Source organism: Perna viridis, chromosome 3 (assembly GCF_037379345.1).
Source record: "Perna viridis isolate PV_CMFRI_1.1 ecotype Kerala chromosome 3, ASM3737934v1, whole genome shotgun sequence".
Lineage (NCBI taxonomy): Eukaryota > Metazoa > Mollusca > Bivalvia > Mytilida > Mytilidae > Perna > Perna viridis.
The window spans coordinates 51,765,167-51,885,245 of record NC_142447.1 but is presented as its reverse complement, the minus strand read 5'-3'; the positions used below and the strand labels follow the sequence as shown (position 1 = coordinate 51,885,245).

The 120,079-nt window shown below is 33.4% G+C and overlaps 6 protein-coding genes and 1 long non-coding RNA gene across 22 annotated transcripts; 5 read left to right on the top strand and 2 right to left on the bottom strand.

The window, feature by feature from the left end:
- The first annotated feature begins 21,365 nt into the window (after positions 1–21,365).
- Positions 21,366–23,886, top strand: LOC148622832 (uncharacterized). Its single transcript, XR_015920882.1, has 3 exons — positions 21,366–21,442; positions 22,781–23,010; positions 23,729–23,886. It is a non-coding gene; the product is annotated as an uncharacterized LOC148622832 (long non-coding RNA).
- Positions 23,887–30,945: 7,059 nt separating this feature from the next.
- LOC148622831 (uncharacterized) lies at positions 30,946–34,053 on the top strand. 2 transcript variants are annotated; one of them, XM_088573069.1, is made up of 2 exons: positions 30,946–31,150; positions 32,790–34,053. In XM_088573069.1, exon 2 carries the CDS (start codon positions 33,038–33,040, stop codon positions 33,875–33,877), a length of 840 nt encoding a protein of 279 aa, XP_088429195.1. In that variant the 5' UTR covers positions 30,946–31,150; positions 32,790–33,037; the 3' UTR covers positions 33,878–34,053. The 2 variants fall into 2 exon arrangements, with proteins under 2 accessions (XP_088429195.1, XP_088429196.1); XM_088573070.1 differs by lacking the exon at positions 30,946–31,150 and adding an exon at positions 31,775–31,917.
- Positions 34,054–35,932: 1,879 nt separating this feature from the next.
- Positions 35,933–41,250, bottom strand: LOC148622830 (UPF0235 protein C15orf40 homolog). Its single transcript, XM_088573071.1, has 4 exons — positions 41,068–41,250; positions 38,631–38,733; positions 36,774–36,901; positions 35,933–36,346 (listed from the first exon to the last, which is right to left on the bottom strand). Exons 1-4 carry the CDS (start codon positions 41,140–41,142, stop codon positions 36,257–36,259), a joined length of 396 nt encoding a protein of 131 aa, XP_088429197.1. The 5' UTR covers positions 41,143–41,250; the 3' UTR covers positions 35,933–36,256.
- A 3,050-nt stretch (positions 41,251–44,300) lies between these two features.
- LOC148622829 (double-stranded RNA-specific adenosine deaminase-like) lies at positions 44,301–70,905 on the top strand. Of its 5 annotated transcripts, XM_088573067.1 has the most exons (16): positions 44,321–44,401; positions 44,945–44,991; positions 50,502–50,537; positions 62,337–62,446; positions 62,707–62,860; positions 64,186–64,283; positions 64,703–64,847; positions 65,366–65,493; positions 66,500–66,638; positions 67,093–67,270; positions 67,640–67,733; positions 68,293–68,454; positions 68,654–68,745; positions 69,097–69,252; positions 69,645–69,885; positions 70,085–70,905. In XM_088573067.1, exons 4-16 carry the CDS (start codon positions 62,343–62,345, stop codon positions 70,338–70,340), a joined length of 1,947 nt encoding a protein of 648 aa, XP_088429193.1. In that variant the 5' UTR covers positions 44,321–44,401; positions 44,945–44,991; positions 50,502–50,537; positions 62,337–62,342; the 3' UTR covers positions 70,341–70,905. The 5 variants fall into 5 exon arrangements, with proteins under 5 accessions (XP_088429190.1, XP_088429193.1, XP_088429191.1 ...); XM_088573064.1 differs by lacking the exon at positions 50,502–50,537 and having other exon boundaries at positions 44,301–44,401; XM_088573065.1 differs by lacking the exons at positions 44,321–44,401; positions 44,945–44,991; positions 50,502–50,537 and adding an exon at positions 45,568–45,622.
- Positions 70,906–78,612: 7,707 nt separating this feature from the next.
- On the top strand, positions 78,613–97,677 carry LOC148622828 (double-stranded RNA-specific adenosine deaminase-like). Of its 9 annotated transcripts, none has more exons than XM_088573055.1 (16): positions 78,613–78,741; positions 79,415–79,454; positions 80,139–80,212; positions 84,122–84,228; positions 84,462–84,615; positions 84,938–85,041; positions 85,310–85,454; positions 86,229–86,359; positions 87,205–87,343; positions 87,519–87,696; positions 91,732–91,825; positions 95,113–95,274; positions 95,479–95,543; positions 95,972–96,127; positions 96,406–96,646; positions 96,822–97,677. In XM_088573055.1, the coding sequence occupies exons 2-16, from the start codon at positions 79,433–79,435 to the stop codon at positions 97,078–97,080; spliced, it is 2,031 nt and encodes a 676-aa protein (XP_088429181.1). In that variant the 5' UTR covers positions 78,613–78,741; positions 79,415–79,432; the 3' UTR covers positions 97,081–97,677. The 9 variants fall into 9 exon arrangements, with proteins under 9 accessions (XP_088429181.1, XP_088429179.1, XP_088429177.1 ...); XM_088573053.1 differs by having other exon boundaries at positions 95,479–95,570; positions 96,822–97,350; XM_088573051.1 differs by having other exon boundaries at positions 85,298–85,454; positions 95,479–95,570; positions 96,822–97,254.
- A 479-nt stretch (positions 97,678–98,156) lies between these two features.
- LOC148622827 (uncharacterized) lies at positions 98,157–99,979 on the bottom strand. Its single transcript, XM_088573059.1, has one exon. The coding sequence runs from the start codon at positions 99,873–99,875 to the stop codon at positions 98,196–98,198; it is 1,680 nt and encodes a 559-aa protein (XP_088429185.1). The 5' UTR covers positions 99,876–99,979; the 3' UTR covers positions 98,157–98,195.
- Positions 99,980–100,100: 121 nt separating this feature from the next.
- On the top strand, positions 100,101–118,668 carry LOC148622826 (polyprenal reductase-like). 3 transcript variants are annotated; one of them, XM_088573062.1, is made up of 5 exons: positions 100,101–100,166; positions 109,692–109,834; positions 110,162–110,359; positions 113,844–113,957; positions 114,179–118,668. In XM_088573062.1, exons 1-5 carry the CDS (start codon positions 100,162–100,164, stop codon positions 114,436–114,438), a joined length of 720 nt encoding a protein of 239 aa, XP_088429188.1. In that variant the 5' UTR covers positions 100,101–100,161; the 3' UTR covers positions 114,439–118,668. The 3 variants fall into 3 exon arrangements, with proteins under 3 accessions (XP_088429188.1, XP_088429186.1, XP_088429187.1); XM_088573060.1 differs by lacking the exon at positions 100,101–100,166 and adding an exon at positions 105,358–105,605 and having other exon boundaries at positions 114,179–114,590; XM_088573061.1 differs by lacking the exon at positions 100,101–100,166 and adding an exon at positions 105,874–105,995 and having other exon boundaries at positions 114,179–114,590.
- Positions 118,669–120,079: the final 1,411 nt, after the last annotated feature.

The following is a 120,079-nucleotide window of genomic DNA, read 5'->3' as shown; positions in this document are numbered from 1 at the left end:
CATGTCACATAGACAAACTAGGTGTTTGAGTGAAATGCAAAATGTGTACCCCTATCCTCAAATAGCTCATAAATTGACATATTTATCAATGTAAAACACATGGAGTGTTAATGCGTCAGTACTAAATGCCTGATGTGGCAATTTCTTTAAGGTTCTGCTAAAGTCAATATCTAGGACATTCCTTAATGAAATGTTTTCATTCATAGTTATGATAATACATTAAATTAAAAACTGAAACATTGCTAAATGCATCTTTATATGTATATAACACATAAGCACAAGTCAAACTTAGGAATAAATGTTTATAACTTCTATATAAAATTAACAACAAAAATGTAAACAGCATATTTTAGAATAAATCTACTCGCATGTGTTTTGCACTGTGACCGTTTTGAATAAAATGTTCAGCGACAGGGTCATCTGTTTTTTTTAGTTCTAATTTTTGAAAAAAAATAAGTTCTGGTATAAGGTATATCCTGTTTGACCGACATATAAATTTTTCTTGCATTTATCGCAGTAGATCAAGTAAATTACGCCCGTGGTTTTACAATTAATATTAGCTCGGATTGTGTATTCCTTGCCTTCGTTGTCATGGAATACTTTTGTTGTCACAATGTTCTTGCATAAGGCATAATTTTTGCCACACTGTTTACTGCCACATTCTTTCCTGTAGAACTGGAGGTTGTGTTTCTTGTGCAGAAGTATATCTTTAATATTTTTATCTCTTTTAAAAGACACTAACGGTGGTTGGGGAATACCTGTTTCAAGCGCGGTGATTGATCGAGTGTTTTCATATTTTTTTCACATGATTCTGTGTACGTTAGGCAGTGCTCGCGAGAAAGTTTAAACAAGTGGTATCTTTGAATTTTGTTTCTTGTCGTGGTAGCACATTAGATCCTCACGCTTTAAATTGTCTAGTTTCTTTAGTTGGTCTTCTATTATATTTTTATCGTATCCTCTTCTCCTTAGATGTTTCTTAATTTCTCCACGTTCCTATGAGTAGTCACTTTCGTCGAACTCGTACTCCCAAACCATACGGTATTGCGTTTTTAACGGATGAAGGATGGCTTGAATGCGCATGTAAATATTGATGCGCATCTGTTTCTCGAGTAAAAAGCTCGGTTTTGATAAAACGATCTTTAATCGTTGTCTGAACGTCCAAAAATTCGATGCTGGAATTTGAAATTCGTAATTCTGTTTGAATTCTAGGGTGAATGGAATTAGTGTGTTTATGAAATTCTTTCAAAGATTCTTCGTCATGATCCAATGTTCCCCATATGTCATCCACGTATCTAAAATAGTTTGAAGGTTTCAATTCACAATTCATTCATAATTCAATTTCCCAAACACCTCGGTAGGTGTAAGCATAGTTCATTCTTAAGTGTGAACCGATGGCTGTTCCTTCTGTCTGTAGATAGTGCTTACCATTGAATGTAAAACTATTATTTTGTAACACCAGATCTAGCATCTCTAGTACATTTTCCGTTGGTATTGATTTGTTAGTTCTTTCATTTAGAGCATCGATACAAGCTTCTCCTGCCTCATTACGAGGTACACTAGGGTATAACTTTTTGACATCAAGACAAAATAAAATATTGTATTTTTCGGTAACGGCTGTGATATGTCATTTACTTTTCTCAAAAAGTCTGTTGTATCTTGTATGAAGCTTGGGAGTGATTGCAAGTTCCACAATTTTCTCGGTAGGTGATTTCGGCCGTTTATGATTGTTCGAAACGGGTGGTTCTTTTTTTTTGAAGTTTCGGATTACCCCGTACTTTACCTGCATGCGATCCTTTTGGTAATAAATAGTGTTTCATTTCTTCCGTGATAACTTTAGATTTATAAAGCTTTTCAACTAATTCCTTTACTTTGTTTTCATTTTTTTTGTGTCACATCGGCCTTTACTTCTTTATAAGTATCATCTCTAAAATCTCATTTTCTAATTCATTTGCATATTCCTCTCTATTTAAGACGTATTATCGCTCGGCCGTATCACTATACTATCATCATACAATAATTCGCGCATCGCAACCTCCTCTTCCGGTGTTATATTCATTCTGAAGTCCCTTTTTAGTCCTTTTATTATATCATTCCTCACAGTTTCGATGTAGAGATTCAACCATCTTTCCCTATTAATTTTAGGCGTCCAATCGCTTTCCTTTCTAAATTTACAGTATTCATTCTCCTTATCAGAAATTTCGCTTTTTTTTTCTTTATTGTAACAAAAACTCTCATAAGCGTATACTTCTTTCCCATTCTTTTGTATCTTTGATCAAATTTCCAATATTTACTTCTCGTCTTGTGGGCACAAATTTCATTCCTCAAGACAATAAATTTTCTTGCGCAGTACTTAAAATTTTATTTGATTTGTTGACAACTTCTATATGTTTCGTTTTTTTTTCTTGTCTTTTTTTTTGTTTTTTTTTTTTTGTTTTTGTTTTTGTTTTTGTTTTTTTTTATCGGGTACTTTACTTTTACATGTATTGTTGTTATTGTTTTTAACTGAATCTTGTGTAAGCGAATTTTCTGAACAATTACATGGCTGTGGCTGGTTCTTTATCAACGTGAAATGATCATTCTCATGAAGAATGGTAACGAATGTGGATTTATGATTACAACTTACCGTTAATGTATGTCGTAACCGCCCCGTGCAGGTCCGGGTGTTGAAAGAATAGGCCTGCAGCAGCGCTAAGCTTGTCGTAAAAGGCGACTAAATAGTGCTCAGAAACCTAGCCGGGGGCTAGGCGCTCTACCCACAGAGCAACTGGGATGTGTGCCCCAGGTGGTGGAATGGGGTACCCCTGGCGTATTATATGCTGGGGTTGTCAGGCTATAATACGGAAAACCTGACCGCAAACCATAGTGGTGCACCTTGTTGGGAAAGATGCCACGTTCCTCGCACGTTAAAGAACCCTGCTGTGGTATTCGGTAGGAGTAGGAACCTTTGCGCTCCGCCACAGGAGGCTAAATTGCCCGACCTTACCCATCCCCCTTTTTCCAGTGGCAATCGAAATTTGTCGACCCTATTATCCTTGTGACCCATCCTTTTTTTTTTCATTTCATGTTCATTTTATCATCCATTTCATGTTCATTGTCTGAATATAGCTGAAATATTGCTGCTCGGACGTTAAACCCCAACAAACAAACAAAACAAACATATCGTAACCACATTCCATCGTTCCGCGTTTTTGATTTGATATAAATATCGGCAAGTCTTGATCAATTTCAAATTTTTCTGCCAAACATCTGAAGAAGCAGTGACTAAGAACCACAGTGTTTTTAGTGACACTGTTGCAATGTCTGACGACTCTCCGTCTCTACAAACATTGGAATAATAACCGAGTGATTTGAAACATTTTCTACCTTTCTGTTATTCGCTGACTGTTTTATGTTGTTTTATATACATTTTAGGTTTACAAAAAGAGGGAGAAATAAACAAATATTTGATATTGGAGGTTATATAGAATATCATGACAATCCATGTTTCTGATAAAAAAAGACTTCTGATTACATAATCTAGAAACCAACCGTCATTTGTAACTCACTTTCAATGTCATCCGTTTAATTAATCATCTACTAGTATTTGTTTGAAATGTACAAAGTTACTCCAGTATAAAAGAAAATGTTCAATAAAAAGTATTTTGTAACAAAAATGAAAAATGTCAATAAAATATATACGCGGTTAAAGACATAATCGGATGATAATATGTTTAGGACAAAAAGGTAGCCACAACAGTTCTTTGAAGTGTTTTAATGTAACAGATGGTTTTATATGACTAGTTGTTTAGATTAGTTATAGACATGTATACATGCATGTGTGATGATTGTTTTGAAGTATTTATCGCACTCTATTCATTCAACACTAATCTGTTTCTAATTTATATTTCATTTCATTATAAATTAATTATTATATAGTAAACATGCAACGGTGAAGATCCGTTGCACGAAATCAATAATTGTCTTAAATAGTTTGAATATAAACAAATAACAATTAATGGAAAGTAGAAAAAGTTATGGAAAATAAAACAATTATTATTACTAATTATTTTACATTAAGCGATCATGATATGGTATCTATTAAAAATAAGTTAGAATAGACCAAATCCAGAGAGGCACTGGACTCTGGACAATGAATCTGAACATTATAAAATCCGACGAATTCAAGAACGTTTTTATGGTGGGAAATTAGAAAATATGAAAACCAAATGTTCTCTACTAGTGTGAGTGAATGGTGGGACTCAACTAAAATTAAGCTAAAGTCCCTAACAACTGATATTAGTAAAAGACAATCATAAAAAAAATAAACACAAATAAAAGGGATTTAAAAATAAAAGAAAACCAATTAGAATTTCTCAAATCTAACTGTTCTGACTCAAACGATAAAAATGAGAAAATCATTCTTTTAGAAAATTAACTATTACATTAATCAATATTAAGCTGCAAAAATTCATTCAAGGGCAAAGTGGGTTGAAGAGGGTGAAAGACCCACTCGATTTTTCTTCGATTTAGAAAAGAATCTAGGACAAGAAAAGTTATGGAATAGAATCAAGTGTTCTGATAATACCTATAAATATGACATTGATTCTATTCTAAGGGATTAAGTTAAACTTTATTCAAATTTATTTAAACAGAAGGATGGAGCGAAAACCGTGGTCACATGTTAACGCGTCATATTGAAAAAAAGACTTAGTGAAGAGGACATTTATAGTCGGCGTCACATAAATAACATACTGTTAAAATTTGAATAAAAATATTTTCTACGACTTTATTGACACCTACCGTCGTTTAAATTGTCTTAAATGACTTGCTCATTCGTTTAGCCAAACGGCTTCTCCCTAAACATTGAATCGTTAAATTCCGGTCAGATTTTAATTCTAGGTGGCAATATTTACATTGTAAAAAGTCGGCCATGTTTACAGTGATCGGGTTGCTAGGAGATGTTGTTTACGTTTAAATGGTTTGTCCAAAAACCGAAGAACCCAGAATGCAATTCGGCGTTATTTCGGATATCTCGGATTTATTTTACGCGAACAACGTATAATACCGAGAAGTTGATCAAGCAGACGATTGTCACCGGAGTTCGACGGGAACTTACGCACTTCGTTTGTAAACAAATCGTCCCGTAAAAACCAACATGGCGGATATTAGTATGGGATTTTCCCGTAAGGATTTGTTACGCATGATTTAAGCTAATAAGCGACTTGTTTTTGAGAAGCTGTTTGGCTAAACGAATGAGCAAGTCATTTAAGACAAGTTAAACGAAGGTTGGTGTCAATAAAGTCGTAGAAAATATTTTTATTCAAATTTTAACAGTATGTTATTTATGTGACGCCGAGTATAGTTAGATGAAGCTGTCTCTTTTGATGTGTTTGAAAAAAGCTTTTTAATCATTAAAACCCAACAAATCACCAGGGGAACGGAATTCTCTCGGAATTCTATTTTCATACTGGAATGTTTTAAAACATTAATTTATGTAACTACTGCAAGAAATATTAGATAATAACGCTTATGTGATTCCCAATATAATGGAATAACTCTTCTTTTGTACAAATTGTAACAGTGACGAAATTTGTAATTAGCGCCATTTCAGTCTACTAAACAGTGATGATAAGGTTATCGCAAAAGTATATGCAGAAAGATTCAAATATGTTATTACTAAGCTAATTCACCCTGCCAAAAAAGGCTTTATTAAAGCAGAAGACAAGTTCAAAACATAATTGACTTTCTTGATTAGACAAATGAGGAAGGAATAATAATAATTCTTGACCAACAAAAAGCTTTTCAAGGATGGAATGGGGATGGTTAAACTATGGTTTAGAAAAAAAATAACTTTGGAATAAAAGTTCGATCATGGATTCAAATGTTGTTTAAAAATGTGATTACGAAAAACTATTTCCCCATCACTACATCTGCCAGACAGGGATGTCCGATTTGCTCCTCTTTTCTATATATTACAAGCTGAGGTAATTGCATGTGACATCAGGGGAGATATTCAAATTCAGGATATTAAACTTCCAAGTGAAAAGGGGAATGGGGATATCTATTCTAAATTAAGCATGTTTGCCGAAGATATTCAATTGTTTAATAAAGACGAAGTTTCAACTAGAAAATCTTTAGTTGACCGAAATATTTGCCGCCTTGAGGTGAAAAAAGGAGGTATGAGAATGGTTAACATATATTCTTATATGGACAATATTATTATCAAGAATATATAAATAATCCAAGCTCCGATGGCGAGTTGGAATGCATTAGGTAAACATTGATTGCGTAAATTTGACAATAAATTCAATGGAGATTGCTTCATATGCAATTGTTCGACTTCATTGGATTTCTGACTAAAACAGATACCTATGTTTTATAAAAAGGCATTACATATCTGATGTCAGTTTGTTAGTAAAATACAAATGCTAGACACTTTTCATGATATACTAAACCAGGGACTCTTTGGCAATATCAGGTTTTAACAAGAGACCTCCGTTTCATCATACATTTTCTAAAAGCGTTTTGCAAAGAAGTAAAGATATTTGGGATTCAGACCATAAGAACTTCATTACTTGTGATTTAATATATAAGGAACTTATAGACAAACGTAATCGCATCTATGAATATTCTAAATTAAAAAAATCTATACCGTCTAAATTCCCCCCCCCAATAAAACATTTGAAAACTCGAGAAATGATATTGTTTTAACTATTATAGATGGATGTAAACAGACGAGTAATATATCCAGAAAACCTTCAACTTGTAACTGTCCAAAAATAATAAATAAAAAGCTTAATCCGAAATGTCAGAGCAAATGGAAAGAAACGTTTTAACAAAGAATTTAATTGGGATGAAATTTGAAGAGCTGGGAAAGATTTTATAACACATCCAAGATTAAAAGAATGTCATTGGAAATTTATACACTGCATATCATACACTGAAAACAGACTGCAAGTACTGGGTATGTCAATACTCCAGTAGTGCTAGAGCTATTCTGACTTGGTGCCATCCTAACCTCTAGCATCTGACATGTTGAAAGCCATAGCAAATGTGAATTAGCTAAACACGTGTTATAAAATATTTTAAGTCTTTTATTTATATGAAAGAAGTTTAACCTACCGGGAATCAAGTGATAAAATCCTATTTTTTTTTGGGTTAAATACCTAGAAAACATTTTTAATGAAGACAGTTATCCAAATGACCAGCCATTTTGAATTAGGTCACCAATTTTACGGAATACAATGTATTTTGACAATATGAACTTAAAGTTGGTAAAGGCAATTCGTTGGTTAATTTAATATGTTAGTTTCGCAAATTTTAAAAACCAAATTTGAAATTCATTTAATCTGCTTTTACAAAGGACTTCCAGGATTGCTGGATTTTCTAATCAGGTAGGTCATTTGTTTTTCTTCTATTTATTCACCTTATCCCGTGTTATGGTAAAGTAACTAAATGAAATGTTTCAAAAGGTAAATATTTTACAATAATTCTGTCGATTTCAAAGAACGGCGAAACGAGCGGTATGCAATATGGCGCCCGGAAGTAAGAGGTTGGGGTATGGAGGAACGGAATTCCAATCTCTAACGTTGTAGGAGTAGGTATGTCAAATGTCATTTTTGTCACGAAGAAAATGATATTGAGACAATAAAACACTTATTCTATGATTGCATGTTTGTCAACGCATTTTTAATATTTCAGTTACTTATGGCTTAATATGGGGTAGACATTGCCTAAATCAGCGAGCACCATATGTGCACCAACTGTGGGAGACTCGTAAACATAATAAAGGACATTAGATTATGGGGGGGGGTCAACCCTGATGAAAATTTTTGCTTTGCAAGTGCAATATTTTTATTTGTATTTGAGCAGCAAGCAAAATCAATAATTCTATTTGAAAATCTGTCTTGTTCATTAATGGGGTAGTTTTTTTTAATAATGAATAACTTGAACAATTTTCCCTCCAAAATTCCAACCCCATACTCCTTTCCCCTCGCCCTCAAAATGGTCAATAACTTTATAGCACTTCGCAATACTGTACTTTCTTTATCCCCTATGGACATCTCTAGCAATACCCATTTCAGTTTTGGCCTGTCAGATCAATCTGTACAGATACCGGAAACATTACAGTTCTCCATGGATGGTGGGAATATTTTACACATATCATGTGACAACAAAATGCAGACGACAGCTGCAAATTCCAAACAAGAAAATGATTGCCTTTCCCATCTTAGAAAAGCTATGCTTCGATTTTGATAATACAATCGGAGTTACATTTTTCCCAAGGCGGGTTAGGTTCTTGACAACAGCAACTTGTTACAGTGGAACAGCGGAGATACGCCGTAACACGTATGTACACATCCAGGTGTTTCCCGAGATTCTTAAAAAAATAACATTCACTTCTTTTAAATAAGTAAAAAAAAATAGAAAAAGACTTGAAAACTATCAGCAAAGATGAATTTATTTTTACTGAAACGTAATCTTAACCTATATTTTTTATTTGTTTGACTGAAGGAAATGATGAATTTTCTCCGTAATGGCAGTCACTTTTTGTTACTTCCGGAACATGACTTTTTTCGTAAGTATATTGGAGAACCTTGAGAGAAATTTAGAAAGTACACGTAATAACCGTAGAGCTCACACCGCTTCGCGGTGCTCGCTATTAGATGAAGATCATATTAGCCAATTGTATTGTATTGTAAATTTATAATATGGAAAATTCGGAACCAAATTAAATATCTGAAGAAACGTTCCACCACATTTATGGTGCTTAGGAATTGGAAGTTAAATTTAAAAAATAAACTTCATATCTTATCTCAAAGTTCCAAACTTAAACAGTTCGAGAAGAACATTTAAAACAGTATTAGTCCATGGGCTGGGAGGGTCCACAGTGCATCCCCCACTCATCAACTTCATGGTGATTTTTAGGTATTTATACCTCCCATTACCGAATTAATTTGTCGCCGAAGTATATTCACGGATTATTTTTCGGTATAAGCCTTTATTTGTACCCATGTTAGTAAAAAAGCCAAGATTTTTGTAACTCGATTGTTTGAGCCTCTAAGCCTTCCTGGGATAACGTGTGAGCAAACTAAATAAATTTAGTTATCATCGTATAGCTCAATGTCTCAGCTTTACAATGATACTAAGAAAGTTGCAATAACTCTTGCGGTTTTGCGGTAAAATGAAAGAAATGTACCCCTATCCTGCCGAAAAATCGCTTAAATTGACATATTTAGTTTAACAGTTTAATGGCAGCTTCATTTGCGTACCATTTATATATGCGATTGGGAGCCAAACAAATCTCGGAAAATATTCGCTAGTTTCGATAATTAAATACAAATCGAATCATAGCTTTTCCAAGATAGGGCTGGCCATAATAGTCTGCAGTATGGCGCCCAGATATTTACGGAAATTACGTAATCAATATTACCCATAATTCCCGGGTCATAAAAATTGCGAAACGAAAATAATCGATAAAGGAAAGAAGCAATTCGATGAAATGAATAAAATCGTAATAAAAAATAATTGAACGATACAAATCGAAACAGAATGAAGCGAAAGTAAATTGAATAAAAGAAATCTCTTTAAACATTTCGCAAATTATAAGACCATAAAGTTTACCATTGCCGGACAATTCGACCGACCTAAAGACATTTCGGACCATGACAATTAGTATAGTGCTTTAGGACATATGACATTACAAAATTTACCATATTTGAAGGTTATAAGTATGATATATCAAATCAGAGATGGCAAACAAATTATCAAAGTTGTTTTTAATTAATGTTTCTTCGGGAGGGTTAAAAGGTTTCACCTTCATCATATTAATAAAAGGATAATTAATTGGAAAGCGTGAATAACCACAATATTATCACGAGTGTCGAAGAACGCCTAGATTTAACGAGTGAGCGGAATTTGTTCCGCGTACGAGTTAAATCTTACTGTGTTCTTGACATGAGTGATCATATTTTGGTTATTAACGATAACCAATTGATTGTCCTATTTATTATATAGATTTCAATTATATAGATCTCAATTATTCGTTGCTATTTTCAACATAAATTTCAAATTTTGTGAACGGCGGATCGATTTCAAAGTTGTGACGATTTGGCGGGACAAAGTCCGGGAGTGAAATTACCGAATTTATTTCAGTGTGAATTATTGAAATTTATTTCACTGGGAACATTCAATAATACACTGCTATCTATACGATAATATTATTTACATTTATGACATTTGTCTTACACTGTGTTCAAAGTCATGTAATGCTATTTCATGGTTTAAAACATACTTGTTACACATAACGAGTTTTTACAAAGTCATTCTGTAGAACACCCTATGTATCAGATACTTCATTTTTGTCAAGGGAAGCTATTTATAGCTAGCCTAAACTTGACTTAGAGATCGTCGGCAAGTGGGATTTTAAACGGAAGTGGGATATTGCTACATGAAACCGCCTAAATATTCCGCGGTCTGTTATCTTTACCCTCCCCATTTTCCACCTCGCATAATCATTCAGTTATCCACACTCCCGTGTCAAGTTTAAAATGTAATGTTTTATTTTTGGTAAGATCAATAATATAAAAACAAAAAAATAAAATATAAAAATAATAAAAAAAACTTATTTGCAAGTGTGTTTAAATAACAGTGACCAATTATACCACCCAATAACGTGTATTATTGAGGTTTTCGGATTTTCAATCTGGTTTTCGATTAACACCGAAGTTTTTGGTTATTCGAGCAACCCGATCAAACATTCACAAGAAGATGTCGGGAGTTTTTTAATGACGGATTTTTGGACCTGCAATGTACACTCTTTGAGTTGTATATTGTTAATTTCTACGGGGTCCAGACATCATTATAAATCATCAGATAACTAGAAACCATACATTGGAGAAGCCTAAAGCAATATCATCTGTAAACTTTTCATTTTCTGTATTTAGAAGATTTTTGTCTAGTACATAAAATGACTTTAATTTATTGTTTTAAACTCACCACTTCAAACCACTTTCATGATCTTCCTGGTTACGAGGGAATGTTCTTTTAACAATGGCCACCTGTTAGCCAGGTGAAAAGTAACATGTTCTATTCTTACTTATGTTACCTGTTATTAAAAGTTGAAAACAAAGATGTGCTCATGAAGTACACTGTACTACATTTTTGTTAAGTTTGTTACGTTTTATTTAAGATAAAATTGCATTACTTTAGAGAAAGAAGTGCTTATTTTTTCTTAATTAAAACAGCTGATAGAGATATTTTAAGAATAACATTTCAGAACACTAAAATATAGTATATATTTATTGTATTAACATTTTATAATGTAGGACAGAAATTATAATGTTATAGAAATACTGTTAGCAAAATTTCAATCAACCCGTATTGACCGGGTGGCTTAAAAACCAGTAAATACCTGGGACATTGATAACCAATCAACCTCCATTTTTTCCTGATCTTGACCACAATTATATGTACATGTACGAATATTTCACATATTTGTGAAACAATCATGCAGAAAAAAATGAAAGAAATATATATACATTATTGAAGGCAGACAGGTATAAAACACTCTGCTTAAGCGCAATGGTGATTCATCATAAAAAGTGGTACTCATGGGGTATGAGTTCACTAGTAACCTTTTTGTTTTGGAGAGTAGAAAAGGTGGATTTATATTCAAAGTGCATTTGTAATAAAGAAAGACATAATATTTCCTGTATTCACTACATCTCTTCATCCTTGACTTTCCAACTTGATTGGAATCTTAAATTGCTAAAATATATGAGGTACAAAGCTTTTTTTAGTTTAAAGATCTTTAAACTGCATAGTAGTTTTGATAACAAGAGTTTGTATCCTTGTTTGATTTGAAAAAAAAAATCCTAGAGAAAGGTAATCATTTATTGTAAAAAAAAAAGTGTGTAGTTCAGACATTTTCAACTCAGGGCCTTATGTAGACAACAATGACAAGGACAAGTTTAGTAAATTCTGTATGAAAACTAACACTATTGACATATTTGTTCATTTAATCTATTACAAATCACTGTCAAAGTGAGCACAAACAAGGTGAAGTGTTTGGCTCACTTCTTCCCTTTAGATTAGGTCCTTGGTCAACCTCCCCTAGTCCACATGATTCATTTCTACTTCATGCATCTACAACCCGAAATTTCAAAGTGTGGATTCAGTCATATTTTGAAAATTCATCTAATATTGATAAAAGTCAGTGATTCCCAGTGGAGTTCATATTTTTGGAGAAATGCTGGTTTAGGTGTCAAGATATTTGAGGACGTAAACGTACACAGCCAGAAATACCAAAAGCAATAATAGAAAAGAAGATCCATAAATACATTTATAAACAAGCAGTACTGATATGCATTTCATTAAAACATGTGGTTACTCTTTAAAGTGACTAAGTTTTTGATCGGTTTGTTTAGCTTGCAATTTGGTTACATGAATATTTATGGTCTTCCTTGATTCAGTGCCTCAGCACTTTGATTTTTAACTAATTATGTTACTGTGAATGGATGCCTTTTCATTTCCTCTTTCTTCATCCCTTGGAAGAAAGGTTTTTATTGTAAACAGGGACCCTTATACTTGTTCACTTGGACCATATGAGGAAATTGTTAATACCAAGTGAGTACAAATTAAACTATTTTAAAATAAGAAAAAAACAATTAGCGGGGTAAATATAACAAATAGTTGAACGGGGAAACAAAGTTTGATAATTCTCGACGATGTTAAATGCTTTGTGTATTAATAAAGAGATATGTAGGGTCTACGAAAGCAAGGAGTTTTTGTCTTCTATAAAAATTCATGACGACATCAAGTACGCTGTCGTATGTCATGACTAAATCAGCAAGGCAGATAGGACATATATGTCGGGAAAAAAAACAGCGCCATAATTAAAAACACAAAGGTTTTCTTACTCACAGAGTTTTAGTTTTGTGCAACGTACTTTTTTAAACTTTGTGTACGACCCGTACAGTATAACTCCATTTATAGGCAAGTTAGTACTACCGTTTTGCTGTACCTTTCATATGAAGCGAATTCGATTTCTCTCATTAAAAGAAAATTTATAGCACACTTGATTGATAATCACTTTAAACAATTAAATCGACCACATGTAGAACACTCATCATATGACAGTTTATGGAAGTTCCCTACTCGTTTATTTTTTAAAATGCAGAATTCAGAAAGTGATAAGTACCTCAGTAGAAATGATACGATCTTGGAATTTACTAGTACTGGACGTAGAACGCGTACGGTGTACCAATGAGCTTTCTTTGGTTAAAGTATTACAATGGAACCAACCAGAAACACCGGAACAACTAGTGCCCAATGGAATGAATTCTACCGTCTGAGGTATCGTATCTACAAAGGTATTTATTACTTTGAATATTTTATACTCAAAATGGAATTTCCACGAGACAACTTTCCAAATTATTTTTTGTTCATCCGTTGATCCATACATTTCATCAGATAAATGAGGATACTATACTCGGCGTCACATAAATAACGGTTACAGACCACCAATTCAACCAATGAGCATTTGGAACGTACGCAAAAATAGTCCTACGCAGAAATTACCCCTGTTCCTCATAGTGCTGTGAAAAAAGTTCTCATCTTATTTAAAAAATTGAAACAGTTTCTGAAAGGAAAAACATTTCTGTACATTTTATTGGTGCATTTTGCTTCTTGTGATGTGAAGCCTAATCTCCATAATGATTTTTAAATATACCCCTATCTTGTGAAAACACTTGGATTTCCCATGCTATTTATAGACCCTTCACTTCCGGTGACCAGTACTGCACTGCAAGTCTGCTAACCCCACATGCCATTCTGAGGATTGTGAGCTGACATATGTAGAATCATGCTGATATATAGTCATCTGCAGGTTAAAGTTAAGGTAAAGTCCAGAGAAGCCATTGAATATTGTGAAATTAGCATAGAAGCCTATGGGAAGTGGAATTAGTGGTTTTTAGCCTTAACATACTGTTGAAATTTGAATAAAAATATTTTCTACGACTTTATTGACACCTACCTCGTTTAAATTGTCTTAAATGACTTGCTCATTCGTTTAGCCAAACGGCTTCTCCCTAAACATTGAATCGTTAAATTCCGGTCAGATTTTAATTCTCGGTGCCTATATTTACATTGTAAAAAGTCGGCCATGTTTACAGTGATCGGGTTACTAGGAGATGTTGTTTACGTTTAAATGGTTTGTCCAAAAACCGAAGAACCCAGAATGCATTTCGGCGTTATTTCGGATATCTCGGATTTATTTTACGCTAACAACGTACAATACTGAGAAGTTGATCAAGCAGACGATTGTCACCGGAGTTCGACGGGAACTTACGAACTTCGTTTGTAAACAAATCGTCCCGTAGGAACCAACATGGCGGATATTAGTATGGGATTTTCCCGTAAGGATTTGTTACGCATGATTTAAGCTAATAAGCAACTCGTTGGTACTAACACGTCAAGCATATATGCGAACTATCTTCATATTAAATAAAAGAGAGACAACTCTAGTGGTAAGTCCCGACGGTTTAAAAAGTAGAGCATCAATTCGAAAATGTATTGTATGTGACGTCGAGTATAGTAGTATCAAACAAAGGAGTATTTCACAAAGATCAAAATACAGAGATGTATTTCAGCTGTAAAAAGGCAAACTGTTACACAGAAAGTGTTTTGTTGCATTGTTGTTTTGCATGTTCCGAAACAGATATTTAAAATGAGAAAAGAAAAATGGACGTTATGTACAACTGAAACTGAAATGACTAACAAATAGCAGATATATGCAATTTCAATGAAAAAAATACGTAAGGAAGGATCTATCATAAAAATAAACAACCAAAATAATAGGCAATATAAAACTTATCAGACAATAACAGTGTGGGAAACCACCGCTCGCCAACTAGCCAAATACGTGTAGATGTGCAATTTATGTTCTCATTAGTAGCTTACACTCGTCAATTTGGCGACCGTCATTGATTGGCGAGTTCTAAGGAAAGTTTACCAGCCAACAGCTTGTTTAGTTATCATACATTAAAAATATGTTACCTACATAGTAAGAAGTTTAGCTTGAATTTTGCACAATTTTATTGACTTGTAAAGAATTGTTTACGATCTGCCATTTTAATTTCCGGTAAACGGGATGTGCCAAAACCTACGCGACAGTCCCGATCTCGTATTAGTAGTCAAACGCAATTATCTGGGTAATTTATGAAACGTTACCTTGCAAATTAGCTGTTTATTGTCAAAATAAAAATGAACAAGAAGCAAATGATAAACATTTCCTAGTTTCATAATGATGAATCTGTTGAAATATAATTTTATTTTTAAAATATGAGTTCAGAAATGAAGTACTTTAAGTACTTGAAAAACTTCAACAGGAGAGAATATTCGAAAATGGAAAAGTTTTTGATAAATTTAGAAACAAATGTAAAGATAGTTGAAGAAAGAAAAAGAAAAGCAGAAGATAGTCAAATCCAAGAGAAAACAGACGATAGTACAGGCAAAAAAAAAATGGCTAGTTGAATTTGGCTAGCAAGATCAATATTCCACTACCCAGTATGGCAAGTTGGGAAAAATATGGTTTCCCACACTGCAATAACAAAGGGCAAATTGCAATAAAAAAAAAAAGAAATTGCCCATTCATGTATATGCATCATATGCTAAAACATGAAAATTTATCCAAAAATTCTACTCTTTAAATACTAAGCCATAAAATCTAACTTAGCAAGAATTTTAATGTACTAAGAAAATAACCGAAACTGACATGTAAATAAGGCGAAATAAGTTAGAAACAAAAAAATATGCAAACGAATACTGCTAATAACTAAATATGGAGAACAGTTACATGCCATACATATGTTAAATTACCTTTAAAAGTGGACACCATAGATTGTCAAATCGAATCGCATGTTAAAGAACCTATCAGTCGATCAATTGACCACTTTCAAATGCAGAACATGAACATAATATGTAATGCAATTTCAAATGATAGAAAAAAATAAAATAATTACGAATGCAAACCATACTGAATGTATATAGTGAATTAAAACTACCTAAGAGAGATAACTCTAACTGACCTGGTTGAAATAATAAATTCTGTATTGAAACTCCTTGCTACAATAAAGAACAAATAGATTATAACTATTCAATAAGAAACTGTTGTTTGGTTAAAATCCAATATGAACACAAAGGAAAACAAGAACAAAATCATGGTATTTGTTAAATCAAAAGTCATCTTTAAGTCATCGACACTGGAGTTATTGAAAATGTTCTATAAAGGCCTACGGGTAATTGACTTTTCTCGTTTCTTCAAGTTAACTTTAGATGCACCCAATGACTTAATTTGACAATTCACTAAACACAGGGGAAGGCTCAAAATTGCTAAGCAAATTGGTAAGCTATGGATTGATCCACCAAAAGATGCTCAGTGTATTTAAGTGGAAACCCAGTAAATGATATTTTGTGTCGCCAGATAGTCCGAAGTGGAGTACTATTATCCCATCGGCTATATGGTCTATACGAGCTTTTGGGAGTATCTCTTTCTAATAGACTTTTTTAACAATCACCGGAAGATTTTGCTTGTTTTATACCCGGCAATCAAAACGAAATTGTAAAAATTGTGATGCCTATTAGCTGTCTAGAAGTTTTAAATGAACGCTTTTCATTTGTGACATTTTGTAAGGTGTAAAAGTTTATTTTTTAGCCTTCGATAGTCTTATGACACTTATGGATATTTTATATTAACCTGATGTGATTAGTCTTTGAATTTATTTACTAGTACGTAAGTCTCCTACATGAGGAATTAAGGTATGATGATGATATAACTTGATTAATCTGTAATAAATTCAATAAGATAGCAATAGTTGTTTTTTGTTTGTTGTTTTGTTTTGTTTTTTTTTTTGGGGGGGTGGCACTTTGTTAATTCATCATTTTTATGCCTGCACTTATACCCCTTGTCAAAACAGAAATAAAATTTTATATAGTTTTCGGTTACAAAAAAAAACGCAAATAAATTGGATTAAAATAGCACCACTTAATTATCAATAAACCAGAGCAATTAAAAAATGTAATAATGGCCACTCCCGACGGAGTTATGGTGTACTATTCATTACATGTTATTCAGTTTTGCCACATATATTTAAAATAATTTATTGCAAAAAATGTTACCACGTTTTTTTTAAGAATTATGATCAAGGTGTGACAAAGATTTATTGTTGAAGTCTACCTTTTTTCAACAATATTTTAAAATAATAGGAAAAGTTCTTACCAATAATTCAGACAAACTTAATGTACACACTGAGACGTTAACGACGGTAAACTTTCAAGTTAATGGTAAGTTGTTTGTATGGTAAGGCAAAATATACTTATTATACAAAGTAAAATAAAAGATACAGACCAAGTGATGTAAAAAATGTATCTTTTAAATATTTTAAAAGAACAAAAAAATTAAAATAAAACAAAACAAAACAAAAAACAAAAAACAAAAAACAAAATGTATTTCACCTTGGTATGTATTTCTGGAATGGTTACGACGCTTCACCATATCAATGTGCTAGTATGCATCTGGAATGGTCTATTAAACTCATGTTCTAATCTCCTCTCCACATCAAGGGTTGTCATACTTTTATATTATGTAATCTTAGTGATTTATCCATTGATTTAAAATTGACACCGATTTAAAAATGCACGATGCACTAGGAAACCCCGGTGCGATATTACATGTATGTTACCTTTTATCGTAGTGTAATAAATCATAAACGTGCATAATAATTAAAGGTGTACTAACGATGTACCATACTGGTTTAGGGACCCGCTTGGGAAGAACTTATTGCTCTTTGGACACTTGATTACATCAGTATGACATTTATTTCAATGTGTTCACTGTTTATTGTATTAATATATGTTCTGTCAAAATGCTTGTTATAATATGTATACAAGGAAACAACCTCGCAAGTCCTTCATTCTTATTTTAACCTAAAAAATATCGCCTAGTATTTTTTTTAAAGGCATAGGCCTATAATTATGAGAGTACAATCATGTAAACACAAAAGACTTCTTTTAAACTTACAAACGGTTTGAAGTATGCTGAAAATGATACTTAGTCATACAGAATTGTCAATTCTATAGAGGAATGTATTAACATTTATCGCGTATGCACCAATCTTAAACTGAAAAATGTGGAAGTTTTGTTGTTTGCCAGTATTGTATTAAACTGTACGTCGTCAAACCGGAAAAGAAACACAAAACTTTTGACCATTTAAGGAAAAGCGTGACCGTTTATTTTTTATTTCTTGTTGGGCTGTGTACAATATATACCTTCATTAATATACCTCAAAAGCGAATATGATTAAGTATTTGTTATTTCACTTGCAATATTTTTACATTGCATGCTTCAAGTTTTAATTTTTTTAAAATCATTTTTATTGATTGCATAAATTTTAAAAAGTTCTTAAGTTTTTTTTTTTATTTTTTGTTGGTTGTTTCTTATTTGTTTGTTCATTTTTTTGGTGGCGATAATTGTAAGAGTTACATTGTAAATACGAAAGGTGATCTAATTACCAATAGTGTCTGGTGTTAATGCAAAAATACCGGTCATATCAATATTGCAATGTTCGGTATGCCTTCCGTTTATTTCAAGGAGTAACCTCTCACTAGCAGCATTAGAACCAAACACATAATGAGTTCAAAAACTCGAACAAAAATCGTCCCAAATCATCGATTAAGGAAGCCAAAGCAAGCCCTGGATCTTTTAAAGTATGACAAAGGTGCTACATTATAGCATATACCATCTCTAATGCAGGCCATGAAGCTTCGATGTTTTAGTGGTTTCGGAGTTTGGGCTACAGAAATTGTTTTACCCACTAAACTGCACATCATCACAATAATAGATAATTACTTATTTTAAATGTGAAAAAAACTAAGATCCCAATACCTGTGTGGAATTTCCTATTAGGGGTTTAGAAAGACACGATTAAAGCATCTTAATGCCATTATAAAGTATTAGTAGCAAAAAATACTGAAGAAAATTGGCAAACCATCTTTAGTTAAGATGTATTGTAAATAATAATGTTTGCAGGACATGCTTACACTTCCAAAGCAACAGATGTCATGCCTGGTGTCTGTGTGTGTGTGTAGGGGGGTGTTAATATCCATAATACTCAGGGTTTTGTTTTTTAACTTTGTATACCTTATCTTCCGTTTTTTTATGTGTAATCTCTTTTATTCGGTTTGCTTCATTATTTGTGTACGTGAGTTCACTTTCAGGCCATGTTTGAATTTTTACGTATTATCCAACTGCTGACACTCCGGTATATTTATCCATATTGCAGTAAAAATGCAGAGGAGCATTGTTCCAAACAAATGACACCGTGTCTAACCCCTATCGCAGGTTTTACGATTCCAATGCCGGATTTTCGCATTTTCTAAAGTGTTTGTTCATTTACGGTCATTTCCTGAGAAAATAAGTGTGTAGCGTAAGTAAATTGCTCTGATATGAATGACAATTTAGTTAATAACACAACATTTTTGTTACAAAAATAAGATACACAATAAAATCACGAATGGTCACAAAATCTCATTTTTGACAACTGTTGCTGTTAAAGCGTTGATTGTAAGTCTTATCGAGAAAAAAAAACGCATATAAAACATATTAAATTGTTTGTTAAATTCTTTCCATTCATCTTCTGTACCTAATTTTGGTATCAAAATGATACCACCGCAACCGCCGTGGCAAGAATACAAAACCGTCAAACCCGGCTTAAATCAAAATTTCGTGTTCTTGCGAAAATGAAAGCATTTATGGGAAATTTGAGAACTCTGTAGACAAGATGATGACAAAAAGGTTTCCCGATATGAGGATAATAACAGGCCGTTTTGAGATGGATAAGCTAACAAGAGGCTCCCATGAGCCTAAATCGTTCACCAGGTTAAATTTTGCCTTTCAAGGGCAATAAATTTAACAAGGAGTTGTCCAACAATTTGACTAAAGACTTTGGTAGGACTTATCATGAGGATCATTTCAGGAATTGAAGACTTCATTCTATCTATCATAGTTTACAAGATATTGGCTTTGAACTGTAAAAAAGAAAACAAAAAAACATTATTTTCCATCTTTCAAGGGCAATAACTCTTACAAGCAGTCGTCTGACAATTTTGATCCCTCAAGACTTGTGTAGGCCTTATAATAAGGATCATTTCAGCAATGAAAGAATTTTGCTAAACCTAACGGTTTTGTAGATATATGGGATAAATTACTGTCTGACTCCTATGTTTTATTTTTAGTAACGACAGTCATGTTTTTCGACGGATCAAAAATCCCCACCTCAGTTCTATGCGGAATACCCTAAGGAACATTCATACTAAGTTTAGTTCCAATTGGTCAAGTAGTGTCAGAGGAGAAGAGTTTTGAACAATTGTTAACAACGACGACGGACGCAAGGTGATGGCGATAGCTCTCATGGCCTTCGGCCAGGTGAGCTAAAATTAGACAAAATTCGCTTTATTTACAATCGCTTTCTACTAATGATTGAGAAAACGTTTACCTCTATAAACAAGAACTGCTTTTAGCTTGATCAATGTAGCTCCGAATGTTCATATTGTTACAAATATTAACTAAATTGTCATTCATATCAGAGCAATTTACTTACGCTACCCACTTGTTTTCTCAGGAAATAACCGTAAATTAACAAACACCGGTGTTAAAAAAGTCTTAAATCCGGCGTTGGAACCGTAAAAAACCTGCGCTAGGGGTTAGATACTGTGCGTGTATAGAAAGCTATCCAAACTTAAATCATATCATAAAACGTTCTTGATATACACAACATTTATAGCTATCAAATATTGCGAAATAGTAAAGATGGATTTTTACTTCGGAATAGAACATTCTAACTTCAATGTAGTGTCCTATATGTACTTCCTTAGAAAAATATACTTGCAGTCTTTATGGGGAAAAACAATACATTATTAGTTTGCAAAGGTTACAATTTGGTTTTTAAATGCGCTTTGACTATAATTGCAATTTTAATGATAAATTATAGGATGAATAATACTTCCTTCAAAATACTTAATCCAATTAAATTATGGATTTTAATTCTATTGGAGCATTTAGGAGTTTTTAATTGATCATGACTGACCTATTATTGTACAATAAATCAAAAATTATCATGTGGGTCTATGTGCAAGTTTCGATTGATCATGAAGCTACAATCATGACATCACAGAATTAAACAATGACAAATCGAACTGCATATTAAAAACACTATCCTTGTATTATCACGCATAACGTTCTATATTTATGAACCTCACATAAATAATCCCACAAAGGTAATAATGCATATTCAATCATAATATATTTATAATATTAATGTATTCTAATCAGAGAATCCTATAAAATGATCAAATGAAGAGGGTTCATTCACATTTTTGGAGATCTTAGGCGATAACAAAATATCTGGTAAGTGTATAATTATTTAAGGATGAAATTCGACAACAGATTTAAAAATATAAAGATATTGAAAATAAAAAAAACCTTTTCTGGGCTCATGGTATGAAAATTGTCTCCTTTGACAACAAAATGTTTTTTTTAGTTGGATTTTGTTGCTACAATGTAATAATATGCGATATTCCTGAACAAATTTTGGTACAAAAGCTCTTAGTTGGACAAAATTCAATTAATACCAAAAAAACAATAAAATTTTCTTCCATTTCATTATAATCCACGATTTGTAAAGTAAAATGTCAAAAAACGTAGTTCGTACACCAACATACAAATTTAAACTAAATGAATGATAACGATTGAAAAAAAAAGGTAAAACAAAATGACCGGAATATTCAACCAATAACTAAAAGGATTAGTTAAAATCGAAAATCTGCACACGATTGACAAAGCCAAGGCAAATCAACGAAGCGTGAAACCTGGCTAATACAATAAGCTAAACATTAAACAGAAACTTTGATTAACAATGTAATTTGGAAAATAAGTACACGTCTTGTGTTTACTCCGGTCATCTATGCACTTACCAGGAAAAGAAAACCATGACGTAATAATTAAAATTGTTCTCACTGAATATAGACACATAGTCATATCAGTAAAATGTTAATGATGATATTTTGGAATGATAAAATTTATCTTATTAAAAAACCTAGAAGTGGTTAGTATTTGGACGGTTTTACACCAATTAAAACTTAAGGATACATTTGTCTGATGCATTTTGATGTAACGGATTTTGAATGTCTGTCATGCCTTTCTACGTTGCAGTCGCCCCGTGCAGGTCCGGGTGTTAGAAGAATAGGCCTGCAGCAGCGCTAAGCTTGTCGTATAAGGCGACTAAATAGTGCTCAGAACCCTAGTCGGGGGCTAGGGCGCTCTGCCCACAAAGCAACTGGGATGTGTGCCCCAGGTGGTGGAATGGGGTACCCCTGGCGTGTTACCTGCTGGGGTTGTCAGGCTATAATACGAAAAACCTGACCGCAAACCATAGTGGTGCACCGTGTTGGGAAATATGCCACGTTCCTTGCACGTTAAAGAACCCTACTGTGGTATTCTCCCGGAGTAGGAACCATAGGGCTCCGCCACAGGAGGCTAAATTGCCCGACCCTACCCACCTCTCCCTATTTCCAGTGGCAATCAAAATTTGTCGACCCCATTGTCCTTGTGTTCCACCCCTTTTTCATTTCATCATCATTTCATGTTCATTTTATCATCAATTTCATGTTCATCGCCTGAATGTAGCTGAAATATTGCTGCTTGGACATTAAACCCCAACAAACAAACAAACAATCTACGTTGCAGTCAGTCTACAGACCACCGTAGCATGATGATGAAGTCCCTGGTACTATGTCTTTTGTTGGTATTGTGTCTGGTCCAAGTCGCCATATCTCAGTGGCAATCACCCTACAGTTCTTCATTCCTCAGTCGTTTCTTGGGATACCGTATGATGAGAAATCAATATAACAGCTACTACCAACAGGACGATGCTGACGACTGGTATGATGACTGAATATCATCCCAATTATTGGGGGGTAAGTACAATGAGATGATTCTTATAATTTCATTCATAGACTAAGAACGTTTCCAGAACTGTTTTTGTTCTGATCTATTATTGTCAAAATTAATTTTTGACTGACAGAAAGGTATATTAACATTAGTAAGTATTCAAAAGACTGTATGATGCTAAATAAAATAACAAATCGACCAGCAGAATATGATTAGCATCCTATTAATTGAGTAGACTGAAGAAGTATCTACTTGCTTTTGATGATAACAGATAATTTATGATAGGCTATCGCAAATAAAAAGGTGTGAAAACAATAATTGACGATACATTTTAATATATATTTAAAGAAGGAGGGAGAAAAAAATATGTCGTTCATAAAATATAACATTTACCTGAGTTTATAAAGGCAACATACCGATGTTCACGGATTATACATATGTTTTATCGTTACCTTAATACCGTTGAAAAGGACACAAATTATCACAAATCGCTAAGCCGTTCTTCAAAATATAACAGAAAATTAAAAGCATCACTGACACGTTAACGCATTTATTCGAAATGATAAAAGTTGCAATTTTTATTCAAATGAGGGCACTCGTACGATAATGTACCAACAACTAACAAACGGCAATCCATCGTTGCATCAACAATTAATGTGTCGTTTTAAGTCGGGTAGGCATATCATACTCATCATTACATCATTACTGGTAATATATCTAAAATCTATTAATATTTCTCAACAGGCACAAAACATGTAGGGTGTCGGAAGCAGTCATAGACAGTAGAACATACGTCATTCAGGAAGACGGACATATTACATTTCTAAATGTGGCATTTAAAATATTTGTACATGTGATAAATCTTGTAATTTTTGTATTTAAATAAAATGTAATACACTCTCGTTTTTCTTTTGGTTTTTAAACATTATGAATTAAAACCTGACAAACGTGAATTTTAAATAGATGTTAACCAATCGTTATCCTGTTGTCATCGGAAACTTCACTGGCATATCATTACAGTCATATAGACATTTGACAAGTGCCGATCAAATTGTATCCATTAGATCTGTATTAACAAGGAGAAAAAAAAATAAAAAATAAAAATGACGACATAATGACATTTTTCATTACAAATGTGACTTATAAATGTCATTACATTTTAAAAAGGTCGCAACTTTCAGAAATCAGTTTAAAGTGATTTACTATGAAATTTCAAATTAAGATCAAAAACGGATATGGTGAAACGCAAAAAAAAATGAATTGGCGTATAAACCGAATACCAAATAGTATACACACCTTTTAAAAAATAAGCTCTGAAATGCACCGACAACAAAAGTGATACAATCCACGTTTACCTACAGGCACAAGTCTGCGGTGCAGCAAAACTAGTTTTATAAAGCCGTAACCACCATCCCTTTAATGATAGGCCGTATATGAACTGATACAACAAACACACACACCGTACTATTCACTCAATAATAGATTTAATCTCCTCAATGGAATACCTCAACATACATCTTCCTCGTCCCTGTAGGGACTTATCCACCATATCCAGTCTTGTTATACCATATAGACAAAATGAAAATGTTTGTTTGTTTGTTTGTTTGTTGGGGTTTAACGTCCGAGCAGCAATATTTCAGCTATATTCAGACAATGAACATGAAATGGATGATAAAATGAACATGAAATGAAAAAAAAAGGATGGGTCACAAGGATAATAGGGTCGACAAATCTTGATTGCCACTGGAAAAAGGGGGGATGGGTAAGGTAGGGCAATTTAGCCTCCTGTGGCGGAGCGCAAAGGTTCCTACTCCTATCGAATACCACAGCAGGGTTCTTTAACGTGCGAGGAACGTGGCATCTTTCCCAACACGGTGCACCACTATGGTTTGCGGTCAGGGTTTCCGTATTATAGCCTGACAACCCCAGCATGTAACACGCCAGGGGTACCCCATTCCACCACCTGGGGCACACATCCCAGTTGCTCTGTGGGCAGAGCGCCTAGCCCCCGGCTAGGTGTCTGAGCACTATTTAGTCGCCTTATACGACAAGCTTAGCGCTGCTGCAGGCCTATTCTTTTAACACCCGGACCTGCACGGGGCAAAATGAAAATGAGATATCCACATATAGAAAGCTCATAGTTATTGGAAACTAGCTAAGAACATATTCAAGAATGGCAGTACCACCAAACTACAGGCATTAGAAATAATCGGTCACTACAATTCCAGTGGGCTAGATTTGGAGTAACGAAGAGGCAAGATTCGATGTAGTGCAATACTAAAACATGATTTAGGTTTTACTTGGAGATGTAATTAGGGTTCGAATATCTTTATTTGTGAAAACTAGGTTCAAATCATAGACAATAATTTGAAATACGTATCCTTTACGAAAAAATTTATTAACGGCAGTCGATTGGATTTTATTCGAAAGAATCTGCTATTATCTTTTGTAACGGGGATTTTTTTTTTCAGAGGACGCTAACCCCACCGGTGCACTTGGTCCATGCTCCCAGTTTTTAGTGAGTCCGAGTTGCTCATTTACTTTTGTTACTTTGTGTGTACATTTTTTGGTAATTTTATGTTCTTTTTTTGTGTCTATTTTCGTCTGGTCTTTTTGCTTGGATTACGTTCGTTTGATTTCCGCTAGAATCGTGGTTTCCTTGTTTACTCTTTCGGAATTTTATGATGAAGATACTCCTGGTGCAAAAGCTTTTCTCAGTGGCATCTGTTGTGTTCATTAAAATCTGACACTTTATCATATATACGAGAAAAACTCTCCCATAGTGAAATAAAGATACCGTAGGAAGCTGCCGTCAAATTATCACCATCTAGGAATGGAAAATCAACAAAAGAAAAATCAAAATCATCTCTTTTGTCACAATTTTTCGGAGCAAAAGAAAAATAAAATGAAATAGAGGTAATTCCAACGACAATGTCAGAGTAACACAGAGACAAGTATAATTAAAAGACAACAAAACAACACCAAATTAATCATTTAATACATGTACTTCTTTCCTCTTCCTTCTACTTCGAACTGTGAAGCACATAAATACCATCGATCACATTTCGCTTACAAACAGATCTCGAACTATTTGGTGTTTATATATTATGTGTTTTTTAACGGTTGAAAAGTAATTTTAAATATTGGTGAACGAAAACAATGAATAATAATAATAAAATAAAGATATACAATCAAGAATGATGATAAAACAATACCTTGTATATGACCAAACCCTCATTTCGGCAAAAAGAAATAAAAAAAAAACAAAACAAAAAACAAAAAACAGAAGCGTCAACATTTAACACCAGTGTGAAGCTAGCCAGCACGCGTGGAAGCTAGCCACCAATAACTAATCCGTCAAAAATATTCATGAATATTCATAAGATGGGGTGCGCTCAAACAGCATTTTCAAAAATTTGAAATACGCGAATTCGATTTCGCTATTCTAAATGTTTTGCGTTCAGAAAATAAGAATAGTGAAAGAATATACGTGATCAGAACGTCAGGTTAGGGGGTGTAAATAGAACGCGAGGTAAGAAAATGCTGTTGGTTGTAAAAAGTCAAGATTTCAGACCAAAAAAAAAAAAAATACAAATTTTAAGGGGGTATCGTCCACCCCCTATGAATTTGCGCCGTGCAGTTACTTTTATCAGCATGAACACGTACATGTACATATTACTCATACAATTATGTTCTAATCCTAAGAATAGACTGTTATAAAAAGTATTAAAGAACAAATATTCAATATCTTATTAATTTAGAATGATAAAAAAAAAAGTCATGAATACTTTGACCCTGGGAACTGATAATTTCGTTTATTGCCTCACTTGAAGGTCATTTTGGCATTAGAAAAAAATCCGTCATTAATGATAAACTTCAAATTTCAAATAAAGCTTTAAAAAAGAAATAATTATTTTTTAATAATTAAAATACTACATGAAATTTGCATGAATTTTGAGTTATTTGGAAGATTCAAATTTTTCATGCATTTTACAGTTCAAAATAATTGTATTAAAGTAGTATTTATTTCTGTAATGTTTCTATGTACGACGCTATAAATCTTCGAATATAAACTGTACAACTTGAATAAAGTTTTGTAGAAGTAATTCCTTTCTGATTTCAAAATAGTTTGTATTATAAATTTAGACATATAATTTCAAGATTTAAAACCTTTTTCTCTTTGAACTTTCTACACTGGTTTGATACAGGAGAAAGGATACCACCATTGTAAACAGTTCTAGGTGTTTAAGAATAGAAAAAAAGTTAGTTGAATAAAAATTAATGAAACAAAAAGTCACATGTACTTGTTACATATAAGGCAGATCCTTGATTTCAATAATACAAGACGTATAAAATTGCATGTAAACTATTTAGATACGTTAGAATATACAGAAACGTAAACTATTTAAGATTCGTCTAGCGCTGAAACCATTTTAAATAGTGCAGTTTTCCTTCCGTTGTATTGACAGCTAGCGAGGAAGAGATTTCGACAAAAGGTACAAATTTGTTAACCAAAAATAACTCCATGTAGTATCCAGTTGACATTTTGAGAAGGATGAATTGAATACTATGTGTAGTTTTTTTTCAATTCCATTTTCTAATACAAACCTGTACAAATTTTCTCACGTAAAAATGACGAATTCGTACATTCTGATATTTACTTTAATTCAAATTCGATTTTTTCAGAGAGCTACTTAAGGATTTGATCCCCTGAGTCCATACTAGGACTAAGCCTCCACATACTGGGGACCTATATTGCAAGCAAAGATACCTCGCCACATTTATAAAAAAGAGTAAGACCTAGTAGCTCTTCTAGAAAAAAAAACATCGAAAATAAGATAGTGAAGCTAATTCGGAGTCAACCTTGGGGACCTAGTTCATCAGTCCATCTTGGCACTTGGATGAGACTTTATGCATCCTTAAGGAATATCAATTCCCAAAATACTTTTTTTTGTTTTTGTTTTATTTTTGTTCGTTTGTTTGTTTGTATTCAGTGTTCGCCATTTGACTCTAAATATTACTACCTCTTCATGATATACAAGTATAGCTCTAACGCAGTTTCTGTATTATGAAAAAAGTGTGTGCGTGTAAATTGTAAGAAAATTCTTCATATTTGTCCCGTGTGGGAACGCATCATTCAACAAGCGGTCGGCTTCCCAACGGGAACAAAATGTGCTCCTCTACTTACTGATCTATTCCTACACTCTTATGGGGCTGACTTGATAGCTGATCTGATCCGAAAGAAAAAACACCGTTTAGCTAGATCCTTCAATCTCAGTTTCCGCTATACAGATGGCGTATTATCGTTAAACAATCCTAGTTTCAGGGACTTGATACATCGCATCTACCCCCAAAGAACTTGAGATAAAGGATACTACAGACACTGTGAAGTCAGCCTCATATCTTGACCTACACTTAGAGATCGATGGTAAAGGAAAACTATTGACCAAACTTTACAACGAACGTGATGACTTTTAATTCATAATTGTCAACTTTCATTTCATCTGTGGCAACATCCCTTCAGCTCCTGCGTATGGAGTTTACATATCACAACACATACGTTATGCCAGAGCTTGCCGTAAACACGCAGACTTTTTGTATCTTGCTAGATTTCTTACAATTAGGCTTCCTCAACAGGGTTATGTTGCTACAATATTTAAGTCATCACTACAGAAGTTTTATGGTCGTCATAATCCTCTTTCGTCTACCCTGGACTTGACTTTTTATGAGCAATTCGGCGGGTGTTTCTAGAAAAGCAGAAGACGCTTAGTAGAGTCCGACTTGCTCATTTACTTTTGTTACTTTGTATGTATTATTTTAGTTACTTTATATTCTTTTTTGTGTTCGTCTGTTTTCCATGTCTGGTCTTTGTTCCTGGTTTACATTCTTTTGATTTCTGCTAGAATTTTGGTTCACAAGAAGCGGTTTAAATCAAATTTTATGTATCAAACATAGAACAAGATTTTTTTGTAATTGTGCGTCTTAAAATGTGAAAGAAAACATATGGTTGTAGGAATTTGATTTTGAATTTATTATTTACATGGTTTGCATACAAAATACTAAAAGTATTAACGATGGCTGATAATGTACCTTTCAATTTGTTCCAAGTATGAAGGTTTTTTCAACTAAACACCTACGTTTACGACTGCCAAGTACGTAAGCTCCGGCAATGGTATATCTGAAAAAAAAAATTAAATTTATTTTCAGCCATGTTACTTATAAAGCCTATCAATTTTAAGCCCGTACACCGATAATGGAAAGAAGAGGGTCGCAATTGCATCCGATTTTTAAGACAATTTCTTCAACTTCCTAGAGGTGATATTTTTTATCTGAAACGCTGAACGGCTCATGCAAGTATCCTTTTATAATTCACCTGTGGTGATATAATACGGCACAAATGTGGTTAGTAATTGTCGATATTTATTTGAAAACTAATCAAGAATTGAAATGAAAACAAGACATGTGTATCGGTTATTGCTATTTTTAACCAAGGTGAAAGTATTTTAACCCAGGTGAATGTCCCCTCGGCAAATTTCGGAAGAAATGTCGAAAAATAATTAGATTATAGCTATCGATCATCTTTGATTTAAAAACACTATGTTTTCACAATATTCTGTTGGTATTATCGACATATATTGCTTCTAATGCATTACTACAAACTTATTTCATTGAATCAACAAAATTAAGTAGAATCAAAACTGAACAAAAATGGCAGCTAAAGCAGCTTTAAATTAAAAAAAGAGGCTCCCAGGAGCCTGAACCGCTCATCTGGTTGAATTTTCCCTTTCAAGGGCAATGAATTTAACAAGAAATTGTCCGACAATTTTGATTCAAGAAGACTTTGGTAGGACTTATAATAAGGACCATTTCAGCAACTGAAAGTTCATTTCTATCTATCATAGTTTTCAAGATATTGCCTGAAAACTGTAAAAAAAATACCGTCATTTTTCTCTTTCAAGGGCAATAACTCTTACAAGGAGTCGTGTGGCAATTTTGATCCCTTCAAGACTTTTGTAGGCCTTATAATAAGGATCATTTCAGCAATTGAAAGACTTTTTTGCGAAAAACTTATGTCTCACCCATATATTTTATTTTTAGTGACGACGGCCATTTTTTCTATTTAATGGATCAAAAACCCCCACATCAGTCTATGCAGGATACCCAAAGGAACATTCATACCAAATTTGGTTCTAACTGGTCAAGTAATGTCAGAGGAGAAAAGTTTTGAAAAATTGTTAAAGACGACGGCCGACGACGACGACGGACGTCAAGGGATGGCAATAGCTCACATAGCCTTCGGCCAGGTGAGCTAAAACCATGGTCTGATTTTTTAGTCTTAGTTTTATTTTGTATTTAACAAACCGTCTATCTATTTAACTTCTTGTTACACGTGTACTTCATTGGTAGCAATGAATGCAACATTTCTGTTCCAAAATAAGGTGAAAAAAGGTCAAGACAACCGGATAAAACCACAGTCTTAAGTCATGAAAATCATGTGAAATAATTTGCATGCGCAATTACCGATTGATTTACAATATGAAGATAATTACCCACTTTCGTCTGATGGAAAAATATAGCAAACATTTAATAAAATTGTAGGTATCGGTTTAACGAAGATTTTTTATTTGTATACATAATATCAGATACTTGTCAGTGTGAAATTACTTAGCTTTTGATAGATAGCAAGACGAGTAACGAATATTTAAATATCAGCATCTTGACAAATACGCCCGATGAGAATAAAAGATGCACACTTCCAACCATGCGCAATGCCATATAATTTTTCATTCTCTCTTCTTCTGTCGTTCAAAAATAAAATCGACCCTGATCAAATGATAAGTATCATGTGTGGTAATTTCAATACAAGTCCATGCAAAGAAAGTTCGAGTTCGACATAGATCTTATTGTATAAAGAGATACTATTAGTACTGTATGTGATAAAGTAATCTGATTTAAATCCCCATGATACACACGATTGAACAAGCTTTCTTTTTATCTAGTACTGAACTTTCATACCGGCTTTAAGTGTGTTTCTAATGAAATGATATCTCCAGATTGTGTCAAATCGTTTGCGAACGAAATCAACTTGACAGTCACGAAAATAAGTTAGTTGAATTAGGACATGGAATTATGGGACAATTATTTACTGATGTTCGGTCCAAAAAGGTATGTATATAAATTAGAATTCAATGTGTGTACAAATATTTGAATTATAACTCTCTTATCAGTTAAAAGTTTTACAAATCGATCATTCAGAATTAATATAGGGTCTCTAAAACCAAAATTTTACTAATTTATCTGGTTAAACTATCTGTGAAATTCAATTTTAAGTTTAAATAATGAATATTACCTGAAATGAATTCTCCATTCTAACAAAGGACAAAAATAAAAAAAACGAGTTAATAAAACATGTGTCACATGAAAACTTAAGTTGCTCTAAATCCCTAATTTCAATATTAAGAATCAAATTATCAGTCAACTTGTACACATAGCAAACATATAAAAATTAAACAAATTAAAAAAGAACTTTATTAGCAAATCCGATATATTTCTATTTCTATTGATATTATTCCAACAATTAGTCAATTATGTAGAATATTCAAATAAATCCTTGATAGCCTTATACAAAGTCCGGAAAACATTGGTGTAACCTTGTTTAAACTATCACATCCAAACCTTAAAATAACTAATGCGATTCTCAAATATTTAATATTTCCTTCATTTGTTTACACTACGAACAGAAAGGTTCATACATTATTGACAACTAAGAGAAAATGAAGTGTACACGCGGGGTACCAAGTAAATATCGTATTATTCTTGTCTGTACTACGTTATTATAATAAAATGTGTCAGCGATTTGTCTGTATAGAATTTAACAGGATTATACTCAAAGGAATATTTACTGGGTAAAATGGATATGATCGTCTAATTTTGTAAGTAATGAAAAACCGTAGAAAATTGTTTTGATAAAAAAAACAGCTTAATTGGTAAATGTGAAATGCATGGAGACGTTATATTTACCCTGTGTACTTAATATATTCATAGTAAAACCGGTGTAATATATATCCTTTAATTCATTTCAATAAATATGTTTAAAAGACGAAGCAATTTAATGCCATTATGTTTACAATTCTTGGTATAGAAAATGAAGTATATCCTTAAAAGGAGTATAGAAAATAAATAGGTTAGAGCAAAATGGTTTATTTATACAGGGTAAATTATAAATAGTGAACATTTTAAGGAGATTGTATATCAAATACTTAAAAATCTTGTTAAAAGGAATTTTAAGAGCGAAAGGGCGTGGATATCAGTAACACATCTTACACTACATCATTGTGAAATAAATACCAACATAAAATTTACCAACATTGATCTTAGAAACTGTTTTCTTTCGTTACTCTTTTTAAACAAGGACAAATTGGAGAGAATTCATTGAAAAGTAAGGAAAAACAAACAATAGAACAGAATGATTACATGTCAGGTTCTTGTCAAGCCCTTTCTTCATTTCAAAATGACAGTTTTCAGCACTTCATCGTGTCAATGTTTAATCAATTTAAGTGTTTTTCCATATTTTCACCAAAAAGTCTTGATAAATCACAAATTCAATCGTTTTTTACACGACACTTAGGCTTTATTTAACCTTTAAGTCATCTATATATCATAAAAATAGAAATCTGTGCATAGGCATAAGACATTCTTTTGTCACAGAGACAACACGAACGTCGTCAGGCAGCGACATTCTAATGGAACAAGCATTTCATATGTGTATTCCAAATGAAATTTGTATTTTTTTTTTCAATTTTAGGTTGGATGAGCAATTAATCATAACAACGACTTAACTATGCAATCTACAAAATTTTATGACTTTGATTTAAACATTTCTATAGAGAAATATGAAATGTTCGGTCAACCAGAATAACATTAACAAGATTTAGAACACGTTCCATGCAAATACAGTGCAAAGTGAAGTTTGTGATTGATAACTTTGTTATTAATTCAAGATTATATGCATTTGAAAATATTTTGGGCTTTCTTAGCTAGTGCCATAAACTGATGCACTACGGTCAACAGAGGTATGCCAAAAGATTTAAAGAGGAGGTTGATGACGAGATTGTCAGAAATAGCATGGTGCAAAGACGATTGTCTGATGGTGCTAGAAGACACCTCCCGTTGATAAGACAAGGAACCTTGAAAAGTCCGAGTCATGACGAGCATATGTCTTCAATACCTAGCAACGAAAATAAAGGACATGATATTTTTCTAACAAGCAAAAAAGATCATGCTCGGAAAAATCTTATGGGGTACCTATATTCCAGGCAGCCGACTATAAATCGAAGTAACTCATTTTTGGTAGGAGAAAAACCACCAGAACCAGGATTACCGAGTGTCAAATACAAAAATACTCCAAAGAATTTTGAACGACAAAGAACTATTTTATTTGAACAAAGGATAATGCCTCCAAATTACAACAATGAAAACAAGACAATTGGAAGACGTCGCTCTGCTGGATCACATCGCCCGGGGAGCAATAAGTTTAGTTTACCGGAAATAATGAGAGATATTTATAGTTCAGCAGCAAAACTTGATAATCACGAGGAAGAATATGACAATGATTTCCCTTCTTCTGAAGATAATAGCATCGACATTGCAAAAAACATCATACCTCTAGAGTTTCCAAAGTACCAAAAGTCGACAAAAGTTTATCCTCCTAATCATAGGCCAATTACGCCTGGACTTATTGAAAAACTGAATAAAATGAAAGTTTCAACACGCAATAGAACAGAACAATGGATCAAGGAAATGCCAGACGATCCTAAAAAATATCAAGAATGTAGGAAGAAAGGGCGCCATTATGATCCTCCTAACAGATGGATATATACTGATAATACGTGATGCATTTTTTCTCCGTTGAAATCTTACGCAATAATTGGGAGTTTTCGCTTCATTTTTTTTAAATGTGCCAATACTTGTGTGAAACAGATAGATATATCTTTATAATATCTGTGTTGATCACAAATACAAGTAAAACACTTGATTTCCTCCTTTATAATCAAAACATTTTAAGTTTAGTTTTGTTCTGTTTAATTTTTTTTACAAATTAGGAACGCCATTTTTTTTTAAATATCATAATGAGATGAAAAAGTGTCTGGAAAAAATTGGAATGTGCAGTGTACATTATAAAGTTTCTGTTTTCAATTCCGCATGAAAATGTAGTACGTCCCAGCTACATGAACAGTTTCTATCTTTTCTACCTACAGATAATCATCGTAATACATGTATAATAGTGCCATACTGATTATATTTAATATATATTTTGTCCTCTATAAATGTTCAGTGTCAGCACGAAATCAAAGATTTGTTTAATACACTTACAACCTATTAATTTTCTACTACTAGTAATTCGATGTTTGTCAGCTCCAAGGTGAATGTCTATGGTCAGTAGGGGCGATTCAGCGTTAATCATTTTCATGCTTTTGGTACAAGTTGAATAAAAACAGGATATAGTATATACAGAGATTTTAGAGAACGTTAAACATTCACGTTCATTTGATTACAGTGACATTACCGTATTAAGCCACGGTTGAACATTTCCCATTATCATGTAAGAAGTTTGAGACAACAAAAATCATCTTAGTCATCGTCATGTTCATATATATATTGAGACCTCGGGGTCGAAATGACATTCAAATATTTTAGTATCTTAAATCAATCATTTCCCGATTTCCTGCAAAACTTAACCGAAAATTAGTAAAATAGTTACACTTTCTATAATAAATCAAGGCGTACTAAGTTTTGTTTGACATACATATCTGTTTTAACAGCACATGTGGTTACTGAACAGATAAATAGAACACCAACAAAAGTACTCTATAATATAATCTGTTTATCTATGTCGAAAATGTCATTCTTAAGGTACAAAGAATATGCAATCAACCATTTGACTTTCTCATTCTTTATTTTATGGACGGGGTTATTTTTGGAAATCAAGGACTATTTTTCATATCAAATTCAACATTTTTTTCCATATTGATATGTCAATAGGAATTGTATTGACTATACTGTGTTGATTTTTATGTATACATGAATAAAAAATATAAGTACATGTTTACTAAATCTGTGTTTTAAAAGGACATATATGTATCAATTTGTTAGCGTCTAGAGACTATAAAGAATCCATAAACATGTATATATAGTCGATGTTGAATTAAATAGAAATCAGACAGCTCGACTGATGGCTGGGAAACTCCACCAATGATAGAAACGGTCAGCCAACATTAACAAGCTCTCCTGTTCCGTTAAACTGTCATTTGAGCATAACTACATAATCATGGGAACCTTATTAATCCACCCCCACTTGTTAAACAGGAGCATTGCTCAGTTTTTCTAGTTTTTTTTATCATTGTCAATGGTTTTATCATACTTGTTTATAAAAAAGACTCATTGACACTAAAGAAACAACATCATAAGCCGCAGTAAATGCGGGTACTTTATATAATTTTGTATGGACATATCTAAATAATAAGCCGACGAACAAGTAAAATACTCGAACAGGCCATTAAATGGCCGTACAGAGCTAGCAAGTCACCAAAAATGAACAAAAAAAATCAAACAATAGGAGTGAACAAGTACAACAGGAATGAATTCGTTTCCAGTTGAAGTATGTTCAGGTAGCTAAAGGATAGAGAACAGCAAAGTTTCTCTTAAAATACGTCAAGTATCTTGCTAAATCTCCGATTGAAAATCGAATATAATCACCAAAAACAATTGACAGAATCCATTTCAGGATAATAAAAACTAGAAAAAATGTAAGCAGAGCTCACTAGTTGATACCACGCTCCCCTCTTGCAGATAAGAAGACGGTCTCCTCCAGGTTGACCAATAACAAAGTCCATGTTTAGCACCAGGAAACCCTAAAAGTCATACAAGCGTGGGTATAACAAAAGGAAGAAAAGGGTGGGAAGTTTATGGTATAACTGTACAGGCAATAACAATAGAATACTACTAAGAACACAACAGAACACTATTCTCTGAAAATTACTGACTATATTTAATGTATGATACTGTAAATATACCTCCTTCTGAATACTAGTGTATATGTAGGGTATATTAAAAATGATAAAGCCTACGATAACTATTCATAATCGGTGACTTATTCTAGCAGTGACATGGTTAACAATAGTAAGTATCATTTTGTTTAGCCGTTGTTTCACTGACTGATCTTCCATTTTATGCTACAGACTAGAATCAGCTGAGTATAAAACGCATAAGATGTTATTTTTCTACCGCATCTCTAAGCTTAGAAATAATACAGTCCTTCAGTAGTCCAGTGACCACAATCACCTTGTTCCTGGAACGATGTCCCTACAAAAGTGAAAGAAGCTTTTAGAAAATTGCCAAACAATACGAATGTCAACTCTAAGTGGAAGCCGATTATGTGACTGCAACACGAAGTAAATCCAAAGAATACAAAAACTTTAATTTATCAAAATCGTAACAATATTAAAACTATGCCGAAGAACCTGTTTCGTTGCTTATTGGGGATAAATCATACCAAAATTAAAATTGGATGTCTGTCTGAATTCATTTGGCAATTGGTTCCACGTGTGACCTCGGCATACCTGAAGCAGCGCAGACCGTTGTTTGTCGTTCTTACATGAGGAACTTGAGCAATATTATCTTTGCTATATATATGTACGGTACCAAACAAGGTCAAGGTAAAAACAACTGGAGCAATGCGAGATAAGTTCTTAGAACACATCCACTAAAACCATCATAAAAGGGTATTTACCTTATCAAGGAACAAATCTGATTTTCTCACTCCGAGCAGTTTGGACATATACTTTACAAGTTCTGCATTAGCCTCTCCGTCAACAGGTGGTGCTGATATCTGTACACTTACCGTTTCATCACTAAAATCTGAATTAGGACCAAGATCTTTATTTTATACCTGTGCTGCTATCATTTTCAATTTATATATTTTTTTTGGTTTCATATATATATTGTTAATTTCAATTGTATAAGTCGCATATCTTGACCTACGCTTAGAGATCGACGGAAAGGGAAAACTAATAACCAAGCTCTATGAGAAACACGATGACTGGTGTTTCCCTATTGTCAGCTTTTTCCTTTCATCTTACAATTAGGCTTCTGGAACAGGGTTCTGTTGTTACATTATTATGTTACATTATATGAGCAACTCGGCGGGTGTTTCAAGAAAAGGACCCTTACACTACTGGTGCATCTGGTCGATGCGCTCAGATTTTAATGGAGCCTGCTCATTTACTTTTGTTTCCTTGTACATGTTGTTTTGGTTGTTGTTTGTGTCTATTTTTCCTGCCTAGTTGTTATCCTTGTATTATATTCTTTTGATTACCGTTCGAATCCTGGTTCACTTGATATCCCTTTAAAAATAGAAAAAAAACTACAAAAAAAAAGGCTCCCAGGAGCCTAAATTGCTCACCCGGTTGAATTTTGTCTTCCAATGGCAATAAATTTAGAAAGAAGTTGTCCAACAATTTTGACTCAAAACTTTGGTAGGATTTGTCATAAGGATCATTTCAGCATTTGAAAGTTTCTTTCTATCTATCATAGTCGCCTGAATATAGCTGAAATATTGCTGCTCGGGTGTTAAACACCATTAATCAATCAATCTATCTATCAGTTTTCAAGATATTGGCTGTAAAGGCAACAACTCTTACAAGGAATCGTCTGACGACTATTATCACCGGAGACTTCTGAAGGCCTTATAATAAGGATCATTTCAGCAACTGAAAGAGTTTGGCTAAACCTAACGGTTTTGGAGATATGTGCAAAAAAACTACTGTCTGACACCTATGTTCTATTTTTAGTAATAACGGCCATGATTTTCGACGGATCATAAATCCCCACAACAGTTTTACGCAGGATACCCCAAGGAACATTTATACCAAGTTTGGTTCCAATTGGTCCAGTAGTGACAGAGGGTAAGATTTTTGAAAGAAATAACATAAGAAATAGCGAAAAAAAAAAACGTTAAAACGGCAATAACTCCAACATGGCTTAAAGGATTAAAATGAAATTGGACCACAAATACATCTCATTATGCTAAACACTATTATCCAGTCAAAATTTGGCTAAACCTAACGGTTTTGGAGATATATGCGAAAAAAATGCTGTCTAATTCTTATGTTCTATGTTTAGCAACGATCGTCATGTTTTTCGACGGAACAAAAATCCTCACATCAGTTCTATGCAGGATAACCCCAGGAATATTCACACCAAGTTTGGTTTCAATTGGTCAAGTAGTGTCGGAGGAGAAGATTTTTGAAAAATTGTTAACGATGACGGACGCCAAGTGATGTCAATAGCTCACATGGCCTTGGGTCAGCTGAGCTAAAAAGAAACTGTCATTGTTGTAATTGAGTGGTATATTTGATTAACGCATAAAATATCACTGTGGACCCTCAGATACACATACTAATAAACTATGTATCACAAAATCAAATAGTTATTGAGAAGCAGATATCAACATAATTTCCATCTACAGAGGAGGTAAGATAATTTTTTACTATTTCAGACACTCTTGTCTTATTCAAAGACCTTGTATGTCAAAATAACCTAATTGTCTATTTGGGGAAAATAAATGACTTGGGGGGGGGGGGCTTACCTGTAATAGCATTAACCTTGGCTCCTGGTCTGGCAGTAATTGCTAATGAAACACTGTCATCCCCTCTTGTATTTACTGAGTTAATACCCTGCTTCTTCGAATCCTGGAATAAGTTTGTAAACTAGTTTATATTATACCGCCGATACAGCTCAATAGAAAATGAGTACAAACCAAGATTTTCTCCTAAGGAAGTGACAAAAACTGTTAAAATTAATCAACATTTCAAAGCCAAGTGAATTATGAAAAGAATGAAATCTAAAACAGCATGCATGTAACAGAAAAAAAGGAACAGGCAGAGGCAGCACAAAGGAAACTGAAAATTTAGTGTCGAATTTATCTCCTATTTAAAACGATGGCTGAGTGTACATGTATCTCTTGTTTACTATAGTTGTATAGTTTTCATAAAGGAATTCAGAAATACAGTTGCCACATTCATTAGAAACCGGTCGATTTTAACTTAGGAATTCCCGACTTGCAGACCAACATTTTGTCAATTTTATCTCCCTTTGGAGCAGGTGTCCATTCGGAACACGTAAGGTTTTCCATCCGATATCGACGATACTTTAGAAAATCTCGAAAGTCAAAAGGAAATTTCTCGTTCTACTGACCCTGCCATAAATTTTCTTTACCCGGGATACAAATGAAAATCATCCTTATGTACCCTACCAAGAAAATGAAACACCCTGTAAATTTTAGAAACACCGTTGTGTTTGTCTGCTGGGGATTCCATTTTCATTCGAGTTACCTCTTTTTTCTGCACCCGAATCCGAACATCGATTACAGAGACTACCTGCTCTTACGGGAGGTAATTCTGCAAAACAGGATAAAATATGGCTGCATCCCGAGCTCCGCAAATAGGGAATTTGTAGAATAATCATTGGCGGACCCAAGTCACCTTTTATGGTCAAAAACTCTAGTTGAATTACTTAATAGATAATCACAGCAGGGCTCAACCAATATTTTTTCTGTGTGGAATTTTTTGATCCGTCAATAATAATATAGTAAATTCTCTGTTATAGCAGAGCTAACCTTTGGTTTCATTAAAAGCAACGGAACTATCACGGTCTCGATTTTCTTTAATTTACCATGAGGTGAATAATGTTGAAATGGTGGAATATCATTTGGACTAGACAAAAATTTTGTAGATCTGAGTTCACTTTAAAAACAAATTCTTTGAACAATTTAAAACATCTTTGCTATAAAAGCTCATGAGAGCTTATGTTAATATGAAACACGACTATAAATAAAAATTACTTACTTGCTCGCTGAACTTTTGATCTTTAACTTGATAAAATATGTGGGTTGCACTGACTGAACTACATGTAAGAGGGTCCACCCAAATTACGACCCAAAAAGGTTTGGGCAGTGACTGGCCTAAAGTGGACCCATTCTGACTAGCGATTTATTTTTTTTTTCAATACAATCAGTCGATTTTTTTTCTATCACAAGCCCCCATTACAATTTGTAACTATGTATATTTATTGTATACATAAACGAATTACACAAGCGATTGAATTGAAGTAAAATTTATCACGAAACCCACGCAAGTTTATCCCAAAGAAGCCAGCGTGTTCGAATTCGTGAGCGTAAACATGATGTCAAATAAATAGTAAAAAAGATAACTGCATGATTTTTGTCTAAATTAAATAATTCCCAGTCAATGGTTTGTTTGTTTGTTGGGGTTTAACGTCCGAGCAGCAATATTTCAGCTATATTCAGACAATGAACATGAAATGGATGATAAAATGAACATGAAATGAAGAAAAAAAAAGGATGGGTCACAAGGATAATAGGGTCGACAAATTTTGATTGCCACTAGAACAACGGGGATGGGTAAGGTAGGGCAATTTAGCCTCCTGTGGCGGAGCGCAAAGGTTCCTACTCCTATCGAATACCACAGCAGGGTTCTTTAACGTGCGAGGAACGTGGCATCTTTCCCAACACGGTGCACCACTATGGTTTGTGGTCAGGTTTTCCGTATTATAGCCTGACAACCCCAGCATGTAACATGCCAGGGGTACCCTATTCCACCACCTGGGGCACACATCCCAGTTGCTCTGTGGGCAGAGCGCCTAGCCCCCGGCTAGGTTTCTGAGCACTATTTAGTCGCCTTTCACGACAAGCTTAACGCTGCTGCAGACCTATTCTTTTAACACCCGGACCTGCATGGGGCCCCAGTCAATGGTAATGATACTTTTCAGTATGTAACAACTGATGTTAATTAAACCTTTTGTTAACATTTCCGACATTCTTTATTTTATTTTCGTAATTTTTCAACAAAAGCCCAAATAATGCAACAATTAGTTTATTTGGCGAACATGTTCACTGGGCGAATGAACTTGGAACGAAGGACGATACAAGGGCGATCGGACGTTTAGTTAAATAATACAGCATCGAACAAAGAAGGATAACCCAACTTGAATAGTGTCAAACTTACCCCCGACGTAATTTTCGCTTTCTTAGGCATTCTGTGAAGTAATCTACATAATACATGTATCTGTAGGGATTTCATCAATGCCTTGTTTAGTATTAATTACTGTTATTTAATTCCAAGTTATCAGAACTGAGAGGGAAACATGTATACGTGCGTTTCACTGTTACGTTATCTTTTTTTGAAAGAGCCGTTCGGGTAGAATACCACAAAAAAGTATCCAGCTGAAGTGTAAGAAAACGCACCCGAACTAACAGCTCTTAAACACTTAGTGCTAGTCCATGAACTCGGAGAAATATAATTACACACTACACATGATTTAAATAATTACATCACTATGTCTGACAATGGTCTCATTAGTTCGTTTTATTTCATTTTAATTGGCAAAAAGGGGGTAGAATTAAATAAAAACAGACCAGAATTCATCGCAAGAGGTTGAAATGAAAGCTGTTTACATACAAATGATTTTTACCATCCATTTCCGCGGTTTGTTTCTTCAACCTGGGTCTTCATCATCAATTTTTTTTATGTATGTTGGAGGAGGGAAAGATATTGCACAAAAAAAACTCACATTTGTTTGTGCAGCACGTGATGACTTTTCATTCAAAATTGTCAACTTTCCTTTCATCTGTGGCAACATCCCTTCGGCTCCTGCATATGGAGTGTTCATATCACAACTCATACGTTATGCCAGAGCTTGCCCAAACTACGCAGACTTTTTGTATCGCGCTAGAACTCTAACGAATAGGCTTCTGGAACAGGGTTATGTTGCTACAAGATTGAAGTCATCACTACAGAAGTTTTATGGTCGTCATCATAAACTCGTGGATCGTTATGGTGTATCCATCAGCACCATGAAAACTGATTTATTCAACGGGTCATAGTTTTCGTTTCCTCGTTTTTCTACCCCGGACTTGACTTTTTATGAGCAACTCGGCGGGTGTTTCTAGAAAAGCAGAGGACGCTTACCCTACCGGTGCACCTGGTCCATCCTCCTAGTTTTTAGTGGAGTCCGAGTTGCTTATTTATGTTTGTTACTTTGTATGTATGATTTTGGTTGCTTTATGTTCTTTGTTGTGTGTGTCTGTTTTCCATGTCTGGTCTTTGTCCCTGGAATGCATTCTTTTGATTGCCGCTATAACCTTGGTTCCCTTGATTACTCTTCCTCATTATTGCTGCTATTTACTCGTAGTGACATCGTCATTTACATGAACATCAAAAAAATGTATATAAACATTTAATGCGGAGGAACGATCATGATACATTTCACCAAATATGAGCATTTCAAGATAAAATATTTCGACTACTTTGATAGCAAGGATTATCTTTTCCTAATACTTAAGGGTTATACTATATGAGTCGTTATAGACACGTTTTAGCAGGTTAGGAAGAGTTTATAATGACCATGCATGTGTTCAGTTCATATGCAATGCGAATGGTAGGTTTTCCTACAAATTTAAATTGCTTGCATATATTTATTGAGCTATATTGCTTTCAACGGCTTTTCAATGTTTTAATATGATATATCGGCAACAAAATACTGAAGCGTTAATTAAATATGACAATTTGGATTATTCAAGATACAAGCACATGTCCGAACGCAATATCAGGAAACAAAGACGATCTACGTAGCGAACAGAAGGAAATACAATTACATATAGAAACTAAAGCACTCTCACACGGTAGTGCCATCAGGTGCTCCGGAAGGGGAAGCGTGTGCCGGAAGGAAAGGTCGAACTCAACAGTAATGTAGCTTCCCGACATACGCTGCCAAAGCAGAGTCACAAAGAGGCCCCACGAATTAGGAACAACTCCATGTGCAAATTAACACCAAGTGGATATAATTTGATTTAACAAGGTTTCATGATTTAGATAATATAAAAATAGTAGAAAATAATTCAAAATGGACGAATAAAATGTGGAAGATCAAATGTCAATTTTTACTTAACCCTCGAACGTTGAACGGTTGATAGTAAACTTGATAATAAAAAGCCATGCGAAACTTAACTAACCCCGGGTACGTAGTTCATCTAACACAGTACTAGTATTTTAAAGGAACCACTGTGACACCACTGTAGATATTAACTGTCAAATTACGTGGATTGTCAATCTTTTAAGACATGAAACCTAACTGAAGATATCTTGTCTCAACTGTGAGATTGAAACTTCGTTAATCAATTTGTAATGACGACCGTAAAACTTCTGTAGTAATGATATCAAACTATAAAAGGATTTTAACATATCCCAGACTCTCATTCAGTATTTGTGCTCTACAAAAAAAATCCGTGCACAGATCGATCACAGACTCGACAGTTAAGAACCAACTGTAAAATGAGAACTCCGCAGACTGAGGGTGTTGGTATATTGTCGCTTTGGATGGGGACGTTTACAAAATCAACACGTTCGTCATAAAGTTTCGGTTTCAAACGTCATGTACGGTCTATGTTAAATAAGTTAAATTTTATATATGAGACAAAAGAAGGTGTACCAGTTGTATCATTTCAAGTTCATTTCGGTAGGCCATGTGTAATTATCCTTAAAACTAGGATTATTATAAGATCATTATTTTTTAACTGAAAACTGAAACTAAAATTGAAGGACTGCGATATTCGCTTCTCTATTTTTTTCTGTAGTAGATCGTGTTAAAATATGGCTTCTTATGGATATACGATGAGATCGGTCAAGAGTGAGCACACAATTTGTTCACATGTTTTCAAAATCTTCTGGAACATCTGTTCTCCAAATTTGACAAAATCATTAATTGTCGACCGGAAATTCCAATATTTTGACGTCATCAGACCAAGTACATTTTATTAGAATCATTATACCAAAGAAGCATATCTTAATTTTCTGCTTTGTGAATTAGAACACACAGAACTGAATTTCTTTTTTTAAATTATGAAAAATATAACATAAAAAAAATCAATTTCGTAAGGAGAATGTGCCTGTCATGTATCTTTCAATCATGTTCTATGTGGAGTAACTACCTGTTGTGAAAATAGAATATCAGTTTAGTCTTTTAAGTATCACGTGAACAATGTCTGGAAACAATATATGTTTATCCCAAATTGTTTAAAACTAGACTAACAATGCAACAACATGTTCATCTATGAATGCAGGTCGAGTCTTACACCTAAGCATGGGGTCATGTTAGTTTACATCAACATAAGTATGCATGGACATCATTAAAAATTCCCTTAGTACAAAAGGTACCCTTACATGTTAAAAGAATATTTTATACACGAAACTGAAAGAAGAATTGTATATTTCTGAAAATACAAAGTCACAGAAAATGTCAACCATCTTAATTAGGTGCGGAAACATGAAAATAAGAGCGGATGTAAGTACATTCGAACGGTCTTCACTAATAAATCTTGTTTTACTTTAAGTGAATGGGCGCCATTAAACAAATCAATGTTAGTGTTGAAAGGGTACTTCAAGGAAGTAAATCTTTTTATATGCCAATGGTTATACAAAACTCAATATAATTATATTAGTACATGTAATATCCACAAAAAAATCACAGCAATGATTTTTTTCAAAACAATTTTTGGATAACGATAGACTAAGCAAAATTGCAATCTACTGAATTTGCCCATTGAAAAAAGTTGTATGATAAACCCAGGGTTTGATATACAGGAAAAACAAGACTACTTTTTAATTATTTCACGTTTGTCTACAGTAATTGCCGATAAAATAATTGTAATTTAATATTATTACACTTTGAAGCATTTAAAAGTAGTGCTAGAACTTCATTTTGAGGACTGAACACTATTCTTTTGTCTTACAATGTTGAAAAATAACCAATTTTATCAAAAGAAGAAATGTTAATGCAAAGTGCACGAACTATATCTTTAAATAACTTCCTTTTTACTTGCATTAGGTTAATACATAGACACGGCAGATATATTTCAACATCATCATTGGCAGGTAAGAAATATTTCTGATAACATCCTATACAAATGACACCAAATTGTAGATCCTGTACGTCATAACCTGCTTCTATTTTATTAGATAAAATATATCATAAATAAATACAAGTATAAATGATCATATTTGTTGTGATACTTTATGATATTGCCCGTTTTAATGGCTGCAGTATGTTTGTTTTTATTGCTATTTCATGAAAAAAATACTTGAAAATTACTTGAAAGTGTTCTAAAGCATGATTTGCCTCTTCAAATTATTAAAATAAACATAAATCATAAAAGATCGTACATATTTAATAAGACAATGATCTTATCTAAAAGTATTGATGAGTTATATTCCAATCTTATTTAATGTCTTTTTTCAGAAAACGCGCGCTTTTTCCGGGAAACTCTGATACTTTTAAAATGAAAGTAGTTGATGTGTTGATTGTATGACAATAATTTTAGTTATACGATCAACCAATGAAATAGAAGCAATTGTTGATTATGATAAGTAACACATTTTTTTCTAACGTCATACCGAAAATTTATCTACAGTGGTCTGTATATATAATGTAGTTTGGCCTTTACTATTCAGCCCTACCTACACTCTGAAGTGAATAGGTCGTTCATTGTTCTGGTTGGTCGTACAGGTACAGTGATACTCTATTTTTCCATTTATTTAAAACTTGCAATGTGTAATCTTTATTAACCAAAGTCATATACAACTATAGGTTACACTATAATGCATAAGTGCTAATAATTTTTAGCTGATACTAGTAAGCAGAAGGTACTGTGTAAAATTACAACATGTCAGAACGTAACTTCATAGCACTAAATATAAATTTACCCAAATGCAATAACTCTTTGATATTACAAGATCTGATTAACTGTATAAACTTAAACATTGATGGTTTTTTCCAATAATATGGTTTAATAAAATACGATCTGAAACTCTGATATAGTGGACATTTCAATACAAAGTGCATCTCATCCTCGATGTCATCCTTACAAAATTTACATAATCTGTTTTGTCTAGGCACTGCAGAAAACCGACCACTCTCAACAGCCAGATTATGGCTACTAAGCCTTAATTGTGAAATACATTTCTTATATACGTCTGGTCATGGTTTAGAAAGATAAAATTGCAGACAAAAATTGTGAACAATATATTGATAATTAGAACATTTACTTGAAGTACTTAAACTGTCAAAATACTGCTTTTGACAATCATATAGTCTTTGTTTGATCAAAAATAGAAAGTCATTACAGATTTTGTTATCTGTGAAAAAATTTTGGTTACACCAGATATCACCAAGACCAATACTGTAGAGTTCATTTTAACCAGTTTAGCTTATTGCTTGGACGTTTCAATAGCTCATCATATAGAAATGTGTAACTCTTCAAAATGCAGTTTGTGGTACACAATAGCTTAAACCAGTACTTGAAAATTCTACATTTTCTAGTGTATAATAAAGGCAATCTCCCCAACTCATAGTATACCATTACATTATCCGTAGAACCTTTCACTTTCACTTTCAAAACATTTTTACAATAGTTTAAATGAATTCGCTCTATAGCAGGTGCCTTATGTGCACCCCATATTTCACAACCATAGGATAGTACACTGTTAACATAGGTGTCAAAAAGTGATAACCGAGTTACATAGTTCAGAAACATATCCTTAGTGTTTCGTCGCAAGGCGAAAACGGACTTTCTGCCCTGCTCTGAAAGTTTCTGCTGTAACAAATTGTATTTACCAGTGTAATATAACAGTACTCCTAAATAACTAAACCTGTCTACAATATCTAATTCATGGTTATCAAAATACCATTTCTCATTTTCATAAATAACGCCACCAGTTCTAAACACTATCTTGGTTTTTGCTATATTTACACTTAATGACCATTTGGAGGTGTACAAATGTAATGTATCAAGTAGCTTTTGAAGACTCGATATGGTGTCTGAAAAAATTACCATATCATCTGCATGCATGAGCAAAAATAAATTAAATTCTTTAACCTCAATTGGAATAGAGTCACTGTTTATAAAAGCCATCTCACAATCGTTCACATATAAAGAAAAAAGTATAGGTGATAATACTTCCCCTTGCATTAATCCAATTTCATTTTTGAAATACTGAGAATTAAAACCATCAACACTGACACAAGTACTAACGTTTGAATACATTGATTTAATCACAGAAAGAAGTTTACCTTGAATACCAGTGTTAGATAACTTGTACCACAGCATATAGCGTTGGACCGTGTCAAACGCCTTAGTATAGTCTACAAAACAACAGTATAAACGTTTTTTAGCTGACAAAGATTTAAAAACTAATGAGGTCAAGGCGAAAATAGCATCAATTGTTCCAAGACCTGGACGAAAGCCGAACTGGGCGTCCGTTACTATATCGAACGTTTCTGACCACTCTATCAACCGCTGATTCAGAACAGATGTAAACAGTTTCCCGATATTGCTGACTAAACTAATCCCACGATAATTATTTGGATCGCTTATGTCCCCCTTCTTAAAGACTGGTATGAGGATAGCTTTTGCCCAATCGTTTGGGAAAAGTCCTGAACGTAGAATTCCGTTAAAAACGGTGATGAATAATGGCATAAAAACTTCCTTGTATTCAATGAAGTACTCGTTGAGTATACAGTCAGGACCGTGACTTTTATCGCGTTTCAGATTTCGTATCGCCTTTATAATGTCGCTTTCAGTTATATCCCTATCAAGTTCTTCATAAATACATTCATTGTCTGTATTTGTAGTATAACTGTCATCACCTGTAGCATTTCCATCGGTCGAACACAAGTTTTTGAAATGGTCATAAAAAGTATGTAATGGCAATGATTGTTGATGTGATGATTTCTTCCTAAATTTACTGTAAAACAGCTTGGGATTAGTTAATCGCATCATGTCTAACATGTTCCCTTCGTTTCGCATATATTCCCATTTCAGACGCATTTCTAAAGTTTTATATTCCTTTTTAGCGTGAATTAACTTTCGATGATTAACCTCTGTTTTAGCTCTATTAAAATGTTCAAAGAGTTAATATAAAGATGATACAGCTCTCTACAACGGTCCGTAAACCAAGGTTTATCAAATTCACGTCCGTTAGTTTGTCGATTCGGCTTTCGAGTTCTAGTGCTCTTTTTGAAAAACGGCGACATAATGTCATTTAACACACTGGTTAAGTCGGCCAACGAGTTGTCAAGCGATATCTGACTGTCAAAATTAATACGTACATGATATAACTGAATCCTGTCCGAATTCAATCGCAAACACTCGGCACATTGTTGTTTGTAATTGTCATTCCATTTGAATTTATCTTGTTGTTCGTACTCGACACCCTCACGATCTTGCAAGTCATTATCACTATTATTGTCCATATTACGAAGTGTTTGAATCTGGGTATGTAGGAATGCGTGGTCAGAAAAAAGTTGTTAAGTTAGAAACAATGAATTGACGGACCGTCGGAAATAATGACGTAGGTAAGATTAGGTAGTCTATTACACTCATTCCGTTTGCGCCACAATATGTGAAGTCATTCGCATACCCATTTATATGTCTACCATTCAGGATTCGCAAGTTTGTAGCTTTACACAGTGACAGAAGTTTTGAACCATAACAGTTCGTATTTAAATCAGGGTTTCTTCTTCCAACAAGTTTTGTGTCTTGTACGTAATTGAATATGTCACTCAGTCGGTTTCTTACTGTATGATGAACACTGTCATTACGAACGAAGTCATCTAATACCCCAGTTCGACTATTCGTATCACCAACAATCATCACTTCACCAAGCGGTGTATAAAATTCAATACTATTTTCTAATTCATCAAACACATCACAATTATACTGTTTATAATAATTCGACCTAGCTGGTGGGATATACACACAGGCAGTATACACGTCTTTGTCTTTTCTAATTACACCTTTCTTAATCTTTAACCATACTATGGTATCAAAAATACAATTTTCTGAGGTTACAAAATTTACAAAACACTCTTTAATCAAAATAACTATACCACCTCCTTGAACAGATTTAGACTTTAGTCTAGGATACAAAAAACATTTATAACCAGGAATATCTATAGACAGCTCTCTATCTATCCAACATTCAGTCAAAAATACAATGTCATAAGTACAAATAAGATTTAAAAAAGACTTGTTATCTAGTTTATTTGACAAACCGCCATTCACATTCCAAACTAAAAGTTTTAGATCATTAGAACTTCTATAAACTAACACATCACCCTCTACGCTTTCCTAAAAGTCACCATTGTCAATCTGTTTTACGTTGGTCTGCTCAGTTTCGGAGTTCATGAAAATATTTGCACCGCCACTTTGTTCCTCACCATTTTGGTTCTTTTTCGGGGGTTCCTTCGGTTTAATATTCGCCATGAGCTGCTGATAGTTAAGTGGATCTACTATCTCATTGTTGATATAAAGTTTATCCCGTACCATCACCGCCTTCGCTCCTTTACTGCGGGCCTCTTTTTGAATCGGAAGCAATTGTTTGCGTGTAGATAGAACATCTTGAGGATACTGTTCGCTAAGACCGAACGGCGATCCTTTCAGTTTATAAGCAGAATGCTTGACCAGTTCACGCTGTTTGAAATTTTCAAATGACGCAACAATCGATCTTGGTTTTGACTTGCTGTTCATACGACGTACACTTTTGAATCTAACATCTTCCTTTACTTTCATTTCATCGCGCACGGAACCTTTCAGGAGTTGATTAACCTTCTCGTTCGGTCGGTCTACAATACCATAAAATATCAAATTGTTTTTAGTCGACTCATATTGCAATTCCGACACGGCCGATTTTAACTCGCTATTTTGTTTATGCACATCCTCAAGCTCTTTCTTTAACTTCGACCCCTTCCCTGGACTCGCATTCCCCTCAGATGACACGGTTATCCACAAATTATCCTTTTCCGCGTTTAACTCATCGACTTTTATAGATAGCTCATCACACATGTTTTGAATATCAGAAACTTGATTATCAAGTTTCCCAACTCTTGATTCTGATATTTCAATACGGGAGAACAACTGGTCAACAGACTCGCATAGGTCGTCAAGTTTATCTAGTTTTTTGTCCATATCTTCGAGTTTTCCTAGCCTGGAATCAATTGATGTCATGCGATTCATAATTTAATTTAATATGTTATTATCAGTACCAGGTGTTGCGGGTGCGGGCTGCCATGACGGTGACATGAACTGGTTGAAATGGGCCGGTGGGGGAGCAGGATAAGGGGGGTTATAAGGATACGGATACATATTTGGAGTGCTCTGTTGTTGTTGAGTTTGCTTCGGCTTAGCTGGAGTTTTCTTCGAGGACATAATTTCAATATCACTTTGATCGTTATCGACACAATGTTTGCTATGCTTTTTGCTACTTTTCTTATAAGGTTGTTTCGATGGTGAATCAAAAGAAGAATCTGCTTCAATAAGTTTTCGCTTTGCTTTAGACTCTTTTCTCGCCATCCGCAATACACTAATTATAAATTATAAATACTTTAGGTTATAATCACGACGGCGTTAAATGTCCCTGTCGAGGTGAGTTCGTCTTAAGAGTTAGAAAGTTAATCTATTAATCACCGTTACCCAGTTGACCGCCTCCGGTAAAGTCCAAAGTCCAAACCCGTAACTCGTGACGAAACCTGTTGGCTGTTAATATACTGATTTTACCGTTATGAAAGTGAGTTTTAATCGGTGGTGGAATGTTTACGTTTTTGATTGTCGATGATTAAATAAAATATATAACTCACTTTTTTCGAAAGTTTAGTAATGTCCAAGAAAATCACATACGTTCCAAAACACCAGCAGAATCTTAGAAAATATGTTCTATAAGTCTGTGAATACTTTTATTAAAGATGGTCGATAACTGGCTTTTGAACGTTGTACCATCTCAAAGAAGATCTATCATCCCCTACTGCCGGTCAGTTTCACCAGATATATTGAGGTTGGTTTAAGGCTGATAATACTGATGGTTGGAGGTCGTTTTATGATAGGAATAGATCAGTTATAAACTAAATGGATACATTTCAAGTAGAAATTCCATCTCCGAAAAAATAAACAGCCGCCATTTTAATTTCACTCACTCACTCCTATGTTTAATCTTCTATCTTTTGAGAAAGGGAGAAGATGAATCATTTTAGGGAATTTTACAATATTTTTGACTAATTTATAACAAAAGATTTTTTTTAATTGGAAAACATTATATTTTTAGCGCTTTATTTGTACTCGGCGAATGTTACGACCACAGCTGTGGTTTATCGTTAAAATATGTATAATTGTTTTGTTTTTAATTTTAACAATTTGTCCTATACTCAGCTTTAATGTTCAATCGAACGCTATAAGGAAGAACTGAATATCAAACTTTAAGTTTTAGAATGTAAGTCATACTATGCATTTGATATTAGTTACTAGGTAGATCTGAATCAATAAGGAACGTTTAAGGTGGGAGAATAATTTCGTCACTTATGGCGGACACATCAATAAAGACAACTTCTATTTCCTGCTTTTTTAAAAATTTTGATGCTATTTTAAGATATTGTAAGGTACATACTATAAGTGCATGCAAACAGTGAGTATTAGTTTAAACATATTTTTATATCAAAGAATACGTCAATATTATACATGATATGACAGTGTAGTAAATAAACTCAAGGATTCGGAAACAAGCCATACGGCTTACGCTAATCCGTCTCCAAATAAAGGACAAAATACATCTCAAAATATTCAGAAGCATGCTCGGGAATTTTTACAAATACATGTACTATATGTGTAATGAAGTTGGAAAGGGTTGACTTATTGAGGAATTACACAACTTCATTTTAGGAAACTTAACATGTTGATATAATTAGTTCTCGAAATTGTTTTACACTATGTAAGTCTAGCTATGTTTTTAAAATTGTCTGGTAGTGTAATTGAAAGCAAATGACAAGACTTTATGAATCAAAAGGAGGGGACAGGAAAGTCGTTACATTTTGAATACAAAAGAAGGCGTGAATGCCAGTTGTGCATTATGTTAAACTGGAAGTCCAATCAAGGAAAACCTACTAATTGTTAACTTCCCCTAGTCAACCCGTCACACTGTCATGTAAGAGAAAGTCAAGTACTACAACTAAATCGCAAATTGAGGACGTTAAGGATCATGAACTACTAATTTTTGTTACTTTATCAACAATTACAGCGAAACAGCAAAATTTTACAAAGAAAGCAATGGTGTCTGTCAAAATTATTACCATTAACAAAGGGTTTTAATTAATGTTTCATTGACTTTGATAAACACTTTGTAAGAAAATACAAAAGGCAACATTTCGCTCTATGCATTATACAATAGAAGTGAATACATTTTATTCAGGTTTCTACTGTTTTCAAAATGCTGGAATTTTTTTTATCGTCAACATATTTGTCCAGTGTTGTGGACGCATTTTCAACAGACGGTCGGCATTCCATTGGGAACAAATGTGTTCCTCTACTTGCTGACCTATTCCCTCACTCTTATGAGCTGTATAGCTGATCTGATCCGAAAAAAAGAACATCGTTTAGCTCGATACTTTAATCTCAGTTTCCGCTATATAGATGACGTATTATCGTTAAACAATCCGGGATTTGATACATCGCATCTACTCAAAGAACATGAGACAAAGGATACTACAGACACTGTGAAGTCAGCCTCATCATGAACTCGTGGATCATTACGGTATCCATCTGCACCTTGAAAACTGATGTGTTTAGCGTGTCATAGTTTTCCTTTACTCTTTTCGTCTACACTGGGTTTGGCTTTTTAAGAGCAACTCGGCGGGTGTTTCTAGAAAAGCAGAGGCACTACCCTACCGGTGCACCTGGTACATGCTCCCAGTTTTTAGTGGAGTCCGAGTTGCTCATTTACTATTTTTGCTTTGTATGTATTATTTTGGTTATTTTGTGTTTTTTGTTGTATGTGTCTGTATTCCATGGCTGGTCTTTGTCCCTGGATTACATTCTTTGATTTCCGCTGGAATCTTGGTTCCCTTGATAACGCTTCCTCAATTTTGCAGGCAATTAAAAGTTGATAATCTATTTCTTCTTGTTGAGAAAAACATTTTAATAAAATGTATCTAATATCATTTCTTGTTTTTATTTTGATAAACTGTATAAAAATGGCCGAAGTAAACATACAAAGATCGTGAAGGAGACGGTTAAGAATTATTTTTGTCGTGATAAGTTTACTTCTTTTTAAAAAAAACTACAAAAGATACATAAGCTTCTGTTTAATTAGTTTAAACATAATTTATTGTTAATACAACGACGGCAATTTGATCAAGCACAAGTAATGAGACTTAGAACTTCTTCTACGTAAAAACTGAGTCATTTTTAGCATTGCACTACATCGAATTTTGCCTGTTTAGTACTTGACCAGCCCACTGGAATTGTAGTGACCAATTAATTCTATTGTTGATAGTCTTCTTTAATATGTTTTTAGTTAGCTTTCATTCAAAATTGTCAACTTCCCTTTCATCTGTGGCAACATCCTTTCAGCACCTGCATATGGAACGTTCATATCACAAATCATTCGCTATGCCAGAGCTTGGCGAAACTACGCAGACTTTTTGTATCGCGCTAGAACTCTAACAAATAGGCTTCTGGAACAGAGCTATGTTGCTACAAGATTGAAGTCATCACTACAGAAGTTTTATGGTCGTCATCATGAACTCGTGGATCGTTATGGTGTATCCATCAGCACCATGAAAACTGATTTATTCAACGGGTCATTGTTTTCCTTTCCTCGTTTGTCTACCCCGGACTTGACTTTTTATGAGCAACTCGGTGGGAGTTTCTAGAAAAACAGAGGACGCTTGCCCTACCGGTGCACCTTGTCTATGCTCCCAGTTTTTAGTGGAGTCCGAGTTGCTCATTTGCTTTTGTTACTTTGTATGTATGATTTTAGTTACTTTATGTACTTTGTTGTGTATGTCTGTGTTCCATGTCTGGTCTTTGTCCCAGGATTACATTCTTTTGATTTCCGCTATAACCTTGGTTCCCTTGATTACTCTTTCAGTAAAAGCGAGCGTTCTTTATGTGGATATCTCATCTGTCTACTAAATGAATTCCATGGTGTGTTTGAAGAATTACCATCGTTCAGTTTCCGTGGATTTTATTACTTTTTTGTCGGGACTTTCTAGAGCTTAGTTAAAGGTGTGTTTACACTAACTAAAGATCTTCTGGTGACCTCTTAAAGTATTCAATTTTACTGTTTTATGTTCGGATTGCACGCTAGCGCATTAGTTCAGTTCAACATATACAAGCAAAGGACTACTAGCAGTTAACTTACGTGTCAGCTCTAGACCAGTTTAGACCTACAAAAAGTTATTTTCTCATCGTATGCAATATCAATCTCAATTTTTCCCATGCGGGGGGTTGAGAACTAAGGTTCATCATAAGTCATACAATAAGGACACAACCAATGTCATGCCGAGAACTGTATTTAAATATAGTATGATAGACCCTTTGAGCGAATCAGTGTTAATACCAAAAATTGCTACCTTGAAGGATTTGACACTAGAATTATAACTACAAGCATGGAGAGCATGCGCCGACAGAGATGGTAGGGTAAAAATCGCTCCGGTCTTTTGGGATTTTTGATGGATAACAGAAATTACTACGTGCCAAAATTGATATGAGAGTCTTTGATGAGATATAAAGTTGACTTAAAATTGTTCTGAAATTTGTACTAATATTGTGAACTTGTGAACTTGTACTCACGCCAAAATAAAACATAAACAAACATGGGTGCCTCTTTGAGTGACGATTATGTAACCCACTCCCAACCACACCCGTCAACAGGAACGCCTAGTAATAAACGTTTAAGCCCAGATAGTTCAGACAACCTGCCTGGAACGCAGAAACAAAATAAAAGGCAGATGAGACGCGGAAATTCCCTAGGCGATCTTAGTGAAATTAAACTTGGTGAACCAAACTTGCCCAAAAAATCAGACGAAGAATCTTACTGATAAAGTCTTAGAAATATTGTCAAGTCCAGAAATCTTAAATTCAATAATACCTGTCCTAGCAACCAAAATCAGTGAGTCAGTGACCTCAATGGTTGAGTCGCAAGTACTAGAACATGTAGAGGCTGCAACCAAACCTTTGCTTGAACAAATTGAGACGCAAAAAACTGTAATTCAAGACCTTGAGCAAAAAGTTTGCAAGCAATTTATGAAAACATCTGTCCTAAAGAGAGCAACTCAAGATAATGTGATTTCTGTCCACGAAAATTTCAGAGAAATGAGTGCTCTAAAACAAAAAATAGCCGAACTAGAAAATAGGACCGAAAACCAAGAGCAATACTCGCGTCGTACAAGCTTGCGTTTCCACAATGTTCCGGTGCCTGTAGATGTAGATGGTAACATCAAACACCCAGTAAATACAGATCAACTGGTTCTAAATATTTGTATCAATAAACTCCAACAAAACATTGGTTTAAATGACATCGGCAGGTCGCACGTCATTGGAAAGGTCAGAAATGGTAAATCGCAGACCATAGTCGGGTTCCTTTCCTGCAGAACTCGTCAAGCAATTTTCACCAGCAAGAAGGCACTTAAAAAATGATGTGGACGGGACATTTATTACAGAAAACCTTACAAAATTTAGAACAGACTTTGTCAGGAGCCTGGCGAATTTAAAAAAAGACAAGTTGATTGAGGCATACTGGACTTCTGATGGTCGCATTTTTGCCAAAGTCATTACTGAGGGACGGAAGATTTTAATAAACAATTTTGATGACCTCAATGACCTTATAAATAGTGACAGTAGTTCCCAAATAGTCCAAAGCCAAGTCGGGATGGAATTGTCGGGTGTTTAAGACAAATTATCTTTACAAAAAAATCAGTTTTTTTTAACTAAAAAGTTTTATTTGTTCGTATTGCATGCTTATTATTTTATTTACTTCCTCAGATTGTCAACTTATATACCTACATGTAATGGTGATTATGTTATCCAAACCACCCGTGTACAAATTTCACTAAGTTGGGAAATTCCCTTCAGCCAATTAGTAGGCTTCAATTACAAAAAGCCCCGTGCAGGTCCGGGTGTTAAAAGAATAGGCCTGCAGCAGCGCTAAGCTTGTCGTAAAAGGCGACTAAATAGTGCTCAGAAACCTAGCCGGGGGCTAGGCGCTCTGCCCACAGAGCTTCTGGGATGTGTGCCCCAGGTGGTGGAATGGGGTACCCCTGGCGTGTTACATGCTGGGGTTGTCAGGCTATAATACGGAAAACCTGACCGCAAACCATAGTGGTGCACCGTGTTGGGAAAGATGCCACGTTCCTCGCACGTTAAAGAACCCTGCTGTGTAATTCGATTGGAGTAGGAACCTTTGCGCTCCGCCACAGGAGGCTAAATTGCCCGACGTTACCCATCCCCCCTTTTTCCAGTGGCAATCAAAAATTGTCGACCCTACTGTCTTTGTGTCCCATTCCGTTTTTCATTTCATCATCATTTCATGTTCATTTTATCATCCGTTTCATGTTCATCGTCTGAATATAGCTGAAATATTGCTGCTCGGACGTTAAACCCCAACAATCAATCAATCAATCAATTACAAAAATGATTTTTTCCCTTAATGGTGTTAATTACAGATGAATGTTGAATTAAAATTTGTATAAGACATGCATAATCGAGTAAGGAGAATTCATGTCCTATCTTAACACTTGCAAAATATGTATGCTATTCCCTTTTTTTTCTCATTTCCACATATACATACTTTAAAAGTGTCTTATAATTCCTTTTAAATCAAATGGTTACTCATATGAGTTTCGAATAATTAGATATGCAAGCCACGCTATTAAACACATGTAATTGACACTTCTAGTATACAAGCAATAATTTACATAAAGTTATATATATATATAAATACGTCTCAGAATGTGACGACTCTATTCGCTACACTGCTCCATCGGATAGAATTGATACAGGGAAGATACATAAACGTATAGAAAGGTCTGAAAAATTCCCAACGATGTTAGAACTGTCAAATTTGCGATGCAAATATTATTTTAATTCTTTTTATTTCAAAAGTACGATTACTTTGCTGTTGTTTACTATTTGAACCCTGATTAAGCCTTAATTTAAGTGTTCTGGACGGGAACTTCTGAAAGGGAACTTCATTGAGTATGTACATGCACAGCGCAATGCAATAACTTCAGCTTTGTTGTTATTATTATTATATTCTTTTTTGCTCTTCTATTTCATTTTAGAATATTGAAATTAATACAAAGCACATTTCATATTACTATAATAATTGTAAATCCCAAGTACACAATGCAGTTAGCAATTTCCAAAATCATATCCTCGATGTTTTAATACATGTAACAGTATGTTTTCTTTTGTTATTTTCCTTTTTATTCTCAATTATCTCTTTAGATTTTGTTGTGGTGGCGATTATTTAACACACGTAAAACATCTTTTTTATAAGATCTGCAGACCTGGCTCATATGGCTAACATGTTCACCCTCCCCCTTTCTTTATAAATGGCAGGTAGTGATCGTGTGGGCTATAGAGCAGCCATAGGTCTCATTAACAACGGAAAAATAGCTTTTGTACATTCGGCACCCTCAAATTTATCATACAATAGTATATTTATGACAAACTTACAATGCACGTTACTCACATTAGGTCTATTCGTTCTTCAGTCAGTAAACCCGAACATTGACATAGTTTTTCTGCTTTCTGTTCTCCATTATATTTTACTGATGAGTAATATTGAGCCTAATCCAGGGCCTGGCATCAACAACTCCTTTCCCAACATTCACGATAAATCCATTTCATTTTGCAACATTAATATTAGAAGTATACGAAACAAACTTGAATTCCTGAACACATTTTGTGAAGAATTTGATATATTAACAGTCACCGAAACTCACTTAGATCCCAGTGTAATGGATGAAAACATTCATCTTGAATCTTTTTCAAACACTATAATTCGCCGTGATCGCAATAGCTTTGGTGGTGGTTTAGTTATCTATGTAATAGAGCATATTCGTGAAACCAAACTGACGAAACGCTTTGGGTTAAGGCTAGAAACCACTAATTCCACTTCCCATAGGCTTCTATGCTAATTTCATAATATTCAATGGCTTCTCTGGACTTTACCTTAACTTTAACCTGCAGAGGACTGTATATCAGCATGATTCTACATATGTCAGCTCACAATCCTCAGAATGGCATGTGGGGTTAGCAGACTTGCAGTGCAGTACTGGTCACCAGAAGTGAAGTGTCTATAAATAGCATGGGAAATCCCGGTGTTTTCACAAGATAGGGGTATATTTAGAAATCATTATGAAGATTAGGCTTCACATCACAAGAAGCAAAATGCACCTATAAAATGTACAGAAATGTTTTTCCTTTCAGAAACTGTTTAAATTTTTTAAATGAGATGAAAACTTTTTTCACAGCACTATGAGGAACAGGGGTAATTTCTGCGTAGGACTATTTTTGCGAACGTTCCAAATGCTCATTGGTTGAATTGGTGGTCTGAAACCTTAAAATCAGTGCCATGGGGAAAACATTTTTAATTTGTAATATATACCGTCCACCCGGAACGGAGTCTAATTTCTGGACACGATTAAATCATGCGTTACGGACGAACTGTCAGTTGAATGAAAACATCGTGATTACGGGCGATCTAAATTCTGACTTACTGGTGTCCAATAATAACAAGCTTGTTGATATAATTAATATGTTCAATTGGAACAATATTATAAGAAAACCTACGCGTGTAACGGAAGCGAGTAGTCCTTACTTGACCCGATTATACTGAGCGATACAATGAATTACAGTTTTTCTGATATATTAGATATACCTCGAGATATTAGTGACCACAAAGCGGCTGTTGTTTTATAGAATGTCCTTTAAAGGGCTCAGGTCCTTTTCAGAGAACTGTTTGGTTATATGACAAAACGGACAAAGATAAATTTTCAAAAATGGATAATTTAGATTCGAATACACTCCTCAGAGACGAAGTAGATGTTGATGACATGTGTCTTGTATTTAATGATATTTTTCTCTCCGTCGCGAGGGAGTGTATTCCAACAAAAGTTGTAACTGTTCGGAAAAATGACAAACCCTGGTTTAACAATGACTTAAGAAGAGAAATACGAGTACCCGACCGTTTACGAAGGAAGGCAATTAAATCAAAGTGGGAGAAAAATGTATTAAGTTACAAGCGACAGAGAAATAAAGTTAATAATAAAAAGAAAATAGCAAAATAGCAATTTGAAAGTAATCTTGACAATTTTATTTTGGAAAATGCAGGAAACCCAAAAACCTATTGGAAAATAATGAAAATGCTACTGAAATCAGGTAAAGCTACTAATAACATACCCCAATTACAAAATATAATAAATGATAGCAATCTAAGTGAAATGGCATATTCAGATGAAGAGAAATGTACGCTTCTGAATAAATATTTTTGTTCTATTTCAAAATTGAATGAGGAAAATCATTAAGTTGCCAGACTTTGTCAGTAGAACAAATAATCATATTTTTGGTATCAGGATTGAAGAGCAAGAAATTATTGATATTATTCAAATTCTAAAACCGAATAAAGCATTGGGTCCCGATACCATTAGCCACACAATGCTTAAACTATGTCCTGAACAAATGCAATCCCATTGAAAATCATTTTTAACAAATCATTGGAGCTCTGCAAATTTTTCATCTTGTTGGAAGATGGCTAATGTGATAGCAATATTTAAAAAGGGTGATTCCTCGTTACCGTCTAACTACAGGCCTATTTCATTAATTAGCTGTGTTGGTAAAGTAATGGAGAGGGTTGTGTTTAAAACAATCTATAACCATCTTCATAAGAACAAGTTAATTTACAGTTATCAATCTGGATTTATGCCAAAACATTCCACCGTTCACCAGTTGTTAGAAATGTATAACTGCATTCTAAATTCTTTAGAGAAAAAAGATATTAACTGCTTTGTTTTCTGTGATTTTTCAAAAGCTTTCGACAAAGTATGGCACAAAGTATTAATATATATACTAAAATCTTATGGAATTCGAAAAGATATTCTGAAATGGTTACAAAGCTATCTCAGTGATAGGAAACAAAAAGTTGTTCAAAATTCATCAGCCTCGTCAGAAAACAATCTCACATCAGGTGTGCCTCAAGGTTCAGTACTTGGACCTCTCTTATTTGTTGTTTTCATTAATGATATAGCTGAAAATCTTACCTCTTTATGCAGACTTTTTGCAGATCATTTAATTACTCAGATCGCGATAGTGAGCAAATAAGAACGGTCATTAGTCGTGATTTAAATGAGTTGGATAAATGGGCAAAAACTTGGCTCATGACTTTTAATGCTGAAAAAACTGAGATTATGTTATTCTCAAATATCGAAATACCGATGTTTAATTTTTCTTTAAATGGAGTTGAAATTTCAATAAAAAATCATCATAACACTTAGGCAAAACATTTACTAGTAATGCAAGATGGTCCTTGCATATTGAAAGTGTAGCAGCTAGCGCAAAAAAAGCATCTTAACGTATTACGAAAATTAAAATTTCAGCTGAATCGTAACATTTTAGAAAAACTATATTTATCTCATATTCGACCATTATTAGAATATTCCCCTGAAGTATGGGACAATTGTAATGCTTTACTCATTGGAAAATTAGAGCAAATCCAAACGGAAGCGGCAAAAATTGTAACTGGATTACCGGTGTTTACAAAAATTGAAAACATATATAAAGAAGTGAAATGGGAGACACTACAAGAACGTCGAAAACGTAGAAAATTACAAATGCTCTATAATATCGAACAAAAGCATGCCCCTGAATATTTGTGTAAACTTGTTCCACCTAAAGTACAATCTATTTCCAACTATCCTTTGCGAAACGGGGATATTTTATTGCCGTATTGTAGATTGTCTGTTACGAGGGAAACCTTCCTTCCAGCTCCTATTAAGGAATGAAACAATCTCAACATTACAATAAGAAAGATTGATTCAGTATCTAAATTTAAGTCGGTTTTAACTAAGAATAGGACCGATCCATTGTACCAAAATATTTTTTCATACGGGCCTAGAAAGCTAAACATACTGATAACCCAACTAAGATATTCTGCATCGTTTCTGAATTATGACCTGCACCGAGTAAATATCATTACAGATCCGCTATGTAGATGAGGTACTAACATGGAAGATGTTGACCACTACCTCTTTTATTGTCCTTTATATATAGTCCAAAAACAAACTTTGATTAATAATTTAAGCTGGCTCTGTGATACTTATTCACTTAATGCAAACATTTTACTATCTTGAAGCCCTGAATTAACATACGAAGAAAACATTCGTATTTTTCAGCAAGTTTTTCAGTATATAAAAGGGTCAAAAAGATTTCTTCTTGTATGATTTGTGAATCCAGTTGATATTTTTTTTGTGTTTTTGCTGTGTTGTAGATCGTCAGCATCACTTCCCCTTCCCCAAACTAATTTTCTCTCCAGTTGACTTTTAGTTACACTCATTACAGTATTGTATAGTCCATATATTGTTATAGCATGCTCTCTTATTCTATATGTATTCTATATATGCATATTGTATTTAGGAAAGGACTAAATAAGTATGATTTACTTTTGTCCAATCCATTTTGTTTTGAGCAAATAAAGTATGCTAACTACAAGCATTGATTAAAAAAACACGGTTTATTCTAAAAGTGAATAAGATAAAACTACAAAAAGACCAGCCTAATTAAAATTCAACCGTGTGTATTTTGCTCGTTTTTTTTCTATTCGCCGACAAAACAAATAAAGATCGGAGTGGCTAATTTTAATTAGACTGCAAAAAGGCGGTTTCTATTTTTTGCTTTTTAAATTTTGGTGGCATTTTTAGAGATTATGTTGATCGTTTCGATTGGATGAAAATCTTCGATTTAAAAACTATAATTAGTTAGTATAAAGAAGCATATGATAACATGCTACCTTACCTTTACAACTTGATAAAGTTACTTGGTTTAGTTTATGTTAATTGACAATTTTGCCTTTATTATAAAACATAAGCGGAAGTACATTGTGCATGATCTATATCAACACCTTCAGCTGATATGACATAACACATTCTTTAAAACACTTTAAATCTAATCTCATGTATAAATAAAAATCAAGCCGATTTGAAAATCGATATAACCAAACAAGCATGATTCATAAGTGATTGAAACCTGCTATACCTTAACATGTGAAGTCATTTGTACCACAATATTTTAGGGATGAGAAAATTATAATGTAGGATATGACAACTAGGGACAATGTTATATTAATATGTACTGATTGAGTATGACATCGATGTATTATTATGTACATTTTCATGGTAGACATCAATGAGTTACAAAAATGCAAAAAGCATTCTGAATGAATGGAGGCAGAGGAATGGAAAAGATGTTCAATACAAATTTAGTGTAGAAGGACCGCATCACAGTAGACAGTAAATATAATATATCTTTATTGAATACACATAAATGCTATTTAAGTCGCTACTTCTTTATGAATTTGATAGAAATTACTACATATATTTAGACCCGTGATCATCTTAGAAATGAGCAATTATAGTATACAATCGGTTCGCTTTTTATTAATGAATTAGATGAATGTTATAGTCTTGTCTTGTATTTTAACATTCATAGGTTTATGTAAAGAAATTATCTATATCACAGAGTTGATTATGATATCAAACAAACTATTTAGATTTACAGTACATGTTTTAATCGATGGGATTGAGTATGGTCAAGGTTCTGGTACCAAACGAAAAGATGCCGAAAAAGCCGCGGCGGAGTCGGCATTAAAAAGAATGAAGATCAATATGGGCAGTACACGTAGTAGTTCACCGTATGCAACACAGGTATGTTCTTTCGTGACACGGTTGTTTAGTTTCTTCATATATATATATGTACGTTGTTTGCCTGCAAGGTTTAAAAAAATAAATGTTTGATTAGGATATATGAAAATATACTTAAAAAAACATGAAGTACAAACAAAAATAAAGATATGGAAAAAAGGCCGGACTTCTGTCTATAACAGTCATGTTAGAAATCGGTCAACCAGAACATTTTGTGAAATGGAAAATTTATATTTTTGTCCGAGCAGCTTTTGCGTGAGCCAGTGTGCCGTGTAATGATCGTAATTTCTATTTATGAGTTAAAAGACAAAAGCTTCAATACAGGAGCAGCTTAGAATTAGAGTTGAGAGTAGGATAAACAAAGTGAAAGCATTTATCAGACAGTTTTGCAAATGCGTTGAAATTCGAGGTCAAGAAAAGAAGTAGACTTCTGTGTGAAATTAAAGACGGTGTAAACTTGCTTTCTTTTTTTTCTTTTTTTTTTGTGAGTAAGTTTTTGATGGCTTTTTTCCTCGTTTGTCTACCCCGGACTTGACTTTTTATGAGCAATTCGGTGGGTGTTTCTAGAAAAGCAGAGGACGCTTACCCTACCGGTGCACCTGGTCTATGCTCCCAGTTTTTAGTGTAGCCCGAGTTGCTCATTTGCTTTTGTTACTTTGTATGTATGATTTTAGTTATTTTATGTTCTTTGTTGTGTATGTCTGTTTTCCATGTCTGGTCTTTGTCCCTGGATTACATTCTTTTGAATACCGCTATAACCTTGGTTCCCTTGAATACTCTTTTTGTTTGCTTAAGTATAGAAGTAGAGGTGTGAACAATGTGCAAAAATCGAAAGTTTTATACTACAAACGGAGAAAAAGAACTTGAAAATGTTTCTTTAGTAAGTTCGTAAGTTATTAAAAATATAAAAATCTACATATGATAAATACCTCCTCTGGAAAAGCAAGTATCATTATGATTTAGAGGTACTTTTTTCACAGTTTCAGAGATGAAATTAAGCAGTGGCTCAGAAAAAAAGGTTGGTATTGCACTTAGCTGCAAGAAACACCTTTAGTGTGGAAATCCCCCCCCCCGCAAAGATGGGATATTTCTACATGTAATTTCGTCTTTTTTAGAAACACCGAAGGAAGATTAAACCGATTTGTGATCGTCTGGTTTCTTCCATTGAAACATTGTAGTTTTACATGTGTGGTTGTCTTATATACTTTTAGTTCGTAGTTATATTATCGACATACTGACAACACAGGAAACAGTACATAATGGTTAACATCTCAATCGACATTATACAAATCCTTACTTCACATTGACTTATCTTTCTCAACTTGTAGCAAGATTCCAAATCTCAATTAAATGAGATTCTACAGGGCAGACAATATAAACACCACTATATGGGTATCAACAAGACAGGACCAGATCATAGACCTTCGTAAGTGTATAGACAGAAATAAAAGAAACAATGGGCTAGTACAATAAACAGAACTTTTTATGATTGTCTTCCTTATCTAAGCTATTATGTGTTTATCATTCTATTGGTAATAGATATTGTGGACAATCAAAGGACATAGATTTTTTATGAAGTCTTGTAGAAAAACTTTGAATTACAAATTTTCATCGAATAAGTTAACAACTTCATTCACCACACGCTGTCCTTATAACATTTTTATGTAGTTATATCACGTCTCTATTATTCACAAAAAATAGCCCCTCCACCAAAAAAAAGCAAAAAACAAAAAACAAAACAAAATAAAAAACAAACAAACAAAATAAAAACAAACAAACAAAACAAAACAAGAAATTTAATTTTCTGCTTATCATCTTATGCTGAATCAAACATTTTTGTTTCAGATTTACTGTACGCTTAGTAATTAATGGCAAAACAGCGGTAACCGCAAGAGGAAACAGTAAATGTGATGCTGAAAAATCTGCTGCGAGTTTGGTTTTAAGGAAGATTGAAAAAGGAACAATAGACTTGAATGATTATCCTGCTCAGGTAAAAAAAACATTTCATCGAACAAATATGTAAGGATTCAGTAGAGACATTGTTTTTTAGGAAATGATGTCAAAAGGGCTTTTAAAGTTGACCTCCATTGGATAAATTAGGCAGGCAATTGCTAATCAAAATGGCAACAAATCGGACTTTTACACTCGAAAAACAAAGCTGAAAAGATCGCCAAATCAAACTATAAAATAGTAAAGTTAACTAAGGAAGTTTAATACGTTTAATGAATAAATCTAGTTATAGACACAATACATTTACCGTCAGCAATGTAAAACCAGTTTTTACACTTAAAAAATGAGCAATAACATGACTTGCAGAGTATTTCACAGATTTAAACTTTCTCCGCTTTGTTTTGATAAAACGTTTAAACATAGCCTGAACCTTTCTTAATGAAAATTATTGAAATCAGTTTTGAACCTTTAAGTTAACAAACGGAATAGTTGTATCTTGTACCTTTTCGTACATGATTAATATTTCTGTCACCTATACAAAATAAGTTGTATTTATAGGATTCCCAAATTGAAAGAAGGTCATTGTCGAGAGATGCAAAGTGTATACTGAATGACTGGGTACAATCTAGAAGGAAAGACATCGAATATAAAGTGGTCAGGAAGTATGGCCCTGATCATGACTCAAGGTATCGCGGGAAGAAAATTTGTTTTTCTGAATAGTCATAACCATGTATATCAAAATGTAAAACTCAAACAGACTGACCAAACGGGTTTGTTAAGATTTTAACCATGATGATTATTCTGTGTTGAAATAGCACATTATAAAGGCTCTACTTACAACACAATTTATAAGGGACAAATGTTTTGTTATAAAAAATACATACTTTTTTGGAACACAAAAGAATATTTTATTTATTTAGGGTCTGTGTAGATGTATTGAACTAAACTTTAGAATTTAAGAGACATTACCTCTTCCTCTTTCACCAGAATTGACCTCCAGGGAGTTGGAATGGAGAGCTCATCCCTATTTTATTATGATGTCGTTTGGAACTTTTTTTTTTCTGTTTGTATTAGATTTCTTTGGCCCCGTGCAGGTCCGGGTGTCAAAAGAATAGGCCTACAGCAGCGCTAAGCTTGTCGTAAAAGGCGACTAAATAGTGCTCAGAAACCTAGCCGGGGCTAGGTGCTCTGCCCACAGAGCAACTGGGATGTGTGCCCCAGGCGGTGGAATTGAGTACCCCTGGCGTGTTACATGCTGGGGTTGTCAGGCTATAATACGGAAAACCTGACCGCAAACCATAGTGGTGCACCGTGTTGGGAAAGATGCCACGTTCCTTGCACGTTAAAAAACCCTACTGTAGTATTCTCCCGGAGTAGGAACCATAGGGCTCCGCCTCAGGAGGGAGGCTAAATTGCCCAACCCTACCCACCTCTCCCTCTTTCCAGTGGCAATCAAAATTTGTCGACCCCATTTTCCTTGTGTCCCATCCCTTTTTTTCATTTCATCATCATTTTATGTTCATCGCCTGAATATAGCTGAAATATTGCAAAATAGATTTCTTTGTGTTGTACAATTTGTTCATCTCCTGTAGCCTTCCTTTTTGATAAAATTCCATGATTATGACTCGAAACTTTCAATATTCATTATTTGTAATGTGATGTGTGCAATGTTATTTAGTCTTTTTTTCTTAGTTTTATTGTAAACCTGAGTATTGACGGATGTGTGATGACACTTGGTCATGGTAAAAGTCTACAAAAAGCCGAACTCGATGCTGCAAAAAAGACAATCTGTAACATTTTAAATGAAACGAGACAAGATTATCCTCGTTTTGTAAGTAATATTCCTCCGAATAACTTCCCTATGTTAACTCTTAATGGCTGGTAGTAAGTGTAGCTTGTAGTCTTAATGGAAGCAGATATTGTCATAAAGATGAATAAAATTGTTCGTTTGTAGAAATGAAGTGATTCACTCTTAATAAAATATTCACTTAGTAAATATTTTATTTTTAAAAACCGAAAGAAACAGGAATACTCTCCCCTTTTCTGTACTATAAGATATCAATACCAATTACAAAAATATTATTAGGTATGTGATATTTACGGTCAGTTTTTGCCTTCCAATCTTTTTTATCTTCTATAGTTGTTAATTGGCTTTACTTCATGACTACAGGTCTTGTTATATGGACCTCTTTCTAACAAACTATTTACCACATAATACCGTTGAAAACTATTGTTTTTTCCTCATGCAAGATCTGAATGTTTTGTGTGATTTGTTATTCTTCCAGAATTACCCAAGATACAATGCTTTACCTGCCTATGATGAACTAGCAATGATAACACACAAGGCATTTGAAGCCGTTACACATAATGTCATTGTGACAATAGATAAAGAGTCTGTAGTGGCCGCTATCATTATGGAAAATAGAAATACAGATTCTAAGACTGTCCTAAGTCTATGCTCAGGTACATCTTGCAAAGATTTGAATATTTAGTTAAATAGGAAGAATCGAGCACTTAATAATGTCCAATCATATTTAGTTTGGGAAATTGTCCATGAGACAAATTAAAGTGATGGCTACCGCAGAACTTTAAACTTATTAGGAGAGAAACCAATGATTAAATCAATTAAAACTGTGGAGAGAGAAAACACCTAACACAATCGTGTTTCTTTGATAATCTAGCTTTTTCACCCACGCATATGTTAATTTATTTATTTTATTTTACTTGGGCGTTAGTTGTGTACATAAAAAAAAATCGTTCCTTGGGATATCTGACTATTAACAACCTAGACAAGACTTCGACAGATGAATAATTTACTTTTTTCTCGTACAGGAAATGTTTTTGTCGACGAATATTCACTGTCAGGGAATGGACAAAGTGTCATAGATTCTCATGCTGAAATAATATCCAGGAGAGGGTTTCAGAGGTAAACCAAAATAAATCTTTTATTATGTGTTACGTATGTAGCTTTATGAATTAAAATAGGCAAATTAAATAGAATAACATTATATCTATATCAATTTTTTCTTTAATTCCTGTATTTTGTCCAGTATTCCAGTAAGTTTTTAGCTCAAACAAAAAAGGACAGGTGCAGTTCTATGTAAATCTTTTAAATCAAAGGACAATGACAAATTCAAATTAAAACAGACAGAAATATCAATACAACACTGAAATAATTATGCAGTATTAAAAGCCAAAGATTATCTTGGTGAAATGCAAGGTGCACAAATACCGTAGAGTGCTTTCCCCTATAAACAATGGGAATATATATATATATATATATATATATATATATATATATATATATTCCCATTGGTCACCTCCTATTTTAGACTTTAAATTAATGTTGGGAGTGGGGTGTCAAGTTAGTGAGCATTTCTCACATTTTTCTAGTTTTTGGTTTTGTTGATAAATACATTGTCCATTCACTACTCCGAAACTAATTCCTTAAAGTTTTGAGACTATATTCAATGTTTCTTTCCCAGGGTCCTTTATAAGGAAATAGAGAGCCTTTTTGTTACATCGAAGAGTAAACATGGAATTCTAAAACAAGATGACGATGGAAATATATCAATAGCCGATGACGTCAGATTTCATCTGTATATTTCAAAAGCACCATGCGGTGACGGCAGCATCTTTACCTTAAAGTATATATTTTCATTTCTTTGTTAGCTTCATTAGATATCTCGGTGTATTAATGTGAATATCAATATCGTTTGTACTGGTATGGACTCAATTTATATTGATTAAAAATAACACTTTGAGGAAATTGATTGGTATAATATTCTTTAAGCCATTTAAGTTTGTTCAGTTCCAAATTTATATTCCTTCTTTCTTTTTGTCTAGCCAACAATATCAAAATTTTGAAACAGGAACAAACCACAAGCCAGAACAATCTGATAAAAAGCAAGGATTGCTTAGAGCAAAAATAGCACGAGGTATGATCCTGGTCGTTTTTGTAAGTGTGTAAATAATTTTTTACAAAGGCAATTTATAAAATTAAGCTGCTTTGTTGACCTGTATATATAATGTACTGGCAGCAATACACTGTTAAAGGCGCTTGTAATGATTCAAACGAAGTCCACTTCTCATTTACTCTGGAAGTGTAGTTAGATAGTTGATGCATGATACAGGGAAAATGAGTTAAAACCTAAGACTTAAATAGAACAAATAGAACATAAATAAGTTCCAGTATAAATATAAAAAGATTAAAACTAAAAATATATCAAACAAGGTTTCATACACATGCCTCGAATGTATATTTTTACATATGCAAATTTTATTTGAAGGTGAAGGAGCTATACCCGTCACTGATTTTCCTGCCGACAGACTTCATAAAATGTCCTGTAGCGACAAGATCTGTAAATGGAATGTTTTAGGACTCCAGGGTGCTCTGTTGTCCAAGATAATTCAGTTGCCAATTTATTTGTCTTCCATTGTTCTAGGTATGGCAATAAAGACATTGAATTACAAAAAAAGCTGAAGGGACAGTGTTAAAATTCTTATGCAAAATATTCATGTTAATCTTATATATTGTAAGACTATCACTTGCATTATTGGTACATTTACACTTGAGTAAAAAATATACGAATTTGGCACGATTCAAAAAAAACTATCGGAGAAGCTTCGTGTTTTACCCCATTCTAGACCCCATCACATATTTTTTTTTATTTACAGTCAATACATTCATTTCTAAAACTCTCTTTGATGTATACTTTTCTCAACCAAGTTTAAAGTAAAATTATATTGATCTGATGCCCAAACAAATGCATTCCGAAATCTTACACACTACGAATCAGTTGGCTTTTGTGGTTTGTTTTACTGCACTGTTTTTAAGGTGAAGTTTATGATTTTAACCACTTGTCAAGAGCGTTATGTTGTCGGGTAGACAGCCAAATACCACAAATAGGGGGCAGCAGTCTCCATGTTAACCATCCTGATATAGGATTCTCTAACATACACGAAGAACCTGACCTTGGTAAATCTAAGCCAATCAGTGTAAACTGGAATATTGCTGATGGATCAGTCGAAGTCACGAATGGGAGAACTGGCAAAATCAGTAGAGAATCTTATTTACGGTACGTATACATATTTTGCAACATGTTTTGTTCCAAGCTAACTTGCAGTATGTTTAAAGTAGTTCATTAGATATTTTCATTTTATCGTTGAAAGTGATATGTCTATTCATATACATGAAACAATTCCCTCAAATACTTTTCGGTTTAATCTCGACTTTGCTGTAATCATTTGAAAAAAATGTAGTGTTGTTTTTTTTAGAAATGAATCCCGTAGAAGTAACGAGTCTTCAAGACTCTGCAAAAGTGAAATTTTTAAGTTATTTAAAAGACTTAAAGACCGATGCACTGGAAATACGCGGATTTGTCAATCCCGCGGCAGCTCATGCTATTGTGCAGAAAAGCAGTCTTCCATAGTTTACAAAAAACGTCAAGAAGAACTCTATCAACAGTTCATGACTAAAGGTCATGGTGCTTGGAAAAAGCGAACAGGCGTGGATAATTTCAAGTTATTATGAACGTTTTTGTAAGTGATTAGACCAGGGATACATTTTTGGTAATTGCTACTCTTCATTATTTTAAACATACCTTGCTTTTGTATTTGTGTGTAGACATTTTTGCCCATCTCAAATTTGGGCAAACAGATGTGTTAACTTATTGGCATTGTTTGAATCTCGACAAAAATAGATTGATTGAACAGCCACTAATCTACATGTTTTGTGATTGAAATGAAAACCAATTATATTTTCATGCATTGTAAGCATTATTTGTACAATTCTATCTATTTCATAGAAATAAGTATATTTGAAGAACAACTAGGTTATTTAATTCAGAACTCGGACAACTAATTAATCTCGGGTTTCCATCGATTATTCTGAATTTCTAGAGTTTCGATGAAGCACAAATAATTGCCTTGCATCACAAATATAGTTGATCTTTATACTTCTCAAATTTTATTCAAATTGTAACGAACAAAACTCGTTCTTGCGCTTAATCAGTGTATTGTATCACTGAGTCAAGGATGAGCTTATATTTTAGCACAAAAACCATGATATTAAACCATTTTTACGACTATTACACTCATTTATATTGTTTTGTTTTGTGTGTACCTTTGGTTACTCAGATTTGTATACTGTTGTTTACCCTGCATTTTGATGTTGTTGTTGTGAAAAGAATGACAAAACAGTTGTAAAATTAGCACATCACATAGTATTGTTTACATTATTTGAGATAAAATGCATATTTATATCAATTGTATTAAAACCGAGAACGATCAATTTAATATAAATCATAAATTATTGTTGCCTCAAATTTTTCAAAGGAAGGAATACCAGTATGTTCCATAATTACCTTCACGTTCTTTGAGGTCTAACGTTTAGTAAAAGACTAGAAAAGACAGTCGGCCAAATAAATAATTGTTGTAAGAGAGTCTCCGTTTTTTATCTAAAAAACCTCAAAAAATCGAAAATACATAATTCAGTTATGATCACATGTAATATGACAATAAAAATATTATATGTTGTGAAGTGGTTCAACGTAACTAAGAGTAACCAAAGGTACACAAAAAACAAAGTATTGAGAATACTTTTGCCCTTGACGAATGATTGATTGATTGTTGGGGTTAACGCCCGAGCGGCAATATTTCAGCTATATTCAAGCGATAAGCATGAAATGAATGATAAAATGGTACACAAGGGTAAGAAGGTCGAAAAATTTTGATTGCACTAGAAATAGGGAGGGATAGGTAAAGTCGGCAATTTAGCCTTCTGTGGCGGAGCACAGAGGTTCCTACTCCTATCGAATACCACAGCAGGGTTCTTAAACGTGCGAGAGGAACGTGGCATCTTTCCCAAAACGGGCAGAGTTCTAGTGCGATACAAAAAGTCTGCGTAGTTTCGGCAAGCTAACGTATAACGTAGCATAACGTATGAGTTGTGATATGAACACTCCATACTCAGGTGCTGAAGGGATGTTGCCACAGATGAAAGGAAAGTTGACAATTCTGAATGAAATGTCATCACGTTTGTCGTAAAGTTTGGTCAATAGAAACGATTCATAAAGACAAAAATCGACCAATCTAAAGAAAAAAAAAGTGTAAAAGGAATAACCATGAAAATAAAAAAAAACAATGACAACCACTGGACTACATGTTCCTGGCTTAGAACAGGCGTGTACAGAATTTGGCGGGGTTAACATGTCTGCGAGCGCTCAACCCTCAAACATATACAACAATAAAACAAATTCGGATTTAACTCTTGAGATTGATGCCGAATAAAAATACACCTTAACAAATAGAGCAAAAGACAACAACATCTAACTCAAATACTAATTAACAAGGGAGTCAATATTAGAACCAATAAAACACAAGTCAAAGATTTAACAATAATACGGTGAAAATAACACTTACGGATAAGTTTATTCAAATAATTTTTTTCAGCTTTAAAGAATTCTGTTTAAACTTTCAAGCTTTATTCATTACATTACCATAAAAACTAAGATGTGAAATCCCATTTTTGATTAATTTACGACAAGTACAACCAAACTTCATCATCAAATCTTTATATTTATGAAAATAAAATTATTAAAAGTCTTTTAACTAGTTTATGGTAACAAAAACCTTGATTTAACCATTTAACGGTAGTACAGAGGTTAACCATGAATTCGAATGTATTTGAAGGGTAATAACAAAATTACCGAGCTAATACATTCTAGCCAATAGTAAAAATAAAGTCCGAATAACAAATATCAATATCAAGGTAAAACCGGAAAGTGTAAAACCACATCAACGGTCCTGATATGATATAGGCAATTCCGATTGAAATGATGGATTAATCAAGGATTCTTAGCACCTATGAATTCCGATTTGACAACATTTAATAGTTTCTGGTGTATAATAATATCAAAGGTACCATAAATTTTTTCAACGGTCAAAATTGATAAAATCGGTAGTAAAAACCACACAATACATTTGACCATAAGTTGATATAAATGAATAAAAGAATCAATCTAAACAATAATTACTAATTAAAACGCCAATTTCAAAATAAGTCTTAACATGGTGGGAATGTCACATCTAGTTCAAAATGAAAACGACTCTACACAGGCAAAAAAGCAGGAAAATTAATCTGCTAATACTATGAAAATCAATCATATATTATCTATTTGTCAGAAATAGAACATTCCTCAATACAATATGGATATCAGAGACAAAGCGTTTTAAGACAGTGTATATACTTGAGATTTATTGCTGATAAATACAAGGTCTAAAAATTTTCTGATGATCACAATAATTACTATAAAACGATAAGAAGAAGAAGAAAAAAAACAGCAGTTGGACATCGAATGCCGGGAATAGCAAGAGAACAATGTGTGAAAACAAATTCTTAACAGCAATAAAAAAAAGTTGAAACACACACACACAAAAACAACGGAAAGTCAAATTGAAAAAAAGACAATGCGTATCAGAAGTCATGTTATGGTGACCATCGCAGAAATAAAGGAGTGTCAGCTTTAATCTGTGAGTGGCATATCCTTTCCCCAGTATACTTTAGTGTTAACAGCTAAAGCATACTAGTATCTAGAGAAAAAAAAAACATACACTGCATAGAAATATTATGCGAGTAGCAATAACACCACTTAAGATATACATCCTAAACGCTTTGAAAGGCATTTCCATCATGCATAAATGATCTGCTGTTTGAAAATATACATGTTATTTAAATGGAACTTTGTTATTTGACCATCTGAGATATACGATGTGCCCCAAAAAGACCTAGACTGTTCTTGTAAAGGAAAAGTAGTTGTTTTTCTTTCGACTTTTTACTTAAATGTATTTTTTTAAATACAAAATTTGGGTTAGTTTGGAATATTCCGGTTTGTGTGGCCGGGAGATCGACTGGTCACATATACTGTTACCACGTTAACTCATAAATCGCTCACGAGAATTTGATGAAACTTAAAAGGAAAGTTTAATATCATGTCTAGATATGACCAAAGAACGGTGATTATTGTCAGTGGCCAAGTCAATCTGGTCAGAGTATCGTATCACTGAAGTGCAAGTGTATAATTAGCCATATACATTTTTTGTTTGTTAAGATTTACTTCAAATAATTAGTCTTCTTGTTTATTTTGATGGTATGTGAAGGACATTGATCTAAATAGAGTAATCATCATTCTTTTTCAAAGTGATGTTAATCATTTTAACCATTTGGCAAGAGCGTTGTGTTTTCGGGGGAAGAGCCTAATAGGAAAAATAAGGAGCAGCAGTCCCAATGGTAACCATCCAAATATAGAGGATTATCTAACAAACGCCAAAACAACCACTGACCTTGGTAAATCTGAGGCAATCTGGAATATTGCTGATAGATCAGTCGACGAAATCACGAACTGGAGAACTGGCAAAGTCGTTTGAAATGCCTGCACCAAGTCTGGACCATTGAGATACCAGCTGCTTCGGTGGTGTAGATTTATTTTGGACTTGACTTGATTATAGATCGGATTAGTCTTCTGTAATTTTGTTGTTACTCTTATTTGCATTACGTATACATGTTTTACAAGATTTTGTTTCAGCTTAAGCTTGTTTGCAATATATCTGGTCTTGATTATCTAAAATAGCCTACCAGATGTTTAAATTTTACCGTTTGAAGTGATATATCCATTCGTGAAACACTTCCATTAAGCTATTTTTGGTTAAACCTCGATTAAGTTATCACCATTTGAAAAAAAATGCTGTTTCGTTTCGAAACCGTGCAAAAGTTGTTTTTTTTCCAATTATTTAAAAGACCAATACCCTGGTGTTAGTGGTGTTATATGGTTTTGTCAAATCCGTGGCATCTCATACTATTATATAGTAAAGCAGTTATCCACTAAAAAAACGCCAAGAAAAACTGTATCAACATTTCATGACAAAAGGGAATGGTGCGTGGAAAAAGCGAAGTAGCGTGGATGATTTAAAGTTGTTATGAACGTTCCTGTTGGTTATTTTACAAGAAATTCATCTATCTCGGGCTGTCATCGATTATTTTGAATCATCTACAATTTCAGCTTTTCTTTAAACTGCCTTCATTCAAATTGTAACGAACAAAATTCGTTCTTGCAAATTTGTTGTACATTTACACCTAAAATCAGGGAACTGTATCCCCGAGTCATGAAGCAATTTTTATTAAAGCTTGACAGGTTGATACAGAAATATACAACCATGATATTAAACCATTTTTTACTCCTTTTTATTGCTTCATTTTGTGTGCACTTTTTAGTTAATTAATTTTGTATATTGATGTTCCCCTCTGTTGGAAAAGCATGTTAAAAAAGAAATCAAAACAGTTGTTAAATTGTCATATCCATTTTTTAGACGAGACGATTTGTCTGTTTTATATTTTCCATTTCTTGTGTAGTAACATACCAGCTTCCCTTGCATAAGATGTTTATATTCCTAAGCTGTTAAGTATGTCAGAGCTAGTAACGACTATTTTTAAGATGCCACCTTTGCCTAAGAGACAGGGTTTAGGACCATGATTCTAAGCTCTCTTTCGCTGAAAAAATGTTTGTTTTTCCGATATCCATATCTGATCAAAAACCTTCTGTTTCTGACAAACAGATAATAGATGATGTATTTTTATGGCAAGCCAAAGTGGATAAAAATGAGCATTTTCTAATATTAAAAAATCTTTTTTTTAATATTACAAATTAATTTTCTAATATTACAAATTAGTTTTCTAATATCACAAAACACTTTTTTAATATTAACAATTCAAATGAATTTCTAACATTAAAAAACGATTTTTTAATATAAGAAATTGATTTTCTAATATTAGAAAATGGATTTGTCGTATTCTGTTGCGATTTTTTAATATTAGAAAATCATTTTGTAATATTGAAAAATGTGACTGATTTTCATTTTGTAATATTACAAAATGTGTGATATTTTATATTACTAAATCAGGAATTCATAATATAAGAAAATGAATTTTTAATATTGCAAAATAAATTTCTAATATTAAAAAATCTTTTCTAATATTAAAAGAATTATTTTGTAATATTGAAAATTCATTTTCTAATTTTACAAAATATTGATTTTTGTCCACTTTGGCTTGCCATATATTTTCATGTTTCTTTGTTTTTTTGTTTTTGTTTTTTGTTTTTTTGTTTCTTTGTTTTTTTGTTTTTTTGTTTTTGTTTTTTTTTCTTTTTCACAAATAAATGTTTTGTAATATTTTTTTTTACTTGTGTATTATTATTTCATCTTGAACTTGACGTACCTTTCCCGCAAAGTTCAATATCAATTTGAATTTTGTGGCTTTGATTTACATATTTTTTATTGAATATAGTTCGAGTTGTTTTATTTATTCACTATTGTTCATATCTTCTGTACTATTTTGACGGCTGATGACAATTTATGCTGCCATTTGTGATGAAATATACCGGAAACAATGAACCAATATGAAAGCGAGAGGTTTATCACGCTATAAAATCAATCTTTCATTTTGAAATGCTTGTACCAAGTCAGGACCGTTGCCGTGGCTTCCAACTTTCCTAATTTTTTTACCATTATATTGTCATTTTTTATTGTCATTTGCTAGAACTCTAACAAATAGGCTTCTGGAACAGGGTTATGTTGCTAAAAGATTGAAGTCATCACTACAGAAGTTTTATGGTCGTCATCATGAACTCGTGGATCGTTATGGTGTATCCATCTGCACCATGAAAACTGATTTATTCAACGGGTCATAGTTTTCCTTTTCTCGTTTGTCTACCCCGGACTTGACTTTTTATGAGCAACTCGGCTGGTGTTTCTAGAAAAGTAGAGGACGCTTACCCTACCGGTGCACCTGGTCCATGCTCCCAGATTTTAGTGGAGTACGAGTTGCTCATTTGCTTTTGTTACTTTGTATGTATGATTTTAGTTACTTTATGTTCTTTGTTGTGTGTGTCTGTTTTCCATGTCTGGTCATTGCCCCTGGATTGCATTCTTTTGATTACCCCTATAACCTTGGTTCCCTTGATTACTCTTTATACAGACTATCCTTTATGGAGCTCCTTTTGACTACTGCCTATATTTTATTAGTTCAGTAATTTTGTTATTATCCTTCCTTTCTTGCATAACTATCATATAAAAATATCAAAATATGCTGACCTGGAGGACGAGTTGAAATTACGATTACAAAGTACTAGTGCATACATTGGCAAGTATTTTTTTTTCTAATGCAGATTTAACCTAGCATGTAATATCTACAAATTTCTTTTTTTTTCAAATTTTCATAATGATTGCTTACAATGGTACAATCGTCAACCCTTTGAATCGATTGAGGTATTTACATTTAAATTGTGTCGATTAAACTGATGACTTGTAAGCCAGGACCGTGAATATATTTTATGATTTATTACTGATAAATACGAAAATCTCGGATTTTTGATAATCAATGTAGGTTTTAAGACAAAAAGAAGCCATGCTGAAGTTGTACATCAGATGCCGGGAATCAAAGAACAAAATGAACGAAAATCAAATCGCAACCACAAAAAAGAAGTAAAAGGTTCTGACACAAAAACGAACAAGGTATTCATAATGTAATGGACATGCCACATCGGTCAGTTAGATTATGGTAGCAACCGTGGGACTATTAGAGTAACTAGATATCCTTCTATCAGAAGCTTTTTCGTTAACCGTTGCTGCCTATGTAGAAAATCAAAGTGATGCAATTGCTAAAAAAAAACCGTACACTGGAACATCTGGAATGTTTCTACATATGAAAGGACAGTTGAAAATAGGGAACTCAAAGCATTTGCCAGTCAGCGAGTTTAAGTGAAAAGTTTTCTATTGTGTCAGTTTTGAGAAGAATGTCAACATAAGAGACAGACTTAATATTGTCGGTAGTGTTAGTACTGCTAAAAGTGATAAGACATTAACGTAATTACGAAATCTAAAATTAAAGGACTGTGCAATATATATATATATATGTCTCAGAATGTGACGACTCTATTTGCTGCACTGCTCCATCGGATCAAATTGATACAGTGAAGATATATAATCATACATATAGAAAGGTCCGAAAAATTCCCAACGATGTTAGAACTGTCAAATTTGCGATGCAAATTTTTGGTCGTTTCCTCCGCGGGACTCGAACCCGTACTGCTGTGACATCTATGGCAACAGCGATGCAAATGTTTGGTTGTTCCCTCCGCGGGACTCGAACCCGTACTGCTGTGACATCTGTGGCAACACCGCCTGCACAAAGTCCAGCGCCCAAGACCACTCGGCCAGTTATGCTATATATATATTGTTGATATGTGTTGATAGTACATTGAAAAGTGGAAAAAACAAATGTGCTTATGCTGTTATATAAAGAACAAGATTTATTAAATTGCACATCCATTTGATTCCACACACTGTATAGCAAGTGGTTGAGGTGAAGGTAAACCTAAGAAATCATGTAGTTGCCTCTTCTATTTTGAAGTACCAATTTCAGCGCTCTTACTATTACCTTGACTCTTGGATCGAGAAAAATATTTTGATTATTTTTGGACTTATGGATGATAAGGCAGATTAAATACATAAAAATTGAGCGATTTTTTAAAAATCTTTATGCTTAACTAAAAATTAAAATATGCACAGTTCACAATTGTAAGGATTATGCTATACAGTTTAAAACATTTTAAACTCCATCCAATTTTAATCAATATCAAAGTTTTAAAATTCCTTTAAACAAGCGCCATTTCTATCGAAAATCGCAAATGGTTTTTAGATAGTGAATATGATATATCGTATGTCTTATCATACAGAATATGAATCCCGATATCAATAAACACGCACATATAATATCATCAAAGTTATCTTCTCCTTGCCAAAAATCACAAATACAAAAACGAAAGTGAAAGTAAATACAGTTTCAGTAGAATACTGTTGAAGCAACTATAGAATTGGGAGTAAGTATATAGAACATAATGATTCTAAATCTAATTTGGACATATTGTATTCCAGATAAAAATTCGCTGAGGCTTTTCTTTTTTTAATCTGACTTTTATGCATCACTTCGGAGAGAGGCGACCACATATTGTTGAGTCGTCTGCATATTGCAAAAAATATCTATGTAAAATCATTTGAATTTTCTGTTTTTACTGCGAGGATAATAAAAGAACATTAGAGGAAATTATGAAAATGACTTCTATTTCAATGTTACTACTGACTACTGGCTGATACAATTCTCATTTGTACATCTAACACATATAAAGAGAATCTTATACAATCAATGTCTGATCTTTATTTTGCGCGAAACAGTACTTATGATACCACGATTTAGTTAATTTTCAAGCACTGTGGTTAGGACAAGACAAGGGGAAATCATTTGCCAAGACACAACCAGGAACAATATTTATACAACCAGCATTTCACACCATATGATATGTGTATTTTAAAATACGGACATACGGCATACTAAGCTCGTATAACAAAAGTAGTTGTCGTGGTATGTGTGAACAGGTAAAATAGATACAAACGCTGATTACGGTTTGTAAATAAACATTTTTAAATACTTTACATTTTTCAAGGATTTAGTTGCATAAGTTTGTTTAATATGTGTATAGTTCTTTCCTTTTTCAGTCACTTTCACATTCTGAAATGAAAAGATCCGGTACCTCAGGTGATTATACTTTTGCTCAAAATTCAGTCCAATTTAGTTACTGACAATTAAATGCGGAAAGAAGTAACACTCAGCTTTCAATGAATAAATCATTAAAATTTGGAAAATAAGACAGAAAATTGTTTCCTTAATGTTTTAATGATTGTATTTAACATGATGTGCGTTCAACATAAAGCACAATGTAGTTGTTCCTTTCCTTTCTTTTCAAATATTTTGTCCTTAGGTTACATTGCATTACAACACTATTTAAGCATGTCATTGAGACCAATTTAATCATAAAGAGATTTCAGCAGACAACCAATGAGCAACCAACTATTTCACATTGCCATCATTTTTTTTATGATTCCAAGCTAAGCATGTTCTACTTATTTCTTTGCGAGGGTTGGTTTATCTGGAAATATTTAACTTCCGTGCTATGTACGTATTATATTACTTTATAAAAACAATACAATGAAGAATTTTTTTGGATAAATTGTAATATTAAGATTTGTTACTTTTTAAATTCTGTTTTGCAAAGTTGAAACCAGTATTAACACTGAAGAAATTTTAGACTAATAAAAGCTGTAAATAAGGTAGTTACCTAGTATTAATATAATTTGAATTATACAATCTTCCTTGTCATAGGTAAGCATAAAAGCTACCCCCACTTTATATATTTTTAAATGCATATTTCTTCTTCATAAGGTGTAAAGAGGAGTAGAGACGATACTGACGATAACGACGGGGTTCCTGTTGACAAACAACCTCGATTACTGAATGTAAGATTTAATATATACATGCAAAGTAGTTCGGTGGTTCATTTAATATAATTTGAATCTTAAGATAAAACATTTAAATTTTGTTTTCATCGTGTTCATATCGAAAAAAAAACTTTTTATGAAGTTGAATTGTGATCTAATGACCATTTACTTTTAAGAGATTATGCAGTTTGGAAAATATCATATTTCTATGGGAATAAAAGCAATATCTTCGTAAATTATGATAATTATATCATATACTTTTCTTAAATGCTGAACAGAAATAGACATGGTTGTGTTGATGTCTATAACGTATCTATTTTCCCAATGCCGTTAAAGAAAAACTAGATTGCTCAGTCGAAAAAATTATCGATATGAAGAGCGGTAAATGGTCATCTTCTCGGCACTTAAAAGAAAAAAAACATTTCCTGACTTTGCATAAAAATGTCCGTTCTGTTTAACCTTTTGAGAAATATTTAGCAAATAGTTACGGAGGGTCATATGGCATTATATGGACTGGTATGTCGTCCCGAAAAAAAAATGAACCGAAGCGCAGCTCCGTACAATTAACTATTTGCTATATCATACTTTTCCTGTTAACAAGCTCATTCAAACAGGTACTCAACTGTACTGTGTGATGCTGAAGATATCATTTTTCTGAATTATGCAAGCCAATTTTGTCTTTTTTAGCTGTGCCATTGCAAATTTTGCAAATACATGTACACTGACACTGTCAAAAATTTTCAAAATTCCGAGCGAAACAGAAATATTTAGGAGAGTTCTTCGTGATGTATTCACTTACCTGCGATTTGGTTTTGGTTGTCAAAAAATCCATTGAGTGGCATGGGGCATCAACATTAAATCATCATGACTTTTTCATTTTTAAAGACAATTGAAAAATACTTTTGGTTCTCAACATTGCCAATAAAATTGTTAAAATAAATATTCAGTAATTAGACTATATGTGCATAAGATCTTAATTATAATTTTATATAAATATATATATAAATATCACTACAAATTTATTTTTCAAGTAAAAGAGTTATAAATTAACATACATAATGCGAATTATTTTATCTAAATAAAACATTAAACAGAACCAAAATTGGATATAAAATAACAAAGTAATAAAGTTGTGAAAACTGGGATTCTAATCACGAAATTGTCAATTGTTTATTTAGTTGTTTATTTGTCAACCAATTTGACACTTAATGATATGCAAATTAGTGAATATGACATCACTAATGAGATAGGCGAACTCTCCTATATTCAATGAAAATAAGTTACGCCTACCGGTCCAATATAATTTCCAGCCGGTCTCTATAGCATTTTATGGACTGATACAATTTAAATACGGAAATAGACATATGATTTCCTAAAAGTATTATATACTTATTTAATAATCATAATTTGACACTACGTTATTTGTTTTTCAAAAGGCATCATCTGCTAAATGTGAAAATGTACTGTTGTCGACAGGAAACATGTTTTTTTACGATATAACTTAAGTGAAAATGAATATGAAAGAAATGAGTTTTAATGCCATTAAACTACTACAGTTCAACAGTTTGTTTTGTTTGTTTTTTTTTTTGCATGTAAAATAATTGTCACCATCAAAACGTTAATGGAATGATATTTAATTAGGGTTTTGAAAAAAATATTCAATGAATTAGAATTCAAAATCATGTTTTAATATACTTTCATCCAAGCATGTCTGTAGCTAACTTTACAAAACATACCTTTATGCACTCAAATGCCCGTATTTTTTAACATCTGAATATACTCTAATGTCCTAATGCATGTATCTTTTTTTTAAATCTTTCAGCAATTTAGAATGAAACAGAAAATATAAGTGTCAAACTATTCAACAACATCAATTTTATTTCTGTTTAACAATTTGTTTGTTTGTTTGTTTGTTTGTTTGATGGGGTTTAACGTCCGAGCAGCAATATTTCAGCTATATTCAGACGATGAACATGAAATGGATGATAAAATGGACATGAAATGAAAAAAAAAAGGATGGGTCACAAGGATAATAGGGTCGACAAATTTTGATTGCCACTGGAAAAGGGGGGATGGGTAAGGTAGGGCAATTTAGCCTCCTGTGGCGGAGCGCAAAGGTTCCTACTCCTATCGAATACCACAGCAGGGTTCTTTAACGTGCGAGGAACGTGGCATCTTTCCCAACACGGTGCACTACTATGGTTTGCGGTCAGGTTTTCCGTATTATAGCCTGACAACCCCAGCATGCAACACGCCAGGGGTACCCCATTCCACCACCTGGGGCACACATCCCAGTTGCTCTGTGGGCAGAGCGCCTAGCCCCCGGCTAGGTTTCTGAGTACTATTTAGTCGCCTTATACGACAAGCTTAGCGCTGCTGCAGGCCTATTCTTTTAACACCCGGACCTGCACGGGGCGTTTAACAATTTGTATCTTCCCCCGTATTTGATATTAATGCTACTGATAAGAGGTTACTCCTTGAAACACGCCTACAGCATATCAAAATTCGCAATAGTATATGAACTGTACTTTTTGTATTTTATGGAAACTAGATGTTTATGCTGTAAATCAGTAATCAAGGGAACCAATATTCTAGCGGGAATCAAAAGAAAACAATCTAGGAACAAAGACCAGACAGAGAAAACAGACAAACACAACAAAATACATAAAATAACCAAAATAATATGTACAAAACAACAAAAGTAAATAACTCGGACCCCACTAAAAATTTGAAGCATGTACCTAGTTCAACGGTATGGTAAGAATCCTCTGCCTGCTTTTCTAGAAATACTCGCCAAGTTGCTCATAAAAAGTTAAGTCTGGTGTAGACGAAAGTGGGAAGGAAAACTATGAAACTTTGAAAAAAAATCGGATCTCATGGAGCAGATAGGTACACAGTAACGAGATCATGATGACCACCATAAAACTTCTGTAGTGATGACTTCAATCTTGGAGCAACACAACCCCATTTCAGCAGCCGAATTGTTAGAAATCTGCGTTGTTACGGGCGGCTCTGGCATAGCGTATGCGTTGTGATTTAAAACTTCCATACGCAGCTGAAAGGATTTTGCCACAAATGAAAGGAAAGTCGGCTATACGGAATGAAAAGTCATCGGGTTTGTCGTTTAGTTTGGTCAGTGTATGTCAAGATATGAGGCTGACTTCACACTGTCTGAAAAATCATTTATATCAAGTTCTTCGTGATTGATCCGATATACAGTCCCCAAAACTAGGATAGTCTTACGATACGTCATCTACATAGCGGGAACTGATAAAAAAAGAGACCTGATTAAATGATGTTCTTTCTTTCCGATCAGATCAGCAATAAAAAAACACAATTTGTTTCGAGTGAAAACGCGTCAACAACACTGGACAAATATATTGTTGATCAAAATTTCCAGCATTCTGAAAATATCTTCGGTACAATTTGAAGATGATTTGGAATCGTTTTATTAAAAAGTATGAGGAGTCTCTACCAAGTACTACATATCTGTATCTAGGTGAACCGTCTTTGGAGTAACAACGATGTATAATGTTTTTGAATCGTGGTTTTACTGAGTATGGGAAAAGAAGTATAAATAGTTTAAAAATCATAGGTTCTAATGACAATTATCTTGAATTGAGGGTAAATTGGCAAAAGCTTAATTATGATGTATTTATGATACCATATTATGGTCAGTTTCAATACTCTTTCACACAGTAAATTATTTCCAGTATTTTTTTAAAATTAACGTTATAATCAATCCTAAAAATAAACAGAGAATAATAAAAAAAAATTTTAAAAATCATCTAAACCTTTTCTTGTAAAATAAATGTATCACAACAGTGCTGCTGATGTTGATATAAAAGAGGTTTTTTGACACATGGAGAATGATGAATACATAAATATCAATCAAATAAAGATTTTACCATGCTATTATTATCACAGCAATTGAATAACGCAAATGCAAAAGGTGTTCTGAATGAATGGAGGCAGAAGAATGGAAAATATGTTAAATACGAATTCAGTGAAGATGGACCGGATCACGAAAAACAGTAAATATGCTTGAAATTGAATTTATTATATATAGTATTGTATAGAAACGTGGCTTGATTATATATGTGTTCTTGTTCAGTTCATTTTAGAGTACAATCATGTTGAGACCATTCTTACAACTGGCATATCAATTACCAAAATTAGTATGATGGTGCATTTTAGCAGAAGAAAATGAACTGTTTAAAATTCTACCAATAATCTAATCGATGAATTTTTCAAATGAACTTTGTAGACATACAATCCGTGTTTATATCGACGGAATTCAGTATGGCGAAGGATCTAGTCACAGAAAAAAAGATGCTGAACAACAAGCAGCATATTTGGCATTAAGAAAGCTGGGGATCAATGTGAGACATATGCCTTGGTGTCAATCGGGAACTTCTTCGGTATGTTTTTTTTTACGTGCAATGTGTTCAGTTTAAACATGCTTATGTGTGACGATGTTTACCTATATTATTTTTTATGAATTTACTTGTATCGCCTTGTAAGAAAAAAAAATGCAAATTTGCAAGATATAACTTAACCATATCATTTGAAGACCGCCATTGTCCTAAAAATTCGCAACAACACATATTAAAATGTAATAAGATTTGGTACTGTATATAAAACTGTTTCGATGATTAAAGATGTAAACGATGAATAAATGTTCTTATATGCTAGTCTGTCTAATGTTATAAAGACAAGTCACAATGAAAACAAAATTTGTAGCTTGTAAAGGATCAAAAGTCACAGTTAAACGAAATTCTACAGAAGAGACAATTAAGACACCGCTTCGAACTTCTCAACAAGGAAGGGCCAGATCACGCACCTACGTAAGTTTGAGGCAAAGAGTGTATTTTAGTTTTTAACCAACTACTGTAGGTAATAAATATGGTCAATTGAGACAACTTATGACAAACATATTTTGTTCTTTCTAAAGAAATACAATATATTTTGACAGTTTAAAATGTAAGTTTTGTACAGTAGAAAGGTAATTGCTAGATGATTTTTACTGAAAAGTATTTCATAATGTATAAAAAGAAATCATCGCTACTTTCTGTTCATAGTGTTATGCCACATTCTCATCAGGTTTTATTCCAGATTTACTGTTGGTTTACTAATAAATTATGAAACAGTAGCAAATGGCACAGGACGCAGTAAAACTGATGCTGAACAATCTGCTGCATGTCTCTTTCTCAGTAAAATTGAAAATGGTGATATAGATTTGAACAGTTTTACATTTCATGTAAATATCAAGATTTTATTATTCGAAAATAATTTTAACTACAGCATGAGATTTTGCGCTTAAATAAGTATCAATTAATTTCACCAGCAGGTAGAAAATATATGATTTAACATCTCAGCAAGCGGGGTTTTTTTTACCTTATTTCGTCTAAATAAATTTATGCACTCTTTTTTATGAAGTGGTATACCCGTTTTACATCAAATTCGGCGCTAAAAAAAAACAATATTGGCAACTTTGGTAACAAAATAATGTTTTTGTTTTTGCAATTCATCCAAGCATAAATTGGAAATCTTAATGCAAAATATACCCAGAGAGTATAAGTTCTGTCAATTTGTGGGAAAAAAAATTGCATTTTTCTTTGCATGGGATATTTGCCCCATGCTTCAACAAATTCAATATCCGACTATAAAGCCAATTGTATCAAGACAACAATATATTTAATTTGTTGAAGCATATGGCCCATATGTACGAATAAAAAATACACATGCAAAATACTTATGACCGTTGCATAGAAACGACACTTTAAAGTTTGTGACGTCATTTTATCACATAAAAAGTGTAACAGCTGGTTGCGTATTATTGTCCGGGGTAAGTCATCTTTTTAACAAACCTGTGCCAATAAGTATTTAAGTGAGTAAGCTAAAATTTTAGTAAATTACCAGAACAGAAACATATGGACGAATATACACGCTACATGTCAACTTGTGTCCTTCTATTTAAAAGTACATCCTTATAAAATTTGACCCTAACGACCGTGCTTCTGATTTTTTATAGGATCCTCCAACTGAAAGCAGCAGAAAAGTGTTCAGAGATGCCAAGTCTATCCTGAACGACTGGGTCCAGTCTAGAAGAAAAAACATGAAATATAAGGAGGTCTTGAAACAAGGACCTGATAATAATCTAAGGTATCGGGAAAAGACACTCGTTACAGTTATTAGGAATTTTACCAAACATGAAATGACTTGATATGTACTGTGAAAGTACTGTAATTCGTGGATACCAATTTACGTGGATAAAGACAGAAAAACAAGTTCGTGGTTTTGAGGTTTTCAGTTTATACATTGCTGGGGTTTTCCTTTTCGTTGGTAACCAAATTTCGTGGTTTGGCCTACCAACGAAAATTCGTACCCCACGAACAATAGTACTTTCACAATATAGTTTAGATGTTGTCATGGTTATCAGAATAGACTTGTTAGTTCATATGCAAAGACACTCTTTTAATGTAATGTCACAATAAGTATGATGCGTTTTGAAATTGACAGGATAATGTCTCATTGAATCAAAATCCATTTTTCTCGTGTATTTAGGTTTTTTTTTAAATAACAGCTTCTAAATGTCTCATTTGATGTCAGAACCGTTTAAAGTCTTTATCCTAAAACCGGAAATAGTAACGACGTAACAAAATACTCAGAAAACAGACATCTCTAATCAAACTCTATTACTTCTTGCGCAAAGTAGGTATTTGCACGAAAAAAGGCATTCTATATACATATATATATATATATATATATATATATATATATATATATATATTCCATTTTTTAAATAAACATTTTCATGTAGGTCAGGTTTGTAATAAAACACAATACTCAAACTCTAGGCAATCGTCTAAAGAAAAAATCAAACACGAAGTTCATATAGGAAACGGCAATACCTTCAAGTTAGAAACATCACAAATGTCCTGACTTGCTGCGGGCATTTCTGATGGAAATGGTGGGTTAAACCCACATACTTGTTCATGCTATTTCAGCTTTGTTGTAAAGCTCATTATTGACGAACGTGTGATGGCGTCTGGTTCCGGTAAAAGTCTACAGAAAGCGGAAATTAATGCTGCAGAAAAGGCTATTCAAAAGATCTTGAATGAAAAGGGGGAAAACTATCCTAATTTTGTAAGTAATGTGTCATTCCACATAACAAATAATAGGTTAACCGTAATTTCTTATGTAAATCCTTTGATTGTGGGGATATAGATACGTTCTTGGTTCCACTTTCGTATTGACTTTATGCTTGTGGAATATAACATCATGGAAAATAGTTTTCTGTAACAATGTTTTCAATTAACAGAATCACCCAAGATACAACGCTCTATCTGTCTATGACGAACTAGCAATGATAACTCACAAGACATTTGAAGCCGTTACACATAATGTCATTGTGACAATAGATAAAGAGTCTGTGGTGGCAGCTATCATTTTGGAGAATGTACTTACTGGTGTTAAAACTGTTCTAAGTCTCGGATCAGGTAAAGTGTCTATACTTTTTTCATATCACAACTCAAACGTTATGCGAGAAGACTTTTTGTATAGCGCTAGACGTCTTACAATTAGGCTTCTGGAACAGAGTTATGTTGCTACAAGATTGAAAACATCACTACAGAAGTTCATGGTCGTCATCATGAACTCGTGGATCGTTACGGTGTATCCACCGGTACCATGAAAACTGATTTGTTCAACTTGTCAATGTTTTCCTTTCCTCTTTCGTCTACCCCGGACCTGTCTTGTTATGAGCAACTCGGCGGGCGTTTCTATAAACGCAGAGGACGCTTACCCTACCAATGAACCTGGTCCACGTTAATGGAGTCCGAGTTGCTCATTTGCTTTTGTTACTTTGTAAGTATTATTTTAGTTACTTTATGTTCTTTGTTGTGTATGTCTGGTCTTTGTCCCTGGATTACATTCTTTTGATTTCTGCTAGAATCTTGGTTTCCTTGATTACTTTTGTTTCATTCAAATGAAATATAATTTAAAAGAAGTGCATAATTTAAATTAAATGATTACATTAAAAAAGAAAAATATGATTAAAATATCTTCAGAAAAGGAAAATGCCTGGTAAAGAGAGACTTTTGTTAAACCAGTTATTCTCGCCTTAAGCAATTTATTTCATAAAAATCTAATAACTTATGCACTTCATATTTATAATTAAATAATCATACTGTTCCCGAACATAATGAGATAGCTAACAGTTTTTACAATAGTTGTTTGTTGTATTGGTCAATATTTGGGTTACGTTTGATAATTCATTGCTAGAGATTGAACAACTTATATACTTTTTGTTTGTTTGTTTGTTTATTAGGGTTTAACGTCCAAGCAGCTATTTCAGCTATTTTCAGACGATGAACATGAAATGGATGATAAAATGAACATGAAATGATGAAATGAAAAAAGGGATGGGACACAAGGATAATGGGGTCGACAAATTTTGATTGCCACTGGAAATTGGGAGAGGTGGGTAGGGTCGGGCAATTAGCCTCCTGTGGCGGAGCCCTATGGTTCCTACTCCGGGAAAATACCACAGTAGGGTTCTGTAACGTGCGAGGAACGTGGCATCTTTCCCAACACGGTGCACCACTATGGTTTGCGGTCAGGTTTTCCGTATTATAGCCTGACAACCCCAGCATGTAACACACCAGGGTTACCCCATTCCACCACCTGGGGCACACAACCCAGTTCCTCTGTGGGCAGAACGCCCTAGCCCCCGGCAAGGGTTCTGAGCACTATTTAGTCGCTTTTTACGACAAGCTTAGCGCTGCTGCAGGCCTATTCTTTTAACACCCGGACCTGCACGGGGCTATATACTTTTTGATAATCAGAAAACGTGTGAACATTTTTGTTGAAAAGGAATATCTGAAATATGTGCAGCAAAGACATATGTGTCAAGTTACATCAGATTCTGGTTATACACATCTATTTGTTAATATTTCAATTAGAAAAAATCGTGTTGAAAACGCTTGAAAAAAAGTGCCAAAGTCACCCCTCAGTTTAAATCGGGTGACGATTATGCTGTGAAAAGTTATAAGCTCGTAATACGAAAGACTCTCAAAATGACTATCCAACATTTTAACACGTTCGTGTGCTACAATTCGTGTAGATGACCCTTCTAAAGATGTAGCAAATAAGTCCATTGATATTCAAGAGTATAAATTGAAAGAAAATTAACTGAATGAAGTTATAGAAAACTCAGTGCGTTGATTGAGATTAGATTTAGAAAAATTAATAATGTAGTTATTGAATCAGTCATTGCATTTAAATCATTTGAGCTAATATTGTTTGTACATTGTCTTGTTCATATCATAGTGATGTTTTAAGCAATAAGATATCAATAAAAATCCGCGTTTTAGGACAAAACTCGTGTATGACTTGACAATTTGACATATTTAAGATTGTTGTACTACCGTCATCGGTCAGGTGCAATCAATGTTTCTAACATTGATAAGATTTTGACCATCAAGTATTATCTTAAATGAACAAAATATAATGACACCATCTATTTAATTCCTATGCCTGATGTTTGGCATACAAAAAAGTGATTTTATTTTTTATTATTATTATATCAAATGGTTACAGAAAAATATTTTAAGTATGTAAATCAGGTAAGCAAGCACTCGATCGACAAGACAGAGTTGTTAAAATTTATCATTTTTACCAGAAATAGTAAGGGTATATGCAAAAGATAGAACCGGTATTATGGGCGTTCTTTTTATTATTATTAACAGTGGGAACGCCGCGCAGCCAGTTTGTGCCTCCATCCGTTTAGACTAATATTCACGATAACGCGTAATTCCTTCCTAGGTGTTGCTCAAAATGGTAACTGACGATTTGTTTTTAAAAAATTACTTTTAATAAAACATATAAACAGACAAAACAATTATACAACAACTGATTGGTAGTTATTTTCCTTCATGACTGTGATTTTTTTACTTTTATTTATCGTAGGTTTTACGAATTTCAGTTGAGATTAGGCGCAAGGGTTTTCTCTAAAAATATGGCGCGAAAACCAAATTTAATTGTGAAACGATTTTGAATGAATTTTAAAGTTTTAAGTTTTAATGTCCAATACAAATTTCTTAGGCCCAAAACGGATTAGCTAATGGTAATGAAATAATACGGGCCAATATGAAAAAGTACATTCTATGACGCCTTCATAAACCAGCTGTGAAAAAAAAGAGAAAATATTTCTGAATGTATTTATATATCTTAAAATAATGCAAGAACTTCCGCTTCTTACTTACAAAAATATACGAAGATGTATGCCGTTCAAGTAGTTTAGAATAAGTCAAAACTGACATAATCAGATTTTGTAGTTGAAAAACGAAAGCAAAAGACGTCCATTAGAGCGCTAGAAAAAGAACGGATATGGTAAAATTTGCGATACAGCGTGGACGTATCGGGTCTGAATTTTTTTTTTTATTTTAAGGAGGTGTTGTCGTTTATTCATGTTAAGCAAGGCCCTGCTTTTTCGTATTTGTTCCTTTTTTATTTAATCTGTTTGTCCGTACTCCAGTAAGGTCAAATAAAGTTAGAAAAAATGGGTCGGCATTTCGGAATTTTACATTATTTTTTCCCAAAATTCAAAGAAAATAACTCCAAAAAAACATCTTGAAAAACACCTGGACTTTGTGGAAACCGGAAATTGACTCCCATCTGTAAAATGTCGGGTCGATTGTTGGTACTTTTTGTTCTTTGTTAACTTGAAAATAAGTCAACCGGGGAGGTCAAGGCATGAGTGGGAGAGGTAACAGGAAAGAGAGGTATAATTTGATTAGGCCTTAGTATGTGTAATTGGATCTTTTGGTTAAGTATCAAACGGTTAAATGTATACACATTTTTCACAACTGGTTAATAAATGTTTTTATTTATTTACATGAAACCGGAACTGTGAAGTAGTTTATAACTCAAACTGTTCAAACTGTTCTTTGACATTATTATAAGATTCACTTTAAACGGTAACTCGGTAAATATTAAACCCGGCATTTATGAAAGTTAACCATTTTCAATACAGTATTATCTTATAGCAGGTAATTGTCGTGGGTGCCAAATTTCGCGAATAGCACTAAGAATAGGGGTTTTAAATTTTCGCGCTCCTTATTTTTGCGTCTTCAGATTTAACGAAATATATATATTATATATAAAATATCTGAACAAATTTGGCGAGCTTTTATTTTAACGATTCCTAAAACTTCGCGAACATTTCCCGCTATATGGTAGTTATTTTACAAAATATATTAAGTAACAGAAACAATCCGATGGTTTAAACGATCAGAGAGTTCATTCTAAAGTATAATATTTATCAGTTTAAAACTACAAAAAAAGAAACTAATAGACAAGGAACTCAGCATATAAAAATTTGATATAAAGTATTATTGATTAATGCAAGTTGTCCAAGAATTGGAATGAAAAGCCAATTATAATTGACAACAACTTGTTAAATTTATCTACTTTCAGTATTCCGATGTCATTTAATTCAATTACTTCGACTAAATCTTACTTTTAACTCACAGGAAATGTTTTTGTTGATGAAGATTCACTATCAGGGAATGGTCAGAGTGTTATAGATTCTCATGCTGAAATCATAGCTAGGAGAGGGTTTCAGAGGTAATTATAATATCCCAGATTTTACATCGTATGAAACCAACGGGATTTTCCAAGATAAACGGAGAAAATTGTTACAGCGGGGTTTTTTTGGAGGGGAGTCGGGTGGAGGGGAACTAGCTTTTTCTGTATTGTTGACCTTTGTAATTGTAATTGGTACTGCTTTGCTTTCTGGGTGATTACTAAATAATATAAAGATGGTCTAAGTTGCAGTATTCTATATTGTTAGATCTCTGGAGCACAAGTCATACAATAGTTATAAATATCAACAGCATATTCATCATATATTAAAATAAAATATACAGGACTTAAGGTACTCAGTCTCAGGTCGACACCACCATTAAACAATTAAAAATCTATATTGATTAACAATAAAAGCTTATATCAAACGCTTGATTAATTAAGCTTGCTCCTAATAACAACTTTATCCTTTTATTTTCCCAATTTATTTTAAAACTTAATTTGCAAAACACATATCAAAAGACAAACTTATTACATACCTGACATGGAAATCATATCATTTCATAGACATAGACAAGCCTTTATTTAAAGTCGGCAAGACATAAAAACAACAAACATAAGCTCTTATGAGTTTTTGAACCGACAAACGTAATACTTACAGTCATACATAATCGTGCAGGTAAGTAAAACAAGACGTACATAGGACGCTTACCCTACCGGTGCACCTGGTCCATGCTCCCAGTTTTTAGTGGAGTCCGAGTTGCTCATTTACTTTTGTTGCTTTGTATGTATGATTTTGATTACTTTGTGTTCTTTGTTGTGAATGTCTGTTTTCCATGTCTGGTCTTTGTCCTGCATTGCGTTCTTTTGATTGCCGATGTAGCCTTGGTTCCCTTGATTACTCTCTTATACACACAGGAGACATTTAGACAAACATAAAAACACACAATTATATCAGTCAGTAATATAATACGAGAATACATGCAGTTGAAGCATACAAACACTAAAAAATACTACTACTACTGGCCAAAGAATAAAATAATGAGCAAATAAGGAATAAAGCTATCGTGCAACTAAAGCAAAGAAATCAAAAATAATAAAACTGAACTAAAATTAAAAAAACCTAATATGTGTATTTGGTATGCTGCATCAGTAAGAAAATTTTAGTCTAAATTTTTTGCAAACATGACAAGTACATTCTTTGCCATTCCAGAAAGATAATTGACTTTTGAACTGATTAAAATTTGAAATCTGCCTGAAAGATTCCGGAAGTGAATTCCAAAGAGCAAGTGCAGCATACCTGAAAAACCTCTTTCTATAGCTATTAGTGTTCACACTTGGAATCTGCAATAAATTTGTGTATCTAAAATTATACTTGTGGTCTTTCTTTTCAATAAGATTTGATAAGACAGGAGGTGGTAAATTATTAAGTATTCTAAATATTTCTATTTTCATTGTTCTTGTTCTTTTTATATACATTGTTGGCTTTTTTGCCTTGATTAAAAGGTCTTCATATGTTGAAATATAGTCTTCATAAACAAATCTTAGAGCTCTTTCCTGTATTTTTTCAAGTTTTTTAGTTTCTACTGAATGGTTAACTAGTTTAGTTATTGTTGGCACTAAGGATGGTTTGCCATATTTCATGAGTTTAACTGATATTTTATCAACTCCTGTTGCTTTCTTCACATTAAATTTGTCAGTGACCTTTGATACAAAAGATTCATTTGCTGGAACAAATTCAAAGTTATTCTGTTTAAAGTCCTTTTCTTCAATCTTCTGAAGGCTTGGGTGGTTACTCCTAGCAAATTTATAATCTTTACCTATTTCTTTGGCAACATTTACAAAAAAGTCATTGAATACCTCCGAGACTTCTTCATTTTATGTTATAAACTCATTTTCTTCTTGTAATATAATTTTTCATTTCTTAAGTAATGCTATATTCCTCTGTTTTAGCAAAACATACCTTCACATATCTGAGTTCAAGTGCTAAGTAGCTGCCTATAGTTATCAAATTAAGTAAAATCTGCATTATGGCATAAATGTTGCTATAAATTTATTTATACAATTTTGCCGCAATTACTATCTCCCTTTAATATGTAGCAAATATGATTCAAGTCTGGGACAGACCATGGTCAGAATTCCTGTCATATTTTACTAGCAATTCAAATAACTGCATTTGAACTCAGAAATGTTATTGACTGCAACTTAATTTAATATTATTTTTTTAACTGCATTAACTACATTAAACTTATTTACAACTTTTTAATGTTTATACTGTTAAATTTAAAGATATTACTTTGCTAAAACACTGCATTGCAAACCAAAAATACTTATTAATTTAAAGTCTACGTACTTGCAGAAAGAATGCATGTTATTTTCTAAACAAACTTAACTTAAATAAATAACATAAAGATGGTCTAAGTTGCAGTATACTTTATTGTTAGATCTCTGGAGCGCAAGTGATTTGACTTCGATCATGTTTCGGACGATCACGTGCAGACCTCCAGAGCTGCAATTTGACCAGTCATACTTGTTAATTAATTCTCTTTGGATAACGCCCTTTTTTGACCATTAGTCGACTTAACATTTTCAACATTCTTCTTGCCTTACCTTCACACCTTTATCTAAACTGATTTAGAAGATGTTAAGGCTTATCATAAATGTATGTATAAGGAATAAATCCTTTAATTCTTTAATGTCCTATCGCCATACTTGTTTATTTCAGGGCCAAAGAGCTAATTATTTGTGACGCAACCTTATCGCAACTTATAATTAGAACTTACCAACTCTAAAATGTGTTGCATGAGAACCTAATATCCTAAAAAGTATTTCTATTGTTACAGCTAAATGCAAAAAAAAAATCCATGGACAACATATGCTAGTATTTGCCCAAATATTGCATTCTAAAACTTATTTGGAACTTTAATTTAAAATAACTATTTTGAAATCTAAAACTTATGTTTTCAATGGTTTACTTTTAATAAACATAAAAGCTATTTTTGTGCATCATAGAATGCTACCTCTTCACATGCACCTGTCAATACTCCCTGTTTTACTGGGGTCTACCACGTTCATTAATTCCTTAGTTACTGTGTGTATGCTTTTAGTTGATTTGTGTTATTTATAGTGTTTTTTTTATTGGTCTAGACTTCGTTCCCGGATTATCAGTATAAAATTCCTCGTTTTAATCATGGTCTTCTCGCTTTTACTTAAGTCGTTTGTGCGCATGCTCCATAAACTGATGATGGTTTTGTTTTTATTTTCATGAACTTAACACCCCTGAATCTCGTTAACTTTCGATGAAAATTTCCACAAAAATATTACTTCAGGGTTCTTTATAAGGAAATTGAGACCCTACGTGCGACACTGAAGAGTAAACATGGAATTCTAAGGCAAAATAACGATGGAAATATATCAGTAGCCGATGACGTCAGATTTCACCTATTTATTTCAAAAGCACCATGCGGTGACGGCAGCATCTTTACTCTAAGGTAAACTTTAGCTTCAAGACTCGTTATTTGTATCAATGTTTCGCTAATGTTATCCATCGTAAATATTATTTAATTCAGATATGGCTTCCTGGTTGATCAAAGATTAAGTTTGAACTTTCGAAAAAAAGCATTTCTTTTACTTAAAAAAACTGTAATATTATTAATACTTATACTTGGTATATAACTTGGTTTTTGGGGGGTTAGCCAAAAGATGCCCAGCTTAGACACAGGAACAAGACATAAACCCGTACAGTCTGATAAAAAGCAAGGTTTGTTGAGAGCAAAGATAGCAAGAGGTATGTAATGAACAAAACAATATAAAAATAGGAGATGTGGTTTGATTGATCTCCGATGATCGCAAAACTCATACCATAAAGCAAACCTGTCAAAGGTCCCAAAATGATGTGAAATTATATATAAAAGACAAAAATCGACTTAATCTTTAGAATAAAATGTAAAACAAATGACAATGAACATAAAAAAAACAACGACAATCACTGAACTACTGGTTCGTGTTTTGGGACACGCACATAGAGAACAAAAAAGGGCAAGGTTACACTTACCGAGAAATAAGCAATATACTAGATTCCAATCAAATATTAAAAAAAAATAAGCTGATAAGGAATAACAATAAAAAAGGAATATGTCTTTTAAAATCTATAACATCTGAATAATCAAATACATGTTTGATCTGAAGGTGAAGGAGCTATACCCGTTACAGATTTACCTGCCGGCAGATTTCATAAAATGTCATGTAGCGACAAAATCTGTAAATGGAATGTTTTAGGAATCCAAGGTGCTCTGTTGTCCAAGATAATCTCCTTGCCAATGTATTTGTCTTCCATTGTTTTAGGTACGGTAGTAAATGAATTAAATTACGACAAGTCATATATTTAAAAAGAACTAAATTATAAATGTAATTCATAATATAGTGTTAAACAATTTACTGTATCTAAAAAAATAATGTTTTCTCAGAGACAATTACAACATTTTGCACTTTTCATGTCCACAAACAAACTTTAAAGTATTTAAGAGTCTCCTTGTCAGTGTGACAGTCTGTTTTACTTCAAATTAATTTCCTTCTTCGTTTTTTAAAATTGTAATGTGATTGACATCTTATTTGTTTTCAAGGTGATGTTTATGATTTTACCCACTTGTCAAGAGCGTTATGTTGTCGGGTCGAGAGCCAAATACCACAAATAGGGGGCAGCAGTCTCCATGTTAACCATCCTGATATAGGATTCTCAAACATACATAAAGAACCTGACCTTGGTAAATCTAAGCCAATCAGTGTAAACTGGAATGTCGCTGATGGAGTAGTCGAAATCACGAACGGGAGAACGGGCAAAATCAGTAGAGAATCTTATTTACAGTAAGTCTCTATACAAAAAAACTTTTCGTTTTATTGTACCCGACATTTTATAGTACTGTGAAGGCTGTTTTGATTAAATCAATTTTTCAATACTTATATTTTGGCAGTTGATTGCAGTGATGTCGACTTGATAAGTCACACTATTGTTCTTTGTCTTTTTTTATTATTATTTCAGAAAAGAGACTTGTACACGTGAAGAGCTTTCAAGACTCTGCAAGAGTGAGATGTTCAGACTATACAAAAAACATCATATTCCAGGTCAGTGCTATGATGTACTGTATTGTCGGCAAACTAAGGATAGCTCTTACTATGAGTTAAAGCAATGTTCCACAGAATACCAAAAGAATAAAGAGGAACTTTACCAACATTTCAAGAGCAAAGGCTTAGGCGCTTGGAAGAAGCAAATTAATATGGATTCATTCGAGCTGATTTGATTGTCTTTAAACACTCATGATTTATCCAAGATCTGCATTTCGAATACTGTCATTTGCCATGACCTTGAATATTTTATACATTTTGATATATGCTGAATTAAAGTTGTGTATTGAAATACTAATACTGTATAAGGTGTTTGTAATTGTAGCATTAAATAGATTGTTTGTTACGTTTACTGCTCACAGAATGTTTTATCGGATTGATCATTGCGTATATTTGTATACATGCTTTTTAATACTAAATACCAAATATATACTTAATATGTTCTAGGCTAGCTTTCAGTAACTGCGAACGTTCTTTTAGAGGATATCTCATTTGTGTTGAGGTATTCCATTGAAAGAATCGGATGTATTATTGAATGAATTTAATGGTTTGCATGTTTGTTGTTTCATTTCACTTTTTTTACTTTATTACATTGAAGGGGTAGCTAAGGCCTAATAAAACTAGTTTAACTCCACTTCAGAATTTGATGTCCACAGTCAGGAGATGTCATTAATGTGTGTTTCTGTCGTTATATTACTTTTTACTTTGATTTTGAAGAAGTGTAATTGTTAAGTTACCAGAGCTTAATTAAAGGTGTGTTTACAATTATTAAAGACCTTTTGGTGATCTCTGAAGTATTTAGGTTATACGCTGGTGTTTTTCTTTCACCATATCCGTTCTTTTTTATATGGACTCGGGTTCGTTCTATTATTTAGGCGTTGGTTTTTGGAGGTTACTCAGCAATATAATTTGTTCAGCTAAAAAAAACAGGATCTTAGGATTAATTATTTTTCTAGGGAAATCATCGCCAGAGTAAAGATATTAAAGAGAAACACTGTACAAATCCATTATCAATACTGCCTGGAATAACATTACTATTACTTCGTATACTAGATCCAGTAAAGAACTACGACCGACTGTTCATTACATATTTAAAAGAGGAAGTCTTCAAATATTATAATAAATTCGTTCTAATGGATGGTAAGGACGAGTTCTCTGAATCAGTATCGATTTAACAAGCGATAACTGTATTTACAAATCATGCTTATTTCGAGCCAGCCTTGCATACATTGATGAAAACAGACTACAAACATAATATGACAAATAACTTTACTTATCATAAGGCTGAGCCTTATGTAACCAAATCATACAAAACGGCGTGTCCGTCAAACTTATTACAAACTAAAAGCTGCCTATTTTTGTGTAAAAATAAAGCCGTAGGTCCAAACATTTTGTCTTTCTCTTCTAACAATACCATATGAGACTTTCCATCAGGTGATATGACTATCAAATTGTCTGTGTCGTATCCAATAGCGTATACATTTCCGACTTTGTCTGTACTGAGCGACAAAGGTCCCGCAAACCCTTTGTTTCGGAATTTCCAGATACAATTTCCGTACATGTCACAACACATGACAGTATGTGTATCATATTCTGTGAAAAATAAGCGGTCAAAATTTGTGTGAATGTTGCAGATTTTCTCTACATTAACTGGTACCGTTCGCAAAACTTTGCCGTACATGTCAAGTGTCTGAATACCTTGCTCCAACACAGAAACAATGAACTTGTTGTCATAGAAACACAATCCATAACAGTAGTTTTTGGTCAAAACTCTTCCGGTTATTTTATTTCTCGTCAAGTCGAACAAGAAAATTGCCTTTTCTCTCGGAACAGTGACGGCTACCTTGCTGGTGTCGTTATTTACGATATCATACGGCTCTGATCTCATTTCTATATTTTTTTTATGGCTACCGTCTGCGTGGAACCAAATCAACCTTTTGTTCTCTGAATCATCTGTGAAGATTATTTCTTTGTTATCCAATACGACACAGTTTCTGAGAAATTTCGTTTTCGTGTCCCGTGGTGATACGATTGAAATTCGGCTCAACAAGCGAATATTTGCTAGCGGGTGTATGTCAGCTGGAACTCGTTCATCTTCGATTTCTTGCTTCATTTTTGCCAAAGAGGACTTGTGTCTAATAACGTCGATTTCAGCAAGACTTTTAACTGAAGCCAAGGTGGAGTAAACATTGGAGTTAAAGTTAACATGGATATCAACTTCCTCAAGATCAGAATCTGATAAATCTGAGATGAAACATGCTTGTTCCCTACAAAAATCTATCTCAAGTTTCTTTGTTAGTAGGAATGTCTGCAAATCTGAAGCATATTCTCGGATACATGCTATATTTTCAGCAATATTTTGAATATTCTGTTTTCTTCTTTCAATCCTATTCATAAATGTTTTAGTATCATGGGAAACTTTTGAATATATTGTTGAAATGTCATTCATCACTCGACTTTGCAAATCATCTAGATATTCGTTAATTTTCCTGCGTAAGTTTGATATTTCCTGTTCAATGTTTGCCTTCTCATCCTTTATTGATTCTAAATTGTCCCCTTTCTTCTTCGTAATCTCTTCTATATTGCCTAGAATATGTGCAATGCCGTTCTCGATATCCCAAATCTTTGTGGAAAATTTAGAATTTCTTGATACATAATTAATCGGTAGAATTCTTAGACATTTCTTATGTTCCCCCATACACTTGCTACATAACGGCACTTCATGTTCGTCGCAATACAAATCATATGTTAGTCCGTGTTGAACACACGTCTGTCTAAGAGAGAATAAAACTGATGGAACTCTGTGTAAATCTTTGACAACAACGTTGTGCTTTCTTGAGGCTGCAGAAGCTCTATGGTGGTGAAGACAGGCATCACAAAGTCCTTCTCCGCAAGCTGGACACCATACAACGCTTTTTCTTCTTATGTTCTTAAATGTACATGGCCCACATGGTACATGTGTGTTCTCCATTATTAAATGTTCCCGAGTTTAATTCTTTTTCACAACATGTACTTCGAGTACGTGATAAAAATCATATGTTTATTGTAGTTTCTGAATTCTTCCTGCTTTGGTACGAATTTGATATTGTTTCGCACATGATTTCCGAATGTCCTTATATTTAGCCATATATCAAAGGATATGAGTGGATTCGTTTCCTTTCACTCAATTACAGGGAAAAAATCAGAAATTCATAATTTATTTTCCTTATTTTGGAAATGACCTATTTTAAAATTCAACAAAAATATATTATTCAAATATGGGGTAAGCATCATTATGTCGCAAACGGGCTTTTTACAGCTAGCATTATGGTATTGGGTTTGCCATCATTTTTAGACCGTGTGGTGACCTGTAGAAGTTTAATTGTTCGTTGCTTGGCTTTTGGTGGATGACTGTCTCATTGGTAATCATACCACATCTCCTTTCTTTATATTAACGAGGTCTGTGCCACATGGCCGATCATCGGCCCAAAGTAGTACTCTTTTCAGTGCCATAGGGCCAATGCATCGGCCCTTTCAAAAACCTGTTGCTTTCTTAGCGTCACAGTAGCAAGGCCTTTGTGACGACGGAACGTGACATTGAGAGGCAAAAAGGGGAGGTTCCATAAAGGAAAGTTTGGTAATTCACCAGTCATTTTATTAATCAATTATATATATTTTTAATTACCTTGGCTGGATGACTGGGGTGGGGCTAACGTCAACAAGTTTTTCTCTTATGCTGTTACATGTACTGGTTATCATGAGAATTAAAACTTTTACGGTAACATATTATCTTAATGAAATACTTAAATACAATTTAGTGCTAGACAAGATGTTACATGAATTTAATAAACAGTGTACATGCATTCATTTAAATATATGAGCCTTTGCTAACATGAACCTCATTTCCCCAATTAATTGTTTGTTGTTTAAGATGGCAATTGAACCGTTATTTGATTTATATCAATTGCTAAAAAAAAGTTTGATTTTTTATTTTTGTTCTATTTTTCTATTATCACTTTTTTCTATGGAACAGAAGACCACACGTCTGATCCTATTCCCTTCATTCCCCACAAAAAAGCTGCAGGCGTTGTATTTCTAGGCATGCAAAACTCGAACGGGAAGCTGATATCGTAGATCAACCAACATTACTTATAATGTATGCCACATCTTTATAAAGCCACAACAAATTTTGAAGCAAACCATCCATTTTGAGCTGAGATAATCGGACGGAATGACGTGCAAACAAGGTGGTTTCAATTTCGTTTAGTAGGGAGGGGGGCGTTAAACGTGATGAAATAAAGTAAAAAATAATACCAATGAATACACAGATACGGAGATACGGAGGCCGATACCGGCCGGTCTTTTTTTATCCTGTATCTTGAATTTTCAACTTATCTTGAAGTTTTTTTTAATTAAAAAAGAGTGGCCGGTATAGGTTTTCATACACAGATCATAATTTACTTCATATAAGTCGATAAAATTAACAACGTAGGTAAATTATATATTCTAAAAAATGACACAAATAAAGTGATACCATAGTACATTCATTTTTTGTCAAACCTAACCGCCTCTATTCCAACAATCACACTTTTGGCGAAAACAAAAAAAGTGAAGTGTTCCCAAAAACAAAATCACAATTGGTATTGTCTTTTTTCCGTATATCAAACGGAGTAGAAATTTAATCAATTATAAAATAGTGTGAATTTTAAAATCTGTCAAAAGCTTTCTTAATTTGTTAGCTATTCCCCCCCCCAAAAAAAAATAAGGAGTGATGGGTAGAACTCGCCATGCATGTATCATGTCTGTCTTCCAATGTTTTGTTTGCGTTTTGTTTGAATGTATGTACGATGCAGTAAAATTATGACCAAGTACGCCTGCGAAAGGGACATCTTTAGATAAAAGAGTTCATATATTTTGAGGTGAAAGGTGAAACTCCTCTTAAACTTTTCATTGATTGGAAAGACAATTGGATGCAAACTAAACAAACTATTATTTTTACATGTATCGTTTGAATAGCATTTTACATGAAATCATTTTGTATGATAGTACTCACTGCCTTTTTTATGCTATTTTTTCCGGGGAAAAATGTTTATATGTACAATTTAAGATAAAAGCCTACAAAAATGTAGGTAAAGTGAGGTAGCATCTTTTTTGCATTTATTTTATTTCCTTCAAAAAGTCATTCCCTGTCGACAGTGTCGTTTGCTTTTTGTTCATTTACGTTCACAGTTTGTAATTCTTGTTTAATGTTTAACTTAGCTGCCCTGTCAATATTTTCAGACTTTCAATCAAGGGAAAAGCAATTTTTTAAAAATGATAATAGGGAAACAAGTGCGTGGTATTCATTCCACCTTCTTGATGCTTCTTATCGGAGGCAGCATTGTAACGTCATACAATCGTTGCACGACGAAACGTCACAGAACAACAGCTCGGAAAACATTTTTGAAAATACGTCTGGCAGTCGAAGGGTTAATTATTCAAAAATACCCAGAGGTGGAGGCACTTTCAAGGCGACAAGCCTCAATAGTTTTACTAAGTTACCCCCCCCCTCAAAAAAAAAAAGAAAAGAAAAGAAAAGTGATACCCTAGTGCGATTTCTTTTTCTTTTTTTCTAATTGAGTCCCATTAAAACTTTTTATTTTTACTCTTCTTTCACTAGAGTTTTTATGAAGTCCGTCAAAATTAACGGCACTGTGTATGCCATAAGCCTAGTTCAATCGTCTACCTGCCCAAAAAGAGGTACCCGTTAAAATCTTTCTCACCCATGCTTTTATTCACCGCGTTTTATTCCTATTAAACATTCACCAAAATTTGTAAAGCAATCAATGGATTAGTCTACTAAGCCCTTTGCCAAAATGGCTTTCTGTAAAAATTAATCACATGCAACAGTAAAAAAACGGAGGGCTCTTTTGAAGGCGACATCCTGACAACAACATTCTATGACACAATGACATACGGACGGGTAGATAATATTAGATTACTTAATTTTTTTTTTCAACCAGAGAAACTCCCGCGAGTTGGAAAAAAAATAATGAACTGTTTATCGCTGTTTTGCTGAATTGTAAGGTATTAGTTTTCTTTATTTTGAGTTTTCTGGACCTAAATATGCAAGTTTTATAAGCGCTGCAAAATTTCCTTTCGGGACTATTTTTCAGCGACGTGCTACGTGACGTCACGTATGTTGTGCAGCTGTGATACAAATTTAAAAAAAAAATTGGTTAAATATCACAGTCCCGTTTAAAATTTGTGAAATAATTTTGGGATTTATTCATTCTAATCGGGTAAGTATTGCCACAAATTAGCCATTATTTCATACGCAGTAAACAAACAGACGGTTATTTGGGTCGTCAAATATTCCTACGTTGTTGCTTGTATGTCTTGCGGGGACATAGAAACTAGCGGTAATTTTCATTCTCACTCGACTGGCGTGAGATTGAAAATTATCGTTTATCAAGATCAAAGGGATTTTTAACAAAATAGCGATAAACAACTTAAATACCCGCTACAACCAGACGTTAGATTAGAATTTGTAACCATAACTTAAGTTCTCGCACTTAAAGATTTAACAAAGAGTACGAACTGTATTCTAGGTACCAGTATCGTATTGCATATCCCTGAGTGGGTGTACGTCAAAACATGGATGCTATAAAAATATAGTGCATTTTCTTTTTGCCTCTCTACAAACTAATATTTTGTCAAAAGATATGAACAATGACTTATAAAATAGAGCAAACATCACACTGTAAGATGAAGAACTTTTTTAAAAGAAAATCTAACATAATATCATAAAAATGTTCCACTGAAAAGGTTGGTTTGGTGAGTGCAAAACGAAAGTGAAAGTAGGGAAAATGGCTATTTATAGTTTGAGACTACTTTTCTGTCCGATCTTCGTGGACTCACCCTATTTTCTTTGCGGGAAATTATTTTTTCACATGTCCTTAGAAATGCTACATAAGTGAAAGTTTTATTGAATCAATTTACATATTTTTTTAAAAATCCTAAAAATATGCACTTCACTATAGAAGTCTATGGGAAAATTAATACGATACTGAGACCTCTAGCTAGGGCCTCAAATGGGCGTTTGTTGGGGTCGGTCTATTAACAGGACGAGAAAAAACAGGACGGACATTTTCCGAAACATTTTTGGCTGTAACTTTAGTTTTACTGAACGGAATTCAAATATTTAAATTGATTTCTTAAGTAAAACAAATGTGCTTTTAATTTATATAAAATTTTCTGGAAAATGTAAAAAAATAAATCGAAAATCTTGACAGGACGAACTTTTTTTGACAAGAAAACGGCGATAAAAAAGATGGACATGTCGGTGAATAAAGTTCATTATTTATAAAATGTGTCACGTCTGTCAAATAAAGTTTATTTATTCTTAAAGCTTACAGCTATAGGCACATTTTGATATAAAATTTATTTCATTTTCAGTCAGTTAAAGTGGAAAAATCTTGACAGGACCGCAGTCTGTTCCGTGAAATGTGTCGTTTTTTTACGGGGGTACGGTAACAAAACACTAAATACTTGATAATTACTTTATGTCTGTCAAAAATACTTAACATATTCTTAAAGCCTAAACTTTTTACTATATTTTAATGCATATTTTGTTGAAACATCTTTAGAAATAAATTCAAAATCTTGACAGGACGAACTTTTTGCAACCGGAAGTTTTCAATTTCTTATTGGATGTGTGGGAAAAAATAAAACAATTCTTATTCTAAACTATAAATGTCTGTCAAAAAATATTTACACATTCTTAAAGCCTATAATAAATGGTATATTTTGATATAAAAATATTTTGTTTTTGAGTTAGTTAAAGGGGGGAAAGCTTGACAGGACGGGCTCTTTGTGTTACGTGATTTCTGCAGTTTTTTACGGGGGTACAGTAGAAAAACATAAAATAGCTGAATTTCATTTAATGTCTGTCAATAATTTTTATCATATTCTTAAAGCTTATATTTTTTGCTACATTTTGATGTATAGATACTTGAATTTTAGTTAGCGATAAATCCAAAATCTTGACAGGACGAACTATTTTCAGGGTGAAATATCTTAATTTATCGACACAATCTGTCTTAATTGGATTACTAGTAACTACCTCTAATCACCATGAACTGGCTTGTAAAACTTTCACACCTTGTTATTCTAATTAAGAAATGATATTGGGTATTGGAGGAGTACCAGACTTTAGTTACCAAGGTTGCTTCTGTTAATGTTGCTTCTGCAAAGATTGCTTCTGCTAAAGTGGTTTCTGCTAAGGTGACTTCTGCTAAGGTGGTTTCTTCTAAGGTGACTTCTGCCAAGGTTGCATCTTCTAAGTTGACTTCGATCCTCTAAGGTGGTTTTTTCTAAGGTGAATTTAAATTTTCGAATTCCATTGAGTAAAATTGAAGTTATAGCCAAAAATGTATCGGAAAATGTCCGTCCTCTTTTTTTTTCTCGTCCTGGTAATAGACCGACCCGTTTGTTGATCAGAAAGGGTTAATATTCAGTACGTTTGATTCTACGCGTCAACCGACATATTTCGGATAACAAAAACAATGCTAAATATTAGCATAGGTTGGATTGTTGCAACAACTTCGATATGTATTGGTTACATTTTAGTTCTCTCAAAATCATTCGTACCAAAAATTATACCAAATCTTTATTTGTTTGGAAAAGCAAGAGGTCTGCATACTGATGTTTTGAAGACACATTTTTTACAGGTACCTAAAAGGTAATTATAATAATTGGCAGTAATGTGTAAAGCAACTTTTATTATATTATTTAAAATCTGGCGTGTACTGAGTATAACCTTTCTTACAATTTATTCTTAAAACTTCTGCATCCTGCATGCCAAAATAAGATGACCCTACTCCACTTGTTTCTATCCTATGATATTTGATAGTAACCTGCCATTGATTGAAACAAGTGTCTGAGCCCTATCCTATTTTTTCAGCTGAATACTGTGTATCCTAAATATTTTTTGTCATTTTTCAGTAAGCACTGTTAAAAGTCAGGATGTTTCTCCCTGAGGCCTATAAAAGGAATGTTGTTTCCAGTCATCCGACTGACTGTCCTTCAGGCCCCCAACTCTGATGTATTTAGAGCTGATCTGGAATAAAAAGTAATTTGTAAACCTACCAATCATCTTTTTCATGAGAAAATTATAAAAAAATCTTAATTCCCTCGATCTTTTTATTGGCCTGAAAGAAAGCAGTGTCAAAAATATCCAGTGTTTAAATTGGGGGTTATTTTTTAGATTGCACTAGAAATTGGACTACTATTAAGTTTTTTTTAATGTCCTTGACTACTCTTACGAGTCTTGCATGGACATATATATGGCAAAGCAACACGTTCTGTTTCATGTTTAGCGTGGAAAGTGCAACCATTTTCCAGAGAAGAAGATATTCCTTATATTAGTTTTAAGGAAAGTGACACTTTCAGTTATATACAATGTAAGTAGTGAAATCCATCCTATGTTGGACATCGCTGAAAAGACATGCAAAACAACAATTGTGTGTTCACACTCTTGACAGAAAAGACCAGTCATCATGGACGGTTTGTAAATCTTGTTCTAGTTTCAGTTTCTGTTCCTGAATTTCCAATGTAGAATGTACTGAAAATCTGACGACCAATCTTTATTTTATTGTTTACATGTACTTCCGGGAAATTTGAACACTGCATCACAATGAATGCAATCACAATCTTCTATTTTATGCTTTCCTTAACATTTTTATCATGTAGAACTAGATATTTGTCATTTTTAACAGTATTTTTACACAAAAAGATATTTTGCTTTTAATATTGAACCCAATGATATGTTAATGACAAATCTCCATGCATTTGAATGGTAGACAAGGACACATTCTCATGAAACCAAGGAGTCACATGATGAGACTTACATACCCTATTGACAACAACAATACTACAGTCAGAACAATGATATCATTTGGAGTGAAATTTTTATGCTAATTTCTATTTCTTTAATCTTATATTGATGAAGATTTCATTTTGTATTTTTAAAATAAATTGGTAACCTACAAAATGTATATATGTTGTTCAATCTGTACAAAAGTAGGGTTCAATTATTATAATCCCCAGGGATCTTCATGTATAAGTTGAACATACATTATTATTCAATCAAAATATATGACAACTCAAATAGATAACAATAATTTTAATTTAAAAATACAAAATTCAATATCAGTACTAATATGCTGCTGTAATGAACAAATATGTTTATGATACACTTCTGTTCAACTTCAATTTTGTAATAATATATTTAAGACCTTGATATAAATTTGTATTTCATGTTTTCAAAAATGTACTACAAACTGTATTTAGTCCGAGTTGCTCATTTACTTTGTAGGTATTATTTTAGTTACTTTATGTTCTTTGTTGTGTGTGTCTGTTTTTCATGTCTAGTCTTTGTCCCTGGATTACATTCTTTTGATTTCCACTAGAATCTTGGTTCTCTTGGTTAATCTTACTTGTTAAAAAATTCCATGCATACTACTTATTCATTTCAAAGTACTAAAATGAGCTCTTGGAATTGTGTTCAGTCAATGCAGATATACTCTATGATTGTGAATATGATTTTTTTTTTCATGGATATAAACATGAATTTAACATAGGTGCATAGGTATACATACATGTACAATTGAAAAATGTTATATAAATGCAGAAGAAATGAACAGATATGGAGTGAATGTGCTTCTGACAAAAACTCACAATAAACTTGAAAGTTGTCAGATGGTCTCTAACAATGAAGAAAGTGTCCATACCCACAAACAAGATAGTCTTGATGCATAACATTATGTAAATAGTAAAAAAAGAAATTCCTACCAACCTCCGAAATTTTTTTGGCCTTAGACTCGATGTACATTTTGTATAATATTGCAAAATCAAAAATCCCAACCTTCATGTACATGTACCTCTCCTATTGTTTCCAAAGGCAAGTTGTATTATAATAGTTGTTTTCTTATGGAAATCTATACCTGCATATTAGAATTTTCTTACCAAATTTGGGTAACAAGGGGTTAAAGGGGCAAAAAATAGGAGATGTGGTATGATTTCCAATGAGACAGTCATTCACCCAACGCCAAGCAGCAAACAATTTAACTTCTACAGGTCACCAAATAGTCTTCAATGATGGGCAAAACCCATTCCATAAAGTAAGCTGTGAAAGGCCCTAAATAAATGCATTGAAACTATTCATAAAAGACAAAAAATCAGCTGTTGTACATAATGAAATGTAATTTCCTATGTTTAAGTGTGTCCACCCTTGTCCCAAATGAACAAAGTTCAACTGGCTGGGGTTGTATCATGTTGTGCTTGACAAAGTATTTGTTTTTTTGGTCATGAACATCAAATGAAAACTACAAGTAAAATCTAGAATATTTGTAAATTATTAACATTTCCTTCCTCTATCTGTTGCCAAGGGTTCAAATTTACTTTCTAGACTTTTGTGTGAAAGGCCTCTGACCTTTTTGCATCCATAATGAAAGATCCTCTATAAGAAGACAAAAAAGTCCTAATAAGAGTAAATGTAAATATGGTACCTTTGTAGGTCTTGGACCTATGGTAAAGATATTTCAAAGGTCCTGTATCAGAAATTTAGGGTCTCGGACCTTGAACTAATGCTCATTTGAGCCCAGCTGTTGACCCTTCCTCCCTTGGATTGAATGTTGTTTGACAGATTGAAAATGAAAACAAAATTGTTTGTATGATTATTTGATCTTTGAATGTTATTATTGAACCATTGCACAGCTATATTTCTACATTGATTTGGAGTACCAATGTTACATGAAGTGATGCTGAGTTACATAAAGCTTAAACTTTTTTGTTGAGAGACGCTGTTTCAACTAAAAATAATTAATTTTTGTTCCAAGTCAGAAATTACATTTTACATTGGTTGTCTGTTTTTTTAATTGCATTGAGTTAGATTGAGATGCTGGCGCTGAGTACAAGTTACTGTGATGTCAGGATGTTTGTACACCCAAACACAGTGAAACTATATAAATATGTAACTTATCCAATATAGTCTTCATAACAAAGATGTGATCTGATTTTTTTTCTTTTATTGAAACCCAGTTTAGCCATTATCAGTTATTTCATATTTTTTTTTAGAAAAGAGACTAGTCTCTCAAGATTATATTAAACAATTTCAGGGTCAGTTGAATCTTTACTCTTAAAATAATGGCATAATATAATCTCTCATTCCAAATATCTGAATATACACCATGTACTAGGTAACCATTACATATATATTATAAAGTATATGTATGTCAGTACAGTAGAAGTGCTTTTTAAGGCTCATATTCTGTATTTTAGAAATTGATTTACTGATTTTATGCTCAGATAGAGAATAATCTAATTCATAAAAGAATTTTTTTTCACTTAATCTTATAAATTGTTATAAAATCTTGAATTCATCATTTAAATGATGATTTAAATTTTTTCCAATTTTCAGGAGAGGTTACAATTTGAATTGCCAAACTTGATGTTTTGAATGTTAAGTTTATTTTTTGTTCTTAAATACTATACTTTTGTAGATTATTGCATTTTAAAACTTGTGTCTTAGCACCTTTTATTTAATCTAGAATTTATTCAGGTGATATAATTTTATACAAATGTCCATTTTTGTGATGGAAAAATGTGGTATAGAATACCACCTCCAGTAGTGATGCAAAAATTTTTGGGGAAATTTCCAATAGAAAACTACTTCTAGTAATGAAGCAAAGAGTTAAGGGCCATATACCAATTGAAAATTAATCATTTTGTTTGAATTAAGCATATATAATCTATGTTATACTTCCAGTTGGTTCAGCCATTTCTACTTTGCTGGTATTGTATGTAACAGTGTTGTTCTAGTCATGGCTCTCAAGACATACCTGTACAGTGGAGTGTGGTCATCTACATTTACACAAGCCTTTACTTTCTTTGGAAACAATAATTCATTGGGTGAGTAACAGTACTTGGTATATATAAAGATGAGCATGAAAGAATATTATAATGTTGAATGTTTACAAGGAGAGAGAACCCCACCTTAATTGTCACAATATACCTTTTAAGTTAGTTTTTTGATGGTATTGGAATAAGGAAATCATTTGGAATGTAAGTGCCCTCAATGTCCTCATATTTAACTATTTGCATATCATACATTGTTGTAGATTTCAGGTAACTTGCTCATTGATAGAATGCACGATATATGTATATTGAGGATTGAATTAATCTCCTTAGTAAAAAGCCTTGATTGCTGCATTATCATTATTTTGGCTTTATTTTCAGACATTTCTCCTTTATCAGTTGTGTTGGCCTTAATAATGATACAGGCACAGGTGGTTAGGAGATTTTTAGAGTGTGTATTTGTGAGTAGTTACTCCAAGTCTACTATGAGTTTGGTTATATACTCTGCTGGAGTTGCCTTTTATAGTCTACTAGGGATCTCTGTGTTGTGCCAGGCCCCAGAAACAAAGATTGAACTAGGTAAGTCTTATACCTTTTTATAAAATGAAAACAGCAGGATTGCATATGTTGAACTGTAAACTCTTGTTTACAATAGCCTGCATCACAATTTTTTACATATTTTCAACATGAATTTTCTTTTTCATCACTGTAGTTTTCACCTTGTGTTTCTGTGTATTATTTAATATGGTTAACATAAATCTCCATAACTATTGACAAAGTGGTGAACTGAAATTTTTTATATATTTGATAAAAAACCAGAAGTGCATAATATTTTTTGTTCAGATTGAATTAATATTTTTGTAAAAAAATCATTCCATTATTTAATTCAACTGGACCAAAGATCCATGTGTGTTTTTGCCATCATCAACTTATCAGATCAAACTTAAAATGTAGACATCAATGATATTTTTGGAACATGTGTGAAAAGTTACCAATTCAAACTATAGGGGCTGTAAGAAAATAAATCAATATGACATTACCTAGTCTATAAAAAGTCTACATGTAAACTAAGTTCACTTTGTTTTGTGATAGCTTCTAATATGGGTTTATTCTGTTGAAAGGTCAAAAGTGGTGGTTTTTGCTGTTTTTTGCTTCGTTCTTGAAAACCGCAATAGCGCTAGATAAAAAGAAATCTTCATTTGGCAAAGTGATCATAATAAGTGTATGACAGTATATTTTTGGGGTCATTGCTCTTGACATGCCAAAATGAAGATTATTGCTGATTTTGGCTCCACAATGATATATTACAAGGTCTATAAGTGTTCCAATCTATAGGCAAATTGTATGACAGTTATAATAGGAGATACTGCTTTCTAAACGCTTTTGCTATTTATTTTCATTAAACCTTTACATGTAAGTGTGAATGTGCAAGTCTCCATTAAAGAGAGCCTTGCTTCTATAATTCTCATATGCATTCCAAAAAATGTGGTTACTAATTTAATACCGATGACCACATTCTCATGAAGGGTTTTAAGTAGTTTTTTAATAAATGAGAATTTTTAGAACACTTCACATTACTGGTAAGCATTCTAGGACAATAGGAGAAATATTTTGGTATCAGTGATTCATACATGTTTTAGTGGTTTGTGGCTGAGAATTGGAATTTGGATGAGCTATTTTGTTTCTGTAGCAGAATCTTTTTTAGTTCTACTGGATGATTGAAAATGGAAAATAAACTGTTCTTTCATAAATGACAACAGGGATGGATCCTGCATTTTAGATTAGGGCGTTGGGGGAGAGGATAAAATTAAATGCCAAGCAAAGCTAGGCAATTGCCAAAACAATTTTGGGGGATAGAATTTGTGGAAAATCCAGATTTCATGCTAAAAATTATTATTCACAATTTTAGGTGGGGTCAAAAGTCCCCTCTGTTCCCATCTGGGTCAACCACTGGACAATATACAAAATAGCGTTATAATGTTCCTACTAGTTATAGCAGACAAGATTGACAAAAATATTACTGAATAATGTGCGGTTGGTGCTTGCACCTTGCAACATGATAACAATCAAATCAACATGATATCACTATTAATTTATACATGTATGATTTTATAATACAATGACAATTATTCCTCTTGCCTTAATCATCTTTGTCTTACTGTGAAAGTACTTTAATTCATGGATACTAATTTCATGGTTTGGCCTACCCACGAAAAACCCGAAAATTTGTACCTCACGATTTACACTACCATAGCACACAACACACCCAGTATATTGCTTGATCTTTAATCTTTTGATTCAAACATCTTACATGTACGTTGTATAACACCTATGTACAGTTCAACATTTTTATTATATTAACATTTTTTTTATATATCCTTGTACTTACTTCAGTGTGTATACTACAAATGTAGAACGAAAGGTTGTGCGCTTCATTCTTATTGTCATACATTATAATCTGGAGAAGTTTTACTTCTGTTTATTCCAGTTTTTATTATTTGCAAATGTAATTTGATTCCAATGCTCTCAGAATTACAAGATTTCTCCACTCTCGATAGTTAAATTTTAGATTTCAACCCTTGGGCTTCAGTGAGTGGGTTAATCTCAAATTTAACTTGAGAGTGGTGAAATCTTGTAGTCCCTAGAGCATTGGAAGAGAATCTGCAGAAATGTAAAATGGCAGGAAACTCTCACAGAAATTTAATTACCGGCAAGGAATGGGAGAAAATCCTTTAATATCTTTTCTGCTATGCCTTTAACTGTTTCTTCTCAATCTGTTTGATTTGCAACAGGCTTTCTGGTAGGTTGGTTCTCTTTGGTTCTTTTTATTTTACCTTGTTTGGTACTGTGACATCAGAAACGTCAATTGATCCTGGTCCTCAATTCAAATAACCCTCCCACCCCCCCCCCCCCCCCACCCAAAGAAAATGTTATGATTAGGAATTTGAAACATTGGACATGGTTACACCAGAAATTAAATTATAAAAAAAAAAAACATTTCTAACTTTTGAACAGGCTATACAAACTAACCTGGTTTGGACAAGTTTATACTTTATATACTGCCAAAAGTTGCACATATGATAACCATGTGTTGCTTGATTAATATGATAATCATATGGAAGACATACGGTACAGCTCGCAGCATAGTCTGATAAATACCTGGCATACCTCATACCTGGTATGCCAGGTATGAATCCTTTTAAATTGATTCTGTTATTTGTAATATACAACTCAATAATTGATAAATTAATTTTGGTGTCTCAGGTAAAACTACTTGTCCAGGTGATAGTAGAAAAAGTAATTTATCTGTGAGGTTTAATGAGTGCTTGAAATCACATAATTTTGTATAAAAAATAATATAATTTGATAAGATATGAGCAATTATACTGATGAATGTTTAATTGAAATACATTTGTACATGTATAAATTTTCTATTCTACCTTAAGGACTTTTTAAAATATAAATTTATTCCAAAGTTAAAAGAATACATAAAATGCAAAGTTTCTTGTGTTCAATCCTAACATGCCAATAGAGGAAAAATGGTATTAAGTTTTAAAATAAAAATCTGACTAAAATTTAGTTTAATATAAAATGTACTGTACAAGTACTATTGTTCATAGGGTACTAATGTTTGTTGTTTTCATTGGTAAGTCAAACCATGAAATTTGCTTCCCAATGATAAGAAGATTTCCATAGTTGTGTTACCTGAAAACCTCAAAACCACAAATTTAAAAAATCCACGATTTTTTATTTTTTTCCCTAATCCACGAAAATTGGTATCCAAGAATTTAAGTGTTTTCACAGTACATGTATATGATAATCATTAGAAGACAAATAAATTCATATGATAATCATTAGGAAGACATATACATTTCATATGGTAGTTTACATATAAAAGTCATATTATTCTCATATGTAAACATTGGCTTTCTAACATATGATTATCATATGGTTATAAAAACAGATGATTATCAAATGATAATCATGTGTTGCACTTTATGTGGTTCTCATGTGTTGCACCTTTTTGCTCTGTATTATAACTGACTTATGTTTCACCTTACAGACAATTTACCAATACAATGGTTTGATACAGTTGCCATAGCAATATTTATCTGGGCAAGCTACAAGCAGCACAAAACAAGCAAAATTCTTGCCAAACTGAGGCAAAGTAAAGATGGTATGTTAAATTCAACTAAGTGAGAAGACAAAAGTATCACAACTGCAGTAAAATGCAAATGATATTATAAACTAAAAGAAAACCCTGTTTGATAGAGAAGCATATACTACTACTACTAACTTAATGTTGAACATTATTTTATGTTTTTATGGAAGTAAATGTAAAGGAATGACCATTGATATTTCTACAATAATTATATACAATGCTTTTTTTTCTTTCAGGGAATGTTGAGAACCACAAGCACCATATTCCCCATGGTGATTTATTTCACTATGTTTCCTGCCCACATTACCTCACGGAGATCATTATATACACATCTATCAATCTACTGTTCCTTGCTAAACATGAAGTTCTAGTATGTATTTGGACATTTGTTACTTCAAACCAAGTAATCAGTGCTATCCTGGCCCATAGATGGTACAAGGAGAACTTCAAGGGATATCCAAAAGAAAGGAGAGCTTTAATTCCATATATTTTTTAGAGTGATGTTATATACGATGAATATCTAGAGAAATCAGAAAGTGCCATATTTTTGATTATGATACTCTTTTTATCTTATAACAAAGTATTAATTTTGCTCATCTGGTGGTTGTATTTCACACAATTTTTCATTCAAACTTATTAGGCTGGTGTCACATGATCTATTGACCCCACCTCCATCTTACCTGGCAGTTTATATGTGAAGGAGTAATCAAGGGAACCAAGGTTATGGCGGTAATCAAAAGAATGTAATCCAGGGACAAAGACAAGGCATGGAAAACAGACATACACAACAAAGAACATAAGTAATTAAAATCATACGTACAAAGTAACAAAAGCAAATGAGCAACTCAGACTCCACTAAAACTGGGAGCGTGGACCAGGTGCACCGGTAGGGTAAGTGTCCTCTGCTTTTCTAGAAACACCCGCCGAGTTGCTCATGAAAAGTCAAGTCCAGGGTAGACAAACGAGGAAAGGAAAACTATGAAAACTATAAGTTCATGCTATAAAGTAAGTTCACACTCTCCATGTTGATGTACTCCCAAATAGTTAGAGTTGGGAAATGCTTTCGGACCCACGTGGGGTCTGGGAGTAGGCCAGAGCGTCAACACAGCAGGCCAGCTGCTAGTAGGACATACTCTGAGTTCTTTGGTCAGGTGCTACTTAATACTTCTAACTGGCATTACTAACAGAATCCCTGTAAGGAGCAGTCATGCAAGATCCGTAAGGATAGTCAAGACCATAAAAACCCCCAATCATCATAAAGTAAGTTCCCATCCGTGCATGCCCCAACAGTGTAGTCAAGGACGTTAAAAACCTACTAGTCATAAAGTAAATATTTGATTTGATATTTCTACCCCTAGGAATTAGGATAATTCTAAAAAACCTTTATCAATATCTTCATTAATGAAGTAAATATTGGGTTTATAAATTAGAGATGAACATACCACACTTAAACTCCACTTCTATGATGTCTACCTCTCTTATAAAGTATTTTTCTATATTACAATATTCCTATTACATATTTGATAAATGTAATCCCTGCGATGAATTTTGTACCTGTGAGGTATGATTTTTTAATGCCTTCCTGCAATAATTCTACCTCTTGCTGTAAAATATATCTACTTCCCCTTTATGATGCACCAGTGTATTAATTCCCTTGCTGTAATTCATCCCTTTTTTGCAATATTCTTACAGTGGCATATCGGCAGGTACAGCAAGTACAACTCCCACCATACCAATTATTATTTCTTGTACAGCATGCCTTAACTAAAATTCTTGTAATTTTTTTTAAAACAGGGTATTTTACTTGATTACTAATTTAAACAACTTCAACATATGTTTCCAACTCCTGCTGTACCAATCAAAAATTGGGAGCTACGCTTCTATCTCAACCTTGCTTTGATGTATTTTTGCATCTTGTATTTCTCCTTATCATATAGGTATCCCCTGCTGCAATATTTTTCTTCTTGTATTACTTGTCTACCCCTTAGTGCAATAAATTCCCCTTCCCAAAGTTTGATTTTTTACACCCTTGGGCAACATTTCCCCCCTTATTGTGCTATATCTATATCCTCCTTATGATTTATTTCCTTCCTGCTTGGTGACTTGTTTAGGATGTCTATTTCCTCCCTGCTGGATGGCTTGTAGACCTTTCATTTGTATTTTAAGACAGTATGGAGCATTAAATAGTCTGAGCACCTTGTTCACAAGTTTTTGATAAATGTATTTGCTGATACATTTTATTTCTTTCAATGTATGAAAAACTAAAATTGCCTGAATAAAATTGATATTATTTGATATAAAAGAACTAAATAAATTAAAGAAATATCAATACTTATGAATAAAATTAATTATAGAACAGATAATGTTTGTAATGTTAAGTTTAGTAGTTATCCATTTTGGGACCCAATAACATTAATAGCTTTGATTCTTGTCTTTTGATATATCTTGTAGGTTGTTATTACAGTGTTCTTCATATTTTATGAGCAATGTAAAGTGTATCATATACAGCTTCAAACTGGTGGTTAGTTGTAAGAATTATCTCTAATGTTGCCACAGAGACTTAGTTCCTGTTTTGATTTGAGTAGTTTTTAACTGACAACTTATCTAAATTGGCCTTCATGGTTTCTGTGACTTAAATGGAACATGCAATGAATATTTATTAAAGTGTGACACATCAATCTAACAAATGTAATCTAAAAATCTTTATGAATTGAAATACCCAGCTTATATAGACTTACTAAACACTGCATGTACAGTAGAATTAAAGCAAAATAGCATGAAGAAACATCCAAGTCTGTAGCAGTTATAGGTTTTTATGGTTGTTCAGTTAATATCAAATTCTGACTGAATGAGAATATCTACTTGAATGTTAATTTTAGTGTAAAGTTTATTACCTCTGTAAATTTGTCTCGCTCCTGAGGAACATTATTGTTTCATCAGTGAACTTTATTCCTAGTCTTATCTGTAACCAGGCATTGCTGCCATTGATGTCTGTATTGTTTTTTTTATATATGTACAGTTGTATTATTATAAGGTAGACAGTATCTGTGAAACATACATGTAGTATCCAGGGGTGGATCCAGACACTTTGAAAAGGAGGGGTGCCAGCAAGGGATGTGCTAGGACATTTCTTGCCATGTTTTGTCAATTTTACCCATAAAAATGACAAATTTGTCCAATAAAAATTGGGGTTCCAACCCCTACACCCCCACCTCTGAATCTGCCACTGGTCTCAACTTGAAATGTATTAAAAACTCAATAAATGAAAGTGTTTAGATATACATGTAATATTTTTTTTTTACATTTTATAATTGTTTTCTGTTGTTTTATTGGTGGATTGTGTTGAAACTATATACTAACTTACAGGTTACAGACCACCAATTCAACCAATGAGCATTTGGAACATACGCAAAAATAGTCCTACGCAGAAATTACCCCTGTTCCTTATAGTGCTGTGAAAACAGTTCTCATCTTATTTAAAAAAATTAAAGAGTTTCTGAAAGGAAAAACATTTCTGTACAATTTATAGGTGCATTTTGCTTCTTGTGATGTGAAGCCTAATCTCCATAATGATTTCTATATATACCCCTATCTTGTGAAAACACTGGGATTTCCCATGCTATTTATAGACCCTTCACTTCCAGTGACCAGTACTGCACTGCAAGTCTGCTAACCCCACATGCCATTCTGAGGATTGTGAGCTGACATATGTAGAATCATGCTGATATATAGTCCTCTGCAGGTTAAAGTTAAGGTAAAGTCCAGAGAAGCCATTGAATATTGTGAAATTAGCATAGAAGCCTATAGGAAGTGGAATTAGTGGTTTCTAGCCTACAGCATGTTTTATAGTTAACTCTTGTTGTTGCATTTAAATTCAAAGATGATTTTTGTATAGGGCTTTTTGGGTATTTTGATGTTGCTATAAATTGAAATATTTTACTGCTTTTCATTTCCTTTGTAATTATGGCAATTTAAGAACCCACAAACAAAATATGTCTGGTATTTATTTTTTTAATATGTCCACTAGTTGTCATTTTTTAGTTTTATTGTTTCATCAGTGAACTTTAATCCTAGTCTTATCTGTAACCACTGATTTCTTGTATTGATGTTTCTATTGATTTTTATACATGCACAGTTGTATTATTATAAGGTAGTATTCGGGGGCAGATCCAGATACTTTGAAAAGGAGTGGTACCAGCCAGTGTTCTTCTGAAAAAGGATTGTGCTAGGACATTATTTGCTATTTTTTTGTTAATTTTATACGTGAAAATGACAACTTTTCCAATAAATAGTTGGGTTACACCACTGGTCTTAATTTGTAATGTATTAAAAACTCAATAAATGAAAATGTTCAAGTATACATGTAATATATTTTTTACATTTTATAATTGTTTTCTGTTGTTTCATTGGTGGATTGTGTTGAAACTATATATTAACTTACAGCATGTTTTATAGTTAATTTTGTTGTTGCATTTAAATTCAAAGATGATTTTTGTGTAGGGCTTTTTGGGTATTTCAATGTTGCTATAAATTGAAATATTTCACTGCTTTTCATTTCCTTTGTAATTATGGCAATTTAAGAACCCACAAACAAAATATGTCTGGTATTTATTTTAATGATGTGTTCACTAGTTGTCATTAAGATATATTATATATTCAATACAGTATGTTCTAATTATTGCTTACTGCCTAGCCTCACTTCTTATTAAATTATGTTTTGAAGCTACATTTTTTTCATTTGTTTTCTTTTCCTTAAATTAGAGTTTTGGATTATATTTCACTATGAACTAGTGTATTATAATTATCACTTAGGTGAAATTATGAAATAGTTACTTTATTTCTGTTTTAGATCTGCATGTCCCCCAAGTTTGATACCCATTTATTGAAACCACACGTGTTGAAAGCTACTCATTGAGACTGTCTGAAAGTTGTTAAATTTGTTAAAAATACTCTAATGGTTGAACAGAATGCTTCAAAAAATATATTCCGAGGATAAAGAAGAGAAAAGGAAAACTGACACATACAAAAATAGAACATGAAATTACCAAAATAACTCGTGCAAAGAACCAAAAGTAAATGAGCCACTCATAGTCTACTAAAGATTGGGAACATGGACCAGATGCACTGGTAAGGTAAGCGTACTCTGTTTTTAGTTGCTCATAGAATATCACATCCGTGGTAGACGAAAGATGAAAGGAAAACAATGACACGGTGAACAAATTGGTTCTCAGGGTCCAGATGTATACACCATAATGATCCTCGAGTTCATAATGACGACCATAAAACTTCTGTAGTGATTACTTCACTCACGTAGCATCATAACCCTGCTAAAGAAGCCTAACTGTAAGAAGCCTAGCATGGTATAAAAAGTCTGCGTAATTATGGCAAGCTCTGGCATGACGTATGAGGTTGTGATAGGAAAACTCCACACGCAGGAGATGAACGGATGTTGCCACAGAAAAAAGGAAAATTTACAATACAGAATGAGAAGTTTGATCATGAGCTTCCTTTTCTATTGGTCCCTAAGTGTATGTCAAGATATCAGGCTAACTTATATACATAGTGTCTGTAGTTTCCTTTATCTCAAGTTCTTTAGAGTAGATGCAATTTACAAAATTCCAGAAATGAGGATTGTTTAAAGATAATACATCATTCATATAACAGAATCTTTGATCAAAAGATCTGGCTAAACAATGTTCCTTCTTCTAGATCAGAACAGCTGTAAAGTTAGCCTCATAAGAGTGAAGGAATAGGTCAGAGTGTAGCGGAGCACATTTTTTCCATTGAAATGCCGACCGTCTGTTGAAAAATGGATAAATATGTTATCGACTAGAAAAAAATCTTTAAATATGGTTTAATTATTAGATCATTTGAAATCGTTTTTTTTTTCAATTTCCAAGAACTGCGTATTTGTATCTAGGGGTACCGTCTTTTTTGGAGTAACAACGATTTATAATGTTTTTGAGCCGGGGATAGTAGTATAAAGGGTTGAAAAAAATCATAGGTCTTGATGCTATTGTATTCTGATAATAATCGAGCAGTGAGGTTTCCAGAAGTTCTTTCAAGTTTTGCAGGATCCACATTGAATTAATACCACTACGGGGTAACAAGTGTCGTGGTATGACTGAAAACCCTCT

Excerpts from the sequence above, each read along its gene's own strand:
- LOC148622831 (XM_088573069.1), top strand. The coding sequence starts at position 33,038 with ATGCACTACGGTCAACAGAGGTATGCCAAAAGATTTAAAGAGGAGGTT.
- LOC148622830 (XM_088573071.1), bottom strand. The coding sequence starts at position 41,142 with ATGAAATCCCTACAGATACATGTATTATGTAGATTACTTCACAGAATG. Across the intron at positions 38,734-41,067 it reads AAGCGAAAATTACGTCGGGG|GATTCGAAGAAGCAGGGTAT; the intron begins GTAAGTTTGACA and ends AACTTATTCCAG. Across the intron at positions 36,902-38,630 it reads CAAGGTTAATGCTATTACAG|ATTTTAGTGATGAAACGGTA; the intron begins GTAAGCCCCCCC and ends GTCCTAATTCAG.
- LOC148622829 (XM_088573063.1), top strand. Across the intron at positions 68,455-68,653 it reads GGCAGCATCTTTACCTTAAA|CCAACAATATCAAAATTTTG; the intron begins GTATATATTTTC and ends CTTTTTGTCTAG. Across the intron at positions 69,886-70,084 it reads AGTAGAGAATCTTATTTACG|AAATGAATCCCGTAGAAGTA; the intron begins GTACGTATACAT and ends TGTTTTTTTTAG.
- LOC148622828 (XM_088573058.1), top strand. The coding sequence starts at position 79,811 with ATGTTCTACTTATTTCTTTGCGAGGGTTGGTTTATCTGGAAATATTTA. Across the intron at positions 80,213-84,121 it reads AACAACCTCGATTACTGAAT|CAATTGAATAACGCAAATGC; the intron begins GTAAGATTTAAT and ends TTATTATCACAG. Across the intron at positions 95,571-95,971 it reads GAGAGCAAAGATAGCAAGAG|GTGAAGGAGCTATACCCGTT; the intron begins GTATGTAATGAA and ends TTTGATCTGAAG.
- LOC148622827 (XM_088573059.1), bottom strand. The coding sequence starts at position 99,875 with ATGGAGAACACACATGTACCATGTGGGCCATGTACATTTAAGAACATA.
- LOC148622826 (XM_088573060.1), top strand. The coding sequence starts at position 105,430 with ATGCTAAATATTAGCATAGGTTGGATTGTTGCAACAACTTCGATATGT. Across the intron at positions 109,835-110,161 it reads TGGAAACAATAATTCATTGG|ACATTTCTCCTTTATCAGTT; the intron begins GTGAGTAACAGT and ends CTTTATTTTCAG. Across the intron at positions 113,958-114,178 it reads ACTGAGGCAAAGTAAAGATG|GGAATGTTGAGAACCACAAG; the intron begins GTATGTTAAATT and ends TTTTTCTTTCAG.